Source organism: Quercus suber, unplaced genomic scaffold (genome assembly GCF_002906115.3).
Source record: "Quercus suber isolate HL8 unplaced genomic scaffold, Cork oak 2.0 scaffold_95, whole genome shotgun sequence".
NCBI classification, from domain to species: Eukaryota; Viridiplantae; Streptophyta; class Magnoliopsida; order Fagales; family Fagaceae; genus Quercus; species Quercus suber.
In genome coordinates this window covers 181,469-288,789 of record NW_027069560.1, presented here as the reverse complement: position 1 = coordinate 288,789, position 107,321 = coordinate 181,469, and the positions used below count along the sequence as shown (strand labels likewise).

Here is a 107,321-nt window from a genome sequence, read left to right as displayed (position 1 = left end):
ACTCACTCACTTTAAAATTCTTATTCCCAGTTGGTTTCCAGCAAAGTTTGTCCTGACCTTCACCATTAAGGGGCATTGAATTGATAAGATCAAGAAAAGTGTAAAAATGCTCTGTTTCCCAATCTTGGGGAGCTCTAGAAAAAAGAAGATCCCAGTGAAGCCTTTGGTTAGGAAAGGACATAACATCTGCAATAGAAGACTCCTTATTACAACTAATATTATAGAGTTCCGGAAAAGCCTCCCGGAGGGTGCAACTCCCATACCACACATGATGCCAAAATTTAATTCTATCACCAACACCAACCTCGAATTGAATGGATTTTGAAAAGGCTGGCCAGCCTTGTCTTATGGTTCTCCAAAGACTAACACCATAAGGATTAGAGACTTCTTTTGTACACCAACCTCCCCAATCATTCCCATATTTAGTCTCAATAACCCGCCTCCAGAGATGGGTTGTCTCTCTTCCATATCTTCACAACCATTTCCCCAACAAAGCTTGATTGAAGGTTCTCAAATTTTTAATACCCAAACCACCATACTGCAATGGAGAACAAACCTGGGCCCAATTTAGCTAGGTAGGGATAATTCACAGTTTCTGGGTATGCCATTGAATTCAACCACCAAACTAATTCCAAGAGAAACAGAAGTTAAATTGCATCATTAAGAAAAACCTTCATGTAATTTCCTATATAAATGAACACTATACAGCTTAGAAATTTCACGCTATGAAATATTCAAATGGCTAAATGAAACCATATTCCATTTAATTTAACAAGAAGCATACAAGTAGTTCAAAGAGCTCTAATACAACAGGTTACAACAGCAACAGCCTAACATTCATGAGGGATCTACTTATAACATAATATGCTGAAGATTCAAAAATGTTTACATTGAAGCTTACGCCAGATTTCCACCACTCTGCTGCCACAAATTGATGATATCAGTAGCCTGATTGAGAAGAATAATGATCTGCTTTTGAGATATCCAGGGCTTGCTTTCAAGTAAAACCTTGAGCTCCTCCCAAGCATCTTTCCTTGGCCAAAAGTAGTAGGGACTCAGCGGGATGGTGCCATGTCCAGGTATCATCTGGTCGAGCCCAATGCCAATGTTCTTCTCCATCCAAATGAATTTCAATACAATCCGTGGTTTCTCCATTGGCTTCACAACCACCCCAAGCTTCTACAAATATTAAACAAATAAGCACTTTAACCACTGATTCTTGCTTTGGCCATGGAGAAAATGTGTTTATTAAAAGAAGGAAGCTTTTATTGCTTTCAAATTTTCAATTAAATAAGAAATATATATATAGTTGCACATGCTCCCAATGAGTTTTGAACCGATTACCTCACCTTCCACCTTGTTGTTACAAGGGGAAGGAAGCACCATTTGAGCTGAAGCTCATTAGCCACGACACAGCTGAATTGTGCCAAATAGTTGTATTAGGCTCAATAGGGTGCAAGTTTTCAGTTATTTGTATTTAGGGTGTCCCAAAAATATAACAATTTTACTAATCATAGTCTGTTTAAAGAAAGCAATACATTTTCTAAGGAATAATTTCACTAATGTTCTCTTCATTAAAGAAACACATAAAGAACAATTTTTTTTTCTTAATAACAATTCAGTACACAACTAATACAAATAACTCAAACCTTTTTCGATAAGTATATTAAGAACTCAAACTTAACTCACATAATTGACCCAAAAGCAAGAACTTGAAAGTTCCCCTTCTCCACGAATTGTAACAACAAAACAAACATCATAGCAATTTTCCATTTTGTCTTTCCCTATTTTGCCAGGAACCAAACATAACACTTAAAACCCAAGTCCCAGATGTTAAAATTTACTTTAAAAAAAAAAAAAAAAAAAATAGAGAGAGAGAGAGAGAGAGAGAGAGAGAGACCTCTTTATCTGGAGGGGATTGGGAGGTGAAATCATCATCTGAGACAGTGTGTTCTTCAGCAACTGTTGCTTCTGCAGTGGCTGAGGCCCAAATTGGTTTGACCAATTTGGTTGTGTGAGTGTGACAGTGGCTACTGAGCTTTAAGTTGGAAGGTGAGGTTGTTTTACTTATTGGGTTTGCAAAGATTGAGGCTTTTTCTAATAAGGGTTTAATCTTCTGGGAAGGGAACGCTAAGGGCTTCAGAGAGACGTTCAGGGTTGGTTGAACCGCCATTGCTAACATCTCACACACACACAGCGTTGATACAATGCTTTTTTTGGTGCCTAATGCTACTACGGTGTTAGGATAAGGTGAATCGGGCAATCGGGTATGGGTCGTTTTCTTACCTGGGCTACCAACATGGCAAGCTTCATCGTGCAAAATAAAAATAACGAATAGATGAAATTAAAGCAATCCTTAGTGATGAAACATTTTAAGAATGTTTAGATATCTTTTTCATCTCAATCAAGATTTTCAGGCTCGGATTGTTCATTGGACTGCAAAATTGAGAAATTTAAGGTTCGTAAGATCGAACCGAAATCAAATTGTGATGATACAATAATTAATTTAATAATTATTTTAAATATAAATAAATGTATAAAATTATTACAAATAGAATATTTTATTAAAATAGTACAAATAAATATAAAACTGCAGCACTTTCTAGTTTAAAATATTACTTTAAAGTTTATCTTAATATATTAAATTGTCTCATAAAATATATATATATATATATATATATTAAATTAAAAATTTTATCGTTTAAAAAGTTTAACATTTAAAATTAAATATAAAAATAATTGCAATGTCCACTCATGTATTTAATTTACCATTTTTCCAAACAAACTCTCTTCCCCATGTCAGTATTCCCCGTGCTCATAAAACCATCAAACCCTTGCTCACTAATACACTACCACTAGGCCGGCTAGTCTTTTCCTTCTTTCCCTCTTCTTGTTTATCTTAATATATTAAATTAAAAAGTTTAACATTTAAAATTAAATATAAAAATAATTGCAACGTCCACTCATGCATTTAATTTACCCTTTCTCCAAACAAACTCTCTTCCCCACGTCAGTATTCCCCATCCTCATAAAACCATCAAACCCCTGCCTACTCCACTAGTACACTACCACTAGGCCGGCTAGTCTTTTCTTTCTTTCCCTCACAGGCTTCTTGTTTTCTTTCTCTCTCGCCCCTATCTATTCCAGAACTGATCTGAGCAAATTCTTCTCATTTTCTTCCAAAACAGATCCGAGCAAAATCTCCCCTAAAACATCAATTTAGTGAACAAGATCTACTACTTTCAGCTTCTAGCGAACAAGATGACCCTCTCGACGATGAAAGATTCAAAACTTCCGGCAAGTTTTCAGTGAATATTTTCAAACAAAAAGCCCAGGTTTGACCGAAAAACCCGTGCACGGTCTATAATGTCCATTTCGTTGCCTTTTTTATTTTTATTTTTATTTTTTTAGGTTCAAATTCAAAGGGAAGTAGAGAATCGTGAGAAGCGGTCTAGTCACGGTTCTCAAAATCGTGAGGTCCAACTGCGGTTCGCACAACTCCTTGTGGCTAAAAGAACCACAAAAATGAATGGTTTGAGGTTTTCCCGGTCGGACCGTACAGTCCAGTCCAGGTTTCAAAACCTTGATCTCAATAAACAGGATGGTCACTCCACAAGTATAAGTGCTTATGGAATATGGAAGACAAGGGTCGGGGTTTAAGTTTTCATGAGGGAATTTCACACAAAAATACACTTAGATATCTCTTTTATCTCAAGGGATGCAATAGTCACTGTACAAGTATAAGTGCTTATGAAATGTGAGAAGCAAGGGTCAGGGTTTAAGTTTTCAGGAGGGAGTTTTACACAAAGATACACTTAGATTATTCTAAAGTAGAATCTCTATTTTATATAAAAAAAAGATATCTCTTTTATGGGAAATATAAAAAAATGTCAAAAAATTAATTACTTTTTTTTTCATAAATTAAAAAAATATTCTCTAAACCAATGCTCTTAGAACATCCGTTAATTTTTCCTAATTACAAATTGCAACTTAACTAAAATTCAATTCAGTCATTTAACTTTCAAGTTTATTCATATCCTATAAGTGATTCCTAAGGCCTCATAATTTCATGAATATCCATGAAATCTTGATTTTAAAATCTCTTGCGAGCATCTTGAGATCACCTTAAGGGATTATTCCTTCTCATAACTTGTTATGTGTAAAATGGGGGATTGTATACACCGAATGGAATAATCAAATATTCGAAAATGTCTAGATACCAGCATTTGTATTATAAAGCAAATTCACTTTTGGTCTCCTGTCATTTTTTGTTAGAATTTCCTCATTAGTTACTTCCAAAATGATATAGTTTTAATTTTTTTTTAATTTAAAAATATGAAAATTTACTAAAATATATATTTTTTACAAAGAGTAAATTTTTTAAAAAAAATTAAAAAAAAAAAAAAAAAACTTAAACATTTTACCATTAAAAAAGAAACGAAATTAGAAATTAGCTCCCCTGTTATACGAAATTTTTTTAAAAAAATGATTGTATTCATCTCAACCTTGCTGTCCACAATCTAGTGAATTAACGACAACAATAACCTACACCTAATCAACTAAAAGTTGAAAACCAATTCAAGAGTTCTTAAATTAATTAAAATATTTCCTCAAAAAATAAATAAATTAAGGTAATCAAAGTCTCGAACTAAAGATTTTTGGATTCGGAAATTCGGTTATTAGTGAAGAAGGTGTTTAGATACCTGTACCTATCCAAAGGATAATTAAATATTTAATTTAATCACAGTGTTCATATTTTAGAAAAAAAAATTAATTAATTAGCATTTGTTTTTTTGAAAATATTTTTTGCACAAAACAATACATATACATAACATGTGAATATCTTATTTACATATTTAAATAACATGTGATATATATATATATATATATATATATATATTGTGTGTGTGTGTGTGTGTGTGTGAAGGGAGTAGATTCAATTCTAAGCTAAGGCCCAAAAGGCTTGAAAGCGCGCACTAAAAAGGACGGCCTAGGCCCACCTCTACGAATCATAAAGGGAAGTGTTCCCTCAAATGAATCTTGAGAAGTTCTAGATATGCCACAAACATTAAAACTCTCATCTGAGGAAATAAACATGGGTGACCTCAGATAATACAAAGGAGTGATCCCAGAGAACCAATTTCCTTTTTGTAAGCTAAGGCACCATTCCCACTGAGAATACCTTGGGAAACTCCTTGAGAGGATAAGGATCACAGAGACTGCCACCTCTGCATTAATGAGAGGTTCTCCACCTAATCCCTGCCACATTGAATACTTATAAGACAACCTGAATAGTACAAACACCCCCCAAAAGTCCTATTTCAAAATAAGAACGGAGGGGAAACCAATAGGAGAAGGAAAAATATCCCAAAAAGATCTAGGTAGGGGTAAGCCAGTTGGAGGGATAAGGAAAGGAAGAAGCTTATAAGAAAGAGGGGGGGGGGGGGGAGGTGGCAAAAAGAGGGGGCATGAGAAAAAAGAGGCTAAGTAAAAGAGACAAAAAAGCAGAGTTGAGAAATTCTTTATCTTTGAATCCCAGCACCACGAGAAAAGAGTGTAAATGTTGTTACTAATAATATTAATACAATTTTGCTTTCATAAATTAGTTATTTGGATTTCCCATTGTGGAGTTTTCACCTCGTACATTAGATAAATAAATTGTGCTAGTCGGATATCTAAGTAGAAGTTTTTCTTAAAGGTTGCCAGACTGTTTTGATTATTTATACCCCCACAATTGGCGTTGTATGTGGGAAAGCTCCACCAAGCAGTAGGCTTAAAAGTTGATTTTTTTTTTCTTAGAGTAATATGGAAAATCGATCAAGGAATGGGCTCGTCGGCCTCTCTCGTCCAAGCATCTCCAAGGAATCCGTTCATGAGGACAGACGTTTGCAATCTAAAGTTCACAAGGAGAATCAAGGACAACCTTCATAAGTCCAAAGTAAGGAACTTGTATCCCACTTATAGGATGAAAGGTCAGCCACCAACACCACGAGACCATCTCAATCTAGTAGGGATAGAGAGATGGATGTGTTAAAACAGCAGGTAATGGCCCTACAATAGCAAAAGGGACGAAGAGCTTCTCTGCCAAAGGGGCCCCAGTCCTGCACCAAGTCATTCATGAAGGAAGAACATAGCACGGGTGAACGACAAAGGGAACGAGAAAGAAAGCAATCACTGCCTCACAGGGAAAGGATAGCTTCCCGGTCACATAAAGTATGGGAGAAAAGGCAATCCCCACCTCATAAGGAAAGAACAGTTTCCCCACCTCTTTGGAGACATAGGAGGTAAGAATCCCCACCACACAGGGAAAGATCTAGGGACCACCTTCAAAATGTCTGGTGTTTTAAAGACTCAGAGACCCTGTTACACCCCAAGCCTCTAGAAGTGATGCTATGAGTAAAGCCTTGCAACAAATATCTCGATCTCCACTTTCAGAAGAGATAGAAAGTACAGAATTGTCACGGAGATTCACTAGGCCAACCTTCATCATCTACGATGGTAAGACTGATATCGTGGAACATGTTAGCCACTATAATCAAAGTATGACCATTTATTTTAAGAACAAGGCCTTGATGTGCAAGATATCCCCTCTAACTTGGGCCCACCGCAGTAAGGAGGTAGGACGATTTGGAGAAGGAATCCATTTGAAGTTATGATGAATTGATAAGAGCATTTGGAGCGCAGTTTGTGATATGCAGTAGAACTCCAAAACCATTCGATTCTCTCCTCATCATGTCCATGAAGGAAGGAGAAACCCTTAGGACATACTCAAATCGGTATTGGGAATTGTACAATGAGATAGGTGGCGATAATGGAGGAATCGCGGCTAGCACATTTAAAGTGGGTTTTCCCATTGACTCCGAACTAAGGACTTCACTTGCCCTAAAGCCAATCACAGACGTGCATAAGCTAATGGAACAGGTAAAGGAATATAAGAAGCTAAAGGATGATCAGCTATAGGATAAGGTTAAAGCCAATGCACTGGTAAGGGAGAAGAAAGAAGTCAGAATAGATCAGGCCCCTTGGCTAAGAAGAGACTTCTTCCTCTAGGTTCAAAAGCCAATATCTGAGATGGTATATTCACTATACAAGGAATTGGTCTATCGAATTATGAAAAGATAAAACATGAACCTTATTTTTGTTGGCCGAATAAGATGAGTGGTGATATATCACTAAGGAACCAAAACCTTTTTTGTTCCTATCACTGGGATAGGGGTCATACAACTGAGACCTGTCGAACTCTAAAGGATCATTTGAGTCAACTTGAGAAAATAGGATACCTTAAGGAGTTTATAGCCCAGGACTCTTCAAAAACATTATTTCAGGCTGAACACCTCTAAGTGTGCCTTTGGAGTAAGCTAGGGGAAGTTCCTTGGATATCTAGTAACGAACAGGGGTATCGAAATGAACTCAGATCAGATTATAGCATTGCAAAACCTAAAACCCCCGAGAAACCCAAAGGAGGTCAAACGCCTGACAGGTATGACTACAGCTCTAAATTGATTCATCTCTAGATTTGTAGACAAGATTAGATCTTTCGTTCAGGTGCTGAAGAAGTGGAAGGACTTTCAATGGTTAGACGAGTGCCAAGTGGCATTCGATGAGTTGAAGTTGTATTTATCTCTCGCTCCAATCCTATCCCGACAGGTAGTGGGAGAAACGTTGTACATGTACTTAGCTGTGACGGACCATGTGGTAAGTGTCGTACTAATCCAGTTAGATCAAGATATACAAAAGCCAATCTTTTATGTGAGTAAAACACTCATGGAAGTGGAAACACACTATCTCCCCCTCGAGAAGTCTGCTCTAGCACTAATCCACACTACTCAAAAAATGTCTCATTACTTCCAAGCTCATACCGTGATAGTTTTAACTGAGTAGCCCTTGTAGGCCTTGCTCAGGAGAGCGGATTTCTTGGGTAGAATAGCGAAGTAGAGGGGTATCTTTAAGGGCCTTTGACATTATGTACAAACCTAGAACCTCCATTAAAGGGTAGGTCTTGACAGATTTCATCGCAGAATTCACCCCAAGGCACCCCGAAGTCATATGTGTCGGAGGAAGTAAGCAAGAAAATCCAAAGCGGGATGCAACATGGCAGGTATATGTGGACGAAGCCTCAAACTGTCGAGGAGCAGGAGTTGGCATAGTTCTAATCTCCCTAGAGGGTATCAGGTTAGAAAAGTCATTTAGGTTTGGTTTTCAAGCATCAAACAACAAAGCAAAATATGAAGTTCTCCTAGCAAGGCTTCGAATGTTGAAGCAAGTAAGGGAGATTAAGCTGTAATTTCATTGTGACTCTCGACTTGTCATCAGCCAAGTTAATAGAGAATTTGAGACTAAAGATCAAAGAATGGTGAGCTACCTAAAAGAAATTAGGATCTAAGGGGTTAGTTTGAAAAAGTGGACATTTTACAAATATCCAAGGGAAGTAACTGTCATACTGATTCTTTGGCCACTTTGGCTTCATTAGTGGTAGATCCACTCTTGAGGATTGTATCTGTAGAGTTCTTGTCCTCTCCCAACACTTTACCCCTAAAGAGGCCATGATCTTAAGTATACGTCCATCTCCCAGCTAGATGAACCCCTTTGTGTTATACCTTCAGAAAGGAAATCTTCTCGAGGATAGATAGGAGGCCAAGAAAATTAGATGAAAGTCACCCAAGCATTGGGTATCCAAAGAAGGAAAGCTATACAAAAGGTCATACTCGAGACCTTACTTGCTATGCGTCCATCTCGAGGCAGTCGAGGTACTCTTTAAGGAGTTACATAAGGGGATATGTGGGAGTCATATGGGAGGGAGGTCTCTTGCACATAGAGTCCTGACCCAAGGATATTAGTGGCCAAGCATGCAAAAGCAGGCGCAAGAGTTTTCTAATAAGTGTGACCAATGCCAAATATTCGCTCCTACCCTCCATCAGCTCGGAAGAGTTCTTAATTCGATATCTAGTCCTTGGCCATTTGCCTAGTGGGGACTAGATAGAGTGGAGAATAATGAAGGACATCGAAGAGGCCCAAGCCACGGCATTGGGATCATGTTACGGAAAAACAAACCCTATGGTACTAGACCCTATTTTTGCCTCAGGAAGGTTTTAAGCTGATTTCTGCCTTAGCTTGACTCAAGGGTCACTAATAGAAAGGAAATTGATACTTTAACCAAAAAAAAAAAAAAAAAAAAGTACAAACCCTATGGTACTAGACCCTGTCTTTGCCTAGGATAGGTCTTAAACTGAATTTTTTGCCTTAGCATGGCTCTAGGGTCACTAATAGAAAAGGAAATTGAGACTTTAACATATATATATATATATATATATATCTGTGTGTGTGTCTGTGTGTGTGTGTGTGCAAACCCTATGGTACTAGGACCTGTCTTTGCCTTGGGTAAGTCTTAAGCTGAATTTTCTGCCTTCGCCTAACTCTAGGGTCACTAACAGAAAAGGAAACTGAGGCTTTAACAAAAAAAAAAAAAAATGTAAACCTCATGGTACTAGACCTTGTCTTTGCCTTGAGTAGGTCTTAAGCTGAATTTTCTGTCTTAGCCTGACTACAGGGTTACTAACAGAAAAGAAAATTGAGACTTTAACCAAAAAAATGTAAACCCTATGGTACTAGACCCTATCTTTGCCTTAGGTAGGTCTTAAACTAAATTTTTTTTCTTAGCCTGACTCTAGGGTCACTAATAGAAAAGCAAATTGAGACTTTAACAAAAAAAATGTGTAAACCCGTGGTACTAGACCCTGTCTTTGCTTCAGATAGGTTTTAAGCTGAATTTTTTGCCTTAGCCTGACTCTAACATCACTAATAGAAAATAAAATTAAAATTTAAAAAAAGAAAATGGTGCTAGCCCATCCCACGGAGTTGAACCTTGTTTCCCTACTTTCATTAAAACAAACTTCCTAACTTAATGAAAATTCTAGAGTTAAAAGAGAAAAGAGGATTGCAAAAAAATAAAGAACGGAAATAAACGTTCTAAAAACACTGGAATGCAATATATAAATGGAAAGACAATAGTTTGAATTACAAAATTAACCCTCTAGATGGGGCAAATAAAAGGAAACAAAAGGAAAGCAAACTAGGATCTAAGAAGCTTTAAACCATCCCTCCAAAAGATGGTTCATCTTTAGAACTGGCCAAGTCATTTGCCACTGGGTTAATCGCGGGTGGACCCTTAGCCTCCCTCACCGAGGACTCATCATTGATAATAGCCTCGATCTTAGGGTTTGGGACTATTATCAATTCAGTTGGGATTAGGATACTATCATCCTACCTTAGAGAAAAGGAAGCCTCTACCTGCATCTTGTCCAACGCCATGGCCTATCCCTTGGTGAAGTAGACTTGAACGTTCTGTTGCACTTTAAGATTCACCGAAATAATGCAATTAGTATGGCCTTGATAATATGCAACTTGAATCTTCTCGTCATCCACAGTGACAAAGGCACTCAGCTCGGCCTCATTCTCTTCTAGTTTCTCTTTAGCTTCCTAAAGCTCCCTTTTACTCTCCTCGACTATGTTTTTGGTATTTTCCTCGACCTCAGAACGTAACCTTTCTGACTCGGACACTTTATTCATCACGTCTGAGATTTTTCCAAGGAGATCTTCGTTGTCCTTGGCTAGCTCCTCCAACTTGGCCTTAATAGCCAAGTACCTTCTCTCCAACATCGTGGAACATTAATAACCTTGCGAAGTAACAATTAGAAGCAGAATTTAACTTATGAAAAAAAAAAAAAAAAATGGGCGCGAGAGGGGAGGGGGGGGAGGGGGAGTCTCAAGGATCGTCACCCCAGGACCAGAATTCCCGCTCTCTCCCCTTTGTCGTTTTTGCTCGCCTCGCGATCCATGGGATAGAGCAGTAGACATGGGAGGGATTGAAGTCACCACAGGGGCAACTGGGGCTTGAACCTAAAAGACAATAGTAACTTAGGCTTGAGTAGAAGGAGGTGCGCCCATAATTTGGATTAGAGTGACCTGAGTCCTTGATAAGACATCTCTTCTGAGGTAACTTCTGTGGAAGGAATGGTAGGGAGTTCCTTTCAAATGACCATGCATTCAAAAAGAAAAGGTAGCTGATCAACTCCACGAACCTAAACAGGTTGCTGAGATCTCCCATATATCCTCACTCCTACGAACAACTTCAGGGCGTATCTTACTCTCGAGTATACTCCTATATACTAGAGCTTTCAAAATGTAGGAAGGGCAATCATGCATAATCACCTTTTACTCCCTTATATTGATGTTCGAGTAAAGAGGTATGTCTTATCTCTATCTGAGAGAGTGTGAAAGGACGAAGGGAGAAGGCATTGTGATTCTCCACCCCCTTTCACCCCTATAGACTTAGGGGTTACGATAGCTGCTCCTGATGATCACTCATGCCGCCAAAGAAGAAGGAGGACGAGTAATCCCCCTTCTCAAAAGAAGAAGATAGCATTTAATGAATTGTCCCAACACACACATAGGAAATGAATTAATAACGATAGAAGAAAGAAGCTCCAAAAATCCTACCCACCTGTTCTAGCTGCGGTTGTGGGACAATGGATTCCATTGGGATACTAGTTCCCTGAGATGACCATATAATTTCCTTCTGTCTCTTTGTCAAAATCCAGAAGGCTTGAAATGAGTCTCACTTCCCCATGCTAGATTTTAAAATAAAATCCCGAGGATTTACTATCCTAGAAGCTTTATATATAATTAATATCATGCTTGATTAAGTTAAGACCGAGTCTCCTATTAAGAACGTCTACACTACTAACGACTCTAAACACATTAGGGGTACATCGACCGAGGCACACTTTGAAATGCCTCAAAAATTTAGTTAACAACTTGCTCCTAGGGATCCTGACCCCACCCACTAGGGGAATGACGACCCTATCTTCCCCTCTTGAGAATATTGCCTTAGATTCAAGGGAATATCTCACCTCTACATCCTTGGGAATACTATACACCCTTTTAAACTCAACTAGTCTTTCAGGCGTATCAACCATGCTTCTGAACTTTCCCATTGACTAAATTTGATATGTAAAAAAAAAATTAAAAAAAAAAAAAAGAAGAAGAAGAAAAAAAGAAATTAAAGACTTACAAACTAGAGAAAGAGAGACGGAACGTCGAAGGACACCTGAGTAAGGCTAGAGAAGTTACTAGGGAAGAGGAGTATGAAGAACTTGAAAAAACTTAAGGAGATAGTGAAGAGAAAAGGAAAATGGGAACTTATAAACTATTCTAAGTTCTCCCTTTTATAGAAAATAAGAGAGCGAGAAAAAAGGAAAAAACAACCCTTGGTTTCCTGCACCCTTTTTCATTTCCCAAAATGCCCATCTGGCCATTCATTAATCAAGGGACAGGAAGCTTGGGCATGTCTGGAACATTTATTACTGGATGGCGCCACCTCACATCAATGACAGTTAATGATTACCCCCATCAATCTCGAACCACGATCTCCATCTTAGTACTAACGACATGGAGATCATGGGGGCTATTGTGAGGGTAATAGATTCAATTCTGGGCTGAGGCCTAAAGGGCTTGAAAGCTTGTACTAAAAATGACGGGCTAGGCCCACCTCTATGAATCATAAAGGGAAGTGTTCCTCCAGATGATTTCCGAGAAGTTATGGATATGCCACCAACATTAAAACTCTTATTCGAAGAAACAAACATGGGTGACCTCGGATAATACAAAGGAGTGATCCTGGAGAACCAATTTCATTTTTGTAAGCCGAAGTACCATTCTCACTAAGTATACCTCAGGAAACTCCGTGAAAGGATAAAGGTCACAGAGACTGCCACCTCTGCATTAATGAGAGGTTCTCCACCTAATCTCTGCCACATTAAATACATATAAGACAACTTGAACAATACAAACACCTCTCACAAGTCCTGTTTCAGGATAATAACAAAGGGGAAACCAATAGGAGAAGGAAAAATATTCCAAAAAGATCCAACTAGGGGTAAGCCAGCTATAGGGATAAGGAAAGGAAGATGCCTATAAGAAGAGGGGGGGGTGGCAAAAAGAGGGGGCATGAGAAAAAAGAGACTAAGTAAGAGAGAACAAAAAAGCAGAGTTGAGAGACTCTTTATTTTTGAATCCCAGCACCACGGGAAAAGAGTGTAAAGGTTGTTGCTAATAATATTAATACAATCTTGCTTTCATAAATTAATTGCTTGGGTTTCCCATTGTGGAGTTTTCACCTCGTACATTAGAGAAATAAATTGTGCTATTAAGATATCTAAGTAGAAAATTTTCTTAAAGGGTGCTAGACCTTTTTGATTATTTCTGCCCCCACAATATATATATATGCATGCACACACACACACACACACACACACACACATAAATAGCATTTGAACCCATTATCTACTATGTTGCAAGTAGGTAAATACATATAACTATCATGTGAGTATTATATTTACTATACAACATAAAAAGAAAGAGAAAAGAGGAATGATGTCACCTTATTCATTTTAAAGCAACAAGCCAAATTTATTCTCCAAGTTTCATTCTCATGCATAAATGCCAAAAACCAAAATGGTTAGTGTTAAGGGAGGGGATGTGTTAGCTGATTGTAATTTTAATACCATATTTTGTTCTATCTCAATTGCCAATATACGGGTTTAATCCCTAAAAAGCAAAAGTTGCGTCTTTAAGCATAAAAAAAAGATGAAGAAGGAATTACATGAAAAAAATTCTATTTATGTTTTATTGGGCCTTGGATAAACCATTTTAATGACCCAAGGGTTCAAAATCCCAAACTTTCCATTTTTGGCTAAGTTTGACCAACATTGATTAACCATAATTGGGATTAGCCAAAAAGTTGATCAAAATATCTAACCATTTGATCAAGATAAATTTTTGTCCGAATTCTCTTCAAAACAATAGTTCATGAGCCAAAATTTATTTGAAATGGATGACATATCAACAAAATATCAAAACCCTTATTAAAAATACAATTTCATTATTTTTCAAATAAAAAAGTTGTTTTTGAGATGTTTTCACACAATAAACGGTACAAATCTAGTCACAAAGGGTGCAAAATGCTTGGACCAAATTCAAGCCTGATGGATTAGTTACCCAACATAAAAAGGGCTTGACGATATCCCATTCACATTGGGAGAAATTAATTTTTCAAGAAAAGTTCTACAAAAATTTCTGCATTGCAATCCCTCACTTCTGAGCGCGATATTTCAACAACTGTATCTCCAAATTGCATGAGATCAGAGCCTATGGAAACTATACATCCAGAAATTTCCAAAAATATCAAATTCAAAGACATTCAAGCTCTCAAAGACCTCTAAACAAAAGCCAAAAATAGGGTCAAAAAAGAGGAAAACAACAAACTCAAATACCATGTGGAAGTCCACGTGAGGAGGACAAACCCCAAGCCAATGTACGTAAATGGAAATGGGTGATTAAAAAGGAGAAAAATTCCTTCACAGCAAATACTGTTGGAGATGATCAAATAGCTGATGTGGTGAGATAGAAATGGTGCAAGACTGTAGAGGAAACAAAGCATGGAAATAATGAGGAAAGGAAGAAAACCAGGGGTTAGGTTCAAGATCCAACTTGCACAATGGCGGAGGCTGATGATCAGCCTCACTGAGCACAATGAATATATTAAGTTGGAACTACTGGGGGCTTGGGAACCTCTGAGCAACTACAGTACTCTCTCACTTAGTGAGGGAAAAAGCTCCCAAAGTTTTGTTTCTAATAGAGACAAAACAAACGGTGGACGAGATGAGGAAAATTCAGGGGGAATTAAAATATGATTCTATGCTTACAGTTCCATGTGTTCATAGGGCTAGAGGATTGGCAATGCTTTGGAAGGAAGAGGTATCACTACATGTTCAAACCTATTCCTTAAATCACATAAATGCTCGTATCATGACCGATCCAAATTCCCATAGAGACTTATTGGTTTTTATGGAAGACCGGAGGATCATCGTAAACATGAATCTTGGAGTTATCTGAGGCATTTACATTCTAGAGATTCCTTACTATGGATGTGCATAGGGGATTATAATGAAATTCTGAATTCAAATGAGAAGCAAGGCAGAATTCCAAGGCCTTTAAGGCCAATGGGGGAGTTCAGGATAACATTGTAACATTGTGGTTTGATCGATCTTGGCTTTCAAGGAAATATATTTACGTGGAGAAATGGGAGACCTAGTGAAGTTTTTGTACAGGAACGATTGGATCGTGACTGTACAATTTTGGCCTGGAGAGAGTTGTTTCCACAAGCTACGGCGAAGCATATTCAAGCTGCATATTTGGGCCATGATTTGATTTTGCTAACAACACAAGTGACCGAAGCAGTGAATAGAAGAAGGAGAATTCAACCTAAATTCCAACTTGTGAGAAACAAGAAAAATAGAGAAAACACATGTCAAAGAAAAATAATCACACACACTAGACAGTATTTACGTGGTTCGACAATTTGCCTACGTCCACGGAGTTACAGGGATTTCACTATTATCAGGAAAAAATACAAAGTGCGACTATAGTGTTTTTCTCTCTCTCTCTAAAAACACAACAACAATAGTAGTGACAAACCCTAATTATAAAAGCGGCTTATATATCCTACTTACAGGGTTACAATGGGCTACAAAATGGGCCAAAAATAAACTAGGCTCCATAAAGCCCAACAATTCTCCCACTTGGAGACTAGTTCAATCATCAACATCAGCCACTATCTTCCAAAAGCAGTCCCTTATCCCTGCAACTTATCCTCCTGTCCTCAAGCTAGAAGACCAATTGAAGCTGCACACAGCTTCAACTTCTCAATAGTGACACCCTTTGTCAACATGTCTGTTGGGTTCTTAGATCCACATATCTTCTCAAGTATTACCAACTTATCTTCAACAAAGTACCGGATAAAGTGGTATTTTGTCTGTATATGTTTCAACTTTGAATGAAAAGTCGAATTTTTGGCAAGAAAGATTGCACTCTAATTGTCACTGTGTAGAATGCCCATCTCCTGCTTCTTACCTAATTCATCTAAGAAACCATGTAGCCAAATCATCTCCTTTCCAACTTCAGTTGCTGCAACATACTCAGCTTCTGTAGTAGACAAAGTAACAATCTTTTGTAAATTTGAAGCTCATGATATAGCTGTACCACCTAGAGTAAATACAAATTCAGTAGTACTCTTTCTACTATCAATATCACCAGCAAAATCAGCATCTACATAACCTTGCAGCTTCAAACTTGCACCTGTGAAGCAAATACATGTATCTGATGAACCATTCAGATATCTCAGAATCCACTTGACTGCCTCCTAATGCTGCTTTCCAGGCCTACTCATGAATCTGCTCACAACTCCCACTGCATGTGCAATGTCTGGCCTTGTACACACCATAGCATACATCAAGCTGCCAATAGCTGAGACATAGGGCACCTTGCTCATATGGTCCCTTTCTTCTTCTGTCTTCGGTGACAGTTCTTTGCTCAGTTTGAAATGACTACCCAAAGGTGTGCTCACTGGTTTAGATTCATTCATGTTGAACCTGCTGAGAACTTTCTTCACATACTCTGACTGTGAAAGCTTCAATGTACCATTAGCCTTGTCTCTAATGATTCTCATACCAAGGATTTGCTTTGCAGCTCCCAAATCCTTCATTGTAAACTGTTTTGACAATTGCTTCTTCAGATTATTAATCTCCTCAATGCTAGACCCTGCAATGAGCATATCATCCACATACAACAATAAAATGATATAAGAATTGTCAAAGAATTTAACATAGCAACAATGATCAGCTTCATATCTCTTGAACCCAATTTTATGCATAAAATTGTCAAATTTCTTGTACCACTGTCTAGGAGCTTGTTTTAGGCTAAACAAGCTCTTTCTTAGTTTGCAGACTAGATTCTCTTGTCCTTGAACAATAAACCCTTCTGACTGAATCATGTAAAGGTCTTCCTCCAAATCACCATGAAGGAATGCCGTCTTCACATCTAACTGCTCAAGATGTAAGTTTTCTGCAGCCACCATTCTCAGCACCAGTCTAATTGTTGACATCTTTACAACTGGAGAAAATATCTCTGTATAGTCAATGCCTTCCTTCTGCTAGAACCCTTTAACAACTAATATATCCTTGTAACGTTTGCTACCATCATGCTCATTCTTTATTCTGTATACCCACTTGTTGTGCAAAGCCTTCTTTCTTACAGGCAATTCAATCAATTCCCATGTCTGATTCCCCAACAAGGAATCCATCTCATCCTTCCTAGCTAACTCCCACTTGCTTGAATTTTCATCTTGCAAGGCTTTATCATAACACTCTGGCTCACCACCATCAATCAATAGTAGATAATTTAAAGCGGGTGAATAACGCTGTGGAGGTTTAATGTTCCTAGAAGATCTGCGGACTTCAGCTACAGGTGTACTCTGATCTACCTGTGAATCTACATTCTCTTTATTTTCTTCACCCCTTTTCTGGACAGTACTTTCAATCAATCCATCTAAGTTGACAAACTCAGATTTCTTTTGATCTATCTATGCAATATCTGAGATTATAGTTGACCTGTCCTTGTACATAACCTGTTCATTAAATATCACATTTCTACTTCTGATGATTTTCCTGTTTTGTTCATCCCAAAACCTATAGCCAAATTTCTCATCACCATAGCCAATGAAAAAACATATTTTAGACTTAGCATCAAGTTTACTACGAGCATCAGAATCAATATGAACATAAGAAACACAACCAAAAACTTTTAAATGGGAAAACTTTACCTCTTTACCGCTCCAAACCTCCTCAGGAAGTTTGAACTCCATGGGAACTGATGGCCCTCAGTTTATCAGGTAAGCTACAGTGCTAACAGCATCAGCCCAGAAAGTTTTTGGTAGTCTAGTATGCAACCTCGTACTCCTAGCACGCTCATTAAAAGTTCTATTCATACGCTCAGCCACACCATTCTGCTGTGGTGTCCCAGGAATGGTCTTTTCCATCCTAATTCTCTGTGCAGCATAATACTCACTAAACCCTCCATCTATGTACTCTCCTCCATTATCAGACCTCAAACATTTTAGTTTTAAACTTATTTCTATCTCAACCATGACCTTCCATTTCTTAAAAGTTTCAAATACATCAGATTTATTTTTCAGAAAATAAACTCATACCTTTCTGCTTGAATCATCAATGAAAGTGATGTAGTACCTTGAACCTTCAAGGGATGCAACCGGAGAAGGCCCCCACAAATCAGTGTGCACTAACTCTAATTTTTCAGCCTTCGGTGTCCTGCCAGTTTTTAAGTAGCTCACATTTTTCTGCTTTCCTAAGATGCAGCTTTCACACATGTCAAAATCAATGGACTTCAATTTTGGTAGTTTTCCTTTTGATAGCAACATCTTTATCCCTTTCTCACTCATGTGACCAAGTCTGTGGTGCCATAAGCTTGTATCAGTACTTACATCAGCAATTGCAATTGTGTCTCTTGGACTTGAGGTCATATATAGAGTACCAATCTTCCTTCCACGAGCCAATACCCTAACTCCCTTTGTAACCTTCCAAGTACTACCAACAAATAATATTGCATGCCCTTCATCATCAAGTTGTCCAACAGAAATCAGATTCCTCCTCAGGTCAGGAATATGTCGAACCTTCTCCAGTAACCAAACAGACCCATTGGGCAACAAGATCCGGACGTCTCCTATACCTACAACATCCAAGGCTGAACCATCAGCCAAATACACCTTACCAAAATCACCTACAACATAATTTTGTATGATTTCTCGGTATGGAGTGGTATGAAACGAAACTCCTGAGTCCAAAACCCAATCATCAAGTGGACTGTCTACTGCAAGAAGTAATGCATCCAATACCTCTTCTGTTACAGCATTAGCAGAATCATCTTCATTCTTTTTTTTAGGATTTTTGCATTGGTTCCTAAAGTGACCTGTTTTCCCACAATTCCAGTATTGTACTTATTGGCCTGATCTAGATTTACTTCTGTTCCGATTAGAATTTCTGGATTTTGGTCTACCCCGATTTGAATTTCTATTATTACCTCTACCTCTTGTCTCAAGGTTTAGGGCAGAACCAGATCCTGAGGTTTCACCAGCATCTCTTCTGTGAATCTCCTCAGCCAAAATTAAATCTTAAATATCATTGTACTTGAGCTTTTCCTTTCCTGTAGAATTACTTAATGCCATCTTCATTGCCTCCCAACTGTTTGGCAAAGAAGTCAAGACGATCAGAGCACGAATCTCATCATCAAAATCAATTTCTACAGACGACAATTGATTTGTGATAGTGTTAAATTCGTTCAGATGTTGTGCTACTGATGCATTCTCTGCCATCTTCAAATTGAATAGTTTCTTCATCAGATACACCTTGTTATTTGCTGACGGTTTTTCATACATACCAGACAAAGCCTTCATCAGATCTGCTATGGTCTTCTCCTTCACAACATTGTGTACAACAGACTTAGACAGAGTTAACCTGATAACTCCCAGTACCTGTCTGTCAAGAAGAGCCCATTCATCAGCTTTCATAGCCTCAGGTTTTGTCCCCAAAAAAGGCAGATGCAATTTCCTCCCATAAAGATAATCTTCAATCTGTATCCTCCAATATGCGAAGTCTGTGCCATCAAACTTTTCTATTCCAGACGCCTTTCCTGCTTCCTCTGCCATTGCTCCCACTCAAACCTAACCCCAGGCTCTGATACCAGTTGTTGAGAATTCAACCTAAATTCCAACCTGTGAGAAACAAAAAAAAATAGAGAAAACACACGTTAAAGAAAAATAATCACACGCACTAGACAGTATTTATGTGGTTCGGCAATTTGCTTACGTCCACGGAGTTGCAGGGATTTCACTATTATCAGAGAAAAATACAAAGTGCGGCTACAGTGTTTTTCTCCCTCTCTAAAAACACAACAATAGTAGCAGTAACAAACCCTAATTATAAAAGCGGCTTTTATATCCTACTTACAGGGTTACAATGGGCTACAAAACGGGCCAAAAATAAAATAGGCTCCACAAAGCCCAACACTATGGTCCACCCATTCAAAATGTGAATCCATTATATTGGAAGCTTGGAATGTAGACACGGAATTAGGAAGTCCAATGTACAGGTCGTTCAATAAAATAAAAAACTATCGCATGTCATTGGTTGGATGGAGTAGAAGTCTTGGCAATTCAAAGTCACTACTAGAAGAAAAATATAAAGAGTTAGAGCTTCTCACGGCTATGAATAATCCTAATAATCTTGTTCTGATACAGCAGGTATGTGATGAAATAAATGCACTTTTACTCAAGGATGAATTATTTTGGAGGCAGCAGTCTAGATCCATTTGGCTACCTGCAGGTGATAAAAATTCAAAATATTTTCATCAAAGAGCGAATCAAAGACATAGAAAGAACAATATTGCTGGGCTTGAGGATGATGATGGGAGATGGTGCAATACTGAAGATGATAAAGAAAGGGTGGTAGAATCTTATTTTCAGAAGTTATTCTCAACTGCAAACCCAAATGACTTGAGGCTGGTTTTGGACTCAGTGGATAGGGTAGTCACAGCAGCTATAAACAACATACTCCTTCAACCTTATACTCCTGATGAAGTAAAGCAAGCACTTTTCCAAATGCATCCATCAAAATCTCCTGAACCAGACTGTATGTCACCTTTCTTTTTCCAAAAATATTGGCATATAGTTGGAAATGATGTTATTACTGCAGTGTCATCTGTGTTGACTTCTGGTTATTTCCTATATAAGATGAATGCTACTCATATTGTCCTCATACCCAAGAAGAATAATCCAAGATATGTTTCTGATTATAGACCGATCAGCCTTGCTAATGTTGTCTTTAGGATTTTTTCTAAGTTGCTAGCAAATCGTCTCAAGCTCATTTTGCCAAATGTTATCTCAGATTCATAGAGTGCTTTTGTTCTTAACTGGTTAATTACTGATAATACTAACCGTGAAGGCTGAACACTCAAGAGCAGTAACTGACCGGGCTATTTGGAAAAAAATATGGACTCTACATGTTCCACCTAAGGTTAGAACGTTTGTGTGGCGTGCTTGCTCAAACATTCTACCTACAAGAGAAAATTTGCATCGGAGGAAAATAAAGGTTGATCCACAGTGTGAAGTTTGCTGCCAGAAAACAGAGTCCACAAGTCATCTTCTTTAGGAATGTCCTTTGGCAAGGAATGTATGGGCACTTTGCAGAGGAAAAATACAAAAATGCTCGAATGATGCACAAGACTTCTTTGCACTATTTCGGATGCAAGCAAATCGGCTAACAAAGATGGAGTTGGACAGATGGGCAACGATATCATGTGCTATATGGAATGCTAGAAGCAAATTCTATTTCGAAAGGATCCAACAACATCCTAAAGCTATTATGGAGGGGGCTGTTTTGGTTTTTGGTCTTTGGCGTTTTGATGTATTTCTCTCAAGCGATGTGGAGTTCTGAATCAGTACTGTTATGGCCATGGTGGGCTGTTTTGGTCTTTAGTGTGTTTTGGTAGTCGGGCTTTAGTGTTTTGCTGTTAAGGCCTTGGTCTTTGTGATTGGTCTTTAGTGTTTGATGTATTTCTCTTCAGCAAATGTGCAGTTCTGAACTGTGCCCATGGTTTTGTACCCGATTATAATTTCCTTAAAATTTCTATCTTCCTCTCCAAAAAAAAAAAAAAAAATCTCACATGTTGAACCCCAATATCAAGGAAGAGTTTAAGCCCACACGTGACGAGTGTAAAAATTATGGCTAAATTATTAAATTTACAATTTCTTAATAACTTAAGTTTTAGGAAGAATCGATAATTTTACATTTTTTACAAATTTTTAATCAGTTGAAATTCAAATTGTAGTTACATATTGATGACAACTTCTTCAACACACAAATAAATCTCGACTCCCCTATCCCTATCCATGTGTTGTTCCTCTTATGGTCTTGTTCGTGACTTTTGAAAACTTTCTGTGAGGTTCAATTGCTCTATCTAAAGCCAGACGTGGGTGAAAAACTCCCACCTTTTCTCAGTTGCTGCGCATGATTATTTCCTTGACAAAGAGTTGCAACATATGCCAGGTTCTGGACCCAAAACTTACTCAAGATCTCCCACTTTCCATCCGTTGGACTTAGTTTGTTTGCAAGTAAAACTGCTAAAGATAATAGATCTTCTGTCAACAAATAATTGTCTACCTTATCGCTTGAAGTTTTATATTCTGAGATCAACATTGCACAAGCGTCGAGTTTAGGCAGTTTGGTGAGCTTTTCTCTTGAAAAAAATTCTTCACCCATTCACAAGTGTTTTCAAAACTGAGTTTCGCATTTCCTGTTGATAAAACGAAAGAACACATCACAAGAATATACATCATATAATCTGATATATCCTTGCTCACTTCTCGACGAAAATTATTTATAGATTCGTTTGCACTAGTGTCTCTGTAAATGCAAAGATCTGTGGCAATGTGCCAGATGATAATTCTTTGGTAAATTTCCACATTTATAGATCCATTATATGTAATGTATTGGTCATAATCTTCGGAAAACCCTTCTCCATTGGAACTTAATTTTTCCCTGTAACTGTTGTACACCAAATCTTTCAAGTCTACAGAGATTTGCTTATGGGTCCTATAAAAGAGCATCTGTAGTTCTCCATTTAGTTTTGGCAGAATGTGATTGAAGACCCACTCTCTCAACCTAGCAAAATGTTTTGGGTTTCCATGGTCAACCTGAGACTTATTATCTTTGAGGCAAAAGCTAAGTAGATTTAGTTGAGCCATTGAATTTGACCACCTTCGTTTGTTAGTCATCAGTTTATCATAACGGTTTATTATCGGAGCAAAGAGTTTCTCAAGAAGCTTCTTTAACCCTTTAAGATGTGGCCACTGGCCAAGGCCAATCAGAGGCACTCAGTAAAATGACAGCATATAGCTCTATAAGAATAGCTCCAACCATCAATACGTAAGTAATAATCAAATCTGTCTGTGACAAGTATTTGTGCCTTTCTTTCAGAAGGAAAAGCACAGACACAAAAAGGATGGAAGTAAAAGAGAAGAAACGGAAGATGAAACCCCAAGCTGTAAAAAACAAAGAAGCCTTGGTGTAGAAAACATCATAGGCATATCCAAGTTCAACCTCAATCACCTTCCAAGTGTTTTGAGAATCAAGAGAAGCTGAGACATCATCAACCAAAAACCGATGAAGAAAGGGGACCCTCTGATTTAGAAAGAGACGTCTAAAAACTTCAAACAGCCGAACTGCTTCTGTTCGTATGGCTCTAATATCGTCCACATCAAGACCAACTATATTCTCTCCATAACGTTTTAGATAATTCTCACTATTTGAGAGGTATACATCTGCTAATTCCGCAAGTAATCTACGTTGCTCTGGGCTTGGATCATAGAGCTTATGTTCAGGCAATGGAGCGTTATTTGCTAATTGCATCACCCATGTCCTTTCAGCATACTTAATAAACCCAGCAAGAAGCATTGGAATGGTAAGAAATGACAACCAATTCCCCTTCCAAGACAAGTAAAAGGTGTAGAGTGCCACTCCTAATTGAACAATTACTCCAGGCAAGTGCCTTAACCATAATTCATTGTCTTGTACTGCGTAAGCTGTAACTGTGTCTTGTCCGCCAAGATGCAACAATAGAAATGGTGCCCAGAATGTTGTGTGCTCATTTTGTAATTGGCAATCATTGCCATCACAAGAATTTCTTTGATTATTAGAAATGACACCTAGTGCAATAGTTGCCACTGAATCGGCACCTAGATATGAAAACCAGATAATGATCCTTATCCAAGTTTTAACACTATATCTTCTCCAACTGCCCAAGAGAAGAAGAGACAGTTGCAAGGTGAGACTCACAAGAACCAACACTCGTAGCTCCCAATAATTCCATAATTTCTGCACTAGGTCTGGAAACACTTGAATAAGCCTTCGCATCTCCAAGAAAACCCAACTGCTAAAAACTTAAACAAAATTTAAACGAAAATAAATAATTATATGTTGGCATGAACAATTCATTAACTAGAATTTAGTTAGCATGTGCCTCTTCACCAAAGTTATCAAATATGAAAATGGAAAAGATACCAAAAAAATAAAAAAAATACCGAATAAGTTTTTCTAATACGAGTGAGTGTATATATATATATGTGTATATATATATATATATGCTACTTTAAATAATTAAATTATCGTGGGTTTAAAATTTTAAATCAATATATTATGGCAGACAAATCACTCCCTAAAAGGTACCTAATATACTTTGTATTGTTTCTATCTATTCAGTTTCTTCCATCAATTTGTAATTAATACCTAGGTAATTTTAAATGTTAGTGCTTACAGTCTAATTTTCTGATCATTTGTTCGAGCTTGCTGAACTAATTGTCTTATCTTTTTTAGTCTAAATATAATTTGCATTTTTTTTTCATAATTCAATATCTACAGCCATGGGGGTAGGTAAGATTTGAATACTGGTTCTCCTAGACAATACCATTGAATCATCAGCATTTATTTTTGCTTATTTATATATAATTATATTTATATCGTATCTATTTTTTTGTTTACATTATAAACATACCTGTTAGCACCATCTTCGTTCAGCCTCGGAGTCTTCTGGGTGCAAGCCTACCTTTCTTGGATTAAAGTTTTTTGGACAAGGGTGAAGTATGAATAATTTGCATTGCTCAATGATTTATTCAAAAGAAATGGTAAAAGTAAAATAACTATTCATTAAAATCAAACAAACAAACAAATGGTTAAAACAAATTACTTCGTTGCATGTTGAAAAAGAGCTTAAAAAAGTATGGATCGGTTGCCTTGGTTAATGGTCTATTCGAAAGAAAATAAATATAAAAGTGAAAGTATCATTCTTTATAATAATAAAATAAGAAGTAGAAATTATTGAAGTTTTTGATTCCTTTCTTGTTGCTAGTTGCTACTAAGGTTGAAAGGCGTTCGTGTTAACCCCACCAAGGCATCAACTGGGGAAAGCCAAAAATAATTGGCCGCTTTGCTCAGCCCCACAGATTTGGAACATTGTAGAAGAAAGCATTTGTGGAACTCTTCTGCAGGTCACTCATGAAAGTGGGCAAAAATATAGCCGCCTCGATCAATGATTTATTCAAAAAGATGAGTCTAACCATGATGGCTTGGCATAACAAAGCTGAGATCCAAAATCAGAGACGCCGTGTGGTGAGTCGAGCCTAGCAATCCTCCGTGAGATTCAAACAGGGGCTGAGCTCTCTTGACAGTTGGGTTGAAATTGACCTTACTAAATTAATTGATTATCAAAGTTGATTAGTTAGTCAAACTCTAGGAAGCACGGTGCAGATTTAGGTTTGGGCGCGAATGGGATGGGATATATTTATTAATTAATTATTAAATATATTTTTTATTTATATTTTCTATATATTGTTTAGCATTTTTTTTTTCTTCATATAATAGTAAACATATATCAATTTGAGAGCAATAGTAGATAATAAGTGAGAATTGAGATGATTTTAGAGTTGTTTCCTTCAAAGTCTACCAACAAAACGATGTGTTTTGATCCAATCTTTTATGTTTTTTTTTTTTTTTAATTATTTTTAAACAAGTATTCCGGCCCATATTGGACCAAATCGGCCCATATCGAACCATTTCAGATTGAATCGGACCGTATCAAACTAAATCGGGCCACGTCGAAAAAAAAAATCGTCCATGGACACGCATGCAGCCGTGTCCACGGTCGCACAATGCATCTGCGCAAATTCAACTCAGGTGTGCTGGCCAAATCAGCACACCCATGCTTCCTTGGTCAAACTATGTAATGGTCTAATTAATTATATGACAACCACGACCACATTGCCAAAATTTAGTGCAACAGATGGGGTAAACCTTGACAGAAAAAACCCTAATGGGTGGCTTGAAGCTTGCCACCAACTTCAAGAATCCACTATGAAAGATTGAAGTTATAATTACAAGGAATATACTATATAGACCCAATCCCAAAGTAGCTACGTATGGTAAAACTTACTAACACTATCCAAATGCACCTCAAGCCTAATTTGATCATTCTTTCATGTCAATCTCTTCAGTGTACGAATATCCAATCCATGTTTGACTTCAAAACCACCTCCTCTAATTGGTGCAAATGTCTTCACAAGAACACTTTATCTCAAATGAACTAACAATGCAACTCGGTACAAAACCCTAGACACACATGGTTGCAACAGCTTCTCTTAGTTTACAATGTTCCTCTTTGTGATGACAGCTATTAAAATTGGTATTTAAACCTTTTGAACCCTAGTGCATGAATCCCAAGTCAGCCAAATCATCATGTGCCACAACAACAAAAATTTAGAAAACCTATGGCTCAATTGGTCATATAGAGTCGAGCTTGGTATTGAGATTTAATGAACCTCGATCTATCAAGTGGAGTTGAGCCTTGTATAGAGGCAATGATTCTTCCACATTTTTTAGAAGATTATTTAGCTATTTTCTTGTGTCTTTAATGTAGTTCTTCAACACAATCTTGGACACTAAAAACTAACAACTCAATTACATCAAAAATGCATTTTGACACGGACTTTCCAACACATACAATGTTTGACCCTAATAATCTCCCCATTTGGCAATCCATGACAAAACCATAAAAGAATACATGAATGACCTAAATACATTCTACTCAAATTACAAGAAAAATATGCTTAATCTAAACTAGAACTCTGGAAGACATTTGTAAGAACGAAGTTCTTAGTCTTGATTGGCTTTAACTTGTCTTTCTTGAAATGCACTTAAACAAGAAGTATTAAAAGTACGATGTGGAATATAAGAAGTTCAAATAACAGCTCAATAAAACCAAACACATGCACATATCAATAAGCATTAAGAACAAGACATGTGGAAAAGATACACAACATCATGTATATATCAATAAAAGAACCGTGTATATGTATCTGAAAAATGGTTACAAAAACCAAGGTGCAAGAGTTATAAAAAGTAAAAACCAAAAAGTACATCATACGTGTGTGTGTGTGTATTGTGGGAGGGTAATAAATTGCCCACTGCCCCCAATGCCACTCACCAAGGAGAATTTCACTGAAATTGGCTTGCCGATGAGAACTTGCCTAAGGTATATGGCCAAGGAACCATAATGCTTGGGGATGCTCCAAGGCTAAGCACATTCCTCAAGATATGACACTAATTATGAGGAATAACTGTAGTGGCGAAGTCAAAAGAAGAAAATAAGAGCCCACACACTAATTGATGAAATGACTAGTATGAACAGTGGGCTAAACACATACTCCCACTGTGATTCTAAAAAGAGAATATGATGTCTGACAGAGCAGAGCCCCTATCATAGCATGCCCATTGCTTACATCCCAAAAACAGGGGAAAACCCCATAGCGGAAGGGGTTCAGAAAAATTGGGAAGGATACACAAAGAGAGAGAACTAGGGTACCGAAGAGAAATCTCCCAGTTCTCCACTGTTGAACGTCTGTGTTTGAGGAAGAAACCAACTTAGGTAATCTTATATGCGAGTATTTTTGGGCCCAATATCACCTCTCTTGTTCTGGGTCTGGTCTCCTTGGATTTCCCATTGTGAGCTATCCCTTCATTCCCACATAAAAATTAATTGTGACATTCATCTATTCCAACTGAGGTTGACTCGACCCCCACACCTTCTGTAGCTGATCTGTTGAGAATGCAACAATAAACCTCCAACCCTTGGCTTCAGAAAGCATCCCACCATTTTGGGAATGCAACAACAAAAAAACTTTGTATAGGAAGTCACTATCCTCACTTCGGCAACCAAAGCAGAATAAAACTGGAGCAGTTGCACTGGATTCACTTTGTATCGTTCTATCCTCCACAAATCCATGAAAGGGTGACTGCAAAACTGGTTCCAGGTCCAATAAGAATAAGGGGAAGTGATGGTGGTGGGGGGTGGAAGGGTTCCTTTCTGAAACCATGCTGGAATAAAAATGCATGTTCTTGCTAGAATTTAAGTGTATATACAGGTAATATGATCATATGAGGTTGCTTAAATCATAATGTGCTTTGTTATGCCATTTTTTGTTCAGAATCAAATTTGGCTAGCAACATTGAGTACACCAATAGTTTACATGCACTTGATCGGGATGAGCTGAAGTTGATGAAGATATGGAGAAAGCCGTGGTTTTAACGGAGGAACCAACTGCACCAGCCATTCCTATGACAGACAGGAAGTCCAATAATACCTAGATTACATATAATAATAATAATAATTCATTAAAGAGAGAACCTAATCTCACCTGGAGCATCTAAGAGAAACAAAGAATAGATTATGAAGATTGGTTGGATTGTTGAGATAATTCATAATTTTAATAAGCTATTCAATGTCTAAAAAGGTTTCCTCAAAAGCCCATATAAAAGGATAAACAGAAAATTAATAATAAAAAAATGACATTTTTCCTTTATTTACTGGAAACAAAATTGCTTAGATTGTTCAGATAATTCATAATTTTAATAAGCTATTTGATGTCTAAAAAGGTTTCCTCAAAAGCCCATATAAAAGGATAAATAGAAAATTAATAATAAAAGAAAATGACATTTTTCCTCTTACTACAGGAAACAATATAAGACAGCAATATGTTACACATGAGAAAGCACCAATTGCGTCTCATCTACATTTGACTGCTTATGTATAATGTTCTTTGATCTTCCCAAAAGCCCTCAATTATATCAGACAAATTTCTTGAATCGCATAAAAATCAAGGCTTAGAAATGAAACATAAAAAATTTGACACATGATTATCTCATGCAGTGTTCAGCAGATTTATAAACAAATAATAACAACACAAAACCATCATGCAACACAGAAAATCATTATCAATTAACAAACAAAGGAGGGAACAGTGCAATACATTTATTTGAAATCACCTCAAGAACAGTTCTTCGCTCCTTCTGATTGTATTGTTATAGATCATCTCTTCCTTCTGGTGAAGCAAAATATTGAAGTCTTTATGGAGTTGTCGCAAAATAACTCAACCTGCAATATTGATCTTATCAGCATACAAGATAAATCTAAGAGCAGAAAAATCTTCCAGAAATGCAACCAGTAGAAATCCAGTAGCATGGAGAAACCATGTTTAGAATGAAAAATGATTTCAATTGAATTTTTTTTTTTTCCTTCGAAAAATGGAAATATTTTGAGGAATTATTGGTTATAAGCCTGAATTTTCACCATTATTAGATTTCCAATCCGATTTATGAAAATCAAGAATTTTTTTGGGGCTTGTGCCAATACTAGGCTTAGTAATAAACAAAAATAACCAAATTGTTTAAAAAGACTTTTATTCTAGAAATGGGGATTGAAAGTTAATCTTATGAACTAGTGAATGCAGAAGAAACAGCAAGCAGTACAAAGCATATTTTTGCAACCTCACCTAGTCACATGTACCAAGCAATTTAATCAAATATTAGATAGGTCAGTTCTGCCGATTAAAAATTTTCATGTAAAGATGATAACCTTGTTAAATAAGTGAGTGATAGGATACATATTGCTATCTGAATGAATGAACTTTGCTGTGGGAATTCTTTCAGGTAATGAATAGATTGTTCTCCAAACAGAACATGTGATGCAGTTCTACAACGGAGTGATGTCTTTTTTCCTGAAAGAAATTTCTGGTAATCAGTAGATAGTTCTCTGAACCAAATATGTGATGCAGTTCTTTAAAGGAACAATGTCATTTCCTGCAGTGTTGGAAGTAGATGACAACAACTTGGTTGATAAAGGCTTTGCAACAATGTGGTTTCGTTGTATTTAGTATTTTCCTATGCTTGCTTGGTAGCAGACTAGCAGTGCCATAAGGAATTCCTTTTTTATTGGTTGGTTAGTGGTGGCTACCAATCTCTTTGACACGCTTAAAACTGTGTGTTTTTAATCAACCAAATCATCCTGCAGCTCGGCCCATTTCTAATGGTTTCAGGTCTAATCCGATAGACATGATCTTTATGCCATGTCACCAGTAATCCCCGCAAGAACACCTTCCATCCTTGAAATTATGAAATCGGCTATTATCCCTCACAATGATCTCTCTGCCAACTATCTTTGATATAAACTTAATCGCTATGTGGCAGTCCACACAGACGCGAATATTCTTTGTTACTCGAATTGTTGTTCCTGCAGGAGTGCTGATGATGCCAAATCCTATAGCAAGCCTTTCGCTATGGCTACACAGTAAGTATCTCTTCTGCTCCTCGTCAACATCATGGAGCACCTCTTTTGTGTCAGGAACATATCCCTCTCGCTCCATCTGCTCTAGTAAAACTTTCAGTGCCTCATTTATTCTTTCATAATACGGATGGGATTCATCTCCAGCCACAAAAGCATGAACCTTGTTTCTAACTTCAATCCAGCTGCAAGCTGGTTTCTTTTTCATGCCCTTCTTTCTCATGGAGATTCTCAAATTTGCTACATCTTTCCATCTCCTGGCAGCAGAATATATATTTGACAATAAAATGTATGCTCCCATGTTCTCAGGATCAACCCTGAATATTTTCCCAGCTACCTTTTCTGCCAATTCAACAGTCTTGTGAACCCTACAGGCAGCCAACAATGTTGACCAGACACTTCCTGTCGGTCTTATATGCATGTTACAGATAAACTTATAAGCTTCCTCCAACCTTCCTGCTCGACCCAGAAGGTCTGCAACAGCAGCATAATGCTCCAAGCCTGGAACTATTCCAAAATCCTGGGTCATACTATTAAAATATTTCCAAGCTTCATCTACCAATCCAGCATGGCTGCAGGCAGTCAACACAGCCACAAAAGCTACATTGTTGGGTTTTACTCCCTCCATTTCCATCTGCTTAAATAAGGCAATGGCATCATGGGCATGCCCGTGCAAGGCATATCCCATGATTATGGCTGTCCATGACACCATGTCATGCTGCTCCATCTTATAAAAAATCCTCCTAGCTATCCTAATGTTCCCACACTTGGCATACATGTCCACAAGGGAGCTAGCTATAAACACGTTATCATCGAATCCCCCCCTAATTATGTATCCATGTAACTGCTTCCCCAAATGTAGCGATGTCAAGTGAGCACAAGCTGGCATGATACTTGAAAAGGAAACATGCCTTGGCTTAATTTTAGCCTTCAACATTTTCTGAAAGAATTGCAAGCCTTCATCAAACAGACCGTTTTGTACACACCCTGCAATTATAGAGTTCCATGAAATGCTATCACGCTGAGGTAAGAGATTGAAGACCCGACTTGAATCTTCCACACGAGTGCACTTTGCATACATGTCAATTAAGCTACTTCCAATGAACAAATCTGCATCAAACCCATGTCTTATGGCATACCCATGGATTTCCTTCCCCTTTCTTACATTCACATATTCTGCAAAGATAGGAAGGACACTTGACAAAGTGAAGGAATCCGGCTTCAAGTTGGCACCCCCCATCTCCCTAATCATTGCTAAAGCCTCTTCATACATTCCATTTTGTGCATTTCCTGCAATCACAGTATTCCAAGAAACAAGATCCCTGTTTGGCATCAAATCAAAAATCTTTCTCACACTATCCATTCTAAAAGCCCTTGTGCCTCCCGTTCTCTTATAACTATCATTCATTTGAAGCAACTCATCCTTAATTTGGTTCAAGTTAACACTATGATCAATACCCATGATCTGTTTTTCAAAATTATTTATCAATTCATTTGAATTACCATTATCAAAATTATTGTTTATCAAAGACTCACCAACACCCTTTTCTCTATTTGCATTCCGATCAAAGCATAGCATCCCTGCCTCACTTTCTAACTCCTCAGACACAATTCTACAATTCAATTCCCTACATTTTCCAATTTCCCTTCTCTCAGGAGTTTTATCGAACACATGGCGCACACCCCTCTCACACATGCTTTCAAACTTAGAATACATACTCATAAGCGCATTGCCAGTGTACAAATCGAAATCCATACCAAGCCTTACAATGCAGGCGTGGACCGACTCGCCCAACCTCAAGTCCATCAACAACGTGCATGATTTCAGGACAGAAGGGAAAACATGGCAATCAGGATACTTGCCTGAAGCCCGCATTTGGATAAACGAAGCCAAAGATTGGTGGGAAAGGCCATGGGAAGTGTAGCATCTGATGATGGATTTCCAAGCAAGAGTGGGAGGAGAATGGAGGGCGTTGAAGACAAGAAGTGAGTGATGCAAAAGTTTAAAGTTTGAGTAAATGGAGAGGAGAATAGAGAGGTGAGTGGAACATGGGGATTTGGTTTTGAGGATTTGGGCATGGAGTTGTTTGGCTTGGGACTTGGTTTTGATGGTGGATGGGTTTTTGAGGAGGGTTTTCAGAAGGGTTTGAGTTGAGGTCATTGGTTCGAGGGGATGGTATTCTGTCAACGGGCATTATGGTGGTGGCGATGGAGATGTGGAAAACGCTACTACTAGAGCCTAGCGGTTAATCTGGGTGAAATGTTTCAGAATTTTTTTTTTTTGGTTTTTTTTAGGGGTGTCAATGTTCGACCCAACCCGCGAACACGACACGAACCCAACATGGGTTTTTTCGAGTTAGGGTTGGGTCTTAATGGGTTTGGGTCATAAACGGGTCAACTCGAAAGCAACACAATAAGAAACAGGTCATAAACGGGTCAACCTGTGTAACCCGCAATAGACACGTTTGACACGCCAATTTATTTGTGTCAACCCAAAATGACCCACTTAACACAACCCGTTTAACTCATATAAAAAAAAAATATTTATTTTATTTTAGATTGTCAAATATCTTTTATATCCAACATATATTTTAAATTAAAAAAGAAAAGTGAGTAATTATAAAAATTTACAAGAAATGTAATTGGAAATTGAAACTTTACATATCCTAGAACTACTAATACTTTTTTCTTTTTCTTTTTTGGCATAGAACTTACACAAATGAAATTGGATGAGCTTGTGGAAGATGTTATCAATTTGGGCATCAATAAAGAATCTATGGATAATAATCGTGGTCATAGTCAGGATTAGTCTACTGTTTGCTCAAATTCTTTCAATATTGATACTTAGCATTTGGCGAGTTCCAAGAATATTATATATTTGTTGAACTATGTTATTTTATTTTTTTGAAACTTTGTTATTTTGAATTTGGGTTGAAGTGTATGCATTTCTTTTGGAGTGTAAAGAACTTATTTCTAGATGAATGTTATATTTTTGTTGAAATATATTATTTTGAATGTGAGTTGAAGACTTAAAGTGTATGCACTGCTTTTTGGGATGTAAAAAAAATTATTTCTAGATGGATGTTATATTTAATATTATGCAGGTTGAAATGGGTTGTGTTACATTCGAGTTAACCCAACACGACTTGTTTATTAAGTGTGTCAAATGGGTTGGGTCAGGTCAACCCACCTTATTAACAGGTTGGGTTAGGGTTGAAGGATCATGACACGATTATCAAATGGGTCGGGTTAGGGTTGAGTCATTTAGTCGAATACCCCTACCTTGACACAACACGAACCCGACACGCTAACCCGAATTGACACCCCTAGTTTTTTTTGGGGGGGGGGGGGGGGTAAAATCTAACTAATGCCAATCAAGTTCGAATTACACGCTAACCCGAATTGACACCCCTAGTTTTTTTTGGGGGGGGGGGGGGTGTAAAATCTAACTAATGCCAATCAAGTTCGAATTTTTTTAAAACTTACTAATTTGAACTTTGAAGCCAATTTAGTCTCAAAAAACTGTTAAATCAATTATTCATTTTTCTAAATTGTCTTAAGGAGTAAGGCTATGTTTGTTTTGAGTGAAATGAAATATAGAAAATGTTTTACACCTGAAACTACGATCAAACTGAAAATACATTTAAGTTTACCGTAAAATACTTCCCCCAAACCCAGAATTCATTTTACACATTGATTTTACCTTCATTTTCATTTCCACTCCTCACTCACTCTCCTCGCGAGAGTTGGTTGGTATTAGCTCAAATCTAAGCATATGTGAATGGAATTTATCCCTCTTTTTTGCAGGTGATTTAAACACTAGAAGTTTCTGTTAGAAATACAAGATTCTTAATAAAATGTTTCATATTCTTACCCAAATGGACATTGTTGTGTCTTTATTCATTTTCGTCCAAGTGAAAAAAATGAGATTTCCTTTAGACAAAGTTTTTCTTCAAACTGATTCCAACCCTGTATTCCACTCTAACTTAACTTTCAACCCATTTCAATTAATTGCATCAATTTCAATTAATTCTGCTATATTCAAGCAACTATGTAAACAAAGCTTTATTGTTCTTTAAAAAACCCAATTATCTACTTTATTCACCTATCACATGTCTCTTTTTAAATTTTTCATCAAGAATTGTTTTTTTTTTTTCTTTTTTTCATTTATTTTACTCACTATATTACTTTTTTTTTTTTCTTTTTTAGTTTCTTGTTTTCGTATTAGAGTTGGTTCTCTTTGAAGGTCCTTGAAATCAAGAGGTATAGTAAATTTATGGGTAATCGTTTTAAGGTTTTGAATGTGATGTTATAAAAGTATTCTTGGCTATTGAAAAATAAAATAAAGCGAGAAAAAATGTGGTTAGATAGAATATAAGAAATGTAGCTAAAGGGATACGTGAGTTGAAGAACTAGTCTAGTTCAATTAATTAGTACAATACAACTGTGGGAAGGGGAAGCTTATAGGCTCGAACCGAGGAGCAATTGGGCCTGACTATTCATCAGCTCAAGCACAACACAATAAGGATAATCTAGATAGTGAAACTGAGGAAGACGGCCCGCCTGAAGAGCTCGAGGAGCATACCTCGGGACACTGTAGACAAACCACCAAGGCCATATGACTAAAGGTTGAAAAAGGAAGTAGAGACGTGCAAGCAATGGGAGGAGGAAGCTTCCAGATAAAGCACCCATCACCTCCACATTTAATGCATTGTACCAACTTAGCCTGCTGCATTAATGGTAAAATGACCCCTAAATAGTGCCCTCACAGTCTGCATCCTACTCCACCACCACTAACAAAAAAACGATGGGACAAGTATTCAAGGGTGGATCAATGACCATCCAATTGGAAGGCTAGGATGCAATTCCAATAGCTATATATAGTAAGGAATATCCTCCTAGAAGGGAGATAAAAAAATAAAAAAAATAAAAAAATAAAAAAATAAAAAAAGGAGAAATAGAGAGAAAAAGGGAGAGGGATCAAGAATTGTATAACCGAGAAGCGTGTAATCCAAAGAACCATTATTCCTCGGCTAGCCCAAGGAAGAACTTGAATAGGAATCCTTGTTCTTCTTTCTATCATTCTCTTCTAAGACTGTTGTCTTAAACTGTTTCCTTTCTTTAAATCACTAAGTGAAGTAGTTAAGGCTCAAAAGGTTGGCCTTGATAACCCATCTTTACAAATTAATTGCATCAGGACTAGTTTTGAGTCCATTCCTTTCTTGATTAGGCTTGATAATCGATTTCGCCCCTTACAATTGGCACCGTCTGTGGGAAGGTCACCTAAAATCCTTGCTCGTATTTTTGAGTGATTAAGAAATGGCAAACTCAAGGAGAAGTGTAACTATGGTTCAAAGTGAAGGACAAGAGTCAGTAGGGTCCAGGCATAGGGATGAGTTTGTGAACCTTGAGCATAGAAGGGATCGAGCTCTAGCACAATCTCCCAGCATAAGGGTTAAACCTGTTAATCCAAATCACATAAGTCGAAGCCACTCCGTGTCCTCAAGGCACATTCCAAGAGACCAGGAGATGCATGATCTCAGAGTGGAGGTTCGTCATCTATGACAACGACTTCATCAAAGGGTGCATATAAAGGAGTCTACAAGCCATTTACCAAGCCCAAGTTCCAACTCTGTAGATGAGCGGGGCTATAAACGGAGAACTAGGATTCCATGAGTTGAGATCTATGCAACACCCTTTCATTCGATGGGGGGAGAGAGAAATCCTCATAAAAGACATAGAGCACCTCCCTTAAGAAGCTTGGGGGTGGTGCCATGAGCAAGGCCTTGCATCAATTTCTAGACCCCCTTTCTCTCGCTATATTGAGGATGCTAAGTTGCCCCACCATTTCACATAGCCAACATTCACCATTTATAATGGAAAGATAGATCCTGTGGAGCATGTAAGCCATTTTAATCAAAGGATGGTCATTCGCTCCAGAAACAAGGCCTTCATGTGCAAGGTTTTCCCTTCCAGTATCGAACCCATGGCCATGAGATGGTTTGACGAGTTAGAGGAAGGGTCCATAAGGTCATATAAAGAATTAACAAGGGCTTTCAGTGGCTGGTTTATTACGTGCAATAGAGTCCCCAAACCCTTGGATTCCATGCTTTTTATGGCAATGAAGGAGGGGCAATCTCTGAAAATATATTTGGACAAATATTGGGAACTCTTCAATAAGATTGATGGAGACTTTGATGATGTGACAGTTTGAACCTTTAGAATGGGGCTCCCTATGAATTCAGACTTAAGAAAATCCCTTATCATGAAGCCTGCTTGGGGTATGCACCAACTAATGGACAGAGTAGAGGAGCACAAAAGGGTGGAAGATGACCAATCTCAGGGTAATGGAAAAGCGAAGGTCTTCATGCTTGAGCAAAGAGACCCTCGGCCTAATCGTTTCGGCCCCAACAAGCTGAGGAAGGAGTTTTTCAATCAAGCACCCCAGAATAATGCACATGCAGTGAATTCTGTATTCAAGGAGCCCGTGTACTAGGTGCTGGAGAAGATTAAAAAAAAAAATCATATTTCAAGTGGCCAAACAAGATGGGGGGGGTCCCACCAAGCAAAACCAAAACCTATAATGCCAATATCATCAAGACCAAGGTCATAGACTGAAGATTGTAGGACATTGTGTGATTTTTTTGGATCAGTTAGCTAAAGCTAGAAAGTTGAAACAATTTAGGCACCAACCATCTAGGCGAGGAGAGCAATTAGGCTCTAGTCTCCAAAGGGATTTGACACCGCCCCTACCTTTGGGGACCATCAACATTATTTTTGCTACTCCAAGAAGGGAGGTTGGCACCTCATCTAGGGTGATGGCCATTTCTCCACAACTGATTGCTAGAGAAGTGCGCAAGAAGTCCAAGTGGAGTAAGAGCAAAGATAAGCCAATCCTAGGCTTTTCTGAGACAGATAAGGTGGGTACTTTCCAGCCCCATGATGACGCTCTCGTGGTTACGCTCCAGATTGGAGGATTCAAGGTGAAAAGAATTATGGTAGATCAAGGAAGTGGAATTGAGATCATGTATCCACATCTATACAAAGGGCCAGGGTTAAAGCCCGAGGATCTTAGTAAGTACGATATCTTCTTAGTTGGATTTGATGAAAAGACAGTTACCCCCATAGGGATGATCAGGTTGCCAATGTAGACGAGAAGTGAGGTAGTTGAAGTGCACTTCATCGTAGTAGATGCCTATTCTCCTTACATTACTATTTTGACAAGGCCTTGGCTCCATGCAATGGAGACCTTATCCTCCAACCTGCATGTGAAAGTAAAGTACCCAACTGAAATGTGCGTTAGGGAGTTATTGGGATGCTAAACAGTTAAAAGGCAATGCATGGTTGTTGCGATGAGGCATCAGGCACTGCAGATCGGTCATTTGAACTTAAGCCTCGCTACATAGCAATTAGCAACAAGTGAGAAGGGGGTTTTGAGCGAGACGGGGGGAGCCAATATACAATGTGAAGAATTGGAGAAAGTGATCCTTAAGGCAGACAAGGAGAAATATTTCCAAGTAGGGACATAACTACCGTCAGCCAAAAAGGTTCAACTGCTAGCTTTCCTAAGGAAAAACTTGGATGTTTTTGCATGAAGCATGTATGAAGTCCCGAGAGTCGAACTGGATTTTATATGTCATCACCTTAATGTGAACCTAGCAGCAATACCGAGGAAGCAACAACCTTGGTGTTCCCTCTAAGGAGCACACGAATGTAGTAAAAGAAGAAGCTAATAAGCTGAAAAGGGTAAGAGCTATCAAGAAAGTATTTTACCCTGAATGCTTGGCCAATACTGTTGTGGTTAGGAAGAAAGCAGGCAAGTTGAGAATGTGTGTGAACTTTACCGACCTTAATAAGGCCTGCCCCAAAGATCCCTTCTCGGTTCCAAGGATCGATCAACTCATCGATGTGACCTTTATTCATCCTCGGATGAGCTTCCTAAATGCTTTTTAGGATTATCATCAGATCCCATTAGCATTGCCCCACTAGGAAAAACTACTTTCATCACCCCAACGGGGAACTACCATTACCGAGTAATATTTGGCTTAAAGAATGCTGGGTCCACATACCAAAGGATGGTGACAAGAATGTTCAAAGCCTAGTTGGGTAAAAATGTGAAAGCCTACGTAGATGATATGGTGGTGAAGAGCAAAGAAGTATTTGAGCAATTGGGAGATTTGGATAAAGTATTCTCAGTCTTAAGGAAATACAAGCTCGCTTGAATGCCTCTAAATGTTCCTTCGGAATGGGATCTGAAAAATTCTTAGGATATATGATCACCCATCGAGAAATAAAGGTTAACCCTGATCAAATCAAGGTCATTCATAGTCTACACCCTTCTCGAAACCCGAAAAAGGTACAACACCTGACTAGAATGACACCGCTTTAAATAGATTTACATCTTAGTCAGCTGACCAATGTAGGCCATTCTTTCAATTGCTTCACAAATGGAAGGATTTTGCATGGACTGAGGAATGTGACAAGGTCTTTGAGGAATTAAAGAAGTATTTGGCCCATCCTTTAACTTATCCAGACCTAAAAAGAAGAGATCTTGTATGCCTATGTAACAGTTACGACCTATGTGGTTAGTTTAGTTGTAGTTCGAACAAAAGAAGGGGTGCAAAAACCCGTCTATTATGTGAGCAAGTCCCTCCAAGAAGTAGAAACCCATTTTCACCCTTTGGAGAAGGTCATCTTGGTCATCATGCATGCCATGAAGAAGCTTCCACATTACTTCCAAGCCTATACGGTTGTCTTCCTTACCCAACTTCCCTTACAGGCTTTGCTCCAAAAGTCAGATTTCACTAGGAGAGTGGTAAAGTGAGGGACCATGACATCTAATATCTCCCTCAGATAGCCATAAATTAGCAAATTATGGTCGACTTGGTGGTTGAATTCACTAAAGGGGCAAAGAAAGGAGACATCTGAGGAGCACGATATGCTAATCAAAGAAGTGATGGCTATTGCAGCATCCCCTCTACCACAGTGGGAGTTGTACGTGGATGGGGCCACTAATTAGAGGGGCTCGAGAATTGAGACAGTCATTATCTCCCTACAACACATCACCTTTGAGAAATCCTTGAGATTAGACTTCTTGGCTACAAACAATGAAGTATAGTACAAATCCCTCATCATTGGCCCGGACTCTATCAAAAAACTCAAAAGGGGAATCCATTAAAGTCTTCTGTGATTCAAGGCTAGTAGTAGGACAGGTCCAAGGAGAATTTGAAGCCAAAGATCAGAGAATGCAGTGGTTTTTGGGCTAGGTATAGCAATTACAGGCTAGCTTTGGAACCTTCACCATAAGCCAAGTATCTAGGAGAAAAAATACTCATTCTGATTCGCTTGCAACCCTAGCCACCTCCATAGGAGAAAGTTTGCCAAGGATTATAATAGTGGAAAGTTTGTCAACTTCGAGTCATGATAATAAAACTCTCATACCAGTAAGTGTAGTGCACGTCAGACCAAGCTAGATGAACCTAGTGGTCTCATTCATAAAAAATGGAACACTTCTCGAAGGCAGAGTAGAAGCTAAGAAGATTCAAAAGAATGCCCCGCGATATTGGCTCTCCAAGAAACACAAATTGTACAAGCGCTCCTATTTGGGCCCATACTTATTGTGCATATATCCTAAGGTAGTAGAAGCTTTGTTGGAAGAACTTTATGAAGGAATCTGTGGCAATCACACAAGGGAAGGTCTTTGTCGCTTAGAGCTCTTACCCAAGGGTATTGGTGGCCCAACATGGAGAAGTTCGCCTAGAAGTTTGTTAAGAAGTGCAACCACTGCCAGCAATATGCCCCAAACGTTCATCAGCCGGGAAGGATCCTTAACCCTCTTTCTAGTCCATGGCCTTTTGCACAGTAGGGATTAGATATTGTTAGGCCATTCCCAAAAGTAATTGGAAACCATAGATGGCTCCTCGTCGAGACTGATTATTTCACCAAATGAATTGAAGTTGAATCTCTCTCCAATATCTGAGATTAGGACATGAAGAGGTTCATTTGGCAGAATATTGTCACGAGATTTGGCGTACCACACACTCTCATCTCGGACAATTGTCTCTAGTTCAACAGCAAAGCTTTTATAAGATACTGTTGCGAATTAGGGATAAAAAATAGATATTCCACACCAGTCTACCCTCAAAGTAATGGATAGGCTGAGGCTACCAATATGGTTATAGTGGATGGATCAAAGAAAAGGTTAGACGAGGTAAAGGGCAAGTAATTGCACCACGCCGAGGAGAAAGACCAGCGAAACCCCTTTTTCTATGACGTATGGTTCGAAGGCAATTATCCCCCTATAAATAAGAATCCCGACAATGAGAATCAACTAGTTTGACGACAATGGGAATGAACAACTCCTCTCTGCTAGTCTGGCTTCATTGAAGAAAGGAGGGAAATTGCCACCGTCAAGTTAGCTCATTATCAGCAAAAGCTCAGATAAATAAAGGCATCAAGGCAAGATTATTTATACCTGGGGATCTAGTCCTAAGGAAGGTTATAGGAAATATGAAGAATCCCATATGGGGGAAGCTAGACCCCAACTGGGAAGGGCCTTATCGGGTCACATCAGTGGTAGGAACTAGAGCTTATCGCCTCGAAGACTTGGACGAAAACTCACTCCGCCAATCATGGAAGGTAAATAACCTATATAGATATTATTATTATTAATAAAGAAACTTGATGTTATTCATGCTTTGTGTATGGTGTAAATTTATGTTGTCCAATTGTGTCATGACTAATACTAGGCTTATCAAGATCCAAAACCAAACTTATAACAAAAAAGGGTCTCCTCTTACACTAAGGGTTAAACAGAAACTTGGCTAGGTTCTACTCCTTGGGTCACCTGCCTTGGGTAATTTAGCTTTAAAAGTAATCTATGGGTTAAATAGAACCTTGGCTAGGATCAAATCCTCAGGTCACCTGCCTTGGGTAAATTATCTCTAAAAGTAATTTAAGGGCTAAACGGAACCTCAGTTAGGTTCGACTCCTCGAGTCACCTGCCTTGGGTAAATTAGTTTTAAAAATAATTTAAGGGTTAAACATAATATTGACTAGGTTCGATTCCTTAGGTCACTTGCTTTGGGTATATTAGCTCTAAAAATAATTTTAGGGTTAAACAAAACCTCAGTTAGGTTCAACTCATCGAGTCACTTGTCTTAGGTAAATTAGCTCTAAAAAGTAATCTAAGGGTTGAACAGAACCTCAGCTAGGTTTAACTCCTCGGGTCGCCTCCCTTGGGTAAATTCACTCTAAGATAAGCTAGGGGTTAAACAGAGCCTCGATTGTTTGATTCGTTTGGACTCTTGCCTCACTTAAAGCTAGTTCTATAATAATCTAAACGAACTCTCAACTTATTTAATTTCTACACATAGACCCAAAAATTGATGCGGCTCTTAAGCCCTTAAGATATTCAGGATGGCTTTAATTGTCTATTCTTTGACAATTTTTCTTTTAAACAAGAAAAGGGGAAGGAGAAAAGAGAGAATAATGCAATGCTCTATTTACATGTCATTTAAAAAATAATAATAATAATAATTTCATTAATTATAAGAAAGGGTATAGGGATGCAAATCCCATTACAATGGAATTTTTTCTAAACTTATATTCCTAGCCCCTACTTCTTAGTTTCCTTGTCAGCCTCTTTCTCACTCTAATGTTCTTCTTGCCCACCTTTAGCTAGAGGCTAAGGAGCCGAAGCAGAAGAACCAGTTTCTAGAGTAGATGAGCTGGCAGCCTTGGTCCTAAGAGCAAGAGGAAAAATGATCCTCTCTGGATTCTTCAACTCTAATGAAGGGCTCACCTCGGCCGCATGCAAAGCCTCAATCCAGAACTACTGGCAAAATCCTTAGCAGCCTTCTTTAAGTTGAGCCTAAAGTTCTGCCGCGGTTTCTATCTTCCCAAGCTCATAGGCTGCCTACTCAGTCTTTTCAATTTCGGTCTTTTTGCCCTCCAGCTCTTTCTTTAGGGCCTCAATATTTTCTCTAGCAATGGCCAGTTACTCTTCCACCTACTGAAGATGACTGCGTTGCTCTAGGGCTTGCTTCTTGAACGCAAGCTCTACAGCCTCAAAGCTCTTCTTAGCCTTTTTGCTCTCGGCTAGGAGGTTAAGGGTCTCCTTAGCTTTCTTCTTAGTCAAGCCTAGGTCTTAATAGCAACAAATTTCTTTGACTTCTCTTCTTCAAACTGAGTCATAACATGGTCCACCCATTCATTGATGACGTGGGATGTTTGAACAGTGTAAAAAAAATGAAAGGGTCAATCTAGTAGTTATTATGAAGAAAAAAATATAGTTAAAAAAAAAATGGGGGTTGGAGTTAGAATTTTTACCAACGCCAAATCCCTCTTCAATGATAGAAACACATCATGCCTCTTGAGGTTCCTTAGCTTGGCTATGTCCCTAAGTAGGAGAAGTGTCTGCTTTTCCGAGTTGGCCACATATCCGTCCCTCCCTTTGGCAAAGTCCCTTATGGAGGCATCTGAGGGGAGGGGGGGACCATCTAGCACCTACTATGGATTCCAATCAGGAACCCTTGGTCAGCATTCAGTGGTGACCTCGGAGCTTATACCATCGAGGGCACTCTTCTTTCAATGGAGCTGAGCAATTTTAGCTTTTTAAGCATGCTTAGAGGGAGGTTGATATGTGATCTCCCCCTCCTCTACAGGATCCTTGCCTTGCTTCTCGTCCTTTTTTCTCTTTTTCTAGGCAAGTTAGAAGGGAGAAGACTAAAGAGGGACTGGAGTTGGAGGTCTTAGCGAAATGGGAGTCTCAAAAGGGGCCACCCCCACATAAGACTTTAAAAGAGCAAGGAGGTTGGAAGATCTTTTATGGATCACCATCCCTTCTAGCACGCCCGTAACCTTCTAGTTGATGCTAACTTGTATAGTAGGCCGAGCCCTCGAGATGGTTCATGGGCTTATGATCGGGTTTGGTCGGTCAAAGACTCCAAAATCTTCCATGAGATTCATGAATGAAGGTTCCTTCACGACCTCTTTGGGTCCCTCCTCAGAAGGTATAGGCTCCTTCTCGACCTCAATGAGTTAAGCGACTTGTTGAGCAGCAAGGTTAACAAGAAGAGTTCCTACAGAGGGAGGACATTTGATGAATCCTTTAATGACCACATCTATCTTGGCAAACTGAGGATCCTTGGCCTTCATCATGTTCTTCGAAGACTGGAAGCAAGTGGATATTGGGGTATATCTAAGAATGACATGAGCAGCATGAAGTTGCCTATCGGTGTGCAAGAATATCTTAGACTCAAGGATCCTATTGAGGTCGAAGGTGTTCACTAAGTTGAATTTCTTCGTAGTGAACTCCTTGTTTGTTAAAAAAGAGAGGGAAAAAGTACATCAGAAAAACAGGGCATACGAGAAGAGGCAATTGAGCAAAAAACAGTGAAAAGAAATGATATCAAAATCCTAGGCCCCTAATTACCCCACTTAGAGTTTCATCTCTGATAGGGCAATGATATCCATCAAGTCAGTCCCTTGAGATGATCAGGAAGTTCTCGTCCAAGCCCTTTTTTGTCTCTGGAAGACAGGAGATCAATCTAACCATAGAAACCCTAGTCTTAAGGTAAAACCATATCATTGCTATCTTGACAGTTATACACCCAGATGATGTCGTGATGGGTTAAGGCCACACCCATCTTCTTGTTCAGTCAGGCTACACTACTTACTACCCAGAAAAGGTTTGGGGAACACTAGGTGGGGCAGATCCTAAAAAAATTGAGGAAGTCCCTCATAACCCTATCCATAGGGATCCTTAATCCCCCTTCTATAAAGGCTATCATAGGGATAACTACATCCCCAATTTGCATTTTTGTGTACCACTCCCCTAGTTCACAATGTTCTATAGTCACTTTTACAAGAATGTTATACCTAGCTTCGAAAGCCTCTCTCCCCTTGAGCGTGTCTACTAAGCTAGCAAATTTACCCATTCTGAAGAATAAAGAAAAAAGAAAAAGAAAAAGAAAAAAGATAAACTCTACACTAAGCAAAGGCTCAAAGCATTTACAAGTATAGGAAATTGGGCTCCTCAAGCAACCTCTTTGAAGGTAACGTAATGTTTTCTAAAAGTGGGGAAAATGATCCCTACCTCCCTTTATATAGGAGTGAAAAAGGAGGGGTAATTTTCCCACCTATTGACTCTAGAAAACTTTAGCCGTTTAGATCTACATTGCACCATAGAACGTGGGGGACACGTAGCTGTTGGGAATGTTATACAAAGTAATAATGGAAGAACAAGGTTAACACAAAAGACAAATAGAAAATAAATAACTTGGAGGCACAATATCATTTTTCTTAGATAATATTTGCCCCCCACACTTGTTGCTAAAGGATTACCACAAATTTGTTCCCAAGATACAACCAAGATATTAGGTTCTATAAATAGCAATTCTGAAAAATGATCACAGGATTTCTTGTGTTTCTCTCTAACTTACTATTTTATGAAATTAACATAAGCCTCTATTTATACCCATAAGGTTATGTTTCATCAAAAAGCACATATGGAGAGTCAAATCTTTCATAAAACCGTTCACTAGGCTTGAAACCTCTTCAAATTCTCTGAACAGTCATCTGAAAATTTTGCAGAAAATCCTGATTCACGATTTTCAATCGGTCGAAAGTTACTTTCGATTGATTGAATGCTCTTTTCGATCGGTCAAACACAAATCGAGACATCTAAAAACTCCAAGATTATTTTCTTACCATTTCGATCGATCAACCCAAAGCTTCGACCGATCGAAAATGTCTAATTTCGAATTTTCACTTTATGAAAAAATATTCTCCAAACTCAAACATCATTATTACAACCTATTAATGTATATACCTATATATACAATAGTAGTCGTCTGCAGCATTAACTGCAACGTTGAGGATACTGAAACGTCAAGAATGTGATTGGGACAGTTGAAAAGACGCTCCTACATAGGAACGCACCCAAAGTGTACCAACCTTCTTGCCTCCTACCAAAACCCCACTCTCCCGAATGGCAAAGGAAGTGGAGTTTTGGGGGGCTATTGTGGTAGGGGGAAGCCTGAAGAAGGAAGATTATCAAATAGGCTCGAATCAAGGAGCAGTTGGGCCCAACTATTCATCAGCTCAAGCCCAGCACAATAAGGATAATCCAGATAATGAAATCGAGGAAGACAGCCTCCTCGAGGAGCCCAAGGAAAATACGCTCCTCGGGAGACTGTAGACAAACCACCAAGGTTATAAAATTGAAGGTCGAAGAAGAAAGTAGAGACATGCAAACAATGGGAGGAGGAAGCTTCCTAATAAAGCACCCATTGTTTCCACATTTAATGCACTGTACCAATTCATCCTGCCATATTAATGGTAAAATGATCTTTGAACAGTGTCCCCACAACCTGCATCCTACTCTACCACCACCAGCAAAGCAATGATGGGAAAAGTATCCAAGGAAAGATCAACAGACATCCAAGTGGAAGGTTATGATGCAATCTCAGTAGTTATATATAGTAAGGAAGATCCTCCTAGAAGGGGGATAAAAAAAAGGAGATATAGAGAGTAAAAGGGAGAGGAATTAAGAATTATATAAGTGAGAAGCGTGTAATCCAAAGAACCATTGTTCCTCAGCTAGACCAAGGAAGAACTTGAATAAGAATCCTTGTTCTTCTTTCTATCATTCTCTTCTAAAACTGTTGTCTTAGACTGTTTCCTTTCTTTACATCACCAAGTGAAGCAATTAAGACTCGAAGCGTTGGCATTGATAACCCATCTTTACAAATTAGTTGCATCGGGCCTGGTTTTGAGTCCATTCCTTTCTTGATTGGGCTTGATAATCGGTTATGCCCTATACAACAACAAAGGGGGAAAGTAGTAAGTCTCAAGAAGAGAGATTGGCTTACTTTTAAATGTATCATGAAGCTATAGATTATATCATAAATGTGTGTGGAATGTGGATTAAATGACTATGAAGAGAGAATTAAATTTGATTTCCGGGCTTATACCCAATCTATGAACAATGTACCATAACAAAAGGGACTATAAGCCAAAGTACAAGAATAGACAGATTGCGCATATGGATTTATGGATTGGAATCTCAAATCAACATTTGTTGAATCAAAAGAGCTTGATAGATTTCAGTCAAATTCATAGGGTAAAAGAGTCAAGAGTGAAAAATTTCTTGTGGTATTGAAAGGTTTTTTTTTTTTTTTTTTTTATTCTTTGAGAAGATGGGATTGAGAGGCTAATGTTGTCTTTCTTTTTGAGAAACTAAGGTTTTGTTTGTTTCGATTAAAACAAACACTATAGCCACTATCATCATCATCCAATACTTAAAACCTCCACAAAATCCATATACATTCCCACTGAAAGCCCTAAATCCTCCTCCATTATCATCATCAGCTCCAAGATGGTTGGTGGAAATGGTGGGGAACATGGGTTGGTCATTGATTTAGAGGCAGTTGTGTAGGCAAACTGTGAATGTCGGTGGTGGATTCGTGAAGAGAAAGGGGCCAAGGACGGGAGAGAGTAAAGAGACAGAGGGACAAGAGACAAGATAGAGCTTATAGGCTTGTTTTTTAAGAAGAAAAAAAAAAATTAGAAAGAAAGCTGGTGAAGGAAAACAAACATGGCATAAAATGGTGCTTATAAGTTGAAATTTGTGTTGTGTTTTCTATTGAACAAAGTTGATTTTCTTTTAACCTACAATTTTTAATACTAAACTTTTTTTCGCTCATAGCATAAAATGTAGAGTTCATTTATAAAAGCGTTATTAGAAATATTTAAGGATATAATATTACAAATTTGCTTCATTGTGTTTCTTTGGAAGCATCAAGAGGGATTATGTTGCTTTGTAAGAAAAGATTTGTTGAAAAAACTCAGGACATAATTGAGGTTTATTCAATTTCATTAGATTTTTCATTAATAAATTCAAATGTGCTATTTTTGGAGTATATATTCCTAATGTGGAATTTATTTATTTATTTATTTTTTATTTTTTAAGAAACACAAGTTGGTGGTTATGGGAAAACTTGGTTAAGGATTTATAGTTTGCAAAGGGTTCCTTGGTGCATTGAGGGAAGGGGAGTTTAACATTATTCGATTTCCAAGTGAAAGATGAGGGATATCAAGAACAAGAAGAAGGATGTGGGATTTCTCCTAATTAACTCATATGACAATATATTGGATTTTATCATTAAAGATGGTGCTTTAACTTGCTTAATTGAGATTTGAGAATGGCCCTTCATCAATGTCTAAACTAGACAATTTCCTTACCTTACTAGACCAGATTGGGAAGAGCACTTTTACAATTTAAAGTAGATGTTGCTTTATAAATCTTTTTCAAACCATTTCCCTATCATATTGGATAAGTAAATAGAGTTAACACGGGCATAGCCGCATAGGCGCAATTCAAATTTGAAAACGTAAGACTAAAAATTGAAGGTTTTGTGGAACATATTAGCTTAGAGTGTCGCTACCAATTGTTTCATTCGTGTTTATCAATTCCTTCAATATTCTACTGTTAAGTTTTATAAGTATGGCGAGAGAGAGAGAGAGAGAGAGAGAGAGAGAGAGAGATGCCTAGGGTACTAGTGGTGTTCATCAATAAACTAAAACGATTTCAAAAGGTTCTTTGCATAGAGTAGTTGAGATCAAAATCTCAAACCACCACCACATTGTGGAGATTTAGAATGCCTAATTTTTTATGGCAGTTTCTGATGATGCACAGAAATCGTCAATGAGTTAATCGTCCACACGCACAGCGATTGAAGTACCTGAAGAACAGAAAGATGAAAGACCTACAGAGGGCACCAATGAGGTGTCGGCCAAAGACCCTTTAAAGATCAAGTCAGTGATATAAGAATCTCCAATAACTCAAAAGTGCAAGAACTAGGAAATTTTACGTACGTTGAAGAAGAGGAGACTTGGTACTTATATAGTGGTGTAGAACTGACCAAGATCCCATGATCGTAGGGTCTTTCCTTGTAGGGAAGATATGAAGTTAATGTTTCAAGATCTTTGGGCCTCACTTTCCATACTGGAAGGATAAGAATATGAAGAAGGATCTTTAGCCGTAATGTGCAAGTTCTTTCCATGTAGGAAGGCATGAGTGGAGAACATGTAAATGGTGTGGGACTAAGTGTACTCCTTTGTCAGTACTGGATAACCCAACAGGCAGTTTCATACCTGATGACGAATGTAGGTGAAGGGTGCAGAAGCTGCTACGTTATTATCAAAACCCAAAGGAGACCTCCAACCCAACAGGCCCTTTTATCGCAAAGGAGACCTCAAACTCGAAGGGCATTTCCATTTCGAAGGACAAAATGAGTTAGAAAAATTCTTGCTCAAAATATTCCCTATCAATTTCCATCATCAATGCAGAACTAAGAAATAAGCTTAGATGCAACACTAAGAAAAAAGCTTAGAGTGCCACTACCAATGGTTACATTCATTTCTACTTAATTCCTTCTATTTTTTGTTTAGCTTAGTATTGAGAGAGAGAGAGAGAGAGAGAGAGAGATTTTCCCAGGGTACTAAATGAAAATCTACTTCACTAAAATAAAACATTGTTTTCTACGCAGATTAACGAGGATATTGAAAAGCGCAAGGATTTGCTGCAAATTAAAATGCAACAACTCCTGCAAAATGCACACATATCAACTGGCCATTTGGTGAAAAATTTAATCTTGACATGAAAGTATTCATTTAAATGTAAGCTTAGACAAATGTCTATCTGAGGCATTGACACGTGTGCATTTTTGCAAGAGTTGCTGCAACTTAGTTTGTAGCAAATCCAAATCCTATTGAAAAAGAGTATAATTTATCTTAAATCTTTGCATTTATCTAGCAAAGTTACACGCGAAGGTACACGTGACCTCAGTATTCTCCATTTTTTATTGACAACACACTGATTAATGGAAATATAATTCACTTTTGGAAGCAATTTACGCCATTGTACAATATCATACAACTGTTACATATGCTGTATTGAGGACCCAATCTCCTCTACCTAAACTGCTTGGAGTATAAACTTCAGTCAAATAAATCAATTTAGAGTTTCATAGACTATATTCAATCTACAACTCTCAAACTGCAAAACTGTTGTTTGGTCTTCCCGTAACATGAAGAATTAAAGCAGGGATCAAGACCAAGCTTCAACATGGTACCTGCCAGCCTTTTCCAGAGTCCTAAGCCACCTCACAGCAGATTCCCTTGGAAGCCCACCTTCCTTGGATATGATATCCTCAAAGGCCAACAATACATCGGAAGGCATTTTTGTAGATGAACCCGCAATGTAGATGGCAGCCCCCTCGGTCAGCAAATTCCAAATCTTCCGACTGTTTTCCCGCACCTTATGCTGCACATAAACCTTCTGTGGCTGGTCTCTTGAGAAAGCAACAAATAAACCTCCACCTTTAGCTTTTGAAAGCACCCCACCATTTTGGGAATGCAACAACCAAAAATCTCTGTATAGGAAGTCACCATCCTCATTTCGGCAACCAAAGAAGAATAGAACTGGAGCAGTTGCACTGGATACATTTTGAATCGCTCTTTCCTCCACGAATCCACGAAACGGTGCACAACCAGTTCCAGGTCCAATAAGAATTAGTGGAAGTGATGGTGGTGGAGGAGAAAGGGCACCTTTCTGAAACCATGCTGGAATATAAATGCCTGTTCATGACAGAAAGTATGTTAACAGGTAATAATACATCGTTGCTTAAACTCAAAATGTGCTTTGGTAGTTTCATTTATGCCATACTTTGTTCAGGATCAAGTTTGGCTAGCCATGTTGAGCACAGACCACTTCGCTTCCTTTTAAAAGGTGTCATCCATGACACTACACTGACAGTTAAGTGCACTTGATTGGAATGAGCTATAGGGGATGAAGATATGGAGAAAGCCCTGGTTTTTAACGGCGGAACCAACTGCACCAGCCATTCAAACGGCATTTGGACAGACGGGAAGTCCTCTAATACCTATATTAGGAAAATAAAATCACTAATCTCACATGGAGCATGTAAGGAAAAAAAAAAAGAGTAATGAAGATGGTTTGGATTCTTCAGATAATTCATAATTTTAAGTTTTAACAAGCTATTTGATGTCTAAAAAAAGATTTTCTCTAAAGCCCATATAACAGGATAAAAAGAAAATTTATTAAAATGACATTTTCCCTTATATTATAGGAATTGTAATAAGACGACAATCTGTTACACGAGAAAGCACCAATTGTATCACATCTACATGGGACTGCAGGCGTAGAATGTTCAGTGCTCCCAAATTTGATTCCTTTAATTATAGAAGAAAGACAACGCAACAACACAATACCATCATGCAACACAGAAAATGTTTATCAAGTAACAGAGGGAAGAGTGCAATGCACTAATTTGACATCACCTCAAGAACACTTCTTCGTTCCTTCTGATTGTATTGATATAGATCATCTCTTCCTTCAGGTGAAGCAAAATATTGAAGTTTTTCCTTTTCATGTGGAGCTGTTGCAAAATAACTCATGACCTGCAAAATTGATCTTATTAGTATGGAAGTTAAACAGGAGCACAAAAATCTTCCAGAAGCACAACCAGTAGAACTTCAGTAGCATGGAGAAACCATGTTTAGGATGAAATATGCTTTGCTTAATTTTTCTCCTCTAAAACATGGAAAGATTTTGAGGACTTCTTACTCATAAGTCTGATTAGCTTGTGACCTGGGCTATGCATGTTGTTTTTATTTATTTCAATTTTGTAAATTTATAATTTTAGTTTTAATATTTGTTCAGTTTAACAAAAATGAACAAATAATAATGTAGTTTATTTAAAGTGATAACATTAAGTCCGGATTTTCTTGTAAATGAAAATAATAAGCAAATGAGAAAGTATCAATACCCAAATTATTTTGAAATGCCAACTGAGGGTGAATAATTTGTTTCAAGAACCTTAGTTAAATCAATTATATTGAATACGTATATAGCAATTGTAATCAAATCTATAGTAAAAAAATGTAACATTTATAAATGAATTACAAATTAATTAGGCATATATATATAGCTACAGTAATCCAATGTGTATATTATTAAATATAGTATTTGGTACATACTTTTTTATATACCATGGTAGTATGTACTTTTTTAATAAGTACAAGTGATGTAGGACAGCCTAGGCTTCACCACCTAGAACAGTCCCATGGTTGTTTGGTATCACCACCAAACAAAAACACACTTTTCACTAATGAAATTTTATTAATCAAAATAGTCTGACTAAAAATAAACCATTTGGAGCTATTATAGAGCTTTTAGGAATAGAGATAAGATAACATCAATGAAAACTAATCCTAGCTTAACTCGAACTACTAATCCATGAAAGTAGTCTAAACTAATCCAAATACATATGATAAGATAAATTCCCTCCTAAGATAAAGGAAATATAAAATAATAAATTCCAAAGTAATTATGGTTGTGCTCTTGCATCAACAAGGGTCAAAGGCATAATTGGTTCATTGAAGGTAATAATATATATATATATATATATAAAGGAGCCGCCCAAGTATACAGGAAAGATACTAACAATCAATTACAAAAATTGCATAAATCTAATAAATCAACAATAGAAAAGAAAGAAAGATGCCTCAGGGCAGTCAGCTAGTCCAATAAAATTTGGAAAAAGAATAACTCGAGATTAGACATAGAATGCTCGGTATCTTCAATTATATTATTAATTAATTTTTTTTAATACAAAATATTTATAAAAAAATGATATGTGGCGGGAGTCCAAGTCTTAACATAAGCACATGGAATACTTTAGACCTACTTTAACAGCTAAATTTCCTCTGAGGGGTTTGGGTCAATTGCAAAACACCCCTCTCCCTAAGATTTTTATATTTGCCATATTGACCCTTGAGACTATCTTTCATTAGGTTTTATGGACGGAAAAAACACATAACAGTCACAATACTAGTGGTGTGAATCAGTTTCTAAGTCTTCTTAATTTGTTTATGTGTTTATGTGATGGTCACATGATTATCTATTCATAAGAATTAACAAAACTTAGTCCTAGGGGTTAATTTGGCGGATATAGAAACCTCATGGAGTAATAGGGAAGAAATGAAACCCCAGGGTTGTTTTTGCATTTTCACCTTATTTTTAAATATTAGTAAAAATATTAGTAAGTTACACTCGGACATGTTTCTCTAATTTTTCATTTGGATTTTATATTTATATATAAAATCCAAAAATGAAGAATTTTTCTTGTTTTTTATTCCTTTGTGCTTGTGAGAATGGCACAACTTAGTTTACTAGTATTTTTTATTTTAAAAAATGTTACTAGTATTTTATTTTATTTCTTAGAGTCAAGGCTATTTTAGTAATTCAGTAATTCAATAATTGAGATGGAAGTTGACTAAGAAGGGGGATTTTAATATCCGCTTGTTTTATCATAAGTTACGTGGTTCATCTTCCGTTTTTTTTTCCTTGGAAAGGTATTTGAAAGGTTAAGGCACCCCGGTATGTCTCTTTCTTTATTTGGACAGTCACATGGGATAGGATTCTCACAGGTGATAACTTGCGGAGTATGGGCTTTGATTTTGTTGACTAGTGCATTATGTGTCGTTGTTGTGGGGAGACGGTGGATCATTTGTTGTTAAACTGTGGAAAGGCTCGTTAGCTGTGGAGCTATGTCTTTAGAACTTCTGAGATTTTGTGGGTTCTCTCAAGATCGGTGGTAGATTTCTTCTTTGGTTGGTGAATTGGTTGGGGAAGCGCTCATCTAACATTTGGAATATAGTTCCATTGTGTTTGATGTAGTGTATTTGGAGGGAATGCAATCAACAAACTTTTGAGGACTTAGATAGATCCGATGACTAATTGTTTGCTCTTTTTATTGGTTCCCTTTATGATTGGTCTAGGGTTTGGGGACTCATATCTAGTGATTCTTTCCCTTTGTTCCTTAGCTCTCTCTCTCTCTTTGTAATTAGCTTCTCTTCTCTATTTCTGCTTTTCTCTCTTTTTTTTGTAATCTTTGGTATGCTTTGCGCTTCCTTGCATAAAGCAATTTTTTGAAGTTACATCTTTCTTACTTATCAAAAAAAAAAAAAAAAAAAAAAAAAAAAGACAATCTATGGTTTGATTATAATACCTAATAATAAACAAAGCCTTGGTCTAAAGTTTGATTGTTGGAATCTTCCACTGGTTTGGTATCAACACTGGCAACACTAGGTGTTAACTTCTTGAGATTTTGTTCTCTCAAGCTTGGTACTAATTCCTAGGTTATCTATCCTTTATTTTTTGGTTCAATTTTATTGTTACATCATTTTCTTTTCTCCAAGGTCATTATTCTATAAGTAAACATGCAATATGTCCAATTATGAAGTTAGAACAACTTCAAATATTCCCTTTCATTGCCAGTTGATTTTCTTGGGAGTATGGGTAGTACATCTAAAATTCATAATAGAATGCTAAAGATCAATACCCATTGCCCAACAGTATGATGAAGAAAATCAAGGAAGCAAGAACATGACATGTAATATAAGCCATTAGTTTTCTAAAGAAAGTTCCCACTTAAAGCAAAAAAAGAGGGACAAAATACACATGAAAGAGATCAAACAAACAGGGTTCTTACCTCAAAAAAATAGCGCCGAGGAGGAGCTGAAGCAACATCCATTGTCAACTCCACAAAAGTTTTTAATTTGATCGGGACATTTGTACTCGTATGAGTATGAAGAAGGTGATTGTTCATCTCTTTAGGATGGACCTATAATCATGTAAAATTTTCAGCATAAAAAGGTTGAAACACGTGACATCTACTAGACAGATACAATATCATCAAAAGAAATAAGACAAGTTCAATAAGTAATGTTTCCACAAGATGCATCAGCAAAACAAAAAGGTGCAGGCAATATTGAAAAGCAAGAGACATCTCATATACACATAGCCTTAGCCCAAAATTTTGGGTTGGTCCCAAGAATCCTATTTTGCCAGTTATAAAAAAACAAATTCTTGATATTTTCAGCCTTCTTTTATTATATTGATCAAATTATATCTTGTTACATCCACTCACCCATGTCTCTCTCTCTCTCTCTCTCTCTCTCACACACACACACACATACACACACACACACCATCTCAACCTAGTGCTCCCATTGACTGCAATTTTAGTGCTTTAATTCTAATTATACCCTTTTTTTTTTTTTTTATATCTCAATGTTTTGTTTTTGGTGACCTTCATTCACTGTACACACTCCCAAACAGCCAAAAGTAATCCATGTATAACACACAATTATGCATAATCACCCAGTATGGTTATGGTTTCTATGAGATTTTATAGCTATGCATTAAACAAACATCCTGAAAATATTTTCCCACCTTCATCCTGCTCATTACTCCATGCCCAAATTTTTTTTTCTTTCAAAATACCTGTAGCAACAAATAAAGAAAATGGTTGTTCATGGAACCTAACCTAAATCTGCAGATTTCTCTAATTTGTTCCCCTAATACACTAAAATCAATAATAAAAAAAAGCCTTATTCCCAAAACCTAGTGGTCAGTTATGGATTAGCCACAGGTACTCTTCTTTGTCATTCTATCAAAGAATACATAGAAGAATAAATATCCAAAAATCATATTCTGTCATTTCCTTATTTAACATTTCAATTTTTTACTACTTTTACAAATATTATTAAGGTTTTTCTCTACTTCTTTTTCATTCCCTCAACTTAAATCAAATAACTTTTTTTTTTCAATAGCGTATTGACATACCAAACCATCTCAAGCAAATCTTCCTCATCTTTTCATCAACAGGACCCACCATCATCTTTAACACTGTGTTTGGTTGGGGTGATTTTAGGGGGATGGAAAACATAGTGGAAAACTGAGTGAAAAACAGTATTTTCCACTGTTTGGGAAAGAGAGGAAAATAGGGAGAGAGGAAAACCCGGGAGAAAATTTTCTCTCCCGGCCCACAAATTTCGTCTCCCCAAACCGGGAGGAAAAGCCTGAGTGGAAAACTGATGAAGGGCACTTTTACACAAATGCCCTCTCATTCCCAACGGTCACAGCAACTCAGCAAAGAAAAAAGAAGACAATTTTCCAACCACTAACTCAGCACAACCCAACTATCACCACCGCAACCCAAAAATAACTCAAAATCAAACCTAAAATCCACAGAAAATCAACTCAAAATCAAACTCTTATGTTTCAATCATCTTCATCTTCTTCATCATCATCATCATTTTCTCTCTTCCTTGTAGCCTTCGAACTGTCAAAAACAACAACAACAAAAAAAAAAAAAAAAAAAAAAAAAAAAGGGGAAAGAGATGCAAAGACTTGAGGGATGAGAGAGTTGTAGCTTTAGAACTGTCCAAAAAAAAAAAAAAAAAAAAAAAGAGATGCAGAGACTTGAGGGATGAGAGAGTTGTAGCTTTCAAACTGTCCACAAAAAAATAAAAAAAAATAAAAAGGGAAAAAAGAGGGAGAGATGCAGAGACTTGAGGGGCGGAGACTTTTTATGGGTTAGGGGAAAGTGAGAGTTAAGTCACTTTATGGGTTAGGTGGGTTAGGTGGAAATAATAATAAAAAGTGATAAAAAATATTATTTTAATTAAAAAGTGTGTATAATAGATAAACTGACGTGAGTGTTTTGTAAAAGCGATGATGTGGTAAATTTTTCATCCTTCCCTTTTTCTCTCCAACCAAACAAAAGAGTTTTCCATCCTCTCACTTTTTTACTCTTCCAACCAAACACATAAGAGGGTAAACTAAATATTTTTCATCCTACTTTTTTATCCTTCCATAATTTTCTACTCTTCCAACCAAACGGACCCTAAATGAATTTCTTCATTTCATATTCTATCTTTCTTTGTATTTCTACTTATCCATCATAACATTTTCATTTTAGCCACACTCATTTTATCAACTTGTTGCTTCTTAATTGCCTAGAATTCAGATTTCATAAATTCTATCCAAGCCCCTTAATCTTTAGTGGCTTTAGTTTAAAATCATCCTCCCTAAAATCAAGAAATGCAATAGGCAAAACACCTACATGCATTGATATACATATAACAAACAATGTTTCAAAAGATCATACTAAAGTTCAAGTCTCAGCCTCAAATTACTCAACACATTAGGAAGAAATATTCAATCAATTACATGGGAACCTATTCCAAACATATATGATGTGGTTCCTTACTTCCAACAGGGAAAAATTATCTAAATAGACTAAATTTGATCTTTTTAGATTTTTTTTTCAGACCTATTACCAATACAAAGTAGCAGCCCAAAATTTGTATCAATCCTTCATTATATTATACATGGACCAGAAATATCATAGCAAAATCATCAGAAAAAATTTGGGTCTTCCACAATGGATTGTCATAAGTAAGATTTTGAGTAAGTGTTTACAAAATCTTCTTTTTTCTAATTTATCAAAATAATGAGTCACCATTTTCTTTTTAGATAAGTAAAAATGAGTCACCATTGATATTGATACATCTTTGATTGCCAAATATTAGGAAGTTCCTCCATTCAATCCTTTTTCTTTCTTTGTATAGTTTGATATCTTGTTCATACACATCTTTTCTTTGTTTCTCAAACCTATAGTGAGTTATAAAAATTTCGAAAATGTCAAATCTTTGATGATTCCATCATACATGACTGAGTTGTGAAAACTTCTGAGTAGGTCTCATACATCTGAACTGAATTCTACCTGGTTCTTTCTTTTCTTTTTTTTGATAGGAGATTCACTTAACTGATTTCTAGGCTATCTGAGCTTGCTAAGTTGAACAGATACAGACTTTAGACCTGCTACAAATGATCAATTCAGGGCACTTATTCTTGAGTACTTCTGATATTATGATATATTTTCATGAAGTTCAGAATAATTTAGGACTCAAAATTATAAGTTAACATCCATTGCTTAGTATAAGGTCATTCCCATGAATCCCATCATAAAAAAATCAAATTACTCTAAAATTTGACAACAAAGATGCACCAAGGCAAGTTCATCACATGTACATGTTTGCATACCATGGTGATAAAGAATTTGTATCATAACTGCACTTCACATCTTCAATCTACTATATAAATTTTCTTTTCTTTCCACTTCTACCCTGCTCCACAAAACACATATTTTGGGTCTAAATCTCTTATTCTTTATGTCCTTCTTGTGGAAATGGAATTCTTGTACATGCCTAATATAAAAAAGAGTAAATTCTGATCCTAGGAAGGAGCACCTAAAAAGCACCGACGCAGCTCCAAGGTCGTCGTACCGGAGTCCGACGTGGCCCGACGCAGCATCCAGCGTCCGATGCGCCGATTCTCCCCTTTTTTTTTTATTCGCGCCAATTCAGGCCGATTCCAGTGGAAACGGGAACCGAGACGGCCGAGCGGCCATCGAAACATGCCGATTCCAGCCGAAACGGCCACCGAAACATGCCGATACGGCTGAAACAGCCGCCGAAACAGGCCGAAATGGGCAGCGGCTGCCATTCTTCTGCTTCATGTGGCCTTGTGAGAGGAAAAAAAAAAAAAGAGAAGGAAGAAGAAGATGAGAAGACACAAAAGAATGGATGGAAAAAGAATAAAGGTATGTAACAAAAGAATATAAATTAACTAGGTGGGAAAGTCAATTATTTCATGTGGGTGGGCTTGGGAATTGGAAAATGAGTAAAGGAACCTTCTTGAAATGTGGTTTTTTGTTTACAATTACCAAAAATATTGATTTTAGTAAAAACAAATCATAAATAATTGTTTTTAATAATAAATTCTACCCTTTATTTGAATTTTTTATATAAAAAATATTAAATTCACTTTATAAAAATATTTTTAATAATTTTTTAATTGCCGCACCAGCACCTTATTTTTTCAAAAATTGCCAAGTCCCGTACCTACACCCGCATCCGAATCCGAAATCCGGAAACGCACCCGTGCTTCATAGAGAAGCACTAAAGGGAAATTAGTTGCCTACCCTAAAAGGCATCCAGCCTATACAAAATTGTCCATTAGATTGGGTTCCAGGAAAGGATTATCTGTGCAAAAGATATAGAGAAAACAATAAATTTTTTGAATTCCAAGGAAGGTTGAATAAGGCTGGTATTTTTGTGGATATAGCTGTGTATTATGGTGGAGCTTGTCGTGATTGTATTATGATACCTACTAGTTCCAACTGTTTTGGGTGGTGCTTGTTTACAAAAGAATTAGACAGATTCTTATCAGGTGCAAACACTGTATGGGAGGAAGGGAGGACTTCCGATGATGCCGGTGGTGGTGGTTCGACAGATCGCGGTGGACAAAATGGGAAGAAATCTTTCAATTATGGTAAGCGGAAGTTAAGGAATTTTGAAAATACTGGAGTTATTTTGGGGCATAACGTGATTAAGGGTGATTCTACCGTTACAATATCTAATATAAATGGCAAACCCACACATGAAATTATTTTTAAGTTGACTACTGCCAACTTGGCATTAAGGGTGTTTAAATCCGGGAAAACGAGTTTTATCCTAGATGAACCCAAATAATTCACATATGTCCAATAAAAGTGGGCCTGATGTTTTAAAAAGTGAATCTGAGCAGGACAAAGCACAAGTGGCTAACCTGAGAGGAAAGGCCCATTTGGAGGTTTCCTATCCATGTGGTTTGGGTGTGAGTGTGCACAGCGATCAAAGTAAGAGTGTAGTGGGCAAGAGTTCAAGGCTACCGATGGAGTCATCGGTGGTATCAATGGTGCCTGAGGCTCCGATTCCCGATCAAGCTACGGAGCTTCTCGCCTCCAACCCGGTGGTTTTGCATCACGATAGGGAAGGCAAAAGTTTCTTCGAGGTCGATTCGAGAACCACGATGGAGCCATGACAACCTGGGTATCTTGAAATTGTGGGCTCAAGGTCGAATCCGGTGATGTCAACGCAGGAAATCAAGCTTCTAACTGGCGACGATCATCTTGCTTCTCATGGTCATCTTCATCGTCCTCAATGGGAAGCTTCGAATCGTTTTTCTCTCTTGTCCAACTTGGATAGGGAGAGGGATCCTTGGTTTGAGGAGGAAGTGGAGGATGTATTTACGGAGTCCCATCCCGAGGTTAACGATGGTGGTGCTTCCCAAACAGGTATGATGTTTTCAAGGGTTGAGCTTGTAGATGGGTTGCAAAGGGTTGGAGCTTCTGCTTCTTCAATGGGAGCAAAGTGGAGCTGACTCTAATGTTTCTGGTAATGGCGAGCAAGAGAGTGGTCCTCTGTAGTGTGTACCGCTATCTCGGTGGGATCCTAAGGTAGTTAAGGATAAGGTGCTGACTAGGGTTGATGAAAAGGGTGAACAGTCTAAATGGGTGTCCACAATGATGAGAAGTTTTTGCAAAATGGTGGGTTTTCCTATTGTAAGACATGAAGCTCAATGCATGGCTTTATTTCGTTTACTAGAACAAGAATGTCTTGAGGTTGTAAATGATGGGTGTGTTCGAAGACCTATTAAATTTTGTCAGAAAAGTCTTAGAGAACTTCGGGGTCTAGTATCCAGAGTAAATTATGATGGGTCCTCTTCTCGTAATAGAGGTTCGTCAAATGGTTTTGGGGCTATTGGTAGTTATAAATGACTTTAAGACTCCTTTCTTGGAATGTTAGGGGTTTGAATAATCCCCGAAAGAGGGAGGTTTGTAAGAATCTCCTTAAGGAATGGCGGTGTGATATAGTCTGTCTCCAGGAAACTAAACTTTCTTCGGTAAATTCTGCTATTGTGCAAAGCTTATGGGGTAGTCCTTTCACTGATTGGGCTATCCTGGATATGGTTCAAACATTTGGGGGGGTTCTGCCGCTTTGGGATAAGTGGGTGGTTGAAAAAATTGATGTGTTGGTTGGTCAATTCTCAATTAGTGTACTTTTTAGGGGAGTATTGGATGGTTTTGAATGGGTTTGTACCGGCATTTATGGTCCAAATGCAGACCAACATAGGGCTACTTTGTGGGAGGAGTTATCAAGGGTGCGTATTCGATGGACCAAGGCTTGGTTTTTATTTGGAGATTTCAGCATCATTAGATATCCTTGTGAGAGGCTTGGCTGTGACTCTTTCAGCCCAGCCATGTTTGCTTTTTCAAAATTCATAGAGAATAATTTCTTAGTGGATTTACCATTAGATGGGGCTTCTTTCACCTGGTTTAGGGACTCCGAACCAAAGTCTATGTCCCGTATTGACAGGACCTTGGTCTCCACAGATTGGGAGGACCATTTTGGAAATGTGTCTCAGAGGGTGCTTCCTCGTGTTATTTCTGATCCTTGTCTGCTTTTGGTGGAAACTGGTGCTGTGGGTAAGGGGCACTGTGCTTTTAAGTTTGAGAATATGTGGCTAAAAGTTGAGGGTTTTGTTGAGAAGTTTCGCCAATGGTGGAATGGTTATTGCTTTACAGGTTCTCTAAGTTTTGTATTGGCTCAGAAATTAAAGGCTCTTAAAGAAGACCTAAAGAAGTGGAATAAGGAGGAATTTGGTGATTTGGCTTTTAAGAAGAAGAGTTTGTTGTCTGAATTATTGGGTTTCAATGCCAAGGATGAAATTTTGGGCCTTTCGCATGAGGAACAAGCTCATAGAACACAGGTTAAAGGTGAGATTGAAATTTTAGCTTCCTTGGAAGAGACTTTCTAGAGACAAAAGTCTCATGCTTTGTATGTGAAAAAGGGAGATAACAATACACGATTCTTTCATAGATTAGCGAATTCTCATAGAAGAGCTAATCATATTAGCAGCTTAGAGGTAGATGGTGTTTTATAGGAGGATGAATCTGTAGTACATTCTCAAGTGGTCCAATTTTATCAGGAGCTTTATACAGAGACAAACACGTGGCGTCCAACTGTGGATGGGTTAGACTTTGCTTGTATTGGGGAGGATGATAGGTTGTCCCTTGAGAGGGAATTCTCAAAAGAAGAAGTCACCCCAGTTCTGGCAAAGATGGAGGGGGATAAAGCCGCTAGTCTGGACGGGTTCACCATGGCATTTTTTCACAAATGTTGGAGGGTTGTGGAGGATGATGTTATGGCTGTATTTAAGCATTTTCACAAGTATTCAGTATTTGAACAGTCTCTAAATGCTTCTTTTCTCGCTTTAATTACTAAGAAAACTAATGCTGTCAATATAAAAGATTTCCGGCCTATTAGCTTGGTGGGCAATGTTTACAAGTTGCTATCTAAGGTGTTGGTGAATAGGTTGAGAGTGGTGTTAGACAGTTTGATCTTGGAGACTCAAAATTCCTTTGTTGGTGGAAGACAAATTTTGGACTCAATGCTAATTGCTAATGAGTGCCCAGACAGCAGATTGAGGTGTCACTCACCGGATGTAGTTTGTAAGTTGGACATAGAAAAAGCCTACAATCATGTTAATTGGGATGCCTTAATTTATTTGTTGAATAGGATGGGCTTTGGGTTGAAGTGGAGGGAGTGGATTAAGGCTTGCATTTCTACCGTTCGCTTCTCTGTTCATGTGAATGGATCCCTGGCAGGCTTTTTTGAAAGTTCTTGTGGTTTGAGACAAGGTGATCATTTGTCCCCTCTTCTTTTCCTTTTGATTATTGAAGTTTTAAGTCGAATTCTGAAGAAAACTGAGGATAGTGATCTGCTTCATGGTTTTCACGTGGGGCCAATTAACTCTATTGGGGTATGCAACTACGCATATCACATTTGTTATTTGTAGACGATACCATTTTGTTTTGTGATGCTTCTAGAAAACAGTTGTTGTCCATTAGATTGGTTTTGTCTTGCTTCCAAGCTTTTACTGGTTTGAAAGTAAATGTGGGGAAGAGTGAGATTGTCCTGGTGGGGGAGGTTAGTAATATAGGTGCTTTGGCTAACATTCTCCGTTGTAGGGTGGGTAGCCTGCCTATGAAATATTTGGGAATTCCTTTGGGTACTCCGTACAAGACTACATCTATTTGGAATCCTATTTTGGAGAAGATGGAGAAGAAGTTGCCTGGTTGGAAGCGTCTATATTTGTCTAAGGGTGGTAGACTTACTCTTTTGAAGAGTACCCTTCCTAGCCTTCCTACATACTACCTATCCTAATTTACCATCCCTGTAGCTATGGCTGACAGATTGGAGCATATTCAGAGGAATTTTTTATGGGGTCTTCAGAGGAATGTTTCAAACATTCTTTGGTGGCTTGGGAGAAGGTGTGTTCACCTTTAGAGATGGGTGGTTTGGGGGGTAGGAAGTTAGTTCACTTCAATCAAGACCTATTAGGTAAATGGTTATGGAGGTTTGACCAAGAAGGAACTCATCTCTAGTGGAGGGTTATTGCCACCAAATATGGAGAGGGTCAAGGGGGGTGGAATACTAAAGTCTGCAGAAGGGCCAACAGTTGTGGTCTTTGGCATGGTATTAATGACAGTTGGGAGAGGTTCTCCAAACATTTGGCCCTCGTGATGGGTGATGGCTCGTGTTGGGTGATGGCTCTCGCATTCTTTTTTGGCATGATAGGTAGGTTGGGAATACCTCACTTAAAATGCTCTATTCTCAGTTATATGCGTGTTCAAATGACAAGGAAGCTTGCATTTCTGATTTATTGTGTCATCAAGAGAGTGGGAATAATAGATTTTGGTACTTGAGATTTTATAGGAATTTTCATGAGAGGGAATTAGAAGCTGCCTTCTCTTTGGGATTTCATTCAGTCTCGGATTTCGAGAGGCATTGGGTGTGATAGTCCCCATTGGTGTCTTAACAGGAATGGTAAGTTTGATATTCGGTCCTTTTATAATGAGATCAAGGGTACCTCTCTCTCTCTAGCTTCCCTTGGAAGGGGATTTGGAAAGTCAAGGTTCCTAAAAGGGTGGCTTTCTTCATGTGGATTGCAGCTCATAGTCAGATATTTACCTTGGATAATTTCTTGCTCCGGGCTCTCCCTTTGACGAATAGGTATTGTATGTGCTGTTGTAACGAGGAATCTGTGGACCATCTTCTCCTACATTGTCCTGTAGCTCATTCTTTGTGAGTACAAATGTTACAAGTTTTTGGGATCCAATGGGTTATGCCAGGTTTAGTGGAGAGTTTGGTGTTTTGTTGGGGAAATTTTCTTTTGACATATGGAATATGGATCCTGGCTATTTGATGTGGGTTGTTTGGATGGAAAGAAATCAGCGCTCTTTTGAGGCTAAAGAGAAATCACTTGTTCAGTTACAAGCTGCCAGAGTACTCTTTTTGAATGGGCTAGGTGATGGGGTTCTTCAAACTATTCTTCTACTCTAGAGTTTCTTACTTCCCTTGGTATTGCCCCTTAAGTTGCTTTTCATTTTTTTGTTGCTTTTGTTTGCTGTTTATTGTGTTCACCATCATGAACACCTTGTTTTTGCTGTTTTCGATTTTTCTTCATGATTAATATGATTCTTATTACTTATCAATAAATAAATAAAAAATTGTCGATTAGGGGTACCTGGGAGGCACATTTGAAATTCATGACACAAGAAGGGTGCGATTATAGGCCGTCACCAGTCTCAAGAAGTAACAAATAATAAACCAAAATGAAGCATATTAAACAAGTGCAAATAGATCCTAAACAAAAATATTCACTGAGCAATAAGAACATGTAAACAAAGCAATGGAAAGGACAAGGGTTTCTAAGTGATGAAACAAATTTTCTGTGAACTGGGAATGTGACCAGATGTATCATTAAGCAACTTAGTAAGCAACCACGAAACGGAGATTCACAGTTTAACTTTAGTCAAGCTCACGACATAAAGATACATGAGTCCAACAATTAGAAAAGTTTAATTAAAAAATGCACAAAGAAAGCACGTAGAAAGCATCTATCTCAAAAGGAAGTGCAAACTGAATGATTCATAATAAAATTGATTGCCGAAAAATATGTGCATAAATTGGTAGCAAGAAGAAGAAGAACCTTCAGTTAAAACCTCAAAACATTAACAAAAGAATGCAAAAGTTTTGAAAACATTATTCATGCTGTAACTGAAGGGTCAAGCCAAGAAATCACTACTGTAGGTATAATGTTTATGTGAACGAATTATAAATCAAGCCTTAGAATCAACTTATGCTCATGTACATGAAAAAAAGGAATCACCCAGATTCAGCCAATAAACAAGAGAACTGCTTACGGTAATGAAAGCATCAGGGTCCAAATTACAACGCTGTATGAACGAATCTACTGCTGCTTGATTCTGACTAGGGAGGACCTCAAGAATGTCACCAACCTTGTATTCAATAGTCTGAAAATTCAAAGGAAAAATGACGATTTTTGTATAGTTACCAATAAGTATTAGAATACATATTTGAAAATGGTACATTGTCTAGTGCAATGGCAAAATTATTGGGCTGCCAAGCACAAGTAAATGAATTCCAGACCTTAGAGTGGCCACTATGCAAAAATGCTGAAGGGTAGAGGTAGGACTGTATCAAAGCCACCCTTCCCAGGACCCCACTTAAGTGGGAGTGGGACTAGCACTAGCTAATGACTACAATACAGTGACAAGTGCTGATCTGTGGATAAGCACACATTGTAAACAACTTACAGATGAAACAAATTCAAACTCAAAGTGCCGCACATCCTTTCCACATTCTGCTCTGGTCAATCGTTGATTTTGTATCTACATGGGCAAATTTCATCAAGCTAAGGAATCAATAGACAATTAATATATGCTGGTGGTGTATATATATATATATATCATACACAAAGCTGGTGGTATATGTGTATATTACACAACATAAATGTCAAACAAGAAGCAGCAATCCAAGAAAATTTTAAAGATGCAAGATGCAAATTTAACCATATATTGAAATTGAAAAGGATCTGAATTTTAAAGAGCATATAGATACCTCTGCAGAAAACTTATGAATAAAATAACCTCATATGGACAATTATGACGAAAACATCCATTTTCTTCACTAAATAAATAAAAATAAATCTTCTGGGAAGCTGGCTTAGAGGGTCTTTGGATAAACATGGATGGAAAATAATTAAGCCCCTAACCTCAGTTCATCTTCAAACCTTGAAAAAATAAAATTGAATGATCTTTGAATTATGTTAGAAGGCACTGACAGTCCAAAAAACTACAACAATGCCTGCACATATAATATTTAATTCTTGGTCATTTATTTCTTTCAAATGGATTCCTTAACATTCTTTTTCATAAATACAAATAAAACTATTTGGCGGAAAATTTACATAAAAAGGCCAAGAGTTTATCCCATATTTCAGTTTAGGCCCTAGGTTTCTTTTCTTTTTCTTTTTTTAAATAAATTCCCAAACTTTTGAAATCGCTTCAATTTAAAGCCTTTTTCCATCTCTGCTATTCTAGAGACAGCAACGGAGCAGAAAAAAGGGGGAACTCATTGATTAAACTGTGTTTCACCAAGGGCTTCTTCAAAAATCAATTTTGGAACCATTGAACAGAGAAGGTAGAAAGAGATAGCTCCATTTAGAGAGAGAAAGCTTCACTTAGAGTAATAAAGTGATTGCTAGAAAATCAAAATTGGTTAGCTAGGTGAAACACAATTTTATCAACAGTTTCCTGTTTTTCTCTACTTTATTACTGCTCAGAAGAATGGAGATGAATAACTAAAATGAACAGGAGCTTCAAAGGGAAACAATTTCATAAGTTTGGGACTTTAACTAACAAAATTGCAGACCTGGGACTTAAGCTGAAACAGGAAATAAACCGTAGGTACTTTTATGTAATTTCCCCTTATTTTTGTTATAAACATGTGCAGGAAGACAGATGTTTACTACTTTGATAAGGTAATAAACTATTCTAACTATTTTAAACAGATTGTGAGGCCAAAGTTTAATTTTGAAGAACTGAGAGTGGATGGGAACAAGGAAAGCATATCAGATACCCATATGTAGCCATCATATCTCAGGGCTAGTACAAAATCCAGATTATCCAATGGATCTGACTTCAATTTTAAGCAATGCCAAAGGGCATTTGCATTGCATATTATAAGAGCAATTTTCATCATCTCCCACATTAACTAGGAAATCACAAAATTGAAACTAAAAATACCATACAGAAATACCGTCACAATGTATTGAACATTATATTGACTGATGCAATAAAAAATAAGTGAAATGGTGTATCCAAAAAATACAACAAACACTTTTTCTGTACACTGATAGGGCATGCTACCAATACCAATTTAAGAAAGCAGTTGGGCCTAGTCTTGTCATGAGTAAATTTTCCAGGAGACATTGAGCGGGCCCTCTCAATTTGCATCTCAATCCATTTTAAATCTGAGATAACCACAAGGAATATTTGGTATGTCAGTTAACGTCCAATTCTGTGCATATTAAACAAAGCCACTATAATCATATTTGGTGTCTATCCATGAGATTTAATACTTATCAAAAATGTGAATTTACTTTTTTTTTATTAGTAATAAGTTATATTGATATCAAAAAGGAACACCCTAGTACACAGGGAGTGAAGAAGGGTTAAGAAATCAAATACAAAAATTGCAAGAGTCTAGGAAATCAATAAAAGAAGGGAATGATTGTTTTTGCAAAGCAAACAACCAATCCCTTAAAGTTCTAAAAAAGAGTAGCTTGAGGTCCAGAATAGATCTCTCAATATCTTCAAAACATCTACTATTTCTTTCCCTCCAAAGACACCACATTAAGCAATGAGGAATGATGGACCAAATAAAACTATTTCGATGACAACCAAAGCTGCCTTGCCAACACCCTAACAGCCCCAAAACAGTGTGTGGCATAACCCAAGTTGCTCCAAATTGACCCAAAACCATAGACCATAGATCCATAGCAAAAGGACAATGAAGGAATAGGTAGTCAACCGATTCACCATTTCTCTTACACATGTAGCACCAATCCAAAATCCACACCTTCCTCTTTCATATATTATCAATCGTCAAGCATTTCCCTAAGGCAGCAGTCCAAACAAAGAAAGCTACTCTAGAGGGAATCTTCTGCTTCCAATACTTTTCCAAGGAAAACCATAGAAAGTGTTGCCAACTAAAATTCTATAATAATCACTAACCATGAAACACTTATCTTTGTTAGGTATCCAACACATTTTATCCTCACCGAGCCCCTTTATAGGAGAACCATATATGGTTTCCATGAAATCTGACATAGCCTCTAGATCCCGAGCATGCACACCCCTAAAGAATCTCACATCCCAAAAGAGGACACCGCTAGAGGACTTCATAAGCTCAGCCAAACTAGCATCCTTATTCCTGCAAAATCTAAACAAGTCAAGATATCTAATAGCAAGAGATGTCTCTCCACACCACCGGTCTTGTCAAAACTTCACTCTAGACCCATCACCAATATCATACAGAATATAGCGTGAGAAAGAAGGTCATCCCTGATTGATATTTTTCCATAAACCAACACCATAAGGGCCATTCACAGATCTGATACACCAAACCCCCCCCCCCCCCCCACCCAAACACACACATCCATATTTCATCTCTATCACTTGTCTCCAAAGGGCATCTTTCTCAATCTCAAATCTCCAAAGCCACTTTTCAAGTAAAGCTTCATTGAAAAGTCTTATCTTCCTTATCCCTAAGCCACCCGAAGAAATAGGAGCACAAACAGTAGCCCATTTAACCAAATGAATTTTAGGATCATTTCCAAAACTACCCCATAAGAAATTCCGTTGGAGCCACTCAATTCGGTTAGCCACACTAGCAGGTATAAGAAATAAAGATAGAAAATAAGTGGGTAAATTAGATAGGGTGCTTTTGATTAGGGTGACTCTACCTCCCTTGGATAAATATAAGCGTTTCCAACCCACCAATCTCCTCTCCATTTTCCCCAGAATTGGATTTCATATAGTCTTATCCTTGAATTTAGCACCCAAAGGAAGACCCAGATATTTCATTGGAAGAGAACCCTTCTTGTAGCCAAGAACAACCAGCAAAAGGTCAATATTATGGACTACCCCAACCGGAACCAATTCTGACTTGCCCAGGTTTATCTTTAGACCCAACACCGCCTCAAACCAAATAAGAATCATACGAAGAATCAAAATATGTTCTAAATCAGCCTCACAAAAAATTAGCATGTCATCTGCAAAAAGAAGATGAGACACCGCCAAGGATCTTCCCTCCAAGTTACCCACACTAAATCCTGACATGCATCCTTCATGAACTGCTTTATCCAACATTCTTCCAAGAGCTTCCATCACCAAAACAAACAACAATGGAGACAACGGATCACCTTGCCTCAAACCTCTGGTGCTACCAAAGAATCCACAAGGAGAGCCATTAATCAAGATGGAGACGCGGATTGTAGATAGACAAAAGAAGATTCATTGTCTCCATTTGGTAGAGAACCCACTTCTTTCTAACATCTGCAGCAGAAAACTCCACTTTACATGGTCAAAAGTCTTCTTGAAATCTACTGTCAAGACATTCATTAGTAATAAGAACAGGGTCAAGGATCTGTCTGTCCCTCACAAAAGCATTCTAAGATGCTGAGATTATATCCCCAATCACTGTGCGGAGTCGATTGGCCAAGATTTTAGCAATAATTTTATAACCCCCCCCCCCCAACCAAACTGATGAGCCGAAAATCCCTAATCTCACTTGTTGCATGTTTTTTAGGAATGAGAGTAATAGAAGTTGCGTTTAAACTTTTCTCAAACTGACCATTCGCAAAAAAATGATGAAATACGGCCATAGGATCAAGTTTAACAATCCCCTAGCAACCTTGGAGAAAAGCCATTGGGAAGCCATCTAGTCTAGGAGATTTATCACCATGAAAACTCTGAACGACATAAGAAATTTCTGCCTCTTCAAAAGGTCTCTCTAACCAATCCGCATTATCGCCAGATATCACTGGAAAAACCAGCGAATCCGGAAACAGTCGATCAACCTACTGCTCAGAGTACAAATTCATGAAGAAATGAGTAATGTAGTTTGCAATTATACCCTAATCTAAAGACAAGATACCATTAACCATTAGGCTTTCAATACCATCATTTTTTCTATTAGAATTAGCCATTCTATGAAAGAATCTGTTATTGGCGTCCCCTTCCTTCAAGTGCAACGCCCTAGACTTTTGTCTCCAACTAATCTCTTCCAAAAGAGTCAACTTTTCAATATCTGCAAGAAGATTAATTTGTTCTAACTTCTCCTCGGCTGTTAATCTATGAGTCTCCTCTTTAGCATCCAAAACATTAAGCTTGCTCCAAAGGTCCTGTTTCGCTCTTGCCAAATACACCAAAGAACACAATGAGGGACAGCCCTCCAAAAATCAATGCTCCAATGCCCACCGAAGGAACCTTGCCAACTTGAAAATAAATCAAAGACACCATGCGGCATAACCCATTGAAGACCAAAAAGAGCCCACACCATAGACCATAGATCATAAGAAAAAGGACAATGAAGGAGGAGATGATTCACTGATTCTCCACTCTTTTTACACATATAGCACCAATCAACAATTGCAACACCCTTATACCATAAATTTTCAGTGGTCAAAATCTTACCTATAGAGGCAATCCACGAGAAGAAAGCAACTCTAGGGGGGACCTTTGAACGCCACACAAGTTTCCAAGGGAAAAAAATGTCAAGAGTAGAGGAAAGGCAGAGATAGAACTCACTCACTTTAAAATTCTTGTTCCCTGTTGGTTTCCAACAAAGTTTGTCCTAACCTTCACCATTAAAAGGCAATGAATAGATAAGATCTAGAAAAGTGTAAAATGTTCAGTTTCCCAATCTTGGGGAGCTCTAGAAAAAAGAAGATCCTAGTGAAGCCTCTGGTTAGGAAAGTGCATAACATCTGCAATGGAAGACTCCTTATTACAACTAATGTTATAGAGCTCCAGAAATGCATCCCAGAGAGTACAGCTCCCACACCAGACATGATGCCAAAATTTAATTCTATCACCAACACCAACCTCGAACTGAATGGATGTAGAAAAAACTGGCCAGCCTTGCCTTATGGATCTCCAAAGACTAACACCATAAGGATTAGAGACTTCTTTTGTACACCAACCACCCCAATCATTCCCATATTTAGTCTCAATAACACGCCTCCAGAGATGGGTTGTCTCTCTTCCATATCTCCATAGCCATTTTCCCAACAAAGCTTGATTGAAGGCTCTCTTAGCTAGTATAAAACTTGGGCTTCCTTGGAACAAATAGGATGCCCACCACTTCTTCACTTTGTCGACAAAATTTTCCACCCTCAACCACATATTTTCAAAACGGAAAGGAATTCTAACTCTATACTGACTCCCATCCTCCAACAAAATAGGAAAATGGTCAGAAAGTACTCTAGACATCCTTTTTTGGGTGAACTGTGTGAAGTGATCTACCAAAAGTGGGGCGAAAAGGAAGTAAATTTAGTTAAAAGATCAAATTTACCTATTCATTTATTGTGTCAAATCAGTTTTACACAACGTGAACTCAACTCACCACTTCAATTGTTCAAATTTATTCTCTCAATACTTCCATCTCTTTTCTGATTGATAAATAGGTATCTCGGGTCAAATGCCCCAAATGCACACATTATTATATTTTAATCTGAAATTCATAGTGGCCAAAGGTTTAATAATGACATTATAGGTTTCTAAAGAACAATGAAGAATGAGTAGCCCCTTCAGCATTGGAATTTGGATAAGAGTATATTTTTTAACTAGTGGCAACTAAATGTTCCTTCAGTGTGTAGCAAATACATGTCTCACTTTATGTCCTGCAATAACTTCTAATAGCACTCTGAAACTGAGGAAAATGAGGGTTGTTCTTGTGCATTTAAAGGAAAAAGAGTATATCCAAAGCCTACAATGAGCTCTAGTTCAACTGGAACCTATGCCCCTTTAAGTGCTAGGTTGAGGGTGAGAATGTGGATTCAAGAGCCTTTGAGTGCATGTGTAACTCACCAATAAATAATAATAATAATAATAATAAATAAATAAATAAACATCTATATGAAGCCATTCATAAATTAATAAGACATATTTATTAAGTTTGTTGTTGGGGATGGCTCTCGTGTTCATTTTTTATATGAACTATGGTGTCAAGATTGTCTGCTCAAAGACCTCTTTCCAGATTTGTTAAGATTGGCAGTGTATAAAGAAGTTTCAATAGCATCATATTTGGTCAATGCAGATGATCGAGGTCTTCAAGGTTGGAATCCTTAGTTTACACATTCATTTCAAGACTAGGAAGTAGAGCTTGTCAAAAAACTCTTTGATTTGTTGTATTCTAATTTTTTGTCTAATAGATGATCCATTAGAATGGATGTTGACTATATACAGAGCATTTGGGAGTGCAATTCCCTTAGAGATGCATATGGGGTGGTAAGGTGCATTGTCAGGGGTTTTTTTTTTTCACTAAGACAGCAGCCTAAGATAAAATTATAAGGGTGGACAATGGTTGGAAATAAAGTATTATGCTTCTTAATTGGTACTATATGAGCCAAAAGCAGTGGGGAATCAGTTGTGCATCTTTTACCCCGTTGTTCAATGGCACAAAACATAAGGTCTTTTGTGTTTGTTTATTTGGTATAGTTTGGGTTGTGCCAAAGATTGTACAACATATGTGGGAGCATTGGCAAGGCATATTTCATTGAAATAACTAATCGAGATTGGAACACAGTTCCATTGTATGTATTGTGAAATCTTTGGCGAGAGAGGAATGGAAGAACTTTTGATTTTGTTGAGCACCCTAATCATGTTTTAATACAGACTTTGTTAAGATCATCAGATGATTTCCTCTGTGTTGATCTAACATAGAACAAATTAGGAACTATGCACATAAATTATGGCAGCTGTTATGAGTCATAGGATATGAAATCTTAAAGTATAAAATATTATATGTGCATTAGGGTTAACTAAGTTTTACCCTATTCTCAAAAACAAAAACACTTCAATTTTTTTTCTTTAGCATCCTCCTTGGACCTTTAATCTACTTCAATGAGAGGTAGTGGCGAGGATAAAATTTGTTGGACCCCTTCTAAACCAATGGGGTTTGAGGTTAAATCCTATTACAAAGCCTTAGTCTTGAATGGCAGAGTGATTTTCCCCTGGAAAAGCATTTGGAAGCCTAAGGTCCCAAAATAATCGTGTTTTTTTGGTGGGCTTCATCTATGGGGAGAATATAGAAAACTTGAGGAAAAGACAGATCAGGCCTTGATGTGATGGCAAGTGCCTTCCACCAAAAGCAATAGGTAGGAAGTAAGACTGCCTACCAAGCACCTCTCTTAGACCCTGTAAAAGTGAGAGATTTGTGCAATGGGTAATACCTTTTAGATTGGTGTTATATGTGCAGGAGGAATGCGAAAGTTAAGAGATGGAACAATCTAGAATCTTTTTGATACATAATAAGTTTTATTGTTATCAAAAAAGAACACCCTAGCACATAGGGAGTGTACAAGGGGTCTACAAATTAAGAACAAAAATTACAAGAAACAAGAAAATCAAGAAAGGAAAAGAATGATTGGTTTCGCAAAGTAACCAACCAATCTCATAAAGTTTTAAAGAAAAATAGCTTGAGGTCTACTATGGATCTCTCATTATCTTCAAAACACCTACTATTTCTTTTCCTCCAAAGACACCACATTAAGCAATGGAGAACAATTAACCATATATGACCATTTCTATGACGACCAAGCCTGCCTTGCCAGCAAGCTAGGAGCCCCACAACAAACTGTGGTATAACCCAATAAAAACGCCAAGAGGTGCCAATCAATTGAGCTACAAGGCTCTTAGCCTTTAGAACCTTGTTTAAATGGATGGTTGCTTTGTGAAGGAGGGTTTCACACTGTTTTTGCTGGTGGACTAGGATTAGAACTTTTGTCTGTCTCCATCAATTGACTACCATAACAAGCTGAATTCAAATTTGTTTTCCCAACTTAGAACACGTTTGACTTTAAGAAAGTACTCTCTACCATGACCTCTCTACCACCTTGCCCCACCCACATACCACCACCACCATATCCACATCCCCCTCCACTGCAGCCTGCCCAACACAGACATACATATACACCTTCACTACCACCACTACCCATACCAACATGTCATCCCTACAATCCATATCACCCCCCTTTACCTTTTTTCACCCCACCTCAATTTTTTTGGCCAACCTTTGGCCAAGGACCACCACCACCCCCCTTGATACTTGCACCCATAGATTCCCCTCACTCAAACTTACAACCCAAGTTCACCAGTACTCCCACACAGCCACCTAACGCTTCACATCCCTCAACATTACAACCCATTGTTACTCCCACACAGCCACCTAAACCTCAACAACCCAAGCCTAAACCTCAGTCAGGGGGGTTAGAGAGTTTTTCAGCTGTCTTTCATATTGATTCAAAGGTTTTTTCTTTAGCTTTTAATGGTGGTAGGATAGATTCCTATGCTATTCATGAACGACGGGGTAAGTTCCATGGCTCCATTAGGGTGGGTCGTTTGGGTTTGGATTGGATTATTGCTTGTATAGCAGATCTAGATCAGTGGAACTGTCGAAAACAACCTTTTTTCAAACGTTTACGTGAGAATTCTAAGCTTTTGGAGTTTGCCAATAGATTTAACAAGGGTGGCCTATTTGTGGAAATCTCTGAATATCACAATGGTGCAAGAAGGGGTTGCCTACGTGTTCCAGAGGGGAATAAGATAGGTGGTTGGACTTTGTTTGGAAGAAGATTACGTGACTATTTTTTGGGGAAGTCGAATGCTGGACCGGTGGAGAAGGTGGTGGCCGGAGGCGGAGAGTTTGAAAAAACAGGTGACATGCAAAATCCCCAAGTTTGGAAAAAATTAAAGGGCCACGAAAATAAAGGGAGTAATTTACGTTTTGTGAAATATCTTCCAAATATAATTGGTCAACATAATCAGTTTGAGCCTTTGGGGGGATTTGATGATGTTTCCAAAAAGGTTAGATCTGCTAGTGTGTCAACAGCTGGTAGGCCTGTCCGTTTGAGCCATTTAAAATGGACCCAGGCCCACTTTTGTTTGAAAATATCTATTGACTTAATGGGTGAGGGTAAGAGGACTGTTTCTTGGGGTAAGTTTCAGCCCACTGTAAGCAGACCTGATCAAGCCCACCAGCCCAGTTGTGAAAATGGGTCGGGCCAGCCCTCTTTGGCCATCTCAAGACACATTCAAATAGGAGATGGGCCCGAGGACTTGCAAACTTCGGAGTGGGGATTGGGGAAGGATCGGGAACTCACGAAGACGAAGAAGGGGAGATTCCAAGCTCCGGTGAGGGATTGGGTGGCTCCCCTATTGCCGATATGCACTCCGATGAGGGACCGACTCACAAGGAAGAGTCCAGGGAGTTCCAGAGCTCCGGTGCGAGACTTAGTGGCCTTTCTGTGACTAATATGAAGCTCGACGGCCATGTTTTGAGTTCAGAGGATCACGGCACTGCTGTGGAGGCAGGTTTGAGTGTCGAACCAGCACACTCTCCTGCTGTCGCTGATCAAATCGTGGACCATGGGGTTGGTTGTTTGGTTGCCGATACAGATAATGGAGATTGTTCGACAACCGTTGATGATTCTGGGTGCTCAGTTCAGGTTCAGAGCCAAGTGAGGGGGGGTTCGGACTTGTATTTTCCTATTTCTGAGGTGGGTTGTGGTTTGGGTGACTCTGAGACTCCTAGACTGATTTGGGATGCTACTTTGCTTTCGGGTAAGGGTGAGGAGGCTGTTAACCCTGAAGCTATTACACCTCTGGCTCTGTGGGACCCAAATGGTTCTTTTGATCTTGTCTCTATGGAAGATGGTTCGGATGGGGTTTCAGTGGAAGAGGTTATGGAGCCATCAGAATGGGTGAGTAGGAAGATTAGAGATTTTAGTACTTATGTGGGTTTCCCTATTGATTGCTGTGAGAATCAGTGTATTGATTTTTTTCAAAAACTTGAGAGGGTTTGGGAGCAGCAAGCAACTGCTGTCACTACTCGTCGGGTAAGCAATTCAAACCAAAAGGGGTTGAGAGAATTAAGAAATTTGTTTTCATCTATTAATTACGATGGACATTCTGGTAGAAGTTCTAGAGGCAGTTTGAAATCCTCTAGTTTGGGTTCGTCTGTTGGTAAATGAATTTAAAAATGCTGTCATGGAATGTGAGAGGTTTGAACAATCCTCATAAGAGAGATGTTGTAAAGAACCTTTTACGGGAATGGAAGTGTGATATTGTATGTGTTCAAGAAACTAAACTAGATAGTACCAGCTCTAGTATGGTTAAAAGTCTCTGGGGTAGCCCTTTTGTAGGTTGGGGGGCTTTAGACGCCATACATACAGCTGGGGGGGTCATTTTGATGTGGGACAAAAGGGTTTTTGAGAGAGTAGATTCTGTGATTGGAAGTTTTTCAATTTCTGTTGTGTTGAAGGGTGTGGTAGATGGCTTTGAATGGATTTGTTCAGGGGTTTATGGACCAACTGATGGAAGTCTTAGAGATGCTATGTGGGCAGAATTAGACTTAGTGAGATCACGGTGGGCTGGGGCTTGGTGCTTGTTGGGAGATTTCAATGTTATCCGTTATCCGGCTGAGAGACTTGGCTGTAACTCTTTTAGTCCAGCTATGTTTAAATTCTCGGATTTCATTGCTAAACATTCGCTGATTGATTTGCCTTTGGTAGGAGGTGAATATACTTGGTTTCGAGACTCTGACAGTCCTTCTATGTCCAGACTAGATAGAGTTTTGATGACAGCAGATTGGGAAGAGCATTTCTTAGATGTGACTCAAAGAACTCTCCCTAGGGTGGTGTCGGATCATTGTCCTTTGCTAGTGGAGGCAGGTGGTTTGTCTAGGGGAAAGAGCCCTTTTAGATTTGAAAATATGTGGTTAAAGGTGGAGGGTTTTGTGGATAAGGTTCGTCAGTGGTGGAATGGTTATCATTTTGTGGGACCTCCAAGTTACGTTCTAGCTTGTAAATTGAAAGCCCTTAAAAGGGATTTGAAGCATTGGAACAAGCACGTTTTTGGAGATGTAGCTTTTAGGAAAAAGAGTCTGTTGACCGAGCTCTTAGACCTTGACTTGAGAGAAGAGCTGCAGGTGTTGACTCAAGAGGATAGGGCTAGAAGATTGGTGGTTAAATCTGATATAGATTTTCTGGCTTCCTTGGAAGAGATTTCTTGGAGGCAGAAGTCAAAGGCTCTTTTTATCAAAGAAGGTGATAACAACACAAGATTCTTTCATAGAATTGCTAATTCCCATAGGCGAAACAATCAGATTAGGGGTGTGGAGGTGGATGGCTTTCTTTTTGAGGAGGAGTCAGAGGTTAGGGGTCAGGTGGTGGATTTTTACAGGAGATTATATCAGGAACCGGAAACTTGGAGACCTACTATTGATGGGTTAGAGTTTGCTTGTCTAGACGAATCTGAGAGGGCTATGTTGGAGAGAGAGTTCGAGAAGGAGGAGATTATTGAGGCCCTCAAGGAGGCGGAAGGTGATAAGGCTCCTGGGCCAGATGGGTTTACTATGGCATTCTTTCAGAAATGCTGGAGTGTTTTAGAATGGGATATATTGGCCTTCTTCAAAGATTTTCACAGTCAGTGTGTTTTTGAGAAATCTCTGAACGCCACTTTTCTGTGTTTGATCCCCAAGAAGACTAATGCAGTTAATATCAAAGATTTTCGCCCCATTAGTCTTGTGGGCAGCCTTTATAAACTGTTAGCTAGGGTGTTGGCTCATAGGCTTCGAGGAGTTTTGGATAAATTGATCTCTGACTCTCAAAATTCTTTTGTGGGAGGGAGACAAATCCTTGATTCGGTTCTGATTGCTAATGAATGCTTAGACAGCAGGTTGAAGAGTGGTATTCCTGGTGTTATAATAAAGCTGGACATTGAGAAGGCTTATGATCATGTGAATTGGAATGCACTTTTTTACCTTATGGATAGGATGGGCTTTGGGGCAAGGTGGAGTAGGTGGATTAAGGCATGCATCTCTACAGTTAAATTCTCTGTTCTGGTTAATGGATCTCCTGCAGGTTTTTTTGGTAGTTCTCGTGGTCTTCGCCAGGGGGATCCTCTGTCTCCACTTTTATTTCTTATGATTATGGAAGTGTTGAGTAGATTGTTGAAGAGAACAGAAAATGGTGGTTTTCTTTGTGGATTTAAAGCGGGATCACATAGACAGGGGGGTATCCATATTTCTCACCTTCTTTTTGCTGATGATACTGTATTGTTTTGTGATGCTTCTAGGGAACAGTTATTATACGTGCGGATGGTGTTGATCTTCTTTGAAGCTATTACAGGCCTGAAAGTTAATGTAGGCAAGAGTGAGATTGTTCCTGTTGGCGATGTTGGGGATTTGAATGGTTTGGCTCGTATCCTTTGCTGCAAGGTGGGCACTCTGCCTATGAGATATTTGGGCATGCCTCTTGGGGCACACTACAAGGATTCATCAATTTGGAATCCTATTATTGAAAAGATGGAGAAAAGGTTGGCTGGATGGAAAAGACTATATTTGTCCAAAGGAGGTAGGCTTATTTTGTTAAAAAGTACCCTATCGAGTCTTCCCACCTACTTTTTATCGTTGTTTACCATCCCTCAGGCTGTGGCTGCAAGAATTGAAAGAATTCAGAGGAATTTCCTTTGGGGGGCCTCAGAGGATGTTTTTAAATATCCTTTAGTTGCTTGGGATAAGGTATGCTTGCCAGTTGAATGTGGCGGTTTGGGAATCCGGAGTGTTGGGCTATTTAACAAGGCTTTGCTTGGGAAGTGGTTGTGGCGGTTTGGGAAAGAAAATCATAGATTATGGCGTCAGGTTATAGCAGACAAATATGGAGAGGCAAGAGGAGGCTGGTGCACTAGAGGGGTAAGAGGTGCTCACGGGTGTGGGATATGGAGGAGTATTAATGAAGGATCAGAGAAATTCTTTAGCCAGATTTTGTTTAATGTGGGGGAGGGCAGCCGTGTTAGTTTTTGGCATGACCCATGGTGTGGGCCTACTCCTTTGAAGGAACTCTTCCCTTCCATGTATAACTGCTCTGTTTCTAAAGAAGCATGTGTCTCTGACGTGGTTGTAACAAATTCAGCAGGAGGTAGGAGCTGGAATTTATTGTTTCGGCATGGTCCTTAGGATTGGCAAGCAAACACTGTTACTCTTTCTTTGAGTTTATTTACTCCTCTATGCCAAGGGGTGAGGGGGATGATCAGTTGGTTTGGAGATTGACTACATCTGGTGTTTTTGATGTGCGCTCTTTTTATAAGCTATTATCTAGTCCTCCTACTGATGCCTTCCCTTGGGAGTGTATATGGCGTACTAAGGTGCCTAGACGGGTGTTTTTTCTTATGGACAGCAGCTAATGATGGTATACTCACCATTGACAACCTTATTAAGAAAGGTCAGTTTTTGGTTAATCGGTGTTGTTTGTGTTGTTGTGATGGGGAATCAGTGGACCACCTTCTTCTTCATTGTAAGTTTTCTTATGCCTTATGGTGTGAAGTTTTTGCAGTGTTTGGGATCCATTGGGTCATGCCAAGGTCAGTGAAATCTTTTTTCTTTATTTGAAGAAACTGGTTTGGAAAGCATCTTTCAATCATTTGGAACATGGTCCCGGCATGTTTAATGTGGTTAGTCTGGCACGAACGTAATGCTCGCATTTTTGAAGACAAGGCGAGAACTTTGGAGCACATAAAATGTTTACTTTTTCGTACTTTGTTTCTTTGGGCTCGTATTTGGGAGTGTACGAATTGTACTGCTGTAGCTGATTTTTTAGTTTCTATTTCTTTTAGCTCTTGATCTTCTTGTATTTGTTTCATTGTTCATCATGTTCACCATCGTGAACATGATGCTCAATTTTTCAATAAAAGTCTTATTACCTATCAAAAAAAAATAAATGGATGGTTGCTTTGTGATTGTTTTCTTTTTCTAACCTTTAAGATTTGGTTGATCATTGCATTTTTAGAATTCAATTGTGGGTGTACCTATTGTATACACCATTGTAATGTAAACCAGCTTTATATCATGCTTATTTGTTTGTTACTCCAAAAAAAATTGTTAATTATCCCCAAAAAAAATTAAAATAAATAAATAAATAAAACCTATTCTGTTTGCATGGTACCAGAGCCCCTGTACACCCTACACCACCATCAACCATCAATTAACCATAAATCCATAATTGACTGCCGCCAACCAACAACCACCACTCTACTACAATTGACCACCAACCACTATTACCACCACTCTACTACAATTGACCACCACCTTACTACAATTGACCACCACCAACCACTATTTTACCACATTCGATCACTGCTGACTGCCAATGAACGATTGCTGACCAACTTCAACCACTATTCCATCACCCATCAATCACCACCCCAATTGGTTGCCACACTGACCATGGTAACTGCCATCTCTACTATCGTGTCACCACAATCCCATCATTGCGATCAACAACTTGAACCCAATACTGATAGTCACTCAAGAGCTTGCTTTTCCCAATCTTTGCAATTTTCCCTCGTTTGGACAATGATTGGTTAAACAAAAATTGTCTCAGGAAGATTCCATAATCGATTCTGCATTGTTACGTCGCAGGCAAGTGTTTGACTAGGCTACTATCATTAACCCAAAATTGTTTGGCCACTACTAAGTGTCTTGTTTATATTGGCTAATTGATTTCATTACACACCCATACTTTTCTTGAATGAATTTCACCATTTTTTTTTAATTATGGATGAGTTAGTAAACACGTTTCTTTTTTTTAATATAAGCATGAGCTAGTAAAACATGTTGTAATAGTATGATTTGTAATAAATGCCATGAGTCTTGTAACTCAACTGGCATCTCTTGGTGTTTCCAATGGAGATGTCTTCAAATTATCAAAAAACTATGATTTGTTATCAACTAGTTTCCTTGTTGGTCATTGAAGTTAATGAATTGGTTGTCTGACTTGTGGAGTTTATTTGGTTAATTTGTTCTCATATTTGGGAACTTTTGTATGAATGTTTGATGGTTTGTTGTCATTGAAGCCAAGAAAGAATTGGATCCTGGCCTGATTTTTTCTCTTAAACTGTTTACAATGATCTCAAATTAAGTTGACTAATAATAAATTAATAGATAAAAAGTCAACATCTATCATGTTTCTCCCTATTCCTCTACCAAATTATCCCAATTCTTTCGGGAGACAGGCCCAACACTGATTATTGCAACATATGCTGTTAGGTTTTATTCTTAAGAATATATTATGGCAGAGTATTCAAATAATGTACTATGACAGAGCAATAAAGAGTAACGAAACAACAGTGTCTAGGAAGGCAAAAGATTTGACTTTCTTAGTTATAGTGCAATCACCATGAAAAGAACTCAAACCAAGTTACCTGAGTTTGGTGAAGATTGTGAATCCACCTTGTCAACACTATGATACGTGATATGAATTTTTGGTTGATCAATCAATTTCATATCTGGAATCAGAAAATCTGGACCTTGTGGGAAGAATTTATCATTGATTTGATTCAACATACTCCACAAAGATGACATCCATGGATCCAGTGCAGCCTCATACCTTTGAACAGAAATCTATCTTCAGTAAACTTAACACTATCATAATTATGTGGCATGCAGAAATACTTTTGTTTCAATTGGAAAAGACTGCACTTTTTCTTTTTCTTTTTTGAGAAAGTAATATATCATCTAAATGAAAGATATGTTTTTTTTAGTAAGTTACACATGCACATTCGCTCAATGAGTCTTGAACCCACTACCCCCAGCCCCTCCCCAACCCCATTCTATTATTATAAGGGGCGGAAATACCATTGAGACGGTTTATTGACATCTAAATGAAAACATGATATGCACAAGCACAAAACCGTCAATTGGTTTTTACTCATCATTTTGAAGTTCAATATGTTAAGAATCCACTTGTGATGAAAGGGAACATAAAGTAGTAATTAAGAGTATTATGGGATCATTCCACTTACCTATATGGAACAATAAAGCAAGAAATTGTAAGCCAAAAGACTTGACAAAACATCAACGGGGAAAAAAAAAATCTATAATTCAATGTCATCTATTCCAAGGGGTAAGTAAAGATTCGATCTGATGCAGGACAAAAATAAAGGAACAAGAAAATTAAAGGATAAACCTAAGAATCAGCACTTAGGTCTCCTGGAATCAGCATCAAGCTAAACCCTTAGGAATCAACACCTAAGGATCCTTAGGAATCAGCACCTAACAACTGGAAAAATATCCAATCTGAATTTTCATTTATCACGTCTATTGCAAAATCCAAATAAATGAGTCTCTTATATAGAGCTAGAGATAAAGATAACAACATACCAAAACTAATCCTAACCGAACTCAAATACAAATACTTATCTAATCTCAAAAATAAACAAAGGAATCCTAAACAAAACCAACTACATAAGAAATCCAATCTAATTAGGTGTGCTGTCCTCATCTCTCTCTCTCTCTCTAAAATATATACACACACTAACAGCTATCATTACTTGGGAGGATGTATATGTTTCAGTTAAATTGATCAATACAAGATGTGTTGTCCACAGGAGTGGACATGTCCAATGATCACATCATATATTGGTTATACTTCATAAGCAGCCTTTAGCTGGTCTCAATTAATTCTGCTACATCTAAAGAAACCAAAAAAAAAAAAAAAATCCATGATTCGGGTTGGTTGCCGACTATCATCCAGTAAGAATTCAATGAGGGTCATTATCATTCTGTAAGTTTAAGCAAAATTATGTTCATTAGTATATTCCAGCAGAAACATACCCTGAGGGATGCTGGTCATCTCCCAAACCTTTTTCAACAATAGCCATTGCCCCAAGGTCTGAAAGTCTTTTGTCAAGCTTCTTAGAAACAAACTGCAGCAATTAAGATACAAGATAAATTCCTCTACTAAATTTTTATTTAAATAACATTTATAACCACACAACAGAGACATAATTTGCAGAACAATATTCAGGAAATTTTAGCACTAGACGTAAAATCAAACAGCTAAACAAGTTAATTACAATGATCTAACGAAGATAATAAAAGACATTTTTTTATATGAATAGTAAAATATATATTGCTGTTATATGAACAAACCATTAAGCTTGCAAACCATGGATAAATATAAATAAATCTTTCTATCAAGATGGTAAAAAAAGATAAAGGCTCAAATAGTAAGCCCTTCATGTGGCATGCTTGGATATGAAATTTCTACTTTTTGATGCTCATAGATTTCAGATGGAAAAATCAAAACCTTCCATTTAGTAGTTGGCTCTCGACATCAATATATGAGCTCTCAATTGGAGTGAAGGAAATGGGAAAAAGCAAAAACAAAGAGAAAGAGGTTATAAAGTAAATATACATATATACATATATAGGTCTATTAATACACTGCAGAAGAGGGGAGAATAAAAAAACTTCACAATTTTTATAGCATGGTGATTGATAACATAAATTGCATAACAAACCCACAGATGTCAACCTTTATCTATTTTCTAAATAATAAATAAAACACTAGAAATTATTACATTATATTTCTGATAACCAGAATCACCCAAACCAAACACAGCATAGCGAACACCTTCCAGCCAATGCTTACTTAAATTTCTTTGCAGAAGAAACTTCCAAAAGACCTACATAAAAATGAAGGGAGATCAGAAGAAAAGGAAAAGGAGAGGGGTTGGCCTAAATATAGAGGTTTTGGCCTCTCCCAAAACAGAAACAATAATATTCATAGTAACTCGATACCAACCTTCATGGAATCTGGTGTATCTCCCTGGCCTGTGGTAGAAACAACAAAAATTATAGTGTCTTCATGAGGTAAGGAACTCTGAGACAATAAACAAGTAACATGCTAATAAGAAATGCATTCAAGACATCATAGGAAGTACCATGATGATTTTTTAACAGAAGGCATGGGTTTTCATTACTTAGTAGTAGAAAATTATACATATCACTTGCAACAGTCGGCACTAAGAATTCAGGAAAGACAGAAATTATTCTCCTTTTAGGAAAAAGGAAAAGAAAAAAACTCTGAGAAATCTCCTTTGGAACTCCACTAAAAATGTCAAAACATCATGCACAAGGTGAAATACTGCAAATCCTTACTCAATACTCCTCCACAAGATGACTACCTTATCACCCTCAATACAATGCATGTCATCTCCATCCACTTACTCTCTCTAAGGCCAACCAAGTGGGCTACAATCTCAGCTCAATCTGAACAGAAGAGGAGAGCTAGGTTTGTGATTATACTTTGAAGCAATATGCAAACAAGGATTGAATATTAGACTCCTTTACTAACAAGTTGAACAACCAGATGTCAATGCATAATATAAAACTCTATGAGGCTTCTCCATTAAGGTAAGATCCTCAAGGTTGGGTCCTCAATGATCTCATGGTTTTCATATTTGGCTGGAAATGATTTCTAGCCTTTCTAGACTTCAATATTCGGACAACAGGGAGTAGATCCCTGAGCTATAGAGAGTCTTTAATTCTATAGGATTTCTGTTAACATTTCATTCTCCTTAATGAGGATTATTCTTTGGATGTAATTCATGCTTTTTTGCTGTTTGACAATGGAAGAATCATTTTTTTCAAGTAACAAAATTTTATTAGAAGAAAAAAACAACTTCCAGTACACCAAAAGTGTGCTTAGAGAGCAACAGCATAAAGAAAAGGTACAACTATCAATCAAATCTAACAAAGTAGAATAAGAATGGCTGGGTAAAGCAGCCGTCCAATCAAACAAAACACGTATAGAATCATATTCAACTTCGTTGCAGTCCTCTCAAAGCCTTCAAATGCTGTAGGATTACACTCCCTCTAGAGAATCCACATAAGGAACGAAGGTGCTGCAATCCAGACAGCACTGTCTAGCATATCTCACCTTCCAGCACGTCGCCAAACACCAAAGGACTCTGTGCAGCATAACCTACTGCACCCCGAATAAACAAAACAGAAGGGACAACTCACTAGCGCACTCACAATATAGCAATAGATGATCAACCATCTCCCCAGCCTTCTTCTTCCTTTTTTTCTTTTTTTCTTTTTTTGATAGGTAATCAAAGATTTATTGCATAAAAAGGACATCATGTTCACAATGGCAAACATTCTAAGCTTAAAATGCATACAAGTAACTCAAGAAGAGATACAAACAAAAAGGAGAAAATTAGAAATAGAAATACATTGTGTAAAACCCCAAATTCTACCCCACTAAAATAAAGTCCCAACTCTTTCTTTAAAAAATAAAAATAAATAAAGTCTCAACTAGTATAGGCTTCAAAAGATCTACAGATCTCACAATATCTTCAAAAGTACAATTATTACGTTACCGCCAAATTAACCACATAAGACAAGCTGGAACCATATTCCAAATATTAGAGGAATACTTCCTCAGCCAATTCCACCAACCAAAAAGAAGGGAGGCCATTGCCTTCAACATCACCCATTGGATCCCAAATATCAAAAAAAACTTCACTTCACAAAACATAAGCAAACTTACAATGGAGTAGAAGATGATCCACAGTTTCCTCATCATACCGGCACATGCAACACCAATTAACCAAAGGTAGGCATCTTTGAACAAGATTATCGATGGTAAGAATACGACCCCTAACTGTTTTCCATAAAAAGAAAGACACCATTTTAGGTACCTTTATACTCCAAATGCATTTCCATGGGAAAGAGATAGAAGGAGAACCATCCGGAACAGCTAAAAAAATTATAATAAGAGCAAACATCAAAAACACCATAACGATTCAACTTCCAAGTCAAAGTATCATCTCCCTCACCCCTTGGCATATTGGAGTAAAGATGCTCAAGCAGAGAACGTACTCCCTCTACCTCCCTGTCATGAAAAGCCCAATGGAATTGTAAATTCCAACTCCATTACGCCCTTCTAAAGTAGAAACAACCAAATAAAAAATCCAAGTTTCTTTAGACACAGAACAAGCAAAAATATCCGGATAGAGATCCTTTAGAGGGATAGGCCCATTCCAGGGGTTGTTCCAAAAACAAACACAATGGCCTTCCCCCACAACATACTCAACTAGTCCAAAGAAACTCTCAACTCCTGCTCTAATTCTTCCACATTCCACAACCATGAGTCCCTCGAACATCCCTAGTACACCAGCCCCCACTACCCACTCCATATTTGGTTGTTATAACCTGACACCATAACCTGTGAACTTCTTTCCCAAAGCGCCATAACCACTTACCAAGCAAGGCTTGGTTAAGCAACCCCACCCTCCATATCCCCAAGTCACCTACCTCCATCGGTAAACAAACTTTATCCCATGTGACTAAAGAATATTTAAAGACTTCATAAGTAGTCCCCCAAAGTATGCTACCTTAAGAGGGACTTTATCCTTCCAAATACTCTTCCAAGGAAAACAATGTCCTTCAGCTGTATAAAATCTCTATAAAAGGAATTAACCTCAAATAACCCACTCTTTGACATCAGTTCTCATACATTTCTAACTATTTGACAAAATGACATTCTAACATTCCACCATGCTACTTAGATAATGTACATTACAGCTAGCAGTCTGTAGAAGCATCCTGCCGTGATCAAATCAAGCCTGCTTCATTTAGTAAAAGCTGAAATTTCCTTTTAGCACAGATGTTTCCACTATCCCACCCCAAGACACTTTATAATCCAACCTATGTTGCTTAATGTGCAGGTCACGCTTTCAGACTCAAACTCAATACGCTGTAATGTGGGGTTGATTCAGATGCCAAAACCCATATCACCAAGCCACATAAGCAGCTTCCCCTTCCCCCTTTTACTATTTGAGAATTGAGATCATAATCGCCAAACACAACACAGAGATTATCTCATTCTGTGTGTATGTGTGTGTGTGTGTGTGTGTGTGTGTGTCTATATGTAGGATACAGTTCAAAAATTACATCAGCCTTAACTCGTTCACAATTTTTTTCCGATAATCAACTCATTTACAATGAGTTGAAAGTGTTACACCAAGTAAAAAAAAAACTTGAACCAAGTGAACCCATTGTTCGATTGGCATAGACATAGTAACAGGCTCAAGCCTAAAACTCAAATTCAACCAACTAAAACAAAACAAAACAAAACAAAAACAACAAGATTCTGAGTCTAAAACTGTCTGTTTCTTTTTAATCCTTAACATTCAATAGCCAGACTTAGCTTTGAAAAAAACAAAATTAAAAGAATGAAAAGTAGAGAAACGAAGGAAGACATACAACGTCGTATTCGTCGATGGAAAGGAGAATAACTGGGCAACCTCGGCGCTCGGCTTCTCGAGCCACACGCTCAGCCGCATCCAACGCATTACCGGTTTGTGTAGCGTATAGTATCACTAGTTTCGGTCGTCTGTCTTCCATGCTCCTCTCTCTTTGAGAGTTTCTGAACAAAACCACACGAAAAGGTGTGTGGTTTCGTCCTTTTACTTTGTTATTATTATGGGTTGGGCTTAGGCTTAGGCCTAGAGCCCACTTTCTTTTCTTTTTCCTTTTTTTAACATGGAGCCCACTTTCTTGGATTGAGTTGTTTTACGAGCTATCTGGGCCCAAGGTTTAGTTTATTTTCTTTATTTGTTTGTGTTGAGGCCCATGACACAAGTATGACCTCAACAAATTGTGAAAAAAAATGCCACGCAGCATATCTCGAGAATTAAGACCGTGAGCATTATTAAATCAAAAATTTGTCACGATTTACAAAAGGAGTGATGTCTTCAGGCACCTCCTCCAACCAAAACAAAGGTTTTAACAAACCTTTTGATTTTTTTGGCTAAATGATGAGCTACAGAATTATCGTTTTACATGAGAGAAATAAATAAAGCTAAAATCAAGCACAGCCAACCGCGAATCTTCAATTATGTGACCGCAACCTACCATACAGGCTACAGCAACCTTTGGAATTGATGAAATCAATGACCATGGCCAAATCCCCTTCAACTTCAGCTTCAGTAATACTAAGTTCTCAAGCAAAAATTACAACCCTTCTCCAAGCCAAAGCTTCCATGTCCACCACCAAGTAAGGGGAGTGAGATCTTCTCTAACATTGCACCAATGACCTCCCCCTGGTTGTTACAGACAACTACACCCAAACCAGCAACAGAGATGTTCTTGAACAAAGCTCCATCGAAGTTGATTTTGAAAGGGGCATGAAAGGGGGGAATCCAAAATGCTCTGTGAGTGGGCCTAAGGAGAGGGGGAGGGAGAGGATAATCATGTACCTTATGGAATTCTCGTAGGCGATCTAATATTGAAGAGAAAATTCGTGAGCTTGGTAGGGAAGGTTGTTGAAGTTAGAGAGCATTTCTTCTGTACCACGAGCTCCAGGCCACCATAGCAAAAATCTCAGCATCAAGTGAATCTAGGAGACTAGGAATGCCAGCAAAAAGATCAACAAAATTAACAAACCTCTCTGATAAAAAAGGTCTAAATCACTGCCCTTCCCACCACACCTCCTTGACTGAAATACATCCTCGAAGAGCATGGACCACATTCTCTTGATCTTCCTTACACATCTCACACATAGAATTTTAGGTAACATGCCACTTCAAGAGATATAATTTAGTGGGCAAAGAATCGCAGCTAGCCCTCCAAATAAGATGCTTCACTTTACCATGGACATTTAGACTCTAGATTGACTTCCAAAAACCACTATAAGCAAATGGACTTGAAGAACTAGCTTATGCTTGGCAATCAGATTTGGAAAGGAGTTTATAGGCGCTCTTGGTTAAGTAAACACCCTGAGAGGTACCATGCCAAATGAGGGAGTCATCCAGTTTACAGATACTAAGAGGAATGCTGAGAATGGCTTGAGCTTCATGGGGCAAAATTTCCAGATTAACTCGATCAAATAACCAACTTGATTCCACCTCATTTATTAAAGCACAAACCTGTGTGTAACCTGGGAAGTTTCAAGACTGAGGATCAAGTAACCATTTATCCCCTTTGACCAACACATTAGTTCCATTTCCAATGCGCCAAGTAGAACCCAAAGTTATCACTATCCTTGCCTCAAAAATGCTTTGCCAAGCATAAGAGCCTCCGGACTGAACTTCATCATCCATGACTAAACAGTGGGGGAAGTATCTTGCTTTAAAAACTTTGTAAAAAGGAGAGTTTGGATTGGTGAGAAGCCTCCAAACTTGTTTACTAGGGAGAGCATCATTAAAACGTCCTAAATCCTTGAAACCCATTCCCCCCTGATTCTTGGTAAGCATAGTTTCTTCCAACGTACCTAATGAATTTTCTTGTGTTCACCCCGATATCCCTACCAAAATTTGCTAATCAGTGTTTCAATCTCATTACAAAGACCTTTTAGCAATTTGAAGCAGTTCATGGTATACATTGGCGTTGCCTAAACCACAACCTTTATCAAGACTTCACGTCCTGCCTAAGAGAGAAGCTTCTCCTTCCAACGTTGAAGCTTATGCCAAATTCTCTCTTGGATGTATATGAAGCTTTATTTCTTGCCTCTCCCTACCAACAAAGGAAGACCTAAGTATTTTCGTATTGGGCTATAGTTGGAACTCCAAGAGGTGCTTCATTTTGTCTTTCATCTAGGTGGGAACAAGTATTGGCATTGAAAAAAAGATGAGTTTTGTCCCTATTTATTTGATGTCCCAATACCTTTTCATAAGCAGCAAGAATCTCCAAAAATTTTAGACACGCATTCTCTGTTGCTTTGCAAAAAATGAGACTATCATCGGCGAAAAAAATGTGTGAGACCTTCGGCCCTTATTAACAAATAGATACTCCCTGGATAGCTTTATTACTTTCTGCTTTTTGGAGAAGAGTGTAGACCTTCTACACACAATAGAAAGAGGAAAGGCGAAAGTGGATCTCCTTAACAAAGTTCTCAAGTAGGGTGAATTTGACCACACAGCTCACCATTAACCAAGATAGAGTAGGACATCGAATGGATGTAGGCACTGATCAGAGTTATCCATTTTCCATCGAAGCCCACTCTTTTCATCAGCTTTCCAACGAAGATCCATTTCACCCTGTCGTAGGCCTTGCTCATATCCAACTTAAGAGCCATATATCCTATTTCCCCTTTCTTCTTATTCTTCAAATATTGGAGGGTTTCAACAACAACTAAGATGTTTTTCGAGTTGAGTTTTTTTGACATGAAAGCACTCTAAGTTTCCAAGACCAACTAAGGGAGAATTTCTTTCAGGCAGTTTACAATGACCTTGAAGATTATCTTATACAGAACGTTACATAGACTGATGGGCCCAAAATCCCTAGCTCTTTCTGGGGACTTAACTTTTAGAATTAATGAAATGAAAGTATGATTAATGGAAGCAGGTAAAGAGCCTGAATTTAAAACTAAAAGGGAAGCATTTATAACATCTTGACCAACAGTGTTCTAGTAATTTTTATAAAAAATAGGAGGCATATCGTCAAGCCCCAGCGCTGTGAGAGGTTTCATTTGTTTGAGAGCACATTTTACCTCTAAAGCAGTGAAATCTCTAGTCAAGCTTACAATCATCTGAGGAGTAATTCTTGCTTCCACACCACTAAGAAGGGGTCAAAACTAGTAGGATTGGAGGAGGTGAACATGTAACAAAAGTAGTCAACTAGTGCTTCCCTGATTTGAGCTTCATCTTCCATCACTAAGTCATCATCCAGACGTATCTTAGAAAAAAAAATTGTGTTTATTTCTTTGGCTCGCCTGACTATGAAAATTTCAGCCATTCTACATGTCCCCTTTACTACCATAGGCACTCCTCTTTAGCCATTAAATCACTAACATCGTCTCTTAAGGTGCAAACCGAAGTGTGATTTCTACTTGTCACAGAGATGGCCTCTACTTGTTGAAGTAGTTTCTTTTTTTTTTTTTTTTTTTTTTTTTGCCAATGCACTCCGAATATTCCCAAAAGAAAATTTGTTTGTCACAGAGATGGCCTCTACTTGTTGAAGTAGTTTCTTTTTTTTTTTTTTTTTTTTTTTTTGCCAATGCACTCCGAATATTCCCAAAAGAAAATTTGCTCCAGATTTGTAATTTTTTCCACAAGAAATCAACCTTACAAATTAGCAAATCCATTAGGTTGGTTAAGGACTGAGCATCCTAGGCTCATTGAACCACCCCTTTGCATCAATCATCCTTCATCCAAACTGCATTAAATCGGAAAAGTCTCCACTTTTTGTAGAACCTGATGTTTTCATCATCTAAGCAAACCTAAAGTGGAGAATGATCAGATAAAGACCATCAATGTGGTGGACTTGAATAGTAGGGAATTTCATAAACCAATCTAGGGCTGCCACTACCCTGTCCAAGTGGCACCAAATTACTTCGCCTTCAAACTGATTCTTACACCAAGTAAATGGGGAACCAACATACCCTAAATCTCTAAAACTGCAAGAATCTAGTGCATCTCGAAAATTTGTCATCTATCTTTCTCTTCGATGTGCTCCTCCTAACTTCTCTTCACTACGGACAATCTCATTAAAATCGCTCACATAAATCCATGGCAAATCCATCTTGAGATAGAGATGCTTGAGAGTCGCCTAAAAGTGTTCCAGTTGGAGGTTTCCGAAGCTTTATAGAACCCCATAAACCTCTAGGCGTCATCCACTCCTGGGTTAACCACGGCATCAAATGGTTAGGGGAGAAATTCATAACATCAAGGACAATATCATTCAGCCAGAAAAGAGCTAAACCTCCTCTAGTGTTGACCCTCGGAACAATAAACAAGTTATCTCACTTCAAATCACAATGAAGGTACTCCAAAAATTTCTTTGTCGAGCATGTTTCCATGAGGAAGACAATTGATAGGGTTTTGCTGTTCATCAAATCGGTTAGCTCTCGAATTGCTTGTGATTGCCCGAGACCATCCTACTTAGATAGTTCATGGGGATCAGCCACCATAGCTGATACAGGGAGAGAATCTTTTTTTTTTTTTGAGTTTGGAAGGGTGTTTAAGAGGTCTAGGGTCATCAATCTCAATTAGAGCTCTACGATAAGTCATACTTGACAAATTTGCTTTATTTGGGCTTGAGTTGCTTGGGCGAGGGAAACGATTCCAGGTGCTTTCGATGAGCCGAGTACTGGGAATGAATGGCCCACCCGGATTGGCCAAACCTAACACAGAGTGAGGATGAGGGGACAAGTCCATGGGCTTTTGAAATATCCTGAGTAGGACATAAGTTGGTATTCTCACGTCGGAAAGAGTTTTCAATAGTTGAGTTGCCTGAAGTAGAATTGGAAAGAATATCACTGTTGATATTTCGGACACTATCAAAGCCAATTTCCCTATCTAAGCATTGAATAATGTTAGGGTACATTTTTTTTTTTTTACACCTAATATTATTTAAATAACACCTATTTATTTTCAAACATCATCAACAAATTATTGGGCTTACCTAAATATTTTTTACTATTATTATGCTAGCCCACAACCATTCTTCTTTCCATCCCAAAATTGGGCTACAAATATGAAACGTTATAAGACCCAATATTTTTGTAAAGCCTAATCCCAAATTATTTATTTTATTGAGCAAGTTAAAATCTCATTCTTTTCTAAAGCCCAAGAATGTTTATGCTTAGCAATACTTGAGAAGCCCATAATTTAAATACGTGGCGAAACAATTTTATTAATGAAATTCAAATCCATAATCAAAGCCCATGATTCAAATACATGGCAAGACAATTTTATGAATTTCATGAAATTCAAATCCATAATCAAAGCCCATGATTCAAATACATGGCAAAACAATTTTATTAATGGAATTCAAATCCAAAAGCAAAGCCCATGATTCCATCTCATGGCAAATTATTTATTAAAAGCCCAGTTTTCACTAGCAACATCAAAAAGCTCAATTCTCATTGCAATATCAAAAGCCTAATTTATGTTGGCACTATTTTATCAAAAACCCAAGATTATTAACACTTGGAAAAAAAAAATACTATGTCACAATTATTTCACATAAAAGTCCAATGATGAACAATGTTTCAATTTCTTAAACATTACTATAATCTATGGCAATTACCTCTTCTCAAAAATCATGGCAATCATCTTGTAAAAGCTCATGGAAAGTTAATTACCTTAAAATTATGATATTTATCTCATACCAGATTATAAATCCATGGAATTTATATAGTAAGAACCCATGGTCACTATTTATATTACAACATTCATAATATTTATTTTCAAAACTAATGGTAACTATTCATCCTACAAGCTCATCATTTAAATTATGACGTGATTATTGAGAACCATAAACATTACTTATGATATGGAATTCATTATTTCAAAAAATAGTAAATTTTATTTACAATAGCATTTTGAAGTAATTAAGTTTATGCTGTTATTTTAAATATCACAACTCACCCATTACAAATATTTATCAAAACCCAAAATATTCACTAATAATAAGAGTCTATGAGGGATGAAAACCCAAGGTAATATGTGTCATTAATGTCCATTTTGTAGGTCCAAATATGCTATAAAAGGAGAACCAACCCAAGTAAAAAAGGGATGAACATAGTCCAGCCCACATGAGCAAGCCCAATCCAAAGAACTCCAACAAAGGCAAAGGATTGAAATAGACAACCAGCTTCCCTCTTATTAGTCCTTGACCAAGGTCTAGCTTGAGGCCTCTACAAGAGAACCAAATCCTTAAGAATGAACTAAGGGTTGTTCCATTAACTTTCTGTCACCCTCTCCCTGACGTGAACAATGCCCCGAAGTTGTACTAGTAGCTAAAGTCTAATGGGAAAGGGGACTTCATCACTTTCCTCAAGACTATATCTCTAGCGGAAGGGGAGCCATAACCAAGTTACCCAAGTCTCAACAAATCAAATTTTATTGCCAAAATGTTCAAGAAATGGTTCATGTGCCAAGCCCATGAATCCTAAGGGGGAAACTTTGGGAGCATGTGGCTTGGAGGGCAAAAAATGGACCTCCAGCAAAACCCTCTAGGTGGGCTAAAAATTTGACACCTAGCTTGGGCTATTGAAATCCTACTTCCTATGGTCCAAATCTCAGTTGCAGTACTAGCATCCTTCCTTAATGCCTGTCTTAACCTCATTGGCTGAATATAACCTCAAAGATCTGAGCATATAATGCAAGATTATGTTGATTTTACCCATGTGTGACATTGCCCAAATAGGCAAGACAGTCCAAAAGAGAATCCACCATTTATAGCCAAATCCTAGGATAATCAAGCCTGCTATTCTGCCTTCTGGTCAGTCCTATGTTTTTGGACTTTTACTAATTAATACCTAAAAGGATAAGCACATCAGCCCACAAAACACACACCAACCCTTCTGAAATCTCTGTCATTCTTACCACTTTGCCACATTTTAGCTTATAGTTTAACTCTCCCTAGCTCATAAATCATTTCCCTTGGCCCACACTCACTTAGCCTCAGACATTCCCTTTCTCTTTTCTACACATCCCAAGCCCATAAATTCTTCCTAATCAGTTATAAACAACTCCTTACCCATTAAAGACTTAGTTTTAGCATTAACTCTACCACATCATCACAAGCTTACATACCCACTTACTCACAAACAACCTATACTACCCCATTCATATCCCACATATATATTGCCCAAGAATCTTAGCTCAATATCTACTACACTGAGCTGGAATCTCTCTCCCCCTTCAAACCATGCCAAATAACCCCTTTCTTCTTACCATAGAACCATTAATTTTTACTTTTTTTTTTTTATTTTTAACTTTTGAAGGATATAATGCATTTATAACAATGGAATTATTCTCTCATATTGATACTATGATGGTTGAAAGTACAATCGACCCCCCTAACCAAGACACACAAGGACTTCCAGAAGTGAACACTTTCTTAAATTTGTTTGATAACTGACTGCTAGACTTTAAGTTTAATTTCACCCTACTGCTAGAGAATTTATTTTTCTTGTATTATCGAAACAAGACCACTAATCTACTAATTAACCATTATGAAATGTTTTATTGGGCTTTGTTGTTGTTTTGTCAAAGTGCAACCTTTATTTCTTGCTCGGATAAGCTTATCACTACACCAAAAGACTTTGGGCATTATCTCAAGAGCCTATCGTTGAGTTTCGGCTTGACTTCCCCATATTTTATTCAAAGGCATCAATTTCCTCCTTTTTTCCCTCAACAAATAGTTTCCTTAAAGTTTGGAGAAGTATTCGCCACAAAACCTGGACCATAATTAATGAATATCTGGAAGATACGTACTCTCCTTACCAATTTTATCAATCCTCGGAGTTGCCATGGAACATGGAGACTGATGGGTTTGCTATATGGATTTCGAACCCTCAGTAGAAGTTTGCACCAGTGGGATTGAAGATGCACCGGTAGATTTTTTTGATGAGGATGCTTCATTCTTTCTAGAGTAGAAACCTGGTACCACGACAACATTTTTTCTTGAACTTACAAAAGGTGAGGCATGAACCCATGGGCCAAATTGTTGATCTTTAGTAGTCAAGGATCCTTCACTATTAATCCAAAAATCAGTCCTTGTCGTCATGAGAAAGACACCTTCACCAGTAGCAAATATTGGATAATCATTCATATTTGAAGGCGACCAACTTTTCCTTGCCTTCTCCAAGTGAAAAAACCCGTCCCCTGCACAAAAGTTTAGAAATATCTATGGAGACTCGCACTTGCCAAAAACCACCACCATCTGAATTAGGTGCATTGGACACTTGATTAACTAGCCCAATGGTTTCATAGATACCCTCCACCACCTTTTCGGCTTGAGTATCTAATTGGAATGGGCTTGAACCCAAAAAGAAGCTTTGTTGAAAGGCATCTCCTCCACACTAGTGTCCTTATCATAGTGTTGCAATTCCATGAGGTGCTTATCCAAGCTCCAAGGTTCACTCAAAATTATATTATCCACCTCGAGTTTATTATCAAACGTAAAAAGGACAATATGGTTGCCAAGGTTTTTTAACTTTTTGATCTCCATAGACCTTTGAAAGTTGTTGCAATTGCATCTGTATTCAAAGTTCTCTTTGTTAGGAATTTTGCTGCAATGATGAATTCCTCCTCAACCATGTCCTTCTCCAGATTGAAAACTGGAACTTTCTTCTCTGCTGGACAGAGCCCTTTCCAATGTTTTGTGAGGTCATCCATGATTGGAGAAGAAAGAAAAAGGTGTTTCCCAATAACCCTGAACAAAAAAATCCCACAAACCTTGTTTGAAATTAGAATGTGTGCCCTTGCTACTAATTAACTTAAATACAAATAAATATAATAGTAATTAGCCAAAGTTTCTTTGAACCAGCCAACTTGTGCATACCCAATAATTATTGCACTCCAAGAAATCTTTTTTCTTCTCCAACATTTGATCGAACAACTCCCGTGCAACAACAACCAGTCCAGACTTGAGATACCCATTAATTAATAGAAGCCTTCTATATAATGATATCTTTAATTTTTTACACTCTCATCAAACAAGTCACAATCTGAGGAGGGGTTCGAGTAATAGCTTAATGGTATTGATGGTGCCTAATGTTTTGAGTTCGAACCCCCTTCTCCCCCTATTTACCTACAAGAAAAAAAGGTTATAAATTGAGACCATGTAGTTACAAGATATGTACAAATAAATTAACCAATAAAATCATAATGAACCTAACACTGTTAAAGAAAAACATTACAAGTGCAAGAATCATGTTCATCAAGTGGACGAGCTAGGCATAACTAATTTTAATCCTTCACAACCTAACAGACGTGCACATGCAATAACGTTGGGCAAAACCTTGTTAATGTTAGCTAACCCCCTTTTTAAAAAACTTTCAGTATGCAGGTTTTATGCAAAGGAGGGGCAGCAAGAGTCTTAGTTGAGTTTAGAAGGAGTTGACTTTTTCTTTTTTCTTTTTTATTTATTTATTTTATTTTATAAGAAGATAGCAACTTTCAGTATGTATTGCTTTTATCTTCTTCTTAATGAAAGTAGGAGTCGAGTTTTAGTTTTAAATAGTATTGTTTTTCTATTTTAGTAGTTTTGCACTTATTATGTAGAGATTTTGTACTTAAAAGAATCAATTGATGAGAGTTGGAACCATGGTTTTAAAAACCATATCAGCCGATTCGACTAGGAACTGTACACTAATCCAGTCTGGTTGCTTTAAAAACCCTAAAATTTCACAAAAAGTAAATTTAACTAGAACCGAACAGTTTGACCAGTGGAATCATAGACTGGGATGGTTCGATCAGCTATGGAGCGGTTCACTTAAAACACTAGAACACAGCAGTTTTGACTAAATAGCAAGATCTGTACAATGGCGCCGTCAACCTTGACCATCTTTTGTCACTGATCTGAACAATGGGAGTGTAAGAAAAGGGAAAAAAAAAAAAAAAGCTAAGGAGAGGGATTTAATGGAGGCACCATCTGAGTAGGCACAAGCGTGTTGATCTAACTTGGCACCTTTAATGTTGTCATTAGTCATTACCCCATTTTGACCCACCTGAATTTTTCGGAATCCTTCCATAAAAACCGAGATAACCAAAATGCATTTCAAAACCAAACTAAACCACCCTCTCAAAAAAAAAAAAAAAAAAAAAAACAAACTAAACCAAAGATTAATTTGTTGATCGAATTGAGAAATCTCAATCAACCAAGGTCAAAACGCGTACATTTTGGTAACAAATACTTAAATACATTGAACTCAGTACTCGAACTCTTCTCCTATCCCTATCTATGAACATGTTAAAATCCAAAGTGGGAGTGTACATAATTTTGCATTATTTTGGTAAAATGTCACTTTTTTATAATGCAAAATTGAATACACTCCCCCACTTTGGGTTTTAACATGTTCATAGATAGGGATAAGAGAAAACTATTGAGCATTTCATATTTTTTTGAAATGCCAAATTTCCCAAACTATAGAAATTCAAATTAAAAGGGATTTAAGTGAAGGTCCAATGATAATGATAATAGTATCTTTTATTGTGACTAGTTGAAATCCCATCTCCACATGATTATAATAAAATAAAAATAAAAAATTATCAAATTAAACCATCTAAACGTACAATTAGAATCTTAAAAAAAAAAATTAAATAAAATAATTGTTTAACACCTTCATACCCTAATACAAATATCAACCAAATAACAACAAAATTATATGATATCTTAAATCCATGGTAGTAATAAACCATATCTTGTTCCTGCAAAAACACGAATGAACTTTAAGAAAAATAAATTAAAAAAATAAATAAATAAATAAATAAAAACTTCCCAGATGGTCTTGCTTTAAATCTTTTAACAAACTGCCCAGATGGTCTTCATTGCAAATTATGGTTTGCTACGGCAAAGTATTATATGGGTTGAAGAATCACCACCATATATTGCTAGTAGTATACGATTGAATGTGAATTCAATATAAAGCAAAACCATCTATTGTTTCTCATAAAAATAAAAGACCAGAGAGATTTTATCTTTAAAAAAAAAAAAAAAAAAAAAAAAAAGAAAGAGAGAGAGAGAGAGAGAAATCGTACCCAGCCACGTGAAAGTCGTGATAAAGTCATAGATTGAAAATGGAAGTTTGGTCTTTTATGCTTCGTTGCTCCGTTGGTCAAATTTTGTGATCAGTTGGAAAAAAAAAGCCCAGATAAGTATCATAAGTTAAAAACAATTTTTCTTAGAAAGAAGTTAAGGGCAATTAAAAATTTTAAATTTTCCCATAAAAAAAAAAAATTAAATATGTTCACATTAAAAAAAAAAAAAAAAAATTTGTGAGTAAAACGGTTTTATAGGAGTTAAGGTTGTGTTTGGCAATATGTAAAATGTTTTCTAAGTATAAAATATTTCAATTGAAAATATTTTATGTGAAGAAAAACATTTCTTGCTGTTTGACTACATTGTGAAAATTACGCCGGAAAATTATTTCTTGTGTTTGGACTTTGATGTAAAAAAATCTATTTTTAGAAAATGTAAGCCCAAGCCAGCCACCACCACCAAGGACAAGCACAGCCCACCACCACCCACAAAAAATCCAGATTGGGAAGAGGGAAAAAACTACCACCATTGCTATGTTGCCACCACCACCCACAAAAAATGCACCATCACCCACACAAAACCCACCAAAACACCACCACCCACACCACCATAACAACAACAAAATCAAAGATCAAAAACAGAAATAAGTTGGGGGGGGGGGGTTTGGTTCGAGTTAGAGAGAAAAAGTGAGATAAGAGAGAGAAGACCACTGTGGAGTAGTGTTGCCTGGGTAAGCTGCAGAGGGAGGGTGAGACCGATCGAGATCGAGAGTGCCATGAGTGAGAGTGGAAGAGAGGGTGTGGTTCCTGAGTGAAGGCACAAGATCAGTGACATGCAATGTCCAATCTAGCCTTGGTTGGTCGGAGAGAAAGAGAGAGAAGGCAGATCAATGAGAGGAGGCAGGCGGGCACGGGCTTGGGCTTGACCTTGGGTATCTCTCTCCCTAGTTCCTTCGGCTTGGCGTGAGTCAGTGAGGAGAGTGAACATTGGTTAAAGGTAAAATCACTATGTTAAATCATTTTCGAGTCTAAAGGCCTTAATTTACAGTCAACTGAGATATATTTTTAGTTTAACCGTATTTTCATGTGCACCAAAACACACTCCAGGGTGTAAAATATTTTCCAAATTTCTTTTTCACCCGAAACAAATATAGCCTAAAATGTGGGAGAGTGGAATTCAAACACGTAATGTGTAATTGCATTTGAGTTTAAATTCCTCCTAAATATAAGAACTTCAATTACTTGTATATCCTCATTTATTTATTTGTTTGCAATAACGTTAAATAAATATTATGGGTGTTAAAGAGAATTGAGAGAGCAAGCAACTAACTTTCTGAATCCTTTAAATATATAAAGATGAATAAATGAAAAGAACAATTTCATTTTATTATTCCACTAATATTAATAATTTAACCACCACGCATTTTTGATGCGATGGTCATTTTACAAGTATAAGTGTTTATGAGGTGTGAGGGATAACGGTCGAAATTTAAGTCTTTAGGAGGGAGCTTCACACACATTTATACTTAAATTAAGTTAGAGTAGAATTTCTATCTTATATATAAAAAAAAAGTATTAATAATTTAAAAACATATCTCATCTTATATTATTTAATCTTCTCAAAAAAAAAAAAAGTGTTACATTATTTATATTTTTAAATGGTATGGTATTATGTACATGATTAGGTATTAAAAAAAAATAATCGCCATTCAAGTAACATGGAAAATATCTTCTGATTAGATTATCAAAATTTGTAAAATTCAATTTTATTTATCACAAGAAGCAAACAATTTTTTTTTTCTTTTTTGGATTTATCCCAAAAATCTGTGCCACTAAATTCATTAAGTTGGTGTGTGGTACTCTTGAGTCTTGTGTCGTTATCGTTGAAACTTGATAGTACTCATTCCTCACATTTCTTGTTCGCCACGTCAGGACTGATGAGGAGTGATGTGTTCCTTGGGGAACATTTTTCTTAATAAGTTATCTCTAGGAAAACAAAAGCTGACTGCTAACAAAAAGGTAGCACTGAACCAAGGAGCTTGTTCACGTGGAAAGCACGAGTTACTTGTGCCTCTTCACGTGACAAAGGGTCATCATGCTGGGATATATTCTCTGGATTCTTTTGGACACACCCGGAGTGCAGGACAAGAAAAAGCTCACAAGTCACAATCCAAAGTTGGGTGGTTCATTAAGTTGGTGTGTGGTACTCTTGAGTCTTGTGTCGTTATCGTTGAAACTTGATAGTACTCATTCCTCACATTTCTTGTTCGCCAGGTCAGGACTTTTTTTTTTTTTTTTTTTTTGGTTAAAAGGAAATATATATAACTAAATAGTCGAGATGGCTAAGTTGTCAACATGTCTACAAAACGTTTCCTCATTTTTGTCTGCACTTACTAAGGCAGCAATTACATCTGATGGGAGAAAATCAAAAAATACAAAATCATCCTACAAATTACATCCCATTCTAGCAAGGGCATCAGCACTTCTATTTGCCTCTCTAAACGCCAGGTCAGGACTGATGAGGAGTGATGTGTTCCTTGGGGAACATTTTTCTTAATAAATTATCTCTAGGAAAACAAAAGCTGACTGCTAACAAAAAGGTCGCAATTCCCCAAAAAAAAAAAAAAAAAAAAAAAAAAAAGAGGGTAGCACTGAACCAAGGAGCTTGTTCACGTGGAAAGCATGAGTTACTTGTGCCTCTTCACGTGACAAAGGGTCATCATGCTGGGATATATTCTCTGGATTCTTTTGGACACACCCGGAGTGCAGGACAAGAAAAAGCTCTCAAGTCACAATCCAAAGTTGGGTGGTTCAAACTCAATTCAATTCGCATTTACACCACTCTTGGACTAGTCCACACTCCACACTCCAAAATTCCAAATTTCTTGTCCTTATGAAGTGAACATATTTGAAGTAAACGATCCCTAATAACCGGTGGTGACACACATTTTCTAGATAAAATTTTCAATCCAAAAGAGATCTCCTCTAATTTATTAAATTAGATGATGATGATTTATAAGATTATTTGCATATATTATTTTAATTAAAAATGTTATTTAACTAAAAATGCAAATAAATAAGAATAGAGCTAAAACTTTTGTTACTAACCATACAAAAATGAAGTATTCATATCATGTACAATGTACATTACTCATTTAATATGATTATATACAATCATTTAAGTGTGGTTTTGTATGTGAACACATGTTATATTCTTATTGTTAAGACTATAATCAAATTTGTAATCAAATTTTGTCTTATAGATAATTATTTTGTAACCAAATTTTGTATTATAGATAATTATTTTAATAATCACGCATATTAGTTGGAAGAATTTTCCAAAAAACTGATTTGAAGGTAAAATTTACATATTGCACTACAAATTTAATAGAACATTTTAATTAAATTATGTATGGTACATATTGAGAGCAAATTTCCCATCATCAACTGTGGATTTATAAATAAATAAAATTAACATAAAAAATCTAGAGTTAATGGTTCTTTTATGATAAAATAGCCCAAAACTAACATTTTTTTTTTTGGAGAAATGGAAACTAACAAAATTATGATTAAATTATGTTTGGTCTTCTCTAAACAAAAAAGATTCTATTAAATTAGGTAAAATATTTTCTAAATTTTTTTTTATTTAAAATTTTTATTTATTAATACTTATTAATTAAACATGTATCATATATAAATACTTCTTCTGTCAAACTTTCCTATGTGTTGCATAGGTCAATGGCTAGTATGTATGCGTATACACACACACACACTAGTCAATAATCTATACAATACACAAGAAAGTTTCACAAAATATAAATATAAAATTTGATAATTATGGTCATTATTAATAAGCATTTACTGTGATTGTGTTTGTATATGAACTAGGACTGTACAGGCACCGCCTGCCACCGATGAAATTGGCTAGAGTTGGACCGATTTGCCCACCTTAAGCCTCCACCGCAGGTGTTAGACATGGTGGTCGATAGCGATTTTCAAGCACTGAAGTCGGCCAGTACGGTTGTTGGCGAAGGTTTTTGGATTCCAATGAACACCAAACCGAACTGATTTGCTTATATATATATATATATATACACACACACAAAACTTGAGATTTCGACTCCCTTCAAGTCAGATCTAAGATTTCCACCCCCACCCACAACATAAAACCCACCTCCATTCCAGCTTTTTGTCTTCAAACCACCTCTACTTTTACTGCCACCCAGGTCAGATCTTTAAGTTGTTGTCTTTGCCTCCATCGCCTAGTGGTCGATTGGACTTCGTAGGTGAGTCAATCGATGGCTAGTCCCAAGAATCTTTACCTTGTTTGGGTTTTAATATTTGGGTTTGTAGTGAGTTTTGAATATTTTGATATTTTGATTTGATCTAAGTTTTGATTTGCGGTTTGAATCCTTGGAGAGTGTTCTGGGTTTGATTTTGGTTTTAGATCTCTCTTCCTCTCTCTGTTAGATAGGTGGAAACTGACCACTGCGCCGACTGGAACTTGAAATTGTCAGAGAACCGTTCCTCAGGCGCAATGGTGGCTTGGGTTTTTAGGAAACCAAAGGTTCCAATGCAGTGCAGAAACGGCCACAAAGACCAGTCGCACCGCACCGTGTACAACCCTAATATGAACTAGTAAAATTCTAATTGAATGATTAAATATAGAATAAAATTAAAAATCAATTTTACTAGGTTCTTTACATGTGCCATAAAGATAATTTCTTACAAGATATTTCAAAGTAAACCCCTAAAGGGAAAAGTGTAAAAAAAAAAAAAAAAAAAAAAATCACAATAGTTCATCTCTTATCTTAAAATAAATCCTAACATTTTAATTTTTCCATATAAACTCATTAAATTATAACAATCTAAAGTACTGTGGAGCCCGTGGGCCTGATAGCCTCAGCCCATCGTGTAGTAGGCCCAAGGCCCATGCCGAGGAAGGATGACCATCCGAGGCTAAATTAGGGAGAGACTCTTTTTTGGATCCACGCCGAGGACCTCTTCGTCCTCGGCATACTAAGGATAATTTTGGGAAGGGACAAGCCCAGAGCAAGCTGTCACCTCCACACTTAATGCATTCACCTAACCTCTCTGGCCGCATTAATGGGGATGCAACCCCTTAGTAGGGCGACGTTGATCAGGGTGAACCACTTGAGTGTTGATAAAGCTTCTGATGGGACGGATGGTCAGAAGAAAGGCGAATGGATGATCAACAGATGGAAAAACGAGATAGGACAATGAAGACTATATAAAGAGGAGCGAGTAAAGTAAGGAGGGGGGAAAAAAAAGGCCTCCTCGGCCATGAGCCGAGGAGCATCCCCCAGTTGTAAATGGTTCTAAGTATTTTTTCAATAAAAGAAAAGAGTTCATGCTTCGTGAATGTCGGCCAGCGCCTAAACCTTCGATCCACTCTCTACAAATTTATTGTTTGGGCTTGTTGGGATGAAAACCCATTCATACTCTAGGGTCCAATCCAAGTTGAGTCCCTACAATACTATTTCATATCTATTAAGGTTTACTGTCTCACTAGGGGTTCTCACCAAATTAAGTTATACAAAATGTACACTTAATTCAGTTAAAAAATAAAAATCAAGTTTTTAATGTATATGTTGTAATAGCCGAAGCTCTAATGCTAATATGTAGCGAGAAAGAGTCTACGAATGGCATTCCCACACAAGATTGATTGTGAAAATATTACAGGTTTGAGAAAGATTTCCAAACAAGTCAAGCATGAGAGCGGCGCAATCAAGGGAGTCAATTTCGTATTGGAGGCTGTACCTGTTTGATCAATGGAATGATAAATTTCAGTATTGATCAATACCGGTGTACCATTTCGAGTTTTCGTAATTTTTTTTTTATATATTTATAAATATATATTAATAAAAATAAACATTTACATAAAACATTACCTCAATTCAAAATAAATTACTTATGGTTTTAGAATTTAGACTTTAGAATACTAAGAAAAATAATAATAATAATAATAAGTTAATGCAAATAAGTTATCATTCGGCCCTTACAAAAATTCAAAAATTGCAAAACTAAAAAAAAAAAAAAAAGAAGCTTATTTCTGTATTAGCTGGTATAGTTAGTACATGGTCGGTATTTAAACCGGTACAAAATGATGACGTTTTGGTACTGATGCACGTACCAATACGATATGTACTGGCAGTATCGGCCAGTACGATACGATATTGACCATCTTGAGTCAGTTGAGTGCAATCCCCACTTAAATTTCGGTATCGATCAATGGAATGATAAATTTCGATATCGATCAATACCGGTGTACCGCTTCGAGTTTCCGTAATTTTTTTTTATTTATAAATATATATTAATAAAAATAAAAGTTTACATAAAACATTACCTCAATTCACCATAAATTATTTATGGTTTTAGAATTTAGACTTTAGCATACTAAGAAAACAAATAATAATAATAAGTTAATGCAAATAAGTTATCATTCCGCCTTTACAAAAATTCAAAAATTGCAAAACTAAAAACAAATAGAAAAAAAAAAAAAAGCTTATTTCTGTATTAGCTGGTACAACTGGTACATGGCTGGTATTTAAACTGGTACGAAACGATGACGTTTTAGTACCAATGCATGTACCGATACGATATGTACTGGCGGTATCGGCCAGTACGGTATGGTATTGACCACCTTGAGTCAGTTGAGTGCAATCCCCACTTAATACCGTCACTTACGGTACCAAAGTGTGATATAGAAATATGATTAGGATATCAAAGTGTGATATAGAAATATGATTAGGATTTTTGTAAGTGGGTAGTGAACTAGAGGAACAAGAGTCCCCATCATCGTCCTAGAGTGTGTGCGTGTGTTTTTTTTTTTTAATCTCCCCAAATCTCAATATTAAATAAGGTTGGACCTTATAAGTAATAAATGAGTTATTATCCTTTTCTTGTTTTTTGGTGAGGAAATGAGTTATTAACTTCTTTTATTTTCAAGGAAAAAGATAGCTTAACTTTATTAATCAAAACTGGTGGTGGAACATCTCCATTTACATAATAAAGTCTAAGATATGAACATCATATCGAGCAATACTATGGGCAACCTTATTACCTTCGCTCTTAGTATAAGAGTAATGTAATTGCATAAAAAACATAGAACAGAGACGGACATCTTCAATAAGCAGACCAGCAGAATTAAAAACTTAATGTTCATTTTGTAGAGTAGATATCAGGACCTGGGCATCTCCCTCCAACGTGACCTGACCAAAACCCAGCTCCAACGCCAACTGAAGACCTCTATGCCTCTATTCCACTCGGGCTGAATGCTTGATCAAGTTGCTGAGACAGAGATGCCAGCACCAAGCCTTCACTATTCCGAATAACTATACCAACGCCAGATTTATTTTCCTCTGGAAACACAGACCCATCGAAGTTGATTTTGACAAAACCAAGAGGTGGTGGTTTTCCAGCGAACTCGATAATGAATCTGTGTGGGTTTAGGAGGTGATTGCAACACAAGAAATTCAGCAAGTTGGTCTTTGGAAGCTCGAGAAATGAGGTGGAGAGCCCAGCTGGGTTGTTGGAGGCGAACACGATTACGTTGGTTCCATATCTACCACACAATCATTGCAAATAAATCTGGGCTTTTTTTTCTCCTCCAGAATCCACGTTATCCCTTACCAGCTCTTTAAAGTTCAGAAAATGCATACCTGTTCGGAAATTCTAGAGTTCCTCATCTGCCCAAACAACATCCAATTCTCGGTGAGAACATAGAGCATGAATCACCGATTCAGGTACAGCCTGACAGCGGCCACAAGTGGCAGACTCAATGATCATGTGGCGTACCAGGTTCGACCTTATAGGCAGTGAATTTCGGCATGCCTTCCAAACTAAATTCTTCACTTTATTCGGCACCTTTAGAGCCCAAATACCCTTCCACAAACCATTCCCTGGTTGTCATCAATGCCTCTAATCTCCATTTCTGCCTCCTCCTTCAGAAAGCAATATCCGGATTTGCAAGAGTAGAATCTGTCTTGTGTTAGTGGCCAAAATAAAGAATCATCTGAATCAGCTCTGCCTAGTGGAATTTTATAGATTAAATCAGCTTCCTCTGGTGCAAAAATTCTGTCAATAATACTATGGTTCCATTGCCGAGTTGAGGAATCAATTAGTGTAACAACTATGGCCTCTTCCATTGAAGAAATCATAGGAGAAGAAACAGCCGGAGGATGTTTCTGATAGAGGAAGTACAGAGTTGGGGAAGAAGATGAATACTGAACTATGTTTGAAATCTGAGGAAGCTGAACACTAACGGCTAGTTCTGCCAACGGAAACTTAATCCTAAGACCAAAACGGTGTCGTGTGACTTGAAGGTAAAAAAAGGGATTTAATGAATTAAAATGAAACGGTGACGTTCTGGTATTAATAGAAATGATACCATTTTGATTATCTTCCACTTTTCTGATTTCAAGAATTGCTCTGTTCTTCAAGGATACTTAAGGTTGGTACAGATAAAAATAGAGGTTCAATTTCAACCATAACCGTCTTTTCTTGAATTCAGGAGTTTGTTATAGGGTTGTTACAACATGGTTATGATAGAATCTCTAGAAGATTCCTGATCTTATGTATTTTAGGCTCTATAAATAGAGCTCTGTGTAATGTATTGAACTTGAGCTTGTATAATCAATTTTCTTCATTTTCTAGAAATATCTCTCTCTCTCTCTCTCTCTCTCTCTCTCTCTTCACTTTCTGTTATAGCTTTCTGCCATTGATAACCACCTGCAAGCTCCAAAATCTCACAGTTTTCTAGGTAGTGCAGCCAAATTTTAACATTTTTTTTCATTTCCAATCCGCAACTGAGAACCTCTTTGAATAACATCACTTTCTTTGAGAATACTTCACCATGCATAAGATCCCAATCTCCAATCTTTAGCCTCCATGATAGAACAATTAGGGAAAAAACAAGCTTTAAATACTTTATAAAAAAGAGAGCTCTTGTTATGCAACAGTCTCCACGTCCGTTTTGCCAATAATAAATCATTAAACATCACAAAATCTCTTAAACCCATTCCTCCCACCAACTTGGATTTTGTCAATCATCCTACCTAAGCCAATGAACCTTCCTGCTATCCTCACCAAAACTTCTTGATCATGGACTTGATATCATTACACAAACCAATGGATAATTTAAAACATCCCATAGTGAAGGTTGGAATGGCTTGGATAACTGATTTTATCAAAACTTATTATGCATAACTTCTCAAAAAAAAAAAAAAAAAAACTTATTATGCATAACCCAATGAAAATGTTCAAATAAGATCATATACTGATATTTTATTATTGTAACATTGCTTTTGGTGGTTTTTTTTTTCTTTCAAAATTTATTCATTAGAATTTTGAGATAATTTGTTCTAAGTGAAATCCTATGCAATTAGATGATTTTATAATTCCTATATAAGTTAATTATGATTATTATAATTGATAAGGGGAATTTTTAATTGAAAAAATAAAAGTTGATCTCCAAAGACCCGTTAGCTCTATTATGCAAGCTGAAGATAGTAAGCTGAAGGTAGTAAGCTGAAGGGTAAGCTGAAGGTAGTAAGCTGAAGGTAGTAAGCTGAAGGGTTGAAGGTAGTAAGCTGAAGATAGTAAGCTGAAGGTAGTAAGCTGAAAGGCAAGCTGAAGGCAGTAAGCTGAAGATAATAAAGCTGACGACCCTAAAGCTGACGACCCTAACGAGGTCGTAGGCAAAGCTGACAACCTTAAAGCTGACGACCTTAAAGCTGACGACCTTAAAGCTGACGACCCTAACGAGGTCGTAGGCAAAGCTGACGACCTTAAAGCTGACGACCTTAAAGCTGACGACCCTAACGAGGTCGTAGGCAAAGCTGACGACCCTAAAGCTGACGACCCTAACGAGGTCGTAGGCAAAGCTGACGACCTTAAAGCTGACGACCCTAA

The 107,321-nt window shown here is 37.6% G+C and overlaps 4 protein-coding genes across 10 annotated transcripts; 1 reads left to right on the top strand and 3 right to left on the bottom strand.

The window, feature by feature from the left end:
- Window positions 1-731: 731 nt before the first annotated feature.
- On the bottom strand, window positions 732-2,390 carry LOC112024397 (small ribosomal subunit protein cS23-like). Its single transcript, XM_065774625.1, has 2 exons — window positions 1,901-2,390; window positions 732-1,179 (listed from the first exon to the last, which is right to left on the bottom strand). Exons 1-2 carry the CDS (start codon window positions 2,180-2,182, stop codon window positions 898-900), a joined length of 564 nt encoding a protein of 187 aa, XP_065630697.1. The 5' UTR covers window positions 2,183-2,390; the 3' UTR covers window positions 732-897.
- Window positions 2,391-26,759: 24,369 nt separating this feature from the next.
- Window positions 26,760-32,412, bottom strand: LOC112024394 (putative pentatricopeptide repeat-containing protein At3g23330). 4 transcript variants are annotated; one of them, XM_065774624.1, is made up of 3 exons: window positions 29,428-32,412; window positions 28,823-28,947; window positions 26,760-28,156 (listed from the first exon to the last, which is right to left on the bottom strand). In XM_065774624.1, the coding sequence occupies exon 1, from the start codon at window positions 32,291-32,293 to the stop codon at window positions 29,921-29,923; it is 2,373 nt and encodes a 790-aa protein (XP_065630696.1). In that variant the 5' UTR covers window positions 32,294-32,412; the 3' UTR covers window positions 26,760-28,156; window positions 28,823-28,947; window positions 29,428-29,920. The 4 variants fall into 4 exon arrangements, with proteins under 4 accessions (XP_065630696.1, XP_023912801.1, XP_023912800.1 ...); XM_024057033.2 differs by having other exon boundaries at window positions 26,761-28,128; XM_024057032.2 differs by having other exon boundaries at window positions 26,761-28,128; window positions 28,839-28,947.
- A 3,943-nt stretch (window positions 32,413-36,355) lies between these two features.
- LOC112024385 (uncharacterized) lies at window positions 36,356-37,283 on the top strand. Its single transcript, XM_024057022.1, has 2 exons — window positions 36,356-36,604; window positions 36,786-37,283. Exons 1-2 carry the CDS (start codon window positions 36,356-36,358, stop codon window positions 37,281-37,283), a joined length of 747 nt encoding a protein of 248 aa, XP_023912790.1.
- Window positions 37,284-49,016: 11,733 nt separating this feature from the next.
- Window positions 49,017-86,347, bottom strand: LOC112002902 (NADPH-dependent diflavin oxidoreductase 1). Of its 4 annotated transcripts, XM_065774619.1 has the most exons (13): window positions 86,161-86,347; window positions 84,443-84,556; window positions 82,691-82,768; window positions 82,467-82,571; window positions 81,718-81,809; window positions 80,307-80,491; window positions 66,198-66,295; window positions 64,578-64,652; window positions 64,164-64,274; window positions 53,715-53,846; window positions 50,500-50,619; window positions 49,865-50,081; window positions 49,017-49,776 (listed from the first exon to the last, which is right to left on the bottom strand). In XM_065774619.1, the coding sequence occupies exons 1-13, from the start codon at window positions 86,299-86,301 to the stop codon at window positions 49,247-49,249; spliced, it is 1,998 nt and encodes a 665-aa protein (XP_065630691.1). In that variant the 5' UTR covers window positions 86,302-86,347; the 3' UTR covers window positions 49,017-49,246. The 4 variants fall into 4 exon arrangements, with proteins under 4 accessions (XP_065630691.1, XP_065630692.1, XP_065630693.1 ...); XM_065774620.1 differs by lacking the exon at window positions 84,443-84,556; XM_065774621.1 differs by lacking the exon at window positions 84,443-84,556 and having other exon boundaries at window positions 82,691-82,719; window positions 86,161-86,240.
- Window positions 86,348-107,321: the final 20,974 nt, after the last annotated feature.

Excerpts from the sequence above, each read along its gene's own strand:
- LOC112024397 (XM_065774625.1), bottom strand. The coding sequence starts at position 2,182 with ATGTTAGCAATGGCGGTTCAACCAACCCTGAACGTCTCTCTGAAGCCC. Across the intron at positions 1,180-1,900 it reads AATCCCCTCCAGATAAAGAG|AAGCTTGGGGTGGTTGTGAA; the intron begins GTCTCTCTCTCT and ends TAATATTTGTAG.
- LOC112024394 (XM_065774624.1), bottom strand. The coding sequence starts at position 32,293 with ATGACCTCAACTCAAACCCTTCTGAAAACCCTCCTCAAAAACCCATCC.
- LOC112024385 (XM_024057022.1), top strand. The coding sequence starts at position 36,356 with ATGGGGCTCCCTATGAATTCAGACTTAAGAAAATCCCTTATCATGAAG. Across the intron at positions 36,605-36,785 it reads ATGCACATGCAGTGAATTCT|TTAGCTAAAGCTAGAAAGTT; the intron begins GTATTCAAGGAG and ends TTTTTGGATCAG.
- LOC112002902 (XM_065774619.1), bottom strand. The coding sequence starts at position 86,301 with ATGGAAGACAGACGACCGAAACTAGTGATACTATACGCTACACAAACC. Across the intron at positions 80,492-81,717 it reads GATGACCAGCATCCCTCAGG|GTATGAGGCTGCACTGGATC; the intron begins GTATGTTTCTGC and ends TTCTGTTCAAAG. Across the intron at positions 66,296-80,306 it reads ACAATCTTCACCAAACTCAG|ATTTAAAATGGATTGAGATG; the intron begins GTAACTTGGTTT and ends TGGTTATCTCAG.